The 144179-nt window shown below is 41.2% G+C and overlaps 1 protein-coding gene and 1 pseudogene across 3 annotated transcripts; one reads left to right on the forward strand and one right to left on the reverse strand.

The window, feature by feature from the left end:
• The first annotated feature begins 5870 nt into the window (after positions 1–5870).
• Positions 5871–86987, forward strand: Hectd2 (HECT domain E3 ubiquitin protein ligase 2). Of its 3 annotated transcripts, none has more exons than XM_028882874.2 (21): positions 5871–6364; positions 30356–30491; positions 45941–46079; positions 46946–47048; positions 50803–50892; positions 52720–52784; positions 60673–60718; positions 62538–62647; positions 64211–64359; positions 64922–65045; positions 67379–67475; positions 70237–70344; positions 71168–71300; positions 72433–72521; positions 75545–75703; positions 78105–78179; positions 78714–78801; positions 78887–78993; positions 80956–81071; positions 81528–81671; positions 84596–86626. In XM_028882874.2, exons 1-21 carry the CDS (start codon positions 6251–6253, stop codon positions 84714–84716), a joined length of 2313 nt encoding a protein of 770 aa, XP_028738707.1. In that variant the 5' UTR covers positions 5871–6250; the 3' UTR covers positions 84717–86626. The 3 variants fall into 3 exon arrangements, with proteins under 3 accessions (XP_028738707.1, XP_028738706.1, XP_028738705.1); XM_028882873.1 differs by lacking the exon at positions 5871–6364 and adding an exon at positions 6824–7108 and having other exon boundaries at positions 30356–30485; positions 84596–86987; XM_028882872.2 differs by lacking the exon at positions 5871–6364 and adding an exon at positions 6919–7108.
• On the reverse strand, positions 76549–77960 carry LOC114702426 (annotated as a pseudogene).
• Positions 86988–144179: the final 57192 nt, after the last annotated feature.

Consider the following 144179-nt stretch of genomic DNA (forward strand, 5'->3'; position numbering starts at 1 on the left):
TAGTGCGTGTGTGTAGTGTGTGTGTGTAGTGTGTGTGTGTGTGTTTATATGTGTGTGCATGTGTTTTGTTTGATGATGGTCAGAGGTGCCGCAGTATAGAGCAGTTACAGTTTTAGCTCACCAAGATGCTAAGCCTTCATTTTCTGAAGGAGCAGAGGGGTTCCACCTTCTTGGAAAAGACTGACACTCAGCTAACTCACTCCAGTTTCAAACATACACAAGATTAATTGGGGCTGGGTAAGGTTCCAACTACCAAAGTCATCTTGCTCCTGCTGCCATGAGAGCAGACAGTCCACAGAAATCTCAGTCCCTTTTGATTATGACTACCATAATCAAAACTAAGAACTCCAGGTCTGCCAGGAGTGTCTTAGGACCAAGGTCAGTGCAGCTGCAAGCTCTCACATAGCACCAAGTACAGATTCTCCAGAGAGACATTTCTTCAAGGTTCAAACAGTTTAAAGCAATTTCTCAGCCTCTACTGATTAAGCCAAACATAGAAAAAGGCTTTGCTGAAGCATTTCACTCAAAGCCAGACACAAAGGTTTTATTATACATTTCACTTAAAACCAGTCATAAAAGCTTTACTTTACATATCACTACACGTGTGCATATATATGTATTTGTGGAGTGTGTGTTTGTGTGGTGTATCTGTGTTTGTGAAGTGTGTATATGTGTTCATACACATGCATGCACATGATGAAAATAACAGTAATATATTTAATGATGAATGAAGGAGGGGCATTCAACATGGATTTAAACAAGGTAAGGAACTGATTGAATAGCAAAACAAGAAATCCAAATACAAGCAGTCAAAACTGCTACAGCAGTTACAGTTTCAGGAATGTTCCAGATTCCTGCTAAAGAGTGTAGTGCCATATCCAAACACTATATTCTCATTTCAGGCAGAAAACAGTGGCAAATACTTTCCCTAAAATACACTTCATTGAGCCAAATCATATCACATGGTCAGCACTAGCTAAAAGAAAGCCCAGAGAAGAAAACACTTTTAAATGGGTATCTCTAACAAGACAAGAGGATGAATGAATGGCAATGGCTGACATTTTTATTTGTTTTGATATCTTCAGCTACCTTAGAATATTTATTTTTTTAACTCAAAAAAATTGTAAATAAGTATCTCCTGCACAGGTTGCTTCTGCTACATCATTTATTATTTTATTGTTTTTAAACTCTTGCAAGTAAAAAGACAAGTGTAAAATTAGGTTTAAGATTTAGAAGTTATCAATGTATACAGGTAAGACAATTAGAAGAATCACACATGTGGTATTCAAGGAGAACCCTTTACTAGCCATGTACGATATATGTATGTAGGTATACACACATTCTCTTAGAAATGTCTAAAGAAACCATCTAGAATCAACTTGAGAATATGCACAGCCATCTCGACACTTTTTTGCTGTTAATGTTTTCAGTTTAGATCATTTCTCCATAGCCTTGGGCAAATATAAGAGGCAGTCAAATGTAATTTGTGTTACCCATAAATTCAAACTCCTGTGAAAACTCTATACTTCTTTATTATGAAGAAAGTTTTTATTCATTTTACATACCAATCACAGATCTCCCTCTTCCCTCCTCCCACCCCTTCAACCTCCCCCCTCCCAAACCAATCCCCCATTCCCTCCTACAAAAAGGAAAAAGCCTCCCATGGGGAGTCAGGAGAGCCTGGTAATTTGGTAGAGGCAGGTCCAAACCCCTCCCCTTGCCTCAAGGCTGTGCAAGGTGTCCCCATAGGTAGTGGGTTCCAAAAAGCCAGCTCATGCACCAGGGATGGATCCTAATCCTATTGCCAACGAGCCCCTTAAGCAGATCAAGCTACACAACTGTCTCGCTTATGCAGAGGGCCTAGTCCAGTCCAACTGTATGCTTTGTAAAAGACATCCCTAAAGAGGGGGAGTAATTTAGCTTCTTAGGCTTGCTTTCTGAGCCTTTAGATATGTATTCATTGCTTTGATGAAAGATGACTTGCATACACTCTGAAAAATAAGATTTAGAGAGGAGGTCATTTAGACAGGGCCCACCAGTTTGAAGAGGCTCTATTGTAGTTGAGATAACATCCTAGAGCTATCCTGCCGGTGGCCACCAGTCACACATGACTATTCAGATATGAAACCAAATTAGTGGCTGTTCCATGGGACAGTACAGATATGAACCATTTCTAGCATCCGGAAAGTTCTTTTGGTGGCCTTGTTCTTAAAATTGAGGTGTTTAAGAAGTAATACCAGGGTGGCATATACTTGTTACCCCAGGGTTTGGGAGGCAGAGACAGGGAAATCAACAAAAAATTGAGAACCGGTTGGTTTCCATAGAGAGTTCTGGACCAGCTTGGGCTGTACAGCAAGACCTTATTTCTAAAATGAATAAATAAACTTTAAAATTAAAAAGCAACGATAATAGGACCAAATCCTCTATGTAAGTGTAACCTATCATGCAGAGTACTTTTCTAATTCCTCCTTGGGAACAGTATCAGAGTCCCCTCATAGTAAAGAAACATCTTGCTTTATTAATCTGAGCTTATTAAGCTACCTCAGCAGCACACTCCAGAGAGTATGCTCCCTGCAGGTGGGGGGCTCAAGGAGCAATTAGACACAGTGCTTTCCCTCATCTACATGAATTTATTGTGGAACAAATAACAAAGACTCAGTGTAGTCTGTGAATGCAAAGTCAATATGTACAGTATGTTCTGGAGGCAGAAAGAAAAAAAAAACTACTCTAATTAGAGCATTCTGAAAATCCTTCTTTGCAAAGAATTCAGGTGAATGCCAGAGCAGGGGGTTTGGATTTTTATTGTAAGAGCTTTGAAAGGCTATGGAGGTGTTTTTAAACAAAGGACTGGCAAAGAATTATATATATTTATATTAAGAGGTCATTTTGGTGGCAATTAGAGTAGGAAAGAAACCGAAGGCAAGACCCAAGGCAGGTGAGAGTGAGATGTGCCACGCTGAGGGCACCCATGAGTCAGTGACGGGGCATCTGGTTTGCGCGTGCTAAGTGTATCACCGCTCCACTCCCGAGTCTTGGCTCTACGCAGCATTGTACACATTTGAAAAGATCCATCCTCTCTTTGCTCTGAATTCTTGTACTGTGTTCTTTCTAAACAGTTCCACCCATTTGAAACACAGTCCCATATGATGCAGCTCACCCATCCCGAGTTTCTGTCGCAGGCGAAGAGAGCCATTGCTGGGGTCAGCCCGTCTTCTCCTACAAAAGCAGCTTTACCACTCTTCAGCTTTGTCCTCCCCTTCCCCATCTTCTGACCTCTACCCACAAGTCACCGCTAACCTACTCTCTACTGCTATCAGTGGTGCTTTGTACATTTTTATAACAATTTTTTCATACAAAATATTTTGATCATATTCTTTCCCATCCTCATTCTTTCCCTAGTACCTCCTCATCTCCTTACCCACCCAACTCCATATTCTTTTTCTCTCTCTCATTATTATCCCACCATTTGGAGCTGTCTAAAAAAAATGAGTTACACAGATTTAACGCAGTGTCTGGGTACAGTTTGGGCTTTTTGTTTCCCTAAAGTCAAGTAAGAAGCATTGTATCTTTGTATGTGAAAGTAGAAATAGTTATGAGAGATATTCTAAAGACCCTGACCAGGGTCTCAGTGAATATCTACAGTTGAACAGGACCTTTACTGCTTATTTGCTTCATTTTGATAACCAGTATGTTCTATTTTTTTCTGTAATGAAATAGATTGTTGGTGTTTTTTTTTTTTTTTCCTCCAAAAAGCCACAATCATTATAGCTAAGGAAGTATGTCAGCACCGTTGAAAGAAGTATATTTACCAACCTCACTATTTCAGGACAATACTCAACTGGAATCTGAAAAAGATGCTGTCCTTAAGAATACATTGCAAGGCTGACAGGATCACTCACCGGATTAAGGCACTTGCTGCCCAGCCTGACAACCTGAGCTCAAGCCTCAGGGACCCACACAATAGAACGAGAGAACTGACTTACTCAAATTAGCTGATCTCCACTTATGCAGTGTGGCACTCACAATAAATTAATGTGAGAAAACTTAAAAATGAGACTGAAGAAAAAATTAAAATAGACCACATGATTTCATTATGAGCATTCTTTTTTTTTTTTTTTTTTTTTTTTTTTTTTTTTTTTTTTTTATGTACCACTTTGATTTTCATTATGAGCATTCTTAAATGTTCTTCCAGAACCAATTTTGCTATTGTTTAGTACATTATTATTACTGTGTGTAATTAAAATAGAAGGTTTTTGGTCAGTTAGACTTTCCATTACCTTCTAACTCCATCTTTACATTTTTTCTTTGGAAATAATATTTTTACATTCCATTTCATCACTCCTGCAACCCCATTCCCTTTTAGGTATTTCACCTTCCTAAATTCAGATGGAAAACCTGACTAATGAAGTTCAGTTACATCTGAACTTAGGAAGGTCCCCACTTCTGAGGCTAATGAGTTTGTACTCGACCATCACACTTGGTGTGGCTGAAAGCATCTTCTGTATACATTTATACAGAACAGAACTCTGTATGACTCCAACCCCACGCCCCAACCCTGCACTGGACACACACAGAAAGTCTTTAATGGCAGGTGCCTTTCAAGCCTCTAAGTGTCCCCCTCCCCCCGAGTTATCACTCTAGCTTACCAAGAGCACCCATATCTACTTCCCAGGGCTTGTATGAAAGAGTAGGTAAACTGAGAGGCATCTATTTAGTAGGAAGTGGAAACAAATTCAACACATCGCTTATTTTTTCTATATAATGGGTGAATAAACCCATGGACTTCTTTCAGTTGGCCTGTCTCCTCTGATGCAGTAGAAGTGAACATTTCTGACTTGCCAGGTTTGGCCAGTATCTAAACATTTTTGTTCTATTGAGTGTGACTAGATGTACAGACACACTTTTATTTCGTCTCACACATGAAAAGTGGAAGCATAAGGCGTGTAATCCAACTCGTTTCTCAGCCAAGTACTTTAATAGTAAACTACTAAATTTAGTTCAAGACAATAGGAAAGACAACCCACCACCATTTCCGTACTTAGTCTATCAGTCTAGACACAGTAGCACCTAGTAGCACTGTGCATCTTGAGTTGTACTTAAAATCAAGGGTCAGTTTTGCGTATTTGTTGTTTGTCAGTTTTCAGCATGCAGACCTGCTAAAAGGAAATAATGTTTCTCTCCATGAGTTTTTTTCTGAGATTTAAGAGGAGAGGTCTGAAAAAAAAGTTCAAGAAAAAAGGAAGTGGAAAAGGATGCTACAAAGTAACGTCTACGTCATCATTTGCCTCTAACGAGAATTAGTACTAAAATACTTTTTGTTGATTACTTTATGATACTTATTCCACACCTTTTGTTAATAGGAAAATGTTTGGTGACATCATAACACTACAAAGCCTTCCCATGAATGAAAGGAAAATTTATCTTTTCAAAAGCAATACAGTAGACACTATCCTAGTCACGTTACTGCTTGCTGCAAATTCTGGGCTTCAAAAACAGCCTCATGCCATGTAGAACTGTAACTAGTATTTAGTTCTGTCGACACTGAATTATGTAAAATGACATCCTCCAAATCCCCTTTTAGTTTGTTTCGGAGATGTTCCTGCTTCTTGTATTTGGATCTGAGCATTCTTGGCTTAGAAAATTCACTTCACCATGAATAAAATAACGAAGTCTCAACTAAAAATCCAAAGACCTCAATGTCGAGAAATTCTCTATTTTTAGTAAGTGGTACAGTGACTACTTCCTCCCTCCCTTCCCCTCCATCAGCAGGTGTCTGTGCCATTCCAGCAGACTGATAAAAAAGGAGGGGGCGAGGAGAAAGGAAATTGTCTACGTCTTTCAGTGGTGGAGGTGGGGATATTTTAACAGCATGGTTTAAAGCAATTCATGCCTTAAATTCAATTTTAACGTTCTTGCCCATAATTTATTACGAAGGTTTATTAAAGGATTACTCGGCAGTTTGGGTATGTCCATCTGTAACATATAAACGGAAGGGGACTGGGGATAAGAGAGAGGCAACAACCAAGGATGGAGCAGAGAGCGAAATGTAGGCGCGTGGGCCCGGGAAGGGAGAGGCGGATTTGGCAGTCATGAGGGACCGCGGCTCAGAAATGGAAAGTGTGGCCCGGCCGTCCTGCCCCGTCGGGTGTGTGGGAGGGGAGCACGGTGTCGCATTGTCCTCTCCCGACCCTGGAGGATGAGGCCACAGCAGGACGCCCAGGGACAGGGTGAGCCCTGAGGGTGCTCAGCCATGCAGCCTCCCGGGACTGGAGGACCCGCCGAGAAGGCAAGGTCAAGAGGCAGCGGTGACCCCGGGCCGGCTTCGTGCGCGACGACGACGGGGACTTTAAAGGCCAAAGGCCAGGTCAGAGGTCCCCGGCTCGCCCGCCGCTCTAGGTGGAAGGAAAGCCGGGGTCGAAGTCCGTGCCCGGTCCTCCGCAGGGTCCAGACCCTCCCACGGAAGCCCCACCGCGCGGTCCCCAGCTCCTCGACTCGGGCGACGGCTCGCTCGCCAACAACATGGCGGCCCGGCGGCCCGCTCCCCCTTTCCCACCTCCACCCTGACATCCCCCAACCGGCGTCGCCTCCTCCGCAGGTCCCCTCGCTGGTGACGCGAGGCCGCGGCCCGGAGCCCCAGGCGACCCGCGCGGGAGAGGCGCGCGGCGAGCGTGCGAGCCGGGCGCGCGCACGGGCGGCGGAGCTCAGCGGCCGGCCTGGGGCGCGCGCGTGCGCGCGGGAGGGAGAGGGGGCGTGGAGAGGGGGGGGGCGCGCGCGACGCGGCGCGGGCGCGCGCGCCGACATCCGGGCTCGCGGGGCCGCGCGCCGGCCGGGGGCGGAGCGGCGGCGGCGGCGGTGGTGGGAAGCTGCGGCCCAGAGCCCTCTCGCGGCCGCGGCAGCAGCAGCAGCAGCGCCCGCCACGGCTGCAGTCCGGCCGCCGCCGCCGCCGCCGCCTCGCGCCCCAGCCGCCCGGCCCGACATGAGTGAGGCGGCTCGGGATCCGTCGCCCGGAGCGCCGCCGGCCGTAGCCGCGGCCGCCTCGGAGGAGAGAAAGGGGAAAGAGCCCGAGCGGGAGAAGCTGCCGCCCATCGTGGCGGCCGGCGCAGCCGCGGTAGGTGCGGCGGGGGTCGGGGGTCGGGGGTCGGGGGGGCGGCGGGCGAGGACGGCCTGGCGCGGGGACCCCGGGGAAGTCGCGCCTCGAGGGCGAGCGCGGCGGACACTTGGGAGCCCCCTCTGTCCACACTCGGGGAGTGTGGTCCGCTGCCCGACGCTGGGCGTTTGCTTGTCTTCGGGGGGTCGGTCTGGCTCCCTACTTTCTCCGAAGGGTCGGCATCATCTGTTGGATGAGCAGAGATGTCAGGAGGGCGGCCGTGCGTTCCCACCGGGATGGAAAACCTGCCCGGAGGGCGCCGAGGCAGCGCTTCTCTCTTCTTCGCTTTTTCTGCCCTTTCTTCCTTCAGATTGAACAGACTCCGAGGCGAGTTTCCACCTAATTCTGACCTTTCCGTTGCTATCTGGGGAGTGGGAGGTAGATGCATCCCTCCTGCTTTAATTTTTTTCATGTGGTACAGACATGTGACTTAAAGGAGAGGGGCTTTATCTTCTTTTAAAACTCAGTTATCTAAGCTTAACAGGGGTAATTTGCCAGCTGGATTTCCAAGGGTTATTTGGAAGGCGCTCTCAGCCTTCAAACTACATACTGCCAAATGATGTCATGGGACATCATCCCTTCTTCCCTTCCCCCTGTTTGCACTTGTGGTTGTGAGCCTGGTTGCTTGTAATTAACCTCTGATTCTGACATTCTTCTTTGACATACTATTTAAATACTTTGGATAAGTTGGCTTTCATGTATTTAGAGATTATGACTTGTCACGCATCTGTACGTGACAAAATAGTAAAAGTTTAGGAATATTATACATTTTAAATTTTCTACTTCCAATTAGTTTCTTGAAGCCGCCCTCTGAAATGACTAAGAACTTACTAAAATAGCTCACTGCTCTTTATAAAATATTAGTATTGAAATAATGTTATGATTTGGTGGGTTTCTCAGAAATGTCTAAAGCCTGTAATAACTGACAACTCTTTTATCCTAAGTCAGTGCAGCAAATCGTGGACAGCAATGACACATTTAAGAGTAGCTACAGCTGATTGGTAAATTGCAGCTGTGGTTAGGGATTTCCTTGGGAAATGCTTTGAAGCAATTTGTCATTAAATTGAAGTCCTGGTTCCTGCTGGGGATGCCCTGGGTTTTCAGAGCTTATTATATAGGATTTCTTAACCCCAATGTGTTTGTTTTGTTTGTTTGTTTTCAAATCTGTGTGTGTGTGTGTGTGTGTGTGTGTGTGTGTGTGTGTGTGTGTCTTAGTGTGAGTGTACACGCGTGGAGGTCGGGAAACCTCTGGTGTCAGTCCTCATCTTTGAACTTACTTGAGACAAGGTCTCTTGTTTCTGAGTCTTCATAAACCAGCTTTCCAGGATTCTCTTTATCTCTGTCTCTTATCGATCTATAGGAGCGTTGGGATTACGGACGCACACTACTGAACCCATCTTTACGTGGGTTCTGAGGATGTGAACTCAGATCCCCACACCTAGAGGCAAATGATTTTACCTGCTGAGCCATCTCCCCAGCCTCCCAGCAGTTTTTTCCTGAGGTAGTTATTAAGGGGGGGAAATGTATCTGTTTTTAGAAGCAATTATATGAATGATTTAGTTTCTAAAGTCAAGTACCTTTCCCCAAATCTATATTTATGTCAGTGTAACTGAAAGAAAGGTTTGTAATAAAAAAAAAATTACGGAAGTTGATACAGTATGGATGTAAGTCTAATGTGTAATATTTGAAGCCCATAGGTCTTTGTAATTTCAAGTTTTTCAGATTTTGAGAAGGTAACTAAGCACATATACTACATGTAATATCTACAGTGAAGTCCCAGCCAATTTCTCAGAATCAATTATATTTAAAACTGTAGAAAATATATTGTCTGATTATGCTAAATAGAATAAGGTTAAAAACTTACTTACCTCATGTCATTTCAAGACAGATTCATGTTTTTGCCACCAAATGAATTGCAAAGACATTTATTTCAGAATTGTGGACTGGTCAAAAAGACTATAGTTTAAGAATATTTTAAATCTTGTAAGTAAGCATTGGGGGCGAAAACAGTTTGGAATAGAAAACTTGGGACTCTGAAGGGAGTTTCTGGTGGTGCCTTGAAGGGTCTTTCAACAGGTACTGCTGTTGGAATTTTAAATGGCACTTTAAGGGAACAGTCTGTGTATTGTGTATTTGTCAAGGGCATTTTCAGAGCTGAAGTTTTTGAGGTATCACAATAAAAGGTCTAAGAAAAAATATGCTGACCTGAAAGTCAGAAAAGCCAGCAACTGGAATGACTGACTTCTCCAGTGGATTGGGGAGGGCTCAATGGAATATGGTGGACAGGGAAGGACAGTTTGCTGCCTCTTGGGTTGTTTTTGAACTCCTTATTAGTTAAGCAGACTCAAGGTTTGTTTAGCAACCTAATTGGCATCTGTAACTTTGGGGGGCATTTTAGTGATTCTTCCTTTTTGCCCAAATTAGTAGCTCTGTCTTTCCAAGTTGAGCTTATGTTATATTTCAATCCAAGTGGCCCTGTAGCCATGGCTTTTTCAGAGAATTGGTGTGCCATGGTTGTGACAGTGTGGACACAGGCAAGAGTGACAGCTCGAAAGCAGAGGCCAGATCATGTTGATCCTAAACAAGGCTAAACAGTTTGAACTGTATTCTGAAGGTTTAAAGAGGGGATGAGATTCTCCCTCTAGGATGGGAGAGAGAATGCTAGAAACTGATAGATCCTGACATTCCCTCAATGCCAAGTGCAGTTCTATTCAGAAGATGCCTGACACAGGACTCAAACTAGATGAACCATAGAGTTACTTTGGTAGCAGGTTGAGGTCCTGACTCACAATCCCACCCTAGTTTTCAGCCTTTGATGAAACCACAGTAAAATCACCTGGGAAACAAGCTCTTTCAGTCAGAATTTCAGAGAAGGAAGTGGAGACATTATATTTTTCTTTTAACTCCTTGGTGTAGCTGAGAGTGAAAACTGATGCTGTATATAATGAATTAGGAGATCCATGAGCATGGCCCAAGAGAAAGATAAAGAATTTGAAGTAGTGTGTGCATGTGGGTGTGCATGTGAAGGGCCACTGATGGAAGTACTGAATTCACTCAGGTTGACAGACAGAAGTGGAGATGAATATCATCAATTAATTACTGGTTTAATACAAATGTTAGAAAAACATGGTAAAAAAAGGAGAGGCAGAATTAACTGAGTCAAGTGAGGATAAGTTTGATTGCTTTAATATTTAATATTTAATGAGCTGAACAGGAAAGAGAGATTCTCCATGGAATGGGATATACCAAGGAATAAAATGGATTCAAGAAATCTAAATTTTATATAAACTGGGGAACTGGGGAGGTGAAGAGAAATCAGTTTAAACTCTGTCTGTCAGCCTCCCCCCTCCCGCCGCCCCCCCCCCCCCCGTGTGTGTGTGTGTGTGTGTGTGTGTGTGTGTGTGTGTGTGTGTGTTTTGCAGAGGATCAAGCACTCAGGGCTTTGCGCACATACATTCTACCACTGAGTTAGATCTCCATCCCTAGTTTAGAATTTCAAAGGGAACTTTGCCCACAAATAGAAGACTCGGAACTGTGTCAAATAGGTAGGAGAAGAGTTTGAGAGAAAACACAAGATGCATAATAGAGGGCAAGAGTGAAAAGTCTGTGTTGTGTATAAATGGGTTGCTGGAAGCCCTGGACCAAGATGGAACTACCAGTCACTGAACATGTGTTATGCCTAGCCTAGCTGTGCACTAAATGCTGCAGAAACCACAGACCAAGTGTATCTACAGGTCCTGCCTCAGGTGATTCGGGGCTGATGATTAAGAGCACATCAGTATGTTAACATCACAATAAGCTACAGAAACAGTTTGCAGTATAGGAGATCGCTGTGCTCAGAACTGTGCTGAAATTCTTGAAGCAAAGGCAGTTATTTAAGCTGCCTGGCCATTCAAGGAATGGTAGGATCTGGATGAGCAAAAGAAAATACGCAAGGTAAACAGTGGGGAAAATAACATGAGCAAGCCTTCACGGGGAAAGTTGGGAGCAATAAAACAAGCCCAGTGGCAGCATGCTGGGAACTTGGGGGAGGGAAGTAAGAGTGCGTGGGGGCTGGAGAAGTTTGGACGTTTCCCCTGTGGCTAATGGGAAGGAAGCCTTTGGAATTCTCTGAATAGAAGAACAACATAATGAAGTTCCTGGTAGTGTGTAGTTAGACTGGAGGAGGTGGGAAGAAAGTGAGGAAGGAGGGTTGTTGTGGCCCATGCTTGAGATGACTAGCACGTCCATTGGAGTGGTGACCACAGACCACAGTGGAGTCCACAAAGTGGTCAGGGTGGAAGAGAAAAAAGATTAATATCGGGGAAACAAACAGTTTTCCAATGAAAATTTCTCAGAAGGAAAAAAAAGGCATATTAAAAAAAAGCAGTCCATGCAGTAACATTCGAAAAATATGTGTGTGTGTGTGTGTGTGTGTGTGTGTGTGTGTGTGTGGTTGTATGTAAGTGTAAACTTACCTAAATGCTGCCCAGCTTATCATTTGGAACATCTTATATATGGAAACTCTTGTGCCTTTTGTCTGATGTATTCTAAATGATGCTGAATGTATCCTACATAATTTAATAAACTACAGATTTTAAAAAATATATGTGACCTGATGTGGTGGTACGTGCTTTATCTTGAGTTCCAGGAGAGTTGGGACTACATAGTAAGTCTCCCCCACCCTTTCAAAAGTGTATATAATAAATAATAACTGTTGAGTACATACTCTGCGCTATCCATTTTTTCATGTGTTGTGTGTCATTTAGTCAGTTAATGCAACCAGCAACAATCACACAACAACCCAGTGTATAAGTTATTATCCCATTTTTTCAGGACAGAAATTTAAATCAGATTTCTTACATCTTGCTAAAGGGTAAAATGATACTCAGGTACAATAGTTGTTTCAAAAATATGCTTTTCCCTATTCTAAACTCTCTGTGTCCCTCTCTGGTGGCAACATGTGGCACAAAGAGCCTCCACCTAAAGCAGTAATTCCAATTTGGAGAAGAGGATGCCGTCCAGCAACATATTTGTTTAAACTTGTTTCCAAAGATGGGAATATTATGGGAAAGAAAATATATTCTAGAATATCTGATCATTTGATTTTAATGTTATGGTATGAATATGTAATTAAATTCTATATAAAACAAAGCAATCTGATAAAGTAAAAATAACCTCTCAGAGAGATTAAAATAGTTCTTAAAGAGTTTTCAGTTAAGAAAAGAGGAATGGTAGCTATATAAATACATATCCTGGGTATCTAATTTTGAGTGGATTGTAAAGTCTCTCAACTTTTTTTTTTTTTTTTGGCTGCAAAACCAGAATGCACATCTGCTTATCCTCCCATTCTTGCTTAACCCAGGATTTGGAACAAAAATAATTTGACTATATTTAACAACTGGAAAAAAATGTGTTTATAAATTGTGAACCAGAAAATGCCCCCAAAATGTCAAGTGTAAGACCACTTTGCTATTTGTAATTCTTTGTCTATGAAGTGAGGAAAATAAAATAGCACCTGTATCACATAATAGATATGAAATCTAAAATAATACACAAAAAATGTACATCTGTACTGAGAAATTGTAAGTCAGTCAGCCCTTGCTATTCCTCTTATTTTGGTACTTTTCTTCTCAGCCCTCTGTATCAAGTGTAAGCTCTGCACCAATCCATCCCTTTTCCAGGCCTCACAGAATTAAGAGATGCCCTATACTCTGAACTCTTCAAGACTGGTATATGGGAGAATTCATATAAATTTCTTTTTGAAGAAGAAAAAATAGCTGCAAAGGGGGTATTAGCTTAGTGTTACAAGAATTAGCAAGTGCTTTTGGCATTGCTTTAAAATTAGCTTCCTTGGTTTTAGAGTTGAGGAAAAAAAGATCCACTGTGGCTAAATGAGGAAGTGGGTGGAGCTGAGAAGGCTCTGAGAAGCTTGGATATCTGATTTTTCACCTACTTTTTCTAGCATTACAGTTAAATGTATGGGTAAAATGTTTTATGTTGATCCTTATACAAATAACTAGTTGTTCTTAAGTTGATATTCCTACCTTAAGAGGGATCTGTGTGGCATTTTAGATAAGAGTTAAACTGTTGTTAAGAATGAATATAGTTGGACTGGAGTGTAGCCCAGTGGTAGAGCACTTTCCCATCATGCACAAAGTTATGTTCCATCCCCAGGCCCAGAGGTGGGGATCAAAGACTGGAATGACTATAGTTGAATGCATGGTTTAAATGTAAAATTTATTGAAATTTTACTAATTAGGTTGAATTGAGAAGTTATTCTGGCTGGGCGGTGGTGGCGCACGCCTTTAATCCCAGCACTTGGGAGGCAGAGGCAGGCGGATCTCTGTGAGTTCGAGGCCAGCCTGGTCTCCAAAACGAGTTCCAGGAAAGGCGCAGAGCTACACAGAGAAACCCTGTCTCGAAAAACCCAAAAAAAGAAAAAAGAAAAAAGAAAAAGAAAAGTTATACTGAAGTTTAATTATCAAAGGTACAATAAAATTAACTTGGTGTTAATTCAGATGTTTTTATTAAAGAACAGCAAGATTCTTATTAATTAGTGGTAGGATTATGACCTTATTCTAAAATAGTATTTAGGTCTGGAGAGATGGCTCAGTGGTTAAGAGCACTTATTGCCCTTCCAGAGGACTGAAATTCAGTTCCCAGCACCCGTGTTGGATGGTCCATAACCACCTCTGACTCCAGCTCCATGGGCTCTGATAACCTCTTCTTGCCTCTGTACACCTGCACACTTGTGCACACACCTACACAGACACAGCCAGGCACACACAGAGATAAAAATAAAGCCTAAAATTTTTTTGCTGTGTAAGGGCTTCTCTCTCTCTTTCTCTCTCTCTCTCTCTCTCTCTCTCTCTCTCTCTCTCTCTCTCTCTCTCTCTCTCTCTCTCTCTCTGTTTTGAAGCAGATGAATACATCTCAGAGGCCACCTTGCCTCCTGATGGTAAGTGAACACTGAAGGTCAGTGCTGAAGTGCTGATGCCTGTGACAGTTGTCAGCTGTCGTTAAGATTAATTGCATTGCGACTTCTTTTTTTTTTTTTTGGATTAAAGTGTATTGGTTTATTTTAGTCTGTTATGGGTAGGATTATCAAACTGCTGTGCATGTATAATGGTACTCAGAGGGTCTGTTTAAGCCATTAATATAAAACAGCTCTTCTGGGGGATCTATGGTTCTGCCGTATGTCTCAGAAAGAGCAGAACCTCTGTGGCCAGGAAATGACTACATTTCCCAGTCATCTCCCCCACATGTATTTTTTTATTAAGAAATTTTTTACTCATTTTACATACCAATCACAGATCCTCCTCTGCATTGTGACTTCTATAATGGAAAATAATGTTAGTTTGAGCTTAGAGTCTCGTAAAAAAAAAAAAAAAGTAAACTGTATTTTAGGTGAGCCTTGTGTCAATTAAGTAATAATAAAATTATTTCAAAATCTTTATCTTTATTAATATCCTATAAAGGATACAGTTCATATAAAAATTCTACTTGGGGACTGGTACTATGTAGTTTAGAAAAAAAGTTCACAACTTAAGAGTACCTGAAAATTCACACTTTAAGAATATAAAGTTAGAGCCGGGCGGTGGTGGCGCACGCCTTTAATCCCAGCACTCGGGAGGCAGAGGCAGGCGGATCTCTGTGAGTTCGAGGTCAGCCTGGGCTACCAAGTGAGTTCCAGGAAAGGCGCAAAGCTACACAGAGAAACCCTGTCTCGAAAAACCAAAAAAAAAAAAAAAAAGAATATAAAGTTAGTATCTGGGATTTTGTAATCCAACATCTTAACTGTAGGGAAAGAATATAAAAGAGAACATATCTTACCTGGTATCAAGACCTGAAATAGTTCTTTTATGGATTCTAAATACACTTGAGGCCTTATATCTGATATGCTCCTGATTGGTAGCTAGGAGAGTTTGTTTTAGAAACTGACAAAGCAAGAGATCTTAAGTATTGCTTATTTTAACTTAAAACACACAGATGTATTTGCGTGTTACTCATTTGACATAATGACCTTTACTGAGTACTTCAGGAAACCATTTACTCTTTTGTAAAAAGTAGTTTTTATATCCATCATAGCTAGTCCACCCTGCATCCCTTGAGACTGAAGGATGGGTTTTGTAGATGTAGAAATTCAATTTAGTGTATTTCAGAGACTGTAAGATAGGGGGAGAGATTACTATTTTATAGCATTGTGTGATGGAACAGAGGCAATTATACCTTTATCAAGCATTGTGTTGGAATGTAAACAAAAATGTTTATCTTCTAAGGCAGTTTTTGGAGGATGATCAAAATAGATTGTACTAAAATCATATTCACAACAGAAATTGGTACTTAAAAGTGATCAATGAAAACTGGATACCTCCCCTTTGGGCATCTAATAGAAAATATGATTTAAGAAATTAGATATTTGACTCAGATATTGTTCCTCAATAGATTTTGAAAGTAGGATTCAAATATTCAAAGAAAATAAGGTTGAAATACATCATTATGTGTTAATATGAGCAGAGCAGGTATTCTAAGTATTTGTGTATTTAATTTTTTAATATTATTTAATATTGTAATATAACATATAACCTGAATGTTTATATAGTCAGAAAACTGTGGAGGCCCATGTTAGGTACTAGCAAAATAAAAATTATTATAATTAGACTTTTCTGCTGCTTCAAATATGAACTTATTTAATAAATTCATGGACCATCTCTGCTCAAAGAATGAATTCTATTACTTATTACTAGGTTGAAGTATTTTGAGTATATTTTTCTCTCAATGAATTTTTAAAGTTCAACTCCCTGCCCCCTCCCACCCTCGGCTCTTTGTGTTTCAATCTGTAACAGCTGGTTGAGTATCCTCCTCCTGTCTATTCTTCAACACATACAGCCCACTGTTTGCAGGCTGGCCATATTCCAAGACTTCATCTCTAGTATTCTTCTGCAGAACTCCAGACAAGACTGAAAACCCTGAAAGTCAGTTATAGTGTGTGTGGCAGGTCGAAGCTTAAGAAGGGGTGCAGTGTTCGTCAGCATTTCAGTCCCTACAACTTCATCAGAGTTTTCTCGTCAGTCTTTGTCATTGCCTTCATTCTCTAGCTTCCCATTCATGGTCCGTTCATTCACATGATTTCTGCCATTCCATCCTACTGAATCTGTTTGTCTGTGTTGTCTCTTAAGATTTTGTAGTTATTCATTGGGATAGATGCACCCTAATAATAGTATTATAATAACCCAATAATACTAATAGTTATTATTATTATATTTGGTTGATATTATTATTGTTGTTATTGTTATTATCAGTTTTTCAAGACAGGGTTTCTCTGTGTAACAGCCCCGGCTGTCCTGAAACTTACTTCGTAGACAAGGTTGACCTCAAACTCACAGAGATCCGCCTGCTGCTGTCTCCCAAGTGCTGGAATTAAAGGCGTATGCCACCACCGCCCAGCTTTCTTTTAAATTATTTTATGTATATGTGTTTTTATGCCTGCACGGTATCTGTGCACACCATGTGTTTGCCTGGTGCCCTTAGTGGTCAGAAGAGGGCGTTGGATTCCCTGGAGGTACAGATGGTTTTAAGCTGCCATGTGTTTGCTGGGAATCAAATACTGGTTCTTTGGAAGAACAGTCAGTGCTCTTAACCACTGAACCATCTCTCCAACCCCCTTGGTTTTTTTTTTTAAACACATCCCTTTCTTCTGGATTTCTTCTCTTTCATCACTTACTCTTTACTTCCTATACTATCTCACATCAAACAGTTTTACCCCTATATTGTTTGTTCCTGTATACAAAGCCCTATTAGAAAATGTCAGTTAATTTATCATGTGAAACCATGTTTGCTACTGAGCCTTGGCTTCTTGTCTAGTTACTCACAAACTGTATGTATGCCTACATCACCCTAAGATGTTCTTCCAATTAGCCCTCTTCATTGCAATGAGATGCCAAAATATGTTTTCTCTTGAAATTTCAAGCATTGTATGTTGTTCATTTCTCATATAACTTATTCAACAGTTTCTCATCCTCACTGCTTCAAACTTAGACTATAAATAGTTCTTGCCATTTCATTCTTGGTTGGCCAGGCTGCCATCTTTTAGTCACTCTTTCAACTATATCAGTTCAGGTTCCATTTCTTGAAATTGGATTGATTTATCTCCCAATACTATGTATTTCTTTTCAGTTTTCTCTCTTACCTTTGGGACTCAACATTACAAATATAAGAGAGATTAGTACTATAGTGGTTATATAGTTGCTAACTAAATTAATTATTTTATTAGTATTTCAAAATCTCACAAGTGAACTAAGCAGTGTTCCTGGAGGCTTCATCTTTATTAAGACAAGGTGAAGGAAGGGAGAGGGAAAAACTGCAAGCTTTTCTTAAATCATTAGGGCATTAGAGGTCTCCCTAAAGTATACTTAATTTTGTATGTATATTAATTTCCTCTGGTTAGTTGAGTTGCTCCTAAAGTGATTAAATATCATTCAACATCAATAAAGTGTAAGCACAAAGAGTAGTTAGGAACTTGCCAGTATATTTAACACTTTTATTTCCACATGTCAAGCCCCTGCTAGCGATGGCTACTGTAGCTAATGTGGGAGTCCATCTGAGTCCAGCTCTGACTTGGTGAAGGGTTCTTGCAGGGAGGAGAGAGGAATGGAGAAATGATAAATAGAAAGAGATGATAAGAAAGACAAACACAGGATAGCTTCAGGAGGATCCTGGGTCCTTACCCAGTTGCCTCGAGTACAATGCCAAAGGGCGAGGCAAAAGACCTTCCCCTTTTAAGATCAAAGCATAATGTACAGCCAAGTGTAGACCCTTCAATACACCTGGTACCCACGCCCAAGGCCAAATCATCCCATTATGCAGCCCTGCTGAGTAAAGCAAGCTCAGACCTCTGACTTTGAGTAAGGTCTTACTAGGGAGCCCTTGTGGGCCCCCACAAGCTAGAGGTTCTGTGATGTGGTGATTTAAAAGTGTATACTTGATAGTCAGTAGACTGGAGTTTGAACTCTGGTTCCCATGGTGTAGATGTAACCAACTGTCTTATTAAATAAGAAACACAGAACCAATGCAAAGAAGAAAGCCAAGAGGTCAGAGCTAAGAGCTAAAACCTTACCCTTCCTCCTGCGGTGGTCCTACCTCTCCGAACCAGAGCTACTTCCTGTGTTAAAGTCTTTATATAGAGTTTCTGTTCTGCCTTCTCATTGGTTGTAAACCCAACCACATGACTGCCTCGTCACGGCCTGTCTGTATAGACCTCCAGGTTTTCTATGGTTGGTATTGAGATTAAAGGCATGTGTATCCAATACTGGCTGTATCCCTGAACACACAGAGACTTACCTAGCTCTGCCTACCAAATGCTGGGATTACAAGCATACACCACCACTGCCCTGCTTTCTTATGGCTTGCTAATAGCGCTGACCCCTGGGCAACTTTATTTATTAACATACAAATGACATTTTAATACAAATAAAATATCACCATACCATGGTCTGTGAACTTGAGCATGGATGACATTTCAAGTTCCTCATCTGTACAATGAAGTGTGAGTACTTTTCTAGTCTGCTTTTCTATCACTGTGATAAATGCCACACCAAAAACAAGTTGGGGGAGGAAAGGGTTTGTTTTGTCTTATACTATACTGTCCATCATCAAGGGAGACCAAAGTAGGAACTCGAGGCAGGGACCTGGAGCAGAAACTATTGAGGAACATGGCTTACTGGCTTGTTCCCAGGCTTCTGTTCACCTCAGGTCCACCTGCCTAGGGATGGTACTCCCCACAGTAGACTGAGCCCTCCTGCATCAATTAGCAGTCAAGAAAATGCCTCACAGACATGCTCATAGGCCAATCTGATGGAGGCAATTCTTCAGTTGAGGTCCTCTCTTTCTATGTGTGTCAAGTTGACAACCAAGATTAGCCACACAAGTATCTGTATCATAAGAATGTTTTAATGGGTTAAAGCATCAAATATAGTAGTAAGGGTATAGTAAACATCCAATGAATGATTTGTTCCAGTGTGGTGTTATAGCAGTAATAATCATTTCTTGAGTATTCATTATATTGTAGTTGTAATAAGACCTTTGACATATATGTCTATGATTCTGAGACTTGTGATTCCTTTACCATATCTATTAAAAGACTATATTTTCAGTTACATAATATGTTCAACTTTTCTATATATGTGTGGATGTTCATGTGTGTGCACATGAGTGTGGAAGTCAGGGCTGGGCACCTTCTTCAGTTATTCTCCACATGATTTTTAAGACAAGGTCTGCCCTCACCACTTAGCTACCCTGGCCAATTATTGGGTGTTTGGATCCAAACTCAGGTCCTCATGCTTGTGGAGCAAGCACTTTACCAACTGAGGCATCTTCCCAGCCCAGGTACGTTGAACTTTTATAGATAGTGTTGTGTCCTCTAACTCTAACAAAGAAATATTAACTTGGGATTCACTGAGCTGCATAAGCAAATAGCAATAGCAAAGTCTGTGAGCAGCCAAAGAGGTCACACATTAAAAAAATGCATCTAGCTGGGCATTGATGGTTCACGCCTTTAATCCCAGCACTCGGGAGGCAGAACCAGGTGGATCTCTGTGAGTTCGAGGCCATCCTGGTCTACAGAACGAGATCCAGGACAGGCACCAAAACTACACAGAGAAACCTGGTCTCGAAAAATTTTTTAAAAAAATGCATCTATGTTCTTATGGAAATACATCCTTCAGATTCTTAATGTCTTCTTACATTTTGGGTGGAGCATATGTATATGTGTGCATATTTTTATGTGTTCAGTTACACATGTGTGTGCAAGTTCAAGTGTATACAAGTGTGTATACATACATGTGCAGTGGAAATCAGCAGACAACCTTGAGCCTTCAAGAGGCACTCCCACCTTTGTGTTTTAAGGCAAGGTCTTTCTCAACTAACCTGGAGTCCGGCCCGCACACTCCAAGGATCTGCCTGTGTCCACCTCCTCAGTGCTAGGATTACAAGCATGTACCACCATGCCTGTTTTATTTTTATTTTTCTCTCATCCATTATATCCTGACTGTAGTTTCCTGTTATGAGAAATCCACATGAGTCTGTTTAAGGGAGTGACAAGGATTTATAAAAGTAATAAAGGGGAAGATACACTCACAAATACAGAACCAAGTGAATAGCCACCGTCTAATCTTCCAGTTCCTTCCCCCAACTCCCTTCTCTCACATATCCACCCCTCCTGTGTTTACCTTCCAAAAAAAAAAAGAACAGGCTTCCCAGAGATACCCACCAAACATGCCCTAACAAGATACAATAAGACTGGCACAAACCCTCATTTCAAGGCTGCATGAGGTAACCCAGTAAGAGGAAAGGGGGTCCCAAAAGAGTCAGAGACACCCGCCTTCACTGTTGTGAGTCACACAAGAACACCAAGCTACACAATCATAAAGTACATACAAAGGACCTAGCTCAGACCTGTAGGGGTCCACGTTTGTCACTTCAGTCTCTGGGAGCCCCATGAGCCCTGCTTAGTTGATTCTGTGGGCCATGTTCTTGTGGTGTCCTTGATGCCTCTGGCTCCTACAATCCTTCCTCCCCTATATTCAGTTGTTTTTACTCTTACTCTTTTGGCTCTTTAGTCTTTGGGGGACCCGCCACCCAGCTCCCAAATAAATCACACAGAGGCATAGTCTTACTTAAGAATGCCCAGCCTTAGCTTGGCTTCTTTCTAGCTAGCTTTTCTTAACTTAAATTATCCCCTCTACCTTTTGTCTCTGGGCTTTTATCTTTCTCTATTCTCTATGCCCTTCATCCCCACCCACAAAATCTATTCTATTTCCCCTTCCTACAAAGATCTATGTGTCCCCCTTTAATCTCTCATTGTTACTTAGCCTTACTGGGTCTGTGGATTGTAGCCATAAAAGTAATGGTTATCCTTTACTTAACAGCTAATGTCCACTTAAAAGTGAGTACACACCATGTTTGTCTTTCTGGGTCTGGGTTATCTCACTCAGGATGATCTTTTCTAGTTCCATTCATTTACCTGCAAATTTCATGATATTGTTCTTAACAGCTGAGCAATAAATTTTCTTTATCCATTCTTCAGATAAGGGACATCTAGGTTGTTTCCAGTTTCTGGCTATTATAAATAAAGTGATCATAGTTGAGCAAGCATCCTTGTGGTAGGATGGAGTGTTCTTTGGGCATATGCCCAAGAGTGGTATAGCTGGATCTTGAGGTAAATCAATTCCCAATTTTCTGAGGAACTGCTATATTGATTTCCAAAGTGACTGTACAAGTTTGCACTCCCACGAGCAATGTAGGAGTGTTTGTGTTTTTGATCTTAGCCATTCTGACAGGTGTGAGAAGAAATCTTGAAAGTAATTCTGATTTGTATTTCCCTGATGGCTAAGGATGTTGAACATTTCTTTAAGTATTTCTTAGTCATTTGAGATTCTTCTGTTGAGAATTCTGTTTAGATCTGTACCCCATTTTTTAGTTGAATTATTTGGTTTGTTGATGTCTAGTTTCTTGAGTTCTTTATATATTTTGGATATTAGCCCTCTGTCAGTTGTGGAGTTGGTAAAAAAATTTTCCCATTCTCTAGGCTGTCATTTTTTTCCTGTTGACAGTGGGCTTTGCCTTACAGAAGCTTTTCAGTTTCATGAGGTCTCATTTATTGATTGTTGCCTGAAGCATGATCCTAATTAGTCTTATTAATAAAAACCAGGAGTCAGATATCAGGGTAAAAGCTGAAAGATCAGAGAAGCAGAGCAGCAGCCACTAGAGACTTCTTACCTCTATGAATCGTCATCAGACTGAATGAAGGAACCAAGATCCTGTCTCCACCACCTTATATTCCTATCTCCACCTCCCAATCATGCTGGGATTAAAGGTGTGAGCCTTCCAAGTACTGGGATTAAAAGTGTGAGCCACCACCACCTGACCTCTGTGGTTAACTAGTGGCTAGCTCTGCCCTCTGATCTCCAGGCGAGCTTTGTCAGAACACAAACAAAACATCACACAGCAGTTGTTCTTAGTACTTGTGCTATCGGTGTTCTGTTCAGGAAGTTGTCTCCTGTGCCAATGTGTTTAAGGCTATTCCCCATTTTCTTTTCTATTAGGTTCAGTATATCTGGTTTTATTCTGAGATCTTTGATCCACTTGGATTTGAGTTTTTTGCAGGGTGATGAGTATGGATCTATCTATTCTTCTACATGCTGACATCCAGTTAGACCAGCACCATTTGTTGACAATGCTTTCTTTTTTCCCCCGTTGTATATTTCTGGCTTCTTTACCAAAATTCATGTGTCCATATGTGTTTGGATTTATGTCTGTCTTCAATTTGATTTCATTGATACACCTGTCTATTTATATGCCAGTACCATGCAGTTTTTGTTACTATAACTCAGTAATACAGTTTGAAATCAGGGATGGTGATACCTCTGGCAGTTCTTTTATTGTACAGGATTGTGTTAGCTATCCTAGATTTCTTTTTGTTTTTCTATGTAAAGTTAAGTATTGTCCTTTCAAGGTCTGAAAAGAATTGTATTGGAATTTGATGGGGATTGCATTGAATCCATAGATTGCTTTTGGTAGAATGGCCATTTTTATTATGTTAATCCTACTGATCCATGAGCATGGGATGTCTTTTCATCTTCTCCAATTTCTTTCTTCAAAAACCTGAAGTTCTTGTCCTTTTCACTTACTTGGTTAGAGTTTACCCCAAGATGTTTTATTTGTGGCTATTATGAAGGGTGTTATTTCCCTGATTTCTTTCTCAGCCTGTTTGTCATTTGTGTTTAGGAGGGCTACTGATTTTTTTGAGTTAATCTTGTATTTAGCCAAGTCACTAAAGGTGTTTATCAGCTGTAGGAGTTCTCTGGTAGAATTTTTTGGGTTGCTTATGTATACTATCATATCATCTGCAAATAATGATACTTTGACTTTTTCCTTTTCAATTTATGTCCCCCTGATCTCCTTCAGTTGTCTTATGCTCCAGCTAGAACTTCAAGTACTATATTGAATAGATATGGAGAGAATGGACCACCTTGTCTTGTTCCTGAGTTTTTGTGGGATTGATTTGAGATTCTTTCCATTTGATTTGATATTCTTTCAGACTTGCTGTAAATTGCCCTTATTAATTCAGATGTGCTCCATTCCAGGACTTTTGTCATGAAGGGGTGTTGAGTTTTGTCAGAGGCTTTTTCAGCATCTAATGAGATGATCATGTGGTTTTTGTTTTTCAGTTTGTTTATATGGTAGATTACATTGGCAGATTTTCATATGTTGAACCTTTCCTACATCTCTAGGATGAAGCCTACTTGATCATAGTGATGATCTTCTTGATGTGTACTTGGATTTGGTTTGCGAGTATTTTATTGAGTATTTTTGCATCAATGTTCATGGGGAAAATTGGTCTGTAATTCTCTTTCTTGGTTGAATCTTTGTGTGGTTTAGGTATTGGAGTGACTGTGGCCTCATAAAATGAATTCAGAAATGTTTCTTCTATTTCTATTTTGTGTAATAATTTGAGGAGTATTAGCATTAGCTCTTCTTTGAAAGTCTGGTAGAATTCTGTGCTAAAACCATCTGGCCCTGGGCTTTTAATGACTGCTTCTATTTCCTTAGGGGTTATGGGTCTATTTAAATTGTTTATCTGATCTTGATTTAACTTTGGTAAGTAGTATATGTTGAGAAAATTATCCATTTCTTTTAGATTTTTCCAATTTTATGGAGTAGAGTATGACCTAATGATTCTTTGGATTTCCTTGGTGTTTGTTGTTATATCCCCCATTTCATTTCTGATTTTGTTAATTTAGATATTCTTTTTCTTTCTTTTAGTTGTTTGGATAAGAGTTTACCAACTCTTTGTTTCATTGATTCTATGTATTGTTCTCTGTTTCTATTTTATTGATTTCAGGCTCAGTTTGATTATTTCCTACCACCTGCTCCTCTTGGGTGAGCTTGCTTACTTTTGTTCTAGAGCTTTCAGTGAAGTCATTAGTATGAGATCGCTCCAATTTTTTTCTGTAGGTACTTAGTGCTATGATCTTACCTCTTAGTAGCACTTTCATTGTGTCCCATAAATTTGGGTATGTTGTACATTCATTTTCATTGAATTATAGGAAGTCTTTTAATTTCTTTCTTTATTTCTTTCTTGACCTAGCAGTCATTCAGCAGTTGTTCAGTTTCAATGAGTTTGTAGTTTTTCTGTTGTTTCTGTTGTTGTTGAAATTCAGTTTTAATCTGTGGTGGTCTGATAGGATACAGGGGGTTATTTCAATTTTTTTTGTATCTATTGAGACTTGCTTTGTGACTGAGTATGTGGTCAGTTTTTGGTAAAGGTTCTATGAGGTGCTAAGAAGAAGGTGTATTCTTTTGTGTTTGGGCTAAATGTTCTGTAGATATCTGTTAGGTCCATTTGGTTCATAATGTCTGTTAGCTCCAGTATTTTCTCAGCTTAGTTTTGTCTGGATGACATGTCCATTGGTGAGAGTCTTCCACTATCGATGTATGAGGGTCAATGTATGATTTAAATTTTAGTAGTGTTTCCTTTACAAACATGGATGCCTTTGTGTTTGGGGCATAGATGTTAATTGAAATATCATCTTGGTGGATCTTTCCTCCGAGGAATATAAAGTGTCCTTTCCTGTCTCTTTTGATTAATTTTGGTCTGAAGTCTATTTTGTTAGATATTAGAATGGCTACACCAGTTTGTTTCTTACATCCATTTGCTTGAGAAGTCTTTTTCTAACCCTTTATTCTGAGGTAATGTCTATCTTTGATGTTGAGATGTGTTTCTTGAATGCAGCAGAAAGATGGATCCTGTTTTTTCATCCACTCTGTTAGGCTCTGTCTTTTTACTGGGGAATTGAGTCCATTGATATTTATAGCAGAAGTTTTTCTGTGTCCTGCCCGGCCCCACAGTACCACAGCTGTTTATAAAACAATTACACAGAGGCTTATATTAATTATGAACTGTATGGCCATTAGCTCAGGCTTATTACTGACTAGCTCTTAATTCAAATTAACCCATAATTCTTATCTATGTTTAGTCATGTGGCTTGGTACTTTTTCTCAGCACTGCCTTGTCATCTTGATTCCTCTGTGTCTGGCTGATGACCCCTGACTCAACCTTCCTCTTCCCAGCATTCTCCTTGTCTGCTTATCCTGCCTATACTTCCTGCCTGGCTACTGGCCAATAAGCATTTTATTTATCAACCAATCAGAACAACATTCACAGCATACAGAACAACATTCCACAACACCTCCTCTTTTCTGTCTAATCAAAAGGAAGGTTTTAACTTTAATATAGTAAAATTACATATAATGGAACAATTATCAAGCAAGAACTACAGTTACAATATCTAGTCTATTTGTATTTGGCAAAGTTAAAGAAAATATTCTATCATCTATCCTATATTTGTGAGTTTAAAGTTTTATATCTAATTTATCTTTTATTATAACCAAGGAAAATTATAACTATCTAATCTTCAACTACATCAGAGACCTCAGAAGGATATAATATTATCTAAGTAAACAGGAAGTGCATTGTAAGCAATTTTCAAAAATCTAGAATGACAGAAACAGCTGGCTACCTGGACAGTCACCCAAAGTTCTTCTGCAATGTTAGGGCATCTATTCTTTAGCCTACAGGCCTAGAGTCTCTCAGTCGCTTTTCTCTGTGTTCTGTAGAATGCCTGGCAGTTTCTTCTTTGAAACAGGAATCTGAAGGACCATTTTGCCTTGCAAAGTTCAGTGGTCAGCTTCCTATGGGTCCTGCATGTCCAGTTTATACAACATGCTGTCAGTCAGTCAACACAAGGGCACTTATTTGCCCAGTGGCTAACTTTTTCCACAAAGAAAGCAAACTCTATAATGAGTTTCTTCAATGCCCATTATCTTCTCTGAAGTAGATTGGGGCTGTCAGGAGCAGATGTGTCTCAATGTCCAGAAAGTCAAAGTTCTTAAAACATTTTAAATGCCATATTCTGTAGGTCTTTGAAGTGTTTGAAGATTACCTACTTAATTGAAATATATCTATGTATACCTAGAAAACTTAACTAACATGCCATAAGTTTGATTATCATAGATGACTAATTATTAATCTGTATCTCTTAATTATACATTACAATTTTAAATGAATTGTATAAACAATACCGTAAACAAGAGTAAAAATATACATACAGTATAACAAAATTAACTTTAAATTTGTATCAATAAACTAAAATCCATAGCAATGTAAAATATTTTAAGCAAGTTGTTGCTCTTTAAAAGTAGATTCAATAATCTACCCTTTTGTCCCATCATGTCTATATACTGTGTTTCTATATCAGGTATTGAGAGATATCAATGATCAATGATTGCTAATTCCTCTTATTTTGTTGTTATTGTTATTGTTGTTGGTGTTGGTGTTGTTGTTGTTGGTGGTGTGTATTTTTCCCTTCTTTTGGTTTTGCTGGTGGGGTTATTTAATCCTCTTCTTCATGGTTGTAGTTAACCTCCTTAGGTTGGAGTTTTCCTTCTAGCACCCTCTATAGAACTGGATCTGTAGATAAATGTTGCTTGAATTTGACTTTATCATGGAATATCTTATTTTCTCCATCTATGGGAGTTTTATTACTGGGTATAATAGTCTGGGCTGGCATCTGTGGTCTCTTAGAGTTTGCGGCACATCTGTCCAGGCCCTTCTGGCTTTTAGAGTCTCCATTGAGAAGTTGGGTATAATTCTGATAGGTCTGCCTTTATATGTTACTTGGTCTTTTCCCTTGTAGTTTTTAATATTCTTTCTTTGTTCTGTATGTTTAATGTTTTGATTAATATGTGGTAAGGGAACTTTCTTTTTTGGTCCAGTCTATTTGGTGTTCTTTAAGATTCTTGTACCTTTATAGGCTTCCTTTCTTTAGGTAGGAAATTTTTCTTCTATGATTTTGTTAAAAAATATTTTCTAAATCTTTGTGCTGGGATTCTTCTCCTTCTTCTATTCCTATTATTCTTATGTTTGGTCTTTTCATAGTATCTCAGATTTCCTGGCTGTTTTGTGTCAGGAATTTTTTAGATCTAAATTTTCTTTGGCCGATGTATATATTTCTTCTATTGTGTCTTCAACACCTGAGATTCTTTGTTCTATCGCTTGTATTTTGTTGGTAATGCTTGCGTCTGTGGTTCCCTTTCCTAGATTTTCCGCCTCCAGGATTCCTTCAGTTTGTGTTCTCTTATTGCCTCTATTTCCAATTTCAGGTCTTGAACAGTTTTGTCATTTTCTTCAACTGTTTTTTTCTTTTTGGGGCTTACTTTAAGGGATTTATTTATTTCCTCCAATTTTTTGTTTGTCTTTCCCTCAATTTAAGGGATGTATTCATTTCCTCTTTGAAGACCTCTATCATCTTCATAAAGTTAGTTTTGAGGTCATTTTCTTATGCTGAAGCTGTGTTTGAACACTCAGGACTTGCTATGGTAGGTTAGCTGGACTCTGGTGGTGACATGTTGCCCTGGCTATTGTTGACTGTGTTCTTACACTGGCATCTAGACATCTGGGTTTGGGTTAATTATAGGTCTAGGTGCCAATTTCTGAGTTTGTCTTTGTTGGATGGGTGTTTCTGTTTCCTCTCTGGTCTTCTGGCTTGAGTGGCCTGTGGTTGGGTAGAGGGTCTCTATCTGAGTTGGGGGCTGGGGTTCTATTGGCCAGCATGGCCTCTGGTCCAGTCTGGGGTCCACAGGAGCTGGGTGCCAGGATATGATGATGGGGAGGAGTGGGGGGGTTGGAGGTAGGCTGGACAGACACTGATTGAGGACAGTGCTGAGGTTCTAGTGGCTGACCTGTGTGTCCTCTGGTCCAGCAGGGTGCCTCAGCTGGAGTTGGGGGACAGGATATGGTGATGAGAAGGGGAGGGCCGGTTGGGGTGGACTGGGCAAGCACCGAGAAAGTGGAGGCAGTCAGCGGACAACTGGCCTACCCGGGCCTCTGCTGGTGTCTGGTGGCCTTTGGTGGGGCAGGGGGCTTCCACCAGAATTGTAGGCTGGGGCATGGTGACAGGGGAGGAGGGGTGGTTGGGGGGGGTAGGCTGGGCAGGCACTCAGGGAGTGTTGGTGGTCTGTGGGTAGGAGGCTTACCTGGGGTTCTGGGTGCCAGTGTGGCCTCTGGTAAAGCAGGAGGCGTCCACCAGAGTTCTTGTTGCCTGGCTTCTGAGGACCACTTGAGTCTGTTCTGCTGCCTGAGCCATTCCTCAGCCCAGCTGTCACATTTCTGGTGCTTGTTAGCCTCCTGACTTTGGTGACTCCCAGAAGTCTCCAGTGTTCACACCCATGAAATAAGGTTTCCAAAGTCGCTTAAATCCAGAAATTTAAACACTGTGTGTGTAGTACCTGAAATTTATTTTCTCTTAGCTCTTTTAATTCTAATAATCTTTTTAAAAAGAAAAACAGTGGACTTAGAGCCTGTGCCCAAGTTACGTCAAACCCTGTGATCAATAAGGACCCTAGTGCAGCATAGTGGACCAAGAAGGAAACCGTTAATTCTCTGGAGTAATTTAAATACATTGCAAGAATTAACAAGAGGATTGGTTTACAGAAAAGTGAAAACAGAAAGAACTTCACAGACCAGTTCTGAGCTGTTGTTTCAGTTACACAGCTCTAATTTCAGTGTTTTCAACAATAAAAGAAGTTTCATTGTTGCTAGTGGATAGCCTGTGGGTCAGAAGTGACGCTGCTTCATAGAATCCATCACTCAGGACCCAAGCTCCTGAATAATCCAGCACCTCCGCTCTAGCACCCGCCGTTGTCCCAGTGCTGGAAAACAGCAGAGCTGGGTTTCCCCAGCAGTCCCAAATGTGTCAGCACTTCTCTCCAGAACCGATAGATGGTATTTCTGTCCATAGCCTATCAGAGGTAATGACGGCTCTGTAAGGGCGCAGGACATTTCGTGAGAACACATGAAGATTTGGTGAGCATAAACGTTTTTGCTATATTATGTATGAATTGGTTATAAAAGGGAATCAATCTGGTGAGTGAATAAAGAAACTCATTTTGAAAACTCTTCATTTTACTACTATGAAAATAAAACTACCTTTAATTAAAAAGTAGATGTGGGGCTGGCAAGATGGCTCAGTGGGTAAGGTGCTTGCCACTGAGACTGCTGACCTGAGTTCAATCACCAGGATCTACATGGTGGAAGGAGAGAGCAGATACCCTGAGATAGCCCTCTGGCCTCCCCTTGGGCAGCACAGCACACATTTACATGGGCACATGCACATGTACACACAACACACACACACACACACACACACACAAAACCCCCTCGACACACACAAACACACAGGAAATGTGAACAAAGTATGTTAAGAGGTTAACTACTATTCTCAAGATTCTGGGAGCTGGAAAGTGGGGTGTGGAGGTATATATCTGTGATCTCAGCATTGGGGAGGTGGAGACAGGAGTCCAAGGCTAGTCTAAGCTGTATACCAAGTTTCAGGCCAGCAGGGGTACATAGTGAGGCCTTGTCTCAAACAAAACAGAACCTAAGATCTGGAACATGAGTTCATAAAGATCGAAGAACTAAGAAAAGGCCTCAGTCAGCACTGTAGTTCAATTGTGCTCTGCTTATGTTTTATTATTTACAAAGTACAAGCTAATTAAATATTTTAAGAATTTTTGGAGTTGTTGTAGTAGAAAATGTGTTAATGGATAATTTCTTGTTTAGAGAGCTCTGTGGTCTATACCTAAGGATCCCTACATGTTTAGAACATTTTTCTTAATCCTGGTATACCCACAATATAATTATAATGCTTTGGAAAAAAATCAGCACTAAAGGATTTATTATTTTATTTGAATTTTTAAAGTGGATCAAATGATTATTAAAAGATTTATAAATCAACCTGTAATGTAATTCATACATTATTAAAACTTACAAATTTGGAGCTCATAAAAACAGTATTATCCAAATACATAATTAAAATAGTTAACATTATGGAATATATATTGTGTACAAGGAGAAGTGCTAACTACTCTGTGAGTAGAATTTGTTAACTGTCATAACTGTGAAATAGGTACCTTACCAGTTTGTACATAGTTAGATGATTGACGTGGCTCTGTTACGCTAAGAGATTTGGTCAGTTGCATATATGACAATTTCATTGTCTTTCTGTCATAAAAGCAAATACTCTATGATAACACTTTGATTTCTACAATAAAATTGCTTAGCTGCAGTCAGGAGAAATGATGTTAAAACGTTGACTGTTTTGTTTTTAGGGCTTGGACAGAGCACCCAAGGGCCAGACCTCCACTTTCAGCAGCTTTGTCTCCACAGTGACCCAGAAGAAAGAAGCCGCGGAAAACAGAAGCTCCCCTACCCCTCTGGCTCTCCCGAACATCAGGAATGGTAATGGTCTGTGTCCTGGCTGGGAGTTTGCTAGAGGAGCAAACTACTTACAGTGTACTTTTAATTACTTAGCACTTTTTCTATAAGTTTAGTTATTACGAAAAAAGAGAAATAAGCTATGTAAATATTTACAAGAAGATCCAGAATCATTACTTTTAACCTAAAAGTTTTAGGTGTTATCTAGAGTAAGAATAAAATAAAAAGTAGTGAATAGTAAAGTCTGATTAGAGTGAGAGCTATGGCATATGTAGAATATGATGCATATGTAAAATATATAGTATGTATCTTTGTATAATACATTTGCAGTAACCTTTCTACCATTGTAACAAATACCTGAGAGAAACAGCCTCAATGAATAAGGATTTATATTTTGGCTCATGGTCTATGTTTCAGTGCCTGTGGTGGGATAGAACATGCAGTGGGGAGGGCATGTGAGACGATATTTGATTACTTTATGGCAACTGGGAAGCAGAGGGAAAGAGGCAAGGAGAGACCGAGCATAAGATAGCCCTTAAAAGTCATGCCCCCGGTGACCTACTTTCTGCTCTACCTTCTAATAGTCCCTTTAGTATAAACTCATGGGTGGATTTAGTAGATTGATGAAATTTACACATTCACGATCCATTCACATCTCAATATTGCCACTACCTAAGGAGTAAGCCTTCAACACATGGGCCTTTTATGGGGGCACTTCATATTCTGACCTTCATGACAGCATATAAATATGATACAGATATTTAATATAGTGCCAATATTTAAGCAGCAGATTATTAGAAAACATGTTAGAAAATATATGAAATACTAGAAATAAACCCCAAAAGGAAATAGGCAAAAGTTATATAGAGAAAATATGAAACTATCAAAAGACAAAAAGTTTGAATGGAAAAATCATAGAAACATCATCCAATTTATTCTACATATTTAATAATTACAACAGTTCTTTGAGAATACTTGGCAAAATCATTCCATACTTGACTTATAAGGATAAATATCCAAGAGGACATAGGAGGACCCATGCCCTCGGTGTGCCATAAGTGGTATTAAATTACTCAAAAAGCATAATTAGAACAACTGGCGGACCTCTCAAAAATAGTAGTTAGAACAATTTAATTATAAAAGTACTGAAAGACTATGCAGAAGATTTTCAAATATGCAGATAGACTCAGCAACCTAGTAATTCTACCTGTAGGAGTTTAGTCTAAGGAAGCAACATGGTCTGTGTGCAAAGACGGAAGGGAAAGGAAGGGTGTACATTGTCTGTAGTAGGATCTGGAACAGGAGGTTGGGCAACTGCATTATATCAATTTGTATTGTAAATGCTGTGCTTCTATTCAAAAGAATGTTATAGGATATAAAAAATGGGGGAAATGCCTATAGTATATTATAAGATTAAAAGAAGCAATTATAAAATAAAGGTAGGTTTTAACTCCTATTTTTTTGTTTGTTTTTTGTTTTTGTTTTTCGAGACAGGGTTTCTCTGTGTAGTTTTGCGCCTTTCCTGGAACTCACTTTGTAGACCAGGCTGGCCTTGAACTCACAGAGATCCACCTGCCTCTGCCTCCTGAGTGCTGGGATTAAAGGCGTGCTCCACCACCGCCCAGCTTGATGCCAATATTTTTAAGTGGATCAAACCTTTTATCCTTTGAGTACATATTTTGATTCTTCTCTAAGGCTTTTCACAAATCTGTTAATGATTTCCATCAGGAGGATTAGACATATGTTATTAGTGTTTCTTTATATAACTTTTTTTTTTTGAGACAGGATTTGTTTGTGTTAGCCCTGGCTGTCCTGCAACTAGCTCTGTAGACCAGGCTAGCCTCAAACTCATGGAGACCAACCTGCTTCTGCCTCCTGAGTGTTGGGACTAAAGTCATGTGCCACCACCACCCAGCTTTATACAACTTCTTTTGTCATTGAAAATATAAATTATTTACGTTTTCTTCAATGTCCCTTACCCTGTAAAAACACAAGGTACAATCTTAGAAATTAGACTGTACAGTAGGTCTCATGTCAGCATGCACTGCCAAAATGAACATTGTGGTAAGAGTAATTGACCATCTATGTAGTTATTTTGTCTGGCTAGAGCATGGGGGCATCCAAACTTCAAATATTTGTTTTGTGTTTCTTCACCTTTGCCTGATAACATCTTCATTTCTCTGATTTATGTACACCCTCACCCTCACATATATGTTCCATCACACATGGGTCATATCCTAGAGGTATGTGTTTTACACAGTTCCACAACACAGTTAAACAAAGCTATAATTGTGGTAGCATTATAGAAGTAGAGAAATAAAGAAAATTAGATGAATTAGATGAGTTATGGAAGATGATTTCTATTTAGACGTATCAACTGCATAATGTTTATTTTCATAATTTAGAAAGAATTTTTTATTGGACCTTCACAATAGTCAAGTAAAATCTCATCATATTGTTTTCTATTGCTACATAATGAATTGTTGTGATCCGATGGTTTTGAAACAGCACCCAGTTATTAGCTCACAGCTCTGGAGGTCGGAAGTCTGGAAGGATGTCCTAGGTTTTATGCTTAGGATCTGGATAGTCTCCCTATTTTAGGGCCATGTCCACAGGTTTGAGGTTTAGGACTTTAACATATCATTTAAGAGGGTACAGGGATACAATTCGGCACAGCAGGGACCGACCTGTCAACCTCAAGAAAACTGAACTGGGCTATGGAGGATGATAGCAAGTCACACTGTGATCGATAGCAGTGACCTTCGTTTGGACTTTCTGTTTAAATTGCTTAGCCTCTGAGTCTCCATTCTGATTCTACCTAACCCTTTCTCTTTCATTTTATTTATGGGTGTTTATTTTATGCATGGGTGCGTAGCCTGAGTGTGTGTCTGTGTACCGTGTGTCTGTCTGTGTACCATGTGTATGCCAGTCTCTTGCTCTCCTATCTGTACAGATACCTTGATTGTTGTACAAATCCTAAATGGTCTTATAATAAAAACCCAGAGCCAGATATTGGGGTAAATGCTGAAAGATCAGAGAGACAAAGGAATAAGCCACTAGAGAAACTTCTCACCACTACCAAATCCTCAGGCCGAATGGAAGGTGAGATCCTGTCTCCATGAATCCTCTGATTGAATGCCTCTGAGTCCTCAGCCGAAAGGGCTGAGTTCCTGCCTCCTCCCATCTTATATTCCTTTCTCTGCCCAGCCATATCACTTCCTGTGTCAGCCTTTCTAGTGCTGGGATTAAAGGTGTGTGACTCACAAGTACTAGGATTAAAGGTGTGTGCCACCACTGCCTGGCTCTGTTTCTCTCCTAGACTGGATCAATCTTATGTAACCCAGTGTGGCCTTGAACTCACAGAGATCCAGACTGATCTCTGCCTCCCGAATGCTAGGATTAAAGATATGTGCCACCACTGCCTGACCTCTGTGTTTAACTCTGTGGCTGACTCTGTCCTCTGATCTTCAGGCAAGCTTTATTTCTTAAATTACAAATTATCACCACACTTGATTTGTGAACTAGGCTTGTCACTTCATGTGCCTACAGGTTTTTGAGTAGATTCATTGACTAAATATGTTCCACCTAGCCAAACTCCAATTTCTTGCCTGTTTTTCTCTCATAGAAGCCAGTCTTGTGGAATAACTCCCCTTGGAATTTTTGCACATGTCACTCTAGATGGATAGGTCTTTCAGCAGACTTCTTTACCTTACTAGAACTTACTAGAACATCTGGCCATTCTGTCTGAATGTGTCCTTCATCCTGGTGTGTGCACATGTCACAGGTGCTACAGAGAAAGTTCTTCTATTGACTGAAAATTAAACTAGTCGTCTTTGTGGAAGTATTCTTATAATTCCTTGGTTTTGTGAGAAGCCTCTCTCGCTTGTACATGAGGTTATTTCTTCTGAAGTTTGATTCTTAGCAGTTTTATCCTTTGCTTCCTGTCCTGTTGGCAGGACCTATGGCCAGGTATTCTCTTAACAACTTGTCTCCCATCTAATCTCCAAGTGGTGTTATAGAAGCTGAGGAAGCCCAGCGTGGGTTCCCTAACAGCTGAGGGATCCTTTCCTCCCTCCAGATCATGTGACTAGGTAAGCCTGTCAAGTTGGCTGTCCTTTGAAAAAGCTGAGAAGTGTAGGCGTTTTACCTACTACAACAGCTGCTGGAGATGATGCATCTTCCAAAAAAAATGACCCAGAAGATAAGCAAAGTAGGAGTGGAGTTGTGTGGCTAAAAAAAAAAAGTAAAAGTCTTTACTTTTTTGTTTTGTATTTCTCTTTCCCCCCTTTAGACTTATTTAAAACATATTTTTTAAAAAAAGGCATAAAACACCTTTAAAAGAAGTTCTTCCTCAAGCCTTTTGAAAGATGTCTTCTTTTTAGTATTTCAGGAAAGAGTGGATGTGAACTCCGAGTTACCTGGAGGCCGGTGTTTCATTCCCAGTTCGGCTAGTTTATGAGTTTATTCTTGACAGAGCCTGGTGTGACATGAGCTCTTTAATTCTTACTTGAGAAGTGCATCTCCGTCACTCTGAAATAACCAAAGGAAAAGGTGGACCTAGATCTGTGATTAGATCTGCAGGAGGGTCCTGTGATGTATTTGCAGGGTTAGTCCAGAGTTTCCATTTAGGAGCAGTTTGAAGGAGAGACTGAAATAAGCAGTTAGAGGGAACCCAGTGCTGGCCTTTCTGTCTGGTGAGAGCAAAGGATTTGCCACTTGAGGATTTCTACCTTGAGAGTGTCTCCAAGGCCTCAAGTGACCCTGAGATCCAGGTTTCCTTTGAACATGAACTGATCTTGAGCTAAATCTCTACCACCTTCCCCTAAGCCAGGGTGAGTGTCTTAGTTATTTTCTTAACTATTCCTGGAGAAATGCATATCTGAAAAAATATTTTGCTGCATTGGTTTACTTATGTATTTTACTACTCTATGCTCCTCAAGTGTATATTTTGGGGAGAGAAAGGGCTGTTGTTTTGATCAGAATTAACCTTTTGAAATATCACATTAATGTTTTTCGAAAGCAGGCTCACCTTAAGGCACCCTAAAGAGATGGTAGAAAAATCATCCCTCTAATGGATAGTGTACTTCTCCCTTGTATTCCTACCCCCACAGCAGGCAGTCTCCTACAGAGCACAGACATGCAGCTTCAGAAGTCTGCCTGCTTTTCAGAACTACTTGGAAAGCATAGTTTTCTCTTTCCTGTTCTCTTTTCTATCTGCCCTTCCTAACACATTGTCTTCCCAGTGCTGTGGCTTCACTCCTCTAAACCTTCCCTGCCAGCCATGCGGCCGCCTGTCACCATACAGCCGCCTGTCACCATACAGCCGCCCGTCACCATACAGCCGCCTGTCACCATACAGCCGCCCGTCACCATACAGCTGCCTGTCACCATACAGCCTGTCACCATACAGCCGCCTGTCACCATACAGCCTGTCACCATACAGCTGCCTGTCACCATACAGCTGCCTGTCACCATACAGCCACCTGTCACCATACAGCCGCCTGTCAGCATACAGCCGACCTCCCTGCCAGCTGAACTCATATAGCTCAGCTGTTTTCCTTTTCTCCTCTGTCCTCCTCTGGGCAGCTGCTGAGATTTATAGTGTGTCTGCCCTGGAGCTTTTCTTTTAAATCTTAGTAGAATTGTTCAAGAGTTTTTAAAAAGCTATAAAAATAAGTAGCTCCATGTATGTCGCTATCATATTGTTTTGTTCTGTCTCCTGTATTTTATGTAAATATATATATATATATATAGATAGATAGATAGATAGATAGATAGATATTCTTATTTCCCTACCTAAAAGACAACTATGAGTACATTGTCCAGCAGTTTGGGTTGTTATTTTCAGTTGTTTCATTTAAGTTATTTCTTGTTTTTTTACAACTATATTACATTATATTAGATGTACACCTTCATTCAGACCCCATTTAAAAAATGAATTGTATCCACTTTTTTTTCTTAGCAGAAACAGTACCTCAACAAGTGACTTTATACATACATATATGCCATTTTGTTCATCTGCAAAATATTTGTAAGATATTCCTGGAACTGTGACTGTCAGATCTGGGCATGTACGTATTTCTAATATTCTTGAGTTTTTAGTCCAGCTGTCTCTAGGGCCCAGCATCATGACCCATGTAGTCTGTACTTGGTAGATAATTTACTGAATGAAGAAAGAAATGGGAAGCACTTTTTCTAGGCTGGCCTTTTTACCCTCCTGGGGTATCAAAGCCTTCTCTAGTCTTTTCTGTAAGACAATCTGGTATGAAGCATCTATTTCGATAAAGCATCTTCTACAGAAATAACTTGTATTTCTATGTCGAAGTCTTAAAAGTACCTTTCATTCATGGTTGCATTTTACATACTCTTCATTGAACTTGGTAAAAGGTCCATTCCAAAAGCTAGTGAATGCATCGCTTTATTTGGTTCTGATGACTCAAGTTCTGTGACTTATAACAGTTCCCCACACACTTTCTTCCTTTCTCCCATCCTTGGCTCTATTTTTGCTGAATTATTAGAAAAGTACTCTTATAGACAGTGACATAAACACCACCTGTTATGACTAATCTACTCCGGTCTTTCCCTGTTTCTGCTTCGTGCCAAAACTGAAGTAGTCAAAAGGAGCACAAGCACTGAGCTAAGAGAAGGAACTTCCAGATTATTTCTTTATATCCTTCGCCTGGTGCTCACACTGCCAGCTGACTGCCTGCAGCTGTCCGTCCACTCTTATCCGTTTAACGCTCGTAATCCCTTCTACATTTTTAAATTTATTTATTTATTATAAACAATAAAATATTTTCTCTGTAGAAAATAGTAAAAATGGTAACATTTCCCAATAAGTCCTTTTAAGCCAAATGATAGTTGAATTATACATACAAATATTGATTAGATTCTATGACACAGAAGAGACCTATCTTAACCTGTTCAGAGAGCTATGTTTTACTTAAGTTGTGTAAGTGAGATTCCTATTCATCTTCTCCTTCACTGTTTGAATTATGGCAGACATTTTTCCATGGGGTAATCCATAATCTAAAAAGATTTTAGCCTCCCCTCCTGAAAGTATGGCCAGCATTTTCTTTCATCAGCTTGATATAGTACAAATTCTTATCCTAATAGTGAAATGTTTCACTAAACATTGCCCAGTGATTGGGTAAAACCAGAACTTATTATAAGCCACAGTCATCCCAAGGTCCCCCCTGCTAGGGAGCCTCCCTGGAGCTGCAGGAACTTCACCAGCACACTGGCAGGCCAGCCAAGAATAACTGAGTCTGTGCAGGGTTCTCCTGTTCAGTCTCTCAGTTGCAAAAGAACACAAAGGCAGTCAAGATCTTGGTAATGACAAGTGTCAAAAATGTCTGATTCCCAGCATACTCTGTCTACCGTACAGAAGAAAGCCCTCATCTGGGCTACTGTGATTCCTGGCTCTGTTTGTAAGACAGCTATCTCTGAAGTTCTGCCTTTGACAACATAGAACTTACAGAACCATGTCTGTCTCTTAGGGTTTGAAATTGCAGAGTAATGTTTTGAATCCTTTTAAATCTCTTATGATATGTGCTTGGTAAACCCTTTTTATCAGCTCCTGTTTTTAAATTCTAGAAGAAACTTTTAGTTTTTCCTTCCTCTGCTGTTTCTGTCCTTCGTCTCTAGGTCTCCTGTAGTTCAAAAGCCAGAGCTTCTGACCTCCTGTTTTGTCTTTTCTTTTCCCTTCTTTTCTTTTCTCTTCCCTCACCTTTCTCTTTCCTTCCCTGACTCTTGTTGTTCTGTATTTTGGGAGATTCCCATTTTTTCTTTTCCTTCCTCTCCTTGTCTCCCTGTCTCTCCCTCCCACCATTACTGAGGACGGAGTGCAGAGTTTTGAGAATCCTAGGCTAACACTGTGCAGCAGTGGTCTAGACTGACCCACACTTATGATTCTTCGCCTTCAGCCTCCTGCAGAACTGATATTATAGGCATGCTGCTACATGCCTATAATTTCTTTACTTGTATCTTTAGTTATTAAGAATTCTTTGTCATACTCTGAATATTTTTTACAGAATATAAGAATATTTCTTATGTCATGATTTTTTAATTCATCAGAAGAAAAATCCTGAGAGGTTTCTAATATAGGTTTCTACCCTGCCTCCTTTCATGGATTTTGATTAATTCAAATTTTATTTGTCTTTGTTTTTATCTCTTATCTTCCACATTGGAGGCATTAAATCAGAAGCTTTAGTTTTCTGCTTATCATTTCCAGAAAGGAACCAAATAATTGAAATCTGAGGCATGGGTAAGGTTTATTGACCTTTAAGCTTTATCATAAGGTGATATGGGTGGGCTTCTGTTTAGGGAATTAAATCTGGTTAATTAACATTATTATTTCTTTTGAGGCATGTCAGATTCCCCAAGAAATCTGTAATCTCCTGGGGTATGGGGAGAGGGAGGCCATTGTGGAGTGAAGCTCTATTGAATGTGTGATTTGTTGGGAGGACAGGAGTGCAAGTGTTGTGTTGATTGACTGATCATTTTCAGAAGTCAGTAATTAATTATTTACTACCCTTATTCTTGCTGTTCTTACTATCTGTGTGACATTTCCCCAGTCCACAGTGCCGCTGTTGTATTCTCTCTAAAGAAAATAAATCTCCAGACTTCTGTTGGAGCAGGAGTGGAGGAGGGATGTGGTCCAGTGACAGAGACCAACTAGGGACCTGAGTTTGTCTTCGGTTTTCACTTCAGTTCTTCCTATTTTAGCCTCACTATTTCAATGGCCATGTCCAGATACTGTCTCCTTCAGGAATTCAGTAGTGTAAGTAAAGTTCCATTTTATCTTACTTCATTGAGCCTTGGTGTTCGGCTGTCTTGAATCTTCTGAGTCAGTGTTCACACGTTCTTTTTACCTTTGAAGCTATATAGCCTTTTGTGTATTCTTTTTGAATGTGTGGATTTATGTTGTGAAGGTAACAGAAAACCTTTTGTTGTAGTTTTAATGGAATTTTGAGAGGAATTAAAAGACTTCTCAATTGGCCATTTATCTTGAAAAGCCTCCACTTGTCCCTTTAAAAAAAAATTTATTGTGTATTTGTATGTACCCATGTATGTTTATATGTGTATGCATATATGTATATGTACACCATATACATGCAAGTTCCCACAGAGACCAGAAGAGGGCATCAGATCCCCTTGAACCATCTTGGGAAGTTATGATTGCCAGATGTGAGTGTTGGGAACCAAGCCCAGGTCTTCTGCACCCTTTATTTGTTTAAAGATGAGACGTGAAATTCTGAGAGATGACTTGATTCACACAAAGTCATATTTTCCATTATCTATTTGCATTATAACAACCACCTAAAAACTTAGTAATTAAAACAATGGCAATGTTTATTTAATATCATAAATGTGTAATTTGGAAGGGGATCTTTTTTTCTTTGAGCATCATCTGAGTTGGCTTGAAAATGAGGGACCTAAAGCCACCTGATAGCTTGCTGAACATTAATGTGGCTGGATTCTTGGACTGTAGATTGGACTGGAACAAGGCACCTACATGTGGCCTTTGTATGTGGCTTCCTAGCTTCTGTACAGCATAATGACTGAATTACAAAACTGAATATCCCCGAAGAGAAAGCCAAACAAAACTTGCAAGGCCTTTTATAATCAAGTCATGATTTGTACCACAATTTATTAACAGGGATTCTGTAAGATCGGCCCATATTCAAAGAGATGGCAATAAGACTCAGCCTGTTTTACTTTAATTTTTAAATTTTATTTATTTATTTTACATCCCAACCTCTCTCTCCTCTCCTTCAAGTCCTTCCTCCTCCATTTCTATTCAGAAAAAAGGTTAGGCCTCCCAAGGATATCAACAAAACATGGCATATCAAGTTGCAGTAAGACTAAGCATCTTTCCTTGTGTTAAGGCTGAGCAAGACAACACAATATGAGGAGTAGGGTCCCAAAAGCCAACAAAAGAGTCAAATACAGCCCCTGCTCCCACCGTTAGGAGTCCACAAGAGGACCAAGCTACACAATCATAACATATATGCAGAGGGCCTAGGTCAGTCCCATGCAGGCTACCTGGTTGTTAGTTCAGTCTCTGTGAGCTCCTTTGAGCCCAGGTTAGTTGATTCTGTGGGTTTTGTTGTGATTCCCTTGACCTCTCTAGCTCCTACAATCCTTCCTCCCTCTGTTCATCAGGATCTCTGAGCTCTGCCTAAAATTTGGCTCTGATGACAGTTGAGCTAGACACCAATCTATGAGTATAGCAAAATATCATTAGGCATCATTACGTTGACACTTTTTTCCCAGTCATGTTTGGTTTTTCCCAGGTCTCTGGTCTATCCAGCCTCTGGGTCCTGGAGCTCCAGGCAGTGTCAGGTGGGTTCACTCTTCTGGCATGGGTCTGAGGCTAGAACAGTCATTGGTTGGCCACACTCTCTGCACTATCCTTACCCCAGCACATCCCATAGGCCGGAAAGACTGTTAAGTCAAAGGTTATGTGGCTTGCTTGGTGTTCCACTTCCTCCACTGGGTAGACTCCATATTTTGATTGAAGGAACATCAAAGAATCTATGGGCATATTTTAAACTACCATATCTGTGGATATAATATATAGACCCAGGAAAAGAAGATAGGGCTTTTGATTCCTCCAAAACTGTCCTTAAAGCATGCTGTAGAGCAGAACCCTGTCCCTGAAATGAGGTTTTTAGGTGGTGGGTACATTTTACTTTCCTTTGCTACTTCATCTTCTCTATTACAGGTCACGATATTAATCACATTGATAAGAGATTTTTTTAAATATTTGATTGTTTTGTCCATTTTGTTTTTGAATAGTTGTCAGAACACAGTCCAAGAATGGAGTCATGTGAGAATTGTGAGTGCTTGTGAGAAAACTCATAAGAAAACAAGACGTGAGTCTTGTAACCTCAGTTTCTTCAAAACACAGAATTGATCTTGAAATTTGTCTTGTGTAGCACACAGGAGTGAGTTTACTTCAGCTGTTGTTATTTATATGACTCATATGTGATTCACATTCATATTCCATGTTCTATGGAAAAACATGTTTGTACCACATGCAGCTTGTCCTTGTGATTGTAAACTTTACTCAGGTGACTCTTCTTAACCTTCAGAGTATAAATTATCTGATGCTCGGAATAAAGTTGGCTATTGCACGAGACTTTAGTCTGCCTCATTTTTAGGCTCTACTCTCCCAGGTTCATGCCTCCAGCTAGAGCAGTAAACAAATAGTTACAATATAAAGAATCTCGAAGAGCTGATAATCTTAAGCAAAGAAAGGGTGAGCTACTCGCAGTCAGGCAGTCCATTCAGTTACACGCCCAAGTTGGCCTTTCAGGTTTTCTGCAACCTTGGGAATGACTGACCATTTTATGTCAGAGCTGGCTTCCCAAGAGCTTCAGTGACTAAGGTTAACAGAGTAACTCAGGAAGCAACAGATCCAGTCCCTTATTTTCAAGGCTTGTGCTTTTTAGTTACTTTGGAAACTTAGGGTGTAACATTTTGCTGCTGTGTATTAAAAGCAGCAACTCTTTGTATGTCGTTACTTCCTCGTCAGCAGCACACAGACCCAGGTCCCTTCTCTTGAACACACAGTCTACACAGACACTCTTGTTTATCTCTGAGCTACTTTTGTCATATGTGATGGCTACGCAGGAACAGTCTTTATATGGCCAACCAAAATGTCAGTTTTCATTTTGACTGCTGCAGTTGTAGAAAGCTATATATACCATTTTCAACTAGTCAACCAGTAGACATAGTGAGATGGCAAAATGTTGATTATCTCACTCTGCTACATAACTGTATTATAGTCCACACACATCTTAATATACTACCAGCCCTCACCACAGTCACGTTCTCCTTACATTGGCTTCAAGTGTTTTACTTAATGTTTCTAAGCAACCAACTCAAATTGGCAGCAGTTTATTAAAAGGAAGGAAAATGATTACTGCTTATCAATTTAGCACGGAGTGTTCCCGAGTATTGGCTGAATGAAACATAAATGACAGGTTTTCACAAATGTAATTTTGCTTTTTTACTGTATTACAATATCCTCCGATATTGCAGTTGCATATGTCAGGACGAAGATTTTCCTGTTCTATTTATGATATTGATATGAGGTTTAATTAATCACCATAGTTATTGTTTTTTTTCTTTTGAATTAGATTTTAATAAACCATCTGTGAGAAAAGGCAGAAAGCCTATCTCTAGAAACAATGCCTTGATATTTGGGGACATAGGAGCAGCTGTGAGCTGTTATTTTTCTTCCCTTAATAGCTAAATGTCACATCCTGTAATTTGGCTTTCATTCACTGATATGAGCAAAGGATTCAGCTCCTTTCAGACTTAGATTTCATTAACATGTGTGTTAACATTCTGAAGGTTTTTTTTTTCAGTCAGGTTATCTTTAGAACTAAAAATAGAACGCCTGATTGGCCTCCAATTGCCTCACTGGCCTTAGCATTACCAGTTCTCTTATATAAGACCCCCCCCTCCCATTCTCCAACGCTGGCAAAATCAAGTTTTCTTACTAACTTGATTTCACTGCTCTTCTACCTCAGCATGGTATTAATAAAAGTGAGTGGGTATAAAAATGTACATGCATATAGGCTTAGTTTGTGAATAAGTTAATTCACAGTTGAATGAGTCTGTTTGTGTTTAATAGTGGGTGTTGATAGCCAGGTTGGGAAAAGTGTGTGGGAAGGGCTAGGGAAGGGTAAGCCTAGTGAAGAGTGAGAAAAAACTAGAAGCATCCCGAAAAATCATTGTAACAAGACTAGGCTTTATTTCTTTTCTGCTAAAATGCCTTTTCCTGTTAATAAAAATTTCTAAACTTACGTCATTTATGGAAATATTTAATTTTACTTGTTAATAAATCGAGCCTTTATCAAATCTTTTTTACATTACAAATCACTAGACCTTTAATGTTTATATACTTAGTAAGAGATATAAAATAATCATGGAAACCAAGAAATGTAATCATCTATTGTGTGGTCAGCATCACTGTCGTCTCACTCACAGCACTGAGTAGTACATCACAGCGTAACTCCTAGACAGGCAGCATCAGCATCACCTGAGCCTGTTAGGAATCAGTCTTAAGTCTGTCCCACCCTGCTTCATTGCACACTCCCAGGGGGCTCAGCCATCAGTGTTCCAAGCTTGCTTAGTAAAGCTTGAAAGCCACACTCTCTGGAGTATGGAAAACTGAAAACTCTACTATCTTCTAATATGAAAGTTTATTTTAAAATAGACTGTCTTAGTTAGCTTTTTATAACTGGGACCAAATAACCTGAGAAAATCCATTTACAGGGAAGAAAGACTTCTTTGGAGTCACTGTTTCAGTCTGTTGTCACTTAGCCCGTTATGCATGGGACAGAGGTGGAGAAGAGCAGTTGCTCATCTCGAGGCAGCTGGAAAGTGAGAGAGAGAGAAAATGAGTCTGAGGAGAAGATAAAGCTCTTTGAAGGCACACACTTCTAATAAGTAACTGCAGTGCTTTGAGTGAAAATGACCTCCATAAGCTCATAGATTTGAATGCTTGGTCACCAGGGAGTGGCACTATTTAATAGGATTAGGAGGTGTGGCCTTGTTGGAGCAAGTGTGTCAATAGAAGTGCGCTTTGAGGGTTCAAAAGCCCAAAAGCCGGGCCCAGTGACTCTCTTCCTGATGTCTGTAAATCCAAATGTAGAGCTAACTCTTAGCACTTCTCCAGCACCATGTCTACCTGCATGCCACCATGCTCCCTGCCGTTATAATGGACTGAACCTCTGAAGCTGTTTGCAAGCCCTAATTAAATGCTTTCCTTTATAAGAGTTGCCCTGGTCAGGTGTCTCTTAACAACAAAGAACACTGACTAAAAGAGTTATTAACCTTCTTGCTCTAGTTAGGCCCCACCTCCTAACAGTCCATTCAACTCCTATCTCATCAGTAGACTAATTCATTGATGGCATCAGCACCCTGATGGTCATTTACTACTTACTGAACATTGTTCTTAGTGTTAAATATACTTCAAGGAAGAAAAACACATTAGAAGAGATTTAGATTCCAATTTTGTTAATCAAAAAGATATAAAACACTAAAAGGAAAAGTAGATAAAATCAGCTAATGCAGTTATGAGAGAATTTTCTGTTTTCTAAAATAAAATTTAAAAGCCAAATGCCAGATTCTGTGATTATAGCAGCAAAAACAGTACAACTTTTCATTCTCTCTAAATCACTACTTAAAACATGGGTTAACTGTGTATCAGTGTTTAAAATCATGAACATAAGTTACAATAAAATTAATATAAAATGGCCACCTAAACCCCTAAAGATAAGCAGAACATATAACCAAAATAAGTTCTCCCTGGTGTTAGCTGCTGGGCAGAAGGTATCAGGAGAACGAAGCAAAGCTGTCTGGTGGACCTTGGAATAAGAGTTTCAGAATACTAGTTTCAAAACAGTAAGAATCCACTCCTAAGCTCCGGAGGCATGTTCTAGAACAAAGGCTGACACACTGGAAGGGTTTTGACAAGAGCAGGTGAATGTCGGTCTCATGATTAGGTCTGTGGGAAGCAATGAGCTCCCTGAAAATTGTCTGTGATAACTGATGGCCTTCCCAGCCCAGGGAATGCAAACTGAGCTTATAACAGAACTGAGCAGCACAGGGGCCGAAGAAAAAGACTGTGTGAGTGAAAGCAGAAGGGGGATGTGGATAATAGAGATCTCAGAAAGCAGACTTCCATTTGTGTAGATTCTACACGGAAACAGCAGATGACAGAGGTGTACGAGGTTCTGAGAGTTCAAAAATAACATTTTCAAGTAAAACAGCAACAAAAAGGATCATGGTCAAATTTTGTAATTTTCAATTACAAATATTTATTATAACAAGGAACTAAGGAATGGCCTTGAAGACAGTGAAAACACATGAGAAATGCCTGCCCACAATAAGATCTTATGTATATGTAACTGCTTGACGAAAATGATAGAGCACTTGAAAGAACAAATATAGGTCAGCACAAAACTGAGATATAAGGGGACAGGGAAGTAAGCTCTTACTTATTATGTACATTGATAAGAAAATGCTAAGACTTACAAGTGATAGAGGACATGTATAAGTGATTTGCATGTTTCTAAAGCGTTAGTAAGCATTAGTAATATTAAGTTTCACTGAAACGATCCTTGAAAGACACCTTTAAAAAGGAAGGAGAGAGAAAATTATACATTTCATTGATAAAATGGCTTTGGGGAGAAATGGAGGTAGGTAGTAACTCTGTATTTATGTAAGGTATGGCCAGATAGCTGTTAAAGGCTCTGAATTTATGGAAGGCATGGCCTAATAGCTATTAGACGTGAAATGCCGCGGAGTGCCATTCACTGGGATGGGGTTTTTGTTACATGATCCCAAAGTGAATGCCTTATAAAATACTCTGTTTTCTGTTTGAGTTGGGTTACCCTAATATTTGCTAACTTGGACGAGTTTTGATTCATTACATTACAATCTCTTCCGCTTCGCAGTGAGAGACCTCCCACCAATTTGTCTTGATGTTAGACAAAAACAGCGTATGTCTCTGGATGCATTACCATCTGAAGTAAAGGTCCCAGCCCTTCCAGAACCTGCCCTTCCTAGCCAGCCCAGAAGTGTGAAAGACTTTGAGTAAGTTCCAACTCACTCTTTTGTGTAGACTGATAGTGATCTATCTGCATGGCAATGCTTTACATGGCTTAACATCTTTACCTGAAAAATTAGCTGAACTTACAGATTGTTGTAAGGTGTCAGACAAAGGGAAGACACAGAAGACATCTTGACAACTTACCTCAAGTTGAAGTTATAAATAAATGTGTGAATAATGGATAGTGGATATGTTGTAGTAAAAGAAACCAAGCACCAAGAGAATCTTCAGTTAGGATTGGCTTAAAAGGGTGTGTCAATAAAATAGTGAATTCTAACACACACACACACACACACACACACACACACACACACACACACACGAATTCATCTACTATGTAGCATACTATAAAAGCTGTCAGAAAGTCAAAATGCATAATTTGAAACACTAAAGTGGGAATGGCAAAGTAGAGACTCAAGCTGTAAATCACAAAAGCTCCAGGAGCCGGATGGTGAAGGAAAAGGAAGAAATGAGAAAGGAACGTGTCAAAGGTGAGCTGTTTTAGCTGGGCAGGATAGTACATATCAGTGATTCTAGCACTCAGAAGCCTGAGGCAGGAACACCCCAAATCTGAGTCCAACATGGACTACAGAACAACACTCTCTTGGGGAAAAAAAACTTTTGAAAAAATAGGTAAATGAAAAGAGGGTAAAGCTAAATTAATATTTTAATGCAATTAACTACAGACTTATATGCTATTTTTATATCAACTATAACAAATTTGTGTTGTTTGCATTACTTAAAATTATATAATGACATTTTTTAAAAAAGAAATGCTGTTTTTTCTGAATGATGTTTCTCTCCACTTATGGTTAATATATGGTTTTGTTTGTTTTGCTTTGTTTTTTAGGGAAGATTTAGAAAAAGCTGAGTCAACAGGAAATTGGAAAACAGTACATGCATTTTATATAACAGCGTTTGATTCCTTTCCAGAATTAAATGCTGCATTTAAGGTACTAAATAATATATAAAAGATACTTTCCATTCGCTTATAATCTTAAATAAAAAAATCATTTTATAGTTAGTATTGACTTAAACAGTGTGTTTTTTTAATTATATGTATTGTCTTAGTTAGGTTTTTATTGCTGTGAGGAGACTCTTATAAAGAAAACATTTAATTGAGGGGGCTTTGTTGGTTAAATGGCACACTGCTCTTGGTTGGCCGACGCCTGCGGCGGCCATGCCAGCGGAGAAGAGTGCTGGTCAGAAGAATCACAAGCCATAGTTACCTTTTTAGAGCTTTATTGGGAGAGAGCGCGGGGGGGGGGGGGGGGGGGGGGGGGGGGTAAGGAGGGAGAGAGGACAGACGGAAGGAAGGAGCAGAAAGGAAAGAGAGGGCCCACCGGCTTTTTAGGCTGGGACTGGGACGCCGTAGCAGGCTGATGACATAATTAAGGGCCGAATCCTTACATCCCAGACTTTCGCTTATTAAAAAAGCAGGTAGATGGGACTGGGGAATCGTCCCTCTCAAAAACTACTTCCAGCTGACTTTTGGACATTGGTTGGCTCTGGGGGGAATGGAGAAGGGGAGTTTTCCGAGGTAGACAGGCGTTGTGGAATGCTGTGTGTCATCCGTTTGCTCTGGAGACATGTATCCCTCTTGGCTATGGCTGGGAACTTTTTGTTTGACAAGATGCTGGTGACACAGAAAAAAAAAAACTTAGATAAAAGAATCATTATTATTTTATGTTGATATTTATCTGAGGTAGATCTGGCCTGTCCCTATGGATTTTGAAACATGTTAAGCTTTATCAGAGACAGATTATTTTAAAGCACCTGGGTTTTTTTTTTTGTTTTGTTTTGTTTTGTTTTGTTTTGTTTTAACTAGTTTGGCATCCAGGAGCCAGGTGATCAATTGTTGAAAGCATCTCACAGTAATAGATGTTTACATTAAAGTCTTTTTTGTAGCGCCCAGACGCTTTTGGGTCTGGGGGTGTAAATAACTTTAGCTGTTACAGTTTCTTACTTGTTGAACTCTGGACTCCGGTTCTGTGGTGGTCCTGTACCATTAGCTGAACAGTGAGTTAGTACAGGGAACTGGGAAGAGAAAAGCTTGTGGTGCATGAGAATTTATTTTTTTGGAATTAGGGACAAGGCAAAGATCAGGCCCCTGTCTGTATTCATGTGAGAAACACAGGCAGTGGATCTGGAGTGAAGCAATGAGCTCTTATTTTAGGTGGAAATCTTTTTTCATTAAGTAACTCTGAAAGTGCAATTAAATCTGGTGAGGTGAATAAGGCTGTCCTCTGTACCCGACAATAAAGGAGAGGTGGCATCCCAAAACTCCCAGGACTGAGTCAGTGGCTCTGGTGTCCAGAAGGAAAGGAACGGATCACTCCCCTGCTGCATTCTGGGTCCCCTGCCATGTCTGTAGCCAAGCCTAGGTCTGCTGGAGGTCTTAGCTTACCCATGCATCTTGGTGCCTGGGGGCAGTCAGCTGACTCATTGTCTTTCTAGGTGGCACTTTTAACAAGGTTGTTGATGGCCTGGCAGGGCATTTGCTAGCCGGTGGCCTTTTCCGAACTTAAAACAGGGACCCAACAGCTTTTGAGAGTCAGCGAGTGCCAGCACTTGGCAATTTGTTTTCAGGCTTTTATCTCTCCCCTGGCACACCTTACATGTCACAGATGACTCTCTTGCCTGTGGGGTCAGGAGCCTTGCTCTCCAGATGCTTAAATTTTAGTCGGGGAGGTCTGGGGAACAAGAGACGGATTTTACTCCGTGTCCTGAATTTTTTTGATGACTGGTGACTTAAGGACAGCCTTTTGGAAGATCTGCCAGTAGGCAGATTATAAACCGATCCTTTTGGAAGACTTGTCTGAGGCTATAAGTTGATTTTTTGCTTAAGAGCCATCCTGACTACTGTAAACTTATTTGCATGGATCTTAGCCACTTCCAGACCCGTCTGTGCTTCTCAAGGCAGTTTGAGAATGGGTGGGTGGCGTTAAGGTGAGTTAGGCGAGTCGTAGAAGCCACCCAAGCCCGCCCATTTGAGCCCGCCCACTGTCGGCAGAAGTCGGACAGAAAAGGTTGCACATGGCAGACACAGAAGTAGGGAAGGAGAAGGGTTCAGAGCTTTAGCAGAAAGCTTGGAGATAAAGTAACTTCTTATTTGCCTGTTTGCTAGCAGAAGTTCCCGAGACACTGTTATGTGGCCAGATTTCCCCGTGCCTGCCCCTATCCGCCAATGTAGGTGGCAAATGTATCTTCCCCTTTGTCTCATGGCTGTAGCCGAGAGAAAAATAAAAAATTAAAATAACAAACCAGGATCAGACTACAATCTCGGGTGTCCCCGAGAGTGGAGAGAGATCTATGAATCAGCTCAAGTCACGAGTCCTCTTCATCAAGGGATCATGAGGGTTGCGACTGTACTGTAGTTGGTCCACCATTGAACCACAGACACCATTTACCCCCTCTTCAGGAGTGACAATGTGCCTGCCCTTGCCAGTACAGCCCGAGGACAACCCCCAGGGTGTCCGTTGCAAAGAATATAGCTCAGACTACAGCCGCGAGAACGGCGGACTCACTGTGGTGACGGCAGCTGTGTGGGGGTCCAGTGGAGGCAGCGAGGGACTCACGCGCTTGTGCGAGCTCTAGTCTCACTGGATATGGGAGGAGGGGGCAGCGGTCACAGCAGATCCTCAGTGCTCGGTGGTATATCTGAGTTGTGGCACCAATGTTGGTTAAACGTGCACTGCTCATTGCGGGCGGCCATGCCGGCGGAGGAGAGTGCTGGTTGGAAGAATCACAAGCCATAGTTACTTTTTAGAGCTTTATTTGGGGGGAGAAAGAGAGGGGGGGAGAGAGGAAGGGAGAGAGAGGGAGAGAGAGGGAGAAAGGACAGACGGAAGGAAGGAGCAGAAAGGAAAGTGAGGGACACACAGCGGGCCCACCTGCTTTTTAGGCTGGGACGACATCACAGGTTAATGACACAATTAAGGACTGAGTCCTTACAGGCTTGCTTACAGTTCAGAGGTTCAGTTTATCATGGCGGGGAGCGTCGCAGCATGCAGGTGGACATGGTGTTGGAGAAATGGCTGAGTGTCTTACATCTTGCAGGCAACGGAAGTCACTGACTATCACACTGAGTGAAGCTTGAAAAAAAGACCTCAAAGCCCACACCACCATGACACACTTCCAACAGATGTGTGGCCCAGATTAAAGTGTGCCTTCCAGCCTCAAGGTCTGGATAAAAGGCATGTGTCATCCAGCCTCCTCCAACAAGATCACACCTCCTAATAGTGCCACTCCCTATAAGCTTATGGAGGCCAAACACATTCAAACTACTATATGTATCAAAATACTATTTGTGATTTAGTAAATATTGTATTTATTTCACCATTATTAATGTTTGATTTCTTTCTGTTTTAAAAACATTATTAAAATCTTTCTTATGTACTCATTTACTCTTTGGGGGTCATCAGACAATAATATTAGTTGAGATAAAAAAGTATGGTTCAGATGTTATTAAGAATAATACATGGCCGGGCGGTGGTGGCGCACGCCTTTAATCCCAGCACTCGGGAGGCAGAGGCAGGCGGATCTCTGTGAGTTCGAGGCCAGCCTGGTCTCCAAAGCGAGTTCCAGGAAAGGCACAAAGCTACACAGAGAAACCCTGTCTCGAAAAAACCAAAAAAAAAAAAAAAAAAAAAAAAAAAGAATAATACATGATTTGCCAAACATTTAATTCTTTAATTGAATTTGCAGAAAGATGCCACTTCCTCATTTAATACAATTGAGGACTCTGGGGTTAACACTAATTTGGTGAATGCTGTATTCGATGCCTTACTTAACACTGTAAGTATTGTTAATGGACATATTCCTGTAGTATAATTTTATGTTCTTTATTGCACAACTCTTTTTATTTTTTAAAAAAAGATTTATTTTTATTTTTAATTCGTGTGTATGTTTGTGTGAATGTATGCTATGTGTGAAAGGGTACTCACAGAGACCAAAGAGCACATCTAATCCCCTAGAGCTGGAATTAGAGAAGGTTATGAGCTTACTGTGTGGGTGCTGGGAATTGAACTCAGGTCCTTTGGAAAAGGAGCAAGTGTTCTTCACCACTGAGCCATCTCTTCAGCTCCTCTATTTCAAGTGCAGTCACTTTATAACATAAATTCAGTAGAAATTCAGATATAATTTTATGATAAATAGAATTGGAATTTCCAGAAAATTGGATCATTCTTATCCTAATTAATTGAGAAGGAAACAAAATACTTCTGTATCTAGTCTGTATTTAGAAAGACTTTTTAAACTCATGCAAAAGTGACTTGTATGATTCTCAAAGTTTAGTTCTGAATCAGTCACAGGAAGTGCTATTAACACTGTCTCAGAGTCAGTAGGTCTTGAGTATAAATTAAGAATTTTCTTTAGTTTGTTAATGTAACTAATCATATACTTTTATTTTCAAAGGTCAAACCAGCCTTGAAAAGTTGGAATAAATCCTACATGGCCATAATGTGTAATCCTTTTAGTGTTTTTGGCTCAATTTGTAGTATTTTGTTGAGTGTTTAATCTATGCTTAAGAAAGATATTGGTCTATACCAATGGTTCTCAACCTTCCTATTCTGTGACCCTACAGTTCCTCATATTGTGGTGACCCCCAACCATAAAATTATTTTCATCATTACTTCATAACTGTAATTTTGCTACTGTTATGAATCATGTAATATTTTTGGAGATAGAGGTTTGCCAAAGGGATCATGGCCCACAGGTTGATTACAACTGATCTATACTTTTCTTATGATTTTTTTTTTGTTTGGGGCATTAGGTAATTTTTTTTCTTTTATTTGGCTATTCAATTCCAAAGGTCATCCCTGAAAACATATGTACACATAGCATTATACAGACTGAGCAGGTTATACTTGTGTGTGTGTGTGTGTGTGTGTGTGTGTGTGTGTGTGTGTTTCATATACATATACACATGTAACAGCTAGTGAAAAAAGAAACCATGAATTTGAAAGAGTGAAGAGGGCTGTAGAGGAGAATTTGGAGAAAGGAAAGAGAAGGGGGAATAATGTAATTATATTATAATCTCAAAAGAAAATGCAATTTTAATAGAACATAACTTGGTTGCACTTGCTAAATTACCAAGCCTAACTTGTTAGGATTAAATGCATCACAAATAGCCAGGTATAATTGTGCATACTTGTAATCCCAGCACTTAAGAAGCTGAGGCAGATCAAATGTTCAGGGCCAGCCTGGATTACATATTGAAACCTTTGGCACAAAAAAGGTATATTTGATTCTATGTATATATATCCAAAATATATGCCTGCCATTTTAAATTAGTGAACACGATACTGTTCATGATTTTGTCCTCTCAAGGAAAGGAAAATTAAATTGTTTTTCAGTTACATAAAATTATTGCTGGTCATTAAAGGATGACCATAAATATTTCTGAAGATTGTACTCTATGTATCCCAGAGAGCAAACTCATAATAGTCTACATCATTAATGCTCCCTGGAGTTCTCAGGTGTGAAATGGATACTCTTCTTAGTACCATTCTACAGTCATTAAGTCTGCTTGTAATTATCCAGATAGATCTGTAAACAAAATGAATGTAAAATCACAAAATATCTTAGCCATTATTATATCTTATTATTTTCTTTTGCTTCCAGCCTCAAGATATTCAGAAATCAGTATTGAAGGGAATCATTAACAGCCTGTTACGAGAATGGAAAGGGTAATTGTAACTTGTTTTTAATCTGTATAGATGACGTAGATATGTATCTCATCTATCCTTAATATAGGTATGTTTTACACTTAGGAAGTATCTTAGATGGGTTTTAATATTGACATGGATCAGAAAGGATCATAGAATACTTGAAACAAAACTGTTTAGTTTACCAAGATTTGTGATTTCTTGGGATCTGTAAATAAGCATAATAAAATCAATGAATCTTTCAAAACTATGTAAATATTTCTGTGTGCAGGCATATGTGCTATGCAAATATAGGATGAGTACTAATCAGTAACCTTGGGCTTCTGGGTAGCCAGTACAATTTTCTCAGAAAATAAATTACTAGTCTTAAAGAAAACTTGTCTTACTTAGCAGAAAACCCAGGTGAGCATCTCAGGCCAAATGGCCTTGGCTACTTCCTGAGCATACCAACAGAAACATCCTCAAGAACAGAAGACAAGCTCATAGATACTCTGTTTCCTGTGCCTACTAATTCATGTAAACATAAACAACAGTACTAGTTTGATGGAGTCCACTGGGAATGGTAAGGACTTGAGACAAAAGCAATAGATAAAACCCAAGTCCGGAACCTACAGCAGTCGCTTGTCAGAAGCCTTGATAGCTAAGTGCTGCCTTTAACCTGGGATCCAGTTCAGGATCTTGGATTACATAGGATTTCATGTCCAGAAGGCTCCTGCTGTGCATCTGTGACAGTGCACTGTAGACCTAGACCATGTGAGAAACATGGTTAGATTTGAGACTAAAAATCTCTTACAAAACTGATAATGTTAAAATCAAGATTAACACTGAAAAAAAAAATACTATTTTTCAGGATGCCCAAACTAAAATTCTTTTAGTTCGCAGGTAGATGTGAATTGGTTTATAGACATTTATTTTCCCCTTTTTATTAAACAGATTCTTTTCTCATACAATATAATCTGAATACAGTTCCCTCCGCCAAGTCCTCCCAGTTTCTCCCCACCTCCTCTCCCATCCAGATCCACACCCTGTCTCTCATTAGAAAAGAACAGGCTTCTAGGAGATAACAACAAAATATAACAAACTAAAATTATTATATTATTATAGATAATTATAAATAAAACAAAACCTATCATGAGGTTGGACCAGCCAAACCCATAGAAAAACAAAGAGCAAAAAAAGAAGGCACAAGAATCAGAGCCCCACTCCATTACACATCAGGACTCACCATGAGATACTAAACTGAAAGCTATAGTATGTATGCAGAGGACTTGGTGCAGAAACGTGTGGGCCCTGGGATTGCTGCAGTCTGAATTCTTATGACCTTTGCGCAGTTATTTTGGAGGGCCTTGTTCCTCTGGTGTCCTCCATCCCCTCTGTCTCCTCCACTCCTTCTGCCTCCTCTTCCATGGGGTTCCCTGAGCTCTGAGGGGAGGGATTTGATGGAAGCATCTTGTTTAGAACTGTGTTCCAAGGTCTCTCCCGCTGTGTGTAGTGTCTGGCTCTGGGTCTCTGTGTTTGTTCCCATCTGCTGCAGAAGGAAGCTTCTCTGATGGTGGCTGAATAAGGCACCAACCTATGAGTATAGCAGAATATCATTAAGAGTCATTTTATTGTTCTTTTTTTTTTTTTTTTAAGACCAGTAGTATTTGGTTTTACTCTAGGTCTCTGGACTATCTAGTCTCTGGTGTTGGTCGCCCATCCAGTGTCAGGTATGGGTTCCATCTCATGGAGGGGCCTCAAGTCAGATCCGACATCAGGGTCACTCCCACAGGTGTGTGCCGCCATTGCCCTAGCACATTTGGCAGGCAGGGCAGTGCAGATCAAAGGCTTGGTGTTCATGTTTCTCTTGGTGGCCTGCAGAGCACCTTTCCATGTCACAGGCCCTAGAACAGGGGGTGAAGGTTCTGTGTCGGCACCAGCTCTGTCTCAGTGTTCAGTGGGTTGTGTGGGTGTTGTCTTCTTCAGCAGTAGGGCCTTGCTGTCAGTTTGTGGAGAGCAAACCATTGTCCTGGAAACAGTTTGGGTTGTTTGGGGATTCCAATGGAACCCTTTCAGCCGACAGTTAAATTAGATGCATTTCCATCCTGGCACTGGAAGCTTTGTTGAGTGACAGGAAGTGGCCAGTAGCAGTTCCATCTCCCCCGTTATTTAGAGACTTCATTAGGATCACCTTCCTATGACAGGAAGGTCCCACTGCATACTGCCCCCCAAATGCCCTTCAATTCTAGCTGTCTCCCCACTTCTTCCCTCTCTCAACCTTACCACCCCTCCCCCTTCCCAGCTGATCCTCCTATTCTCGTCCCCTCCCCACTCCAGTCCACCTAAATCTATCCTTTTTTCCCCTCCCAGGGAGACTCACTGTCCCCCTGGTCCTTTCCTCTATACCTAACCTCTCTGAGTCTGTGGATTGTAGCTTGGTTATCATTTATTTAATGGATAATATCCAGATACAAGCTAATACAAGCCATACTTATCTTTCTGGGTCTGGGTCACCTCACTCAGGATGATTTTTTTTTCCCAGTTCTATCCATTTACCTGCAAATTTCATGATGTCTTTTTTTAAATAGCTGAGTAATATTCCATTGTGTAACTGTACCACATTTTCTTTATCCATTCTTCTGTTGAGGAGCATCTAAGTTGTTTCCAGTTTCTGGCTATTATCAATATAGCAGCAATGAACATGGTTGAGCAAGTGTCCCTGTGGTAGGATGAAGCATCCTTTGGTTATAAGCCCAAGAGTGGTATAGTTGGGTCTTGAGGTAGATCAATTCCCATCAGTCATACTGACATCCATAGTGGCTGTATACTTTTGCACTCCCACCAGCAGTGGAGGAGTGTTCTCCTTATTCCACATCCTCACCAGCATGAACTCTCACTTGTGTTAGCCATTCTGACAGGTGTAAGATGAAATCTCAAAGGAGTTTTCATTTGCTTTTCCCTGATGACTAAGGATATTGAGCATTTCTTTAAGTATTTCTCAAACACTTGAGTTTCCTCTATCAATAATTCTGTTTAGATCTGTACCCCATTTTTCATTGGATCATTTGTTTTTATATATCAGTTTTCTTTAGTTCTTTATATATTTTGGATATTAGCCCTCTATTGAAAGTGGAGTTAGTAAAAAATTTTTTCCTATTCTGTAGACTACCACTTTATCTCAATGACGATGTCCTTTGCCTTTTCAGTTTCATGAGATCCTATTTATTAGTCATTGATCTTAATGCCTGTGCGATCAGTGTTTTGTTCAGGAAGTCTTCTCTTGTACCAGGGAGTTCAAGGCCATTCCCCACTTTCTATTCTTTTTTTTTTTCTTTTTTTAAAAATATTTATTTTAAAAAGTTTTTTTTTTTTTCATTTTACATACCAATCCCAGTTCCCCCTCCCTCCCCTTCTCCTCCCTCCTCTACCTCTCCTAATCTCACGCCCCCCCATCCACTCCTCAGAAAGGGTAAGACCTCCCTTGGGGAGTCAACAAAGTCTGGCATACTACCCACTTTCTTTTTTTCTTTTCTTTTTTTTTAATTCTGTTAGGTTCAGTGTACCTGATTTTATGTTGAAGTCTTTGATCCATTTGGAGTTGTGTTTTGTGTAGGGCACTAAGTGTGGATCTTTTTCCATTCTTCTACATGCAGCCATAGAGTTTGACCAACACCATTTGGTGAAGATGCTCTTTTTTTCAGTGTGTATTTCTGGCTTCTTTTTTTTTTTTTTTTTTTTTTTTTTTTTTTACAATACTATTCAGTTCTACATAACAGCCACAGATTCCCTTGTTCTCCCCCTTCCTGCCCCCCTCCCCTTCCTTTATCAAATATTAGATGTCTGTAGGTGTATAGGTTTATGTCTAGGTCTACAAATTCGATTCCATTTATTAACATGTCTCTTTTTAATGCCAATTCCATGAGGTTTTTATTACTATAGCTTTGTAGTATAACTTGAGATCAGGAATGGTGAGACCTCCTGCAGTTCTTTTATTGTTTGGGGTTGTTAAAATATCCTTGTTTGTGTGTGTGTGTGTGTGTGTGTGTGTGTGTGTGTGTGTGTGTGTGTGTGTTTCCATATGAAGTAGAGAATTGTCCTTTCATGAAGAATTGTACTGGAATTTTGATGGGGATTGCTTTGAATCTGTATATTGCTTTTGGTAGAATGGCCATTTTTTACTTACCAATCCATGAGCATGAGACATCTTTCCATCTTCTGATATCTTCTTCAAAGACTTGAAGATTTTTATCATACAAGTCTTTCACTTGCTTGGTTAGAATTCCCCCCAAGATATTTTATATTATTTGAGGCTATTGTGAAAAGTGTTGTTTCCCTGATTTCTTTCTCAAACTGTTTGTCATTTGTATGTAGGAAGGCTACTGACTTTTGTGCATTTATTTTGTCTCCACCTACTTTGCTGAAAGTGTTTATTAGCTGTAGGAGTTCCCCAGTGGAACTTTTAGGATCACTTAGGATATCACTTATGATATCACCTGCAAATAAAGATATTTTGAGTTCTTCCTTTCCAGTTTGTATCCCCGTGATCTCCTTCAGTTATCTTACTGCTCTAGTTAAGATATCAAGTACTGTAGGTACAGAGAGAGTGGACAAATTTGTCTTGTTGCTGACTTTAGTGGATTTGAGTTTCTTTTGATTTAAGTCAGTGTTGACTATGGGCTTGATGTAAACTGCCTTTATTGTGTCTAGGTGTGTCCCTTGTATCCCTAATCTCTCTAGAACTTTTATCATGAGAGGTGTATTAGGTTTTGTTAGAGGCTTTCTTAGCATCTAATGAGATGATCACGTGGCTTTTGTCTTTCAGTTTGTTTATGTGGTGGATTACATTGACAGATTTTTCATATGTTGAACCATTCCTGAATCTCTGGGATGAAGCCTACTTGATCATGGTGAATGGTCTTTTTGATGTGTTCCTGGATTTGCTTTGCTAGTATTTTTGCATCTTTGTTCATAAGGGAAATTGGTCTGTAATTTTCTTTCTTGGTTGGGTCTTTGTGTGTTTTGGGTATCAGGGTGACTTTAACCTTATAGAATGAACTGAGAAATGTTCCTTCTGTTTCTGTTTTGTGAAATAATTTGAGGGTATTAGCGTTAACTCTTCTTTTGAATGTATGGTAGAATTCTGCACTAAAAACCATCTGGCCCTGAGCTTTTTTTGGTTGGAAAACTTAATGACTGCTTCTATTTCACTAGGGTTTATAGGTCTGTTTAAATTGCTTATCTGATCTTTATTTAACCTTGGTAAGTGGTTCCTATTGAGAAAATTATCCATTTCTTTTAAATTTTCCAATTTGATGGAGTACAAGTTTTTAAAGTATGTCCTTATGATTCTCTAGATTTCCTTGGTATCTGTTGTTATGTCTCCCTTTTCATTTCTGATCTTGTTAATTTGAATCTTTTCTCTCCACATTTTGGTTAATTTGAATAAGGGCTTGTCAATCTTACTGATTTTCTCAAAGAACCAACTCTTTGTTTCATTGATTCTTTATATTGTTCTCTTTGTTGCTATTTTGTTTATTTCAGCCCTGAGTTTGATTGTTTCTTACCATTTACTCTTTTTGGGTGTGATTTCTTATTTTTAATCTAGAGCTTTCAGATGTGCTGTTAAGTTGCTAGTTTGAGATCTCTCAAGTTTTTGTTTTTTATGTGAACTTGCCTATTAGAACTACTTTCGTTGTTTCCCTTTTGTTTGATATGATATGTATTCATTTTCATTTGATTCTAAAAAGTCTTTCATTTCCTTCTTTATTTCTGTCTTGATCTATTTTTTCATTCAGCAGAGAGTTGTTCAGTTTCCATGAGTTTGTAAGCTTGCTGTTCCTTCTGTTGTTGTTGATATCCAGCTTTAGTCTGTGGTGGTCTGATAGGATGCAAGGGGTTATTTCAATTTTTTTATATTTGTTGAGTATGTGGTCAGTTTTGGGAAAGGTTCTGTGAAGTGCTGAGAAAAAGTTGTATTCTTTTGTGTTTGGGTGAAATGTTCTATAAATAATGTTATGTCCATTTGGTTTATAACATTTGTTGGCTCTAGCATTTTTCTGTTTAGTTTTTGTCTAGATGATCTGTCTATTGGTGAGAGTAGGATATTGAAGTCTCCTACTATCAGTGTGTAAGTCAATATGTGATTTAAGCTATGGTGTTTCTTTTACAGATGTGTGCCCTTGTGTTTGGGGCATAGATGTTAAGAATTAAAATATCTTATTGGCTTTTTCCTTTAATGACTATGTAATGTCTTTCTCTATCTCTTCTAATTATTTTTGGTCTGAAGTCTATTTTGTTAGATATTAGAATGGCTACACCAGCTTGTTTCTTAGACCCATTTGCTTGGAATATCTTTTTTCAACTCTATCAGAAGTAATGTCTACCTTTGATATTGAGGTATGTTTCTCAGATGCAGCAAAAAGATGGGTCCTATTTTTGTATCCATTCTGTTAGTCTGTGTCTTTTTACTGGGATTGTGGACCATTGATATTGACAGATGTCTATGACCAGTGATTGTTGATTTCTGTTATTTTGTTATTATTATTGGTGTGTGTGTGTGTGTGTGTGTGTGTGTGTGTGTGTGTGTGTGTGTGTGTGTGTGTTGGCGAAGCTTGCCTCTGTAGTTCCTGTTTGAATTCCTAAATTTTTTCACTTCCAGAATTCTCTCAGTTTGGGGCATTATTGATTCTATTTCTGTTTTCAGATATTTAAGAATTTTATTCATTTCCTTCCACTGTTTGTGTTTTCATAGATTTCTTTAAATAATTGGTTCATTTCCTTACAGTTTGTTTGTATTTTCCTGGATTTCTTTTATGGATTTATTAATTTCCTCTTTAAATAACCCTATCATCTTCATATAGACAGTTTTGGGATCTTTTTCTTATCCTTCAGCTGTGTTGGCAAATTCAGGGCCTGGTATAGTAGGATAGCTGAGCTCTAATTGAGACATATTGCCCTGGTTATTATTGATGGTGTTTTTATGTTGGCATCTAGGCATCTGGGATTGGAATGATTAAAGATCTAGGTCATTGATTCTCAACCTTCCTAATGCTATGACCCTTTAATACAGTTCCTCACGTTGTGGTGACCCTCAACCATAAAATTATTTTCATTGCTACTTTATAACTGTAATTTTGCTACTGTTATGAATCATAATTAAATATCTGATATAATATATGCAGAGTATCTATTATGCAACCCCTGTAAAAGGGTCATTTGACCCCAAAAGGGGTCACAGCCTGCAGGTAGAGAGTGTGATGACTGTACTGCCTAGTAGGAAAGTTTCTGTGGACCTGTTTCCCTGACCTGCTCAGCTGGTGTGTTCCCAGGGAATGCCTGCTGGTGTTTTGAGGCTGGGATACTGGGATAAGTTGGGGAAAGGGGAGTTGAAGGAGATTGTGATTCACTGGGGGTGGGGTCAGAAGGGACAGAGAGGTTCTCTGCTACAGAGCTCAAAATGAGACTGGGGGGATTGGATCTGGAGGAGCAGGAGAGGTGTGGACCCACCATCAGCCTGCTTCTTGCAGTTTACAGACATCTCTGTCACTTCTGGAGTGGATTATAAGTAGAAGCATGTTTTCTTTCTTTAATGCGTAGATAGATATTAAGTAAAAATAATCCATGTTAAACAAAATACATTTTTAAATTGCTGATTATTTATTAGAATTTTAACCATTTCTGTAGTTAGTCTTTTACCTAAAAATGCTATAGCTTTCCTGAAGAACTTGGGCTTTAAGTGGTACTCAGAACCAGCCAACTGTTTTCCCACTATACTTAGAGACGTGCTACTATCTCAATAAAAATAATGCATGTAAATTAAAGTTCATTTTGGCTTTTCAGTTCTTACAAACACATGTAATGGTCATGTCTTTGTTAGATACTATGAAATTAAACACTTATCTGTAATCAATCATGCATGTTCCTTTTTCAGCCCACGAACAAAAGATGATCTTAGAGCATATTTTATACTGTTACAGGTAAGTGAGAATTATTGAATTAATGTCAGTCTGCATGTGCAAATTAAATGATAGCAGATAACTGTTACTTGGCAATCATATTAATGCTCTTTAGAGTAATAGTTACTTGTAACCCAAAGACTAACATTGTAACAAACACTCAGAAGCTAAATTATGTGAGGGATTAAATTATAAGTGACTTCTTGCCTACCTTCCACAGTGTTTGGGAACGTCCCTCTCCACTCAAATGCTTTCCTTGAACTAACTGGGACAGGCTACAGAATTTTCCCTTTTGCTCAGTTTCTAACTTGTCCATAGTTTTCAGTAATGTTCATTAGAATTCTGATAGAAACATAAAAGTTGTTACTATTTGCTATAGCAAAATGATACTTGCTTCCTCATGAGAAAGATGCAGATTCAAAAATATAAAGAGCAAATTTTCATTTTTAATTATTTTTGAAAAACTATATTATCTTATTTAACACATTTGTATCATTCTTTATAATTTACCAAGTTGTTCATGTATAATAATTCATTTAAATGTAAAAATATTAAGCTATAGCATTTAATTTCAGTATTGTGATATTACCAGTATCATGTTCAATGAAAGAAACATGGGAAACAAAAGAAAAAACAAAAAATATAAAGGGGGAGAATGACCAAGAAAGATAAAGGAAACATGAGAAAAGCATCAAAACTAGAAGAACAGAAACATGCAGAGAGAGAAAGGCTACAAAATGACACCATGAAGCTGGCTATCTTAGAGGACATCGTAGTCAGCTGTGAATTCTGCTCACACATCCCCTTATCTTAGAGGACATCGTAGTCAGCTGTGAGCTCTGCTCACACATCCCCTTTCCCAGAGCTGTGGCTGGAATAAGTGCTCAGTGCCCTGATTTAACTCCTGCTTGTCAGTTAGTTTTGACAAACAGTGTTCTCTTTTTGATCATTATCACAATTGGATTAGTTTTTAGAAATTTACTTTTACTTTTTATGTGTGTGTGTTGTGTATGTGTGTGTGTGTGTGTGTGTGTGTGTGTGTGTGTGTGTGTGTGTGTGTGTGTGCATGCTACATGGGTGGAGTGCCCATGAAGGCTAGTCACATGCCCTGGAACCAGCATTGCACACAGTTCTGGGTTCTAAAACCAAACTCAAGTCCTCTGGAAGGGCAGCAGGCACTCTAAACCACCAGGCCACCGCTCCATCCAGCACCTGATTTTTAATAATAGTGACTTTGAGACATTTCTGAGATGTACATTGTCATAGAGCATCAGCCTTTTGAAAGATAAGTATGGGTTTTGCTTAGTTGTGAGTATTCTTTCTGTCCTTTAACATTAAGACTTATTCTTTGTGACATATACAGCTGATTCGTTTCCAAGTGCAAAGTTTTACAACTAGCATTTACCTGTTTTTCCTTTTTTTTTTCAATCCAGAAAACCCATATTATTTTCTCGTTATTTAATTGGATAATAGTGATTGCCAGTATTCATGAAAGATGAACCTAAGTGCTTTATGTATGTTTTCTTTTTGAAAACTCAGAACAACTCTTAGGTAGATATTATGTCCATCTTACAGCTGAGGGAATTGAGAGTTAAAGTCTCACAACCAGGCCTGATAGCACACAGCTAATGTATGGTAGGATCAACCCTCAGACCCAGAGCTGCCTTACCGCCAAAGGTGTGCATTGAACTGTGGCAGAAGCCTTGCTTAAATAAATAGTAAGACCTACAGGAAGCTACTCAAAAGTAGCTTCCTGAATTTGCCACTTAAAACTCATTAAGCTTTATGATTTTCCTTGTCAACACAATTTTAACACAGTTATCTTTAATATCTTTTTCAGAATCCTCAATTTAATATCACATCTACATACGTCATCTATGCTCATTTGCTACGACAGATAGCTACCTTAGTGGAAGCTGACCATCATTTCCTAGTTCACTGGCTTAAAAAGTAAATCATTCTGCAATACTAAGAAGTTTCATAGTCTCTCAGTTTTAAATGTGATATTATTAATTTTATGATAAACTACTGTAAACCTTTACCATATTTGAATGTTTTAAAGATTTTTAGGAATGATGTTTATACTTTGAAATGCTTCAAAAGCCAGTTATAAAATGTATTCTCTAGTAATACATAAAAGATACACATAAAAATCTATTTTTAATTTAAGTAGCCATGTTTTTGTGAAAATTGTTGAAAATATCTATCACTTACAATTTTTGTATAGCACATTTCTGAGTTTTTTTTATACATTTCAACTGATTTGCTCAGCCATTGTTTTATTGTGTATCTTTTTATTTCCTCTCTGTTTATTCACACATCTTATTATAAATGTGATACTTTCTCTTTGCCTCATTAAAAATACCAGATTGAAAAGCACATAGCTTCTTCCCCCAGAACTAGATTTACAGTTAACAGACTTTTCTCTATGATGGGTAAAAACTAAAAGGGCAAAATATTTCCAAAATAAAATTTAGATGTTGTTGCTACACAGAGAAACCCTGTCTCGGAAAAAAAAAAAAAAATTTAGATGCTGTCAGTTCTCATAATTCACACTAGTTGTGTTTACAAAGTCACCATCAGTGATGAACTAGCTGACATCACTGAGCCTTTGCTCATGGATGGTTTATTAGGAGCCTCTGAGACAGTCCTGTCTGCTCACCAAGCATCCGCTTTGTGAGTGCTAATACTTGACTTCATTCCATGTAAGTTGATTGGTTAAGTTGAGATCATGACAGTTTTACTATAAACCATGCCAGTACAGGTGTAACACACACATTTTCTTTATACAGCACACCACATCCTTCTTGTTCATTGGAACTGGTCAGCACTTAATTATTACATTGTAGGATTTGGAGTTTTGCTTTTGGTTTTCGAGACAGGCTCTTACTCTGTACCTGAGGCTGGCCTAGAGCTTACCATATATCCCAGTGGACCTCTAACTCACAATCCTCCAGTCTCAGCCTCCCAGTCCTAGGGATTACAGGTATATACCGCCATGCCTGCTTGGAGGGCCATTTTTTGAAATAACAGAATCATCAAAAAAAAGCACGAAAATATGGAAAACATGTCATTAGACTGTAAAAGGGACACTTGCTTCTGGTGTGAGAACTGATAGAAGCGTTAAAGCGCTGCCTTGCTGACCCTCATTCGTGCATGCCGAACGACTCAGCGTTCTCGCCGTTGTTTAATGTCCACAAACAGCCGTGAAAGCACAGTGCTGGCCTGTGGGGTAAGGAATACACGTTAGCATACAGGTTAGTCTGCAAGTGCAGGATCTGTGACTAATGAAACTGACTAAACACTGAAAACCTTACAATTATGTTAATGACACTACAATAACTTTGGTGTTTATTTCTTATCTTTTGAAATGTTGTCAACTTAATAAATATAATTTGAGAGAATGAATAGTCTATATTCTGTGTGTATAGGATGTAGTTTGATCTCTAACAAATATTTTGACAAAATAAGAAATGAAAATTTTGATTGGAACTATTTCAAAATCTTTGCCAGATTATCCCAGAAGAAATTCAAGCAACTGGTAGAGAGATTGTTGCAGTTTGTGTCTTTACGTCTGTTTCCGGCAAAGCCTGAAGAGTTTCCACCTCTGACGAAGTGTACCTGGTGGATCCCATCAGCCTCCAAAGTACTGGCTTTACTCAGTAGGTCTCAGGTCTTCTCACACCCTCACTTGTCTCTTGAGAAGTAGCAGAGTCAGACCTTAAAGACCTCTGAGCACTAAAGAGGGAGCTTTAACTTTTAAAGCATTATTTTGAAGAAGAAAATTCATTTTCTGTTTTGTTTATGACCTTTACAGTATAGAATTTTTTAATTTTAAATTAAATTTATGGGAAAAGCATTGTTTCTGCAGTATATTATGGTCTTAAGTACATATGATCCACTAAGTACTAACTCCTGAGAAAACATGAACTCCACTAATTATAGAGGAACCCTACAAGAGAACGCTGGGGAGAAGTGATGAGTGGATGACCATCTGCACTCTTCTCCAAATATTTTTATGATCCTCATCACAAGTTTTTTTTTTTTAAGTAAAAAAATAGCTGCATTTGACCAGTGTTTAAAAATGGCCTTTTTCATTGGAACTGCAATTATTTAAAACAGGAGTTTAGGTTAAAGATAGCCAGTAGATACTAAATAGTGTGTTTATTATTATAATGTATCACATGTTGGAAAAGAGCACTATATGAGAATTTATCTTCACAGATACTGCCAATAATTTGATTCAGCCTCCCCTTATTCCTTACACTGATTTCTATAATTCTACCTTGGATCACATTGATCTCATGGAAGAGTATCATACTTGGCAGAGCTTTGGGAATTCTCACAGGTATGATCAACAGCTCATCTACCTAACAAAATAGTATTTAAAATAATAACTGGATTTTAAGTTTATATTACAAATAATATAATTCCTGTAAATAGAAATATATTATTTAGATACATAGCTTTAAAATATTGTGTCTATCAAAAGGTTTTACTTTTGCTATATTTTGAGTTTATACACATTAATATAGTTTTGTTTTAGTTAATAACGTGTTTTCAAGAACAGCAGGGTTCTTCCCTAGGTACGTGGTTTTTCCGGAGCTTAGTATTTTGTGTGCTGTCTACCACAAGAGCAACTTGCATATTTGTTTCTGTAAAGGACTAGAAAACAAATATTTTCAGTCGACCAACAATACATATTGCTATTTTAGCATGAAAAAGCCCTAAACAATATGTAAATGAATGTCTGTGAATGTTCCAGACTACTTCACAAAGACTGGTGATAAGCCATTTTGTCTTAGAGGCCATAATGTACCAGTGCTTAATCTAATTCATTGTCACACACATATGGCCACCTAATATACGTTCATTCCTTCTCCCTTAATCTGCACCCAAATAGTGGTTGTGAATTATTTATAGAAAGAATAGATATTTCAGAGAAAAGCGCTTCACGGTTTATTTCATGCAACAGATTTTCAAAATGCTTTGCAAAATTCTTGAATACTCTATACTGTTTAATCCACAGTTGGATTAAATTATTGATCCTATCCCAAAAATGTATTCTCCAAACATGAGATATCCAGAAGATTTCTTTTTTCTTAAGGAGTTGAAGAGATGTAACTGTAGATAAAAATAGCCCAGAGAACCCAGATAAACACATGGATTGGTTAAACTTTCCAGGAATTCTACCAGAATTGACCTAAAATTTATAAGGACCCTATGATCAAATCTCAGTGCACACATGAACAATCAAATTGAAAAACAATTTTTCTAAAGACTGTAGTCAGTCTGAGGAATATTTTCTTGGTAGAGTTTCTTTTACAAAGATACTTTCCTTCTATTTTAATATAATTGTGGCCATAAAACAATTAAGAGTTGCACTGTTTCATTGACAGCTTTTAATACAGAGCTTCTTCCAGTGGCAGGGCAGCGTACCAACAGTGTACTCCACAGGTGATCCAGTTGATCCCATCTGCCACTGGCAGTCAGCTGGAATCCAGAATGGGATCTGGACCTCAGGGCAAGTCACTACTGACTATGGGGTGTTTATCTGGGTACTCCATGCACATGGTATGTTTTTATGTACCAAAATGACAAAGGCTGAGAAGCACTGTTTTAAAGTATATAATGAAACCAACATATATCCTTTTTAAGTTCATCGCATTTTCTTTTATTTCCAAACTTTGACTTAGCTTAGTCATTCACTTACTACTATTATTGCTGTTATTATTACTAGTACTGAGCAAGTTGTGTTCATTATCAGTTTTGAATCAGAGTAGAAGCTGTCTAGTGTTCAGCACAGCCAGCTGTCTCTTCTTTCTCGTGTCTTCTTTGCAACCAGTGGCCACAAACGTACCACCTCCTCTGTCCAGATGGAGTACAGCTAAAATTGATGGATTCCCTGCAGTTGCTTCCACCGCTGAGCTCTACCCCATCCCACACTGCAGCCCCTTCTGATGGGAGTCTGACCTTGCCCAAAGTGTCACTGCTGCTGTGTTCATTCTTTCCACATCATTCTGTCTGTGTACTTTGTGGCTTTCATACACAGTGTAAGACTTAGCTCTGATCTGGGAGCCAAGTTATTTCCATACACTTTGATAACAGTGTTATATCTTTATAAGTACATGTATTTCATATTTTTATACCATTAAATATAGCACTACTGACATTTTTCTAACTTCTTATTATGTTGCTCTTAAATTTATGGCTGCTTTTTGTATGGTATACTTATTGCTATATTTCCTCATTTCTGATGTCTGCACATCAGAAATAGTCCTTGAATATTTGATATTCATTTGAACATGTAAATATTCTGTCCTGCTTCTCTGCCATCAACACTCTTGCCTCCTGATCCTGCTGTTGGCCATGTTTTTCACAGATGATAATGTAGGTGACTATGAAAATGGAAATGATTTGTGTGAATAATGTAAATGACGAGCACATATTTTGAAAGTTAGCTGTGGCTTCCTATGGAGAATTAAGGTGCTGCACTTCCAGGAATGATACATTTTTCATAGATTTGTGGATATAAAGTCATGCGCATAAAATCTTTTGTAAATGGTAAAACACCATACAAAAGTAATGTTTTATATTACAAGAAGGGTACCTTAGATTCCCTTAGTGTAATTTTGCTAAAAATGCACCATTTTGCTTTTTCTGTTTTCACTTGTTGAGCAGGTTTTCCTTCTGTCAGTACCCATTCGTTATTTCTATAGCTGCAAAAAAAATCATTATTCAGAGAGACTCAGAACAACAGATGATAAGCATCGCAAGGGTAAGCCAGCTATGAAACCTATTTATGCCGACTGTAATCAATATAGTAAATAATAAATAAGTTAAATGTCTTATGATTGTTTTAGTGTAATCAGGAATTGTTAAAAATATAATTTGTTATTACCCCTACAAGGTAATCCTGTTCACAGTATGAGAGATACCCCTACAAGGTAATCCTGTTCACAGTATGAGAGATAGAACACTCATCTAGTCAGCTTCCTACTATATTATAAATACAGCAGGAATGTTTCTAATAGACTCAAATTTGAGGAGCTTATTGGAATCCATTTTCTATAGAGCTCCTGTTGCACGTAACCAGAGAAATATCACTGAAAACCATGGTGAGGCCAGGGAGCCTTAAATCACTCACACTATAGCATTCTCTGGACTTCATGAAAACAGAAACAACCAAGACATTAGATGACACAACACTGAGTATATGTCTTGGAGGAAATTGCTTCTCAGTACATGAGAAACCCACAAAAAGTAGGACAGACTTTCGAAAAATTGTAGAGCCTGCCACTGTGTTCAGTATGGCCTAGGAAGAACCCAGACTACTCACCTACACACTTGTACATCTCAAGCTCCTAGTGTGTAACAAGATTATATACACTTTTAAAATGAGAGAAAGGCTTAGCTGTGGTCTTCTTAAAATAGAAAGAAAAACAGAGTGGATAGAAATTATTTCCATGTCTTGCTCCAGAGTTTAAAAACAAAGTATAAATTATGATATTTCAAAATATAAAAATAAGAATAGTTTATTCAGCAATTTAGTTCCCAGATATTTTTTTTTCTATCACAGACAGGGACAAAGGTTTTGGTGCTTGATAAACTCCAAAAATAGCTTGCATTGAGTATGAGAATATTAGAAGGAATTGTATTGCCTATGGCTTCAAGAGAATCCCAAAGCCACGCTGCCCCTGGAGAATGAGTTTAACTGGGTGTGTTCAGCACAGATCCTGGCTCAGGGTTAATCTGTACAGCTAGTCATCTGGCATTTTGGCTCAGTTGCATTCCTGTGTCATGTGTCTTTTTTTAAGTTTTTTTTTTTTCACTTTGGCTCTGTGGTTTGTTATAGTTTTAAGTAAAACAGAGAGGGCTAGTTTATCCAGATTTCTCTAGTAATCCCCGCCACTCATGCTTGAGGAGTCAGGTGTCTGCTGGGCTGCATTTCTTGTACTGGAAAGGAGAGCAGCAGAACACGGGAGGGAAGAAGTAGAGACTGAGACTCCAGAGGCATTGTTAGTTCTCACAGGTTCTTCCTAACTGTCATGCCACTCAAATTAATGACTGGTGACTCTTTTGACACAGCTTATGCTGTAGTCTGAAATTGTAAAAATAAATGTTCTCTAAGACTGTCAGATTCTACCTTCCTTGACCTCTTTCATTTGAAGTGCTTTAATGGCAAATACACATTTCCAGTGGAAAGAACCAGTAAACTTGTCTACATTAGCATCAGGGTAAATGCAGTTAGTGTCGACATGTGACAGCTTCTTAGGGGCAAGAACAGGAAGAGAAGGGTAAAACAAAAGACCCATTACATAGACACTGTCCAGAAACACAAACTTCTTGGTAAGACAGGGCCCAGAAAAGCAAAAAGCTACTAAGTCTTAACATTGGAGATTGGAGGCCTGGAGGATACAAATTACTACACTTCAGCTGTCTGAAATATTCATCCTTATCTGCACAGAATTCATCTTCATTGTCACCAAAGACAATGAAATAGTCCAGTAATCGTTATCTAGATAAGTAAATATACACACATGTTGATTTTGTATAGTAAATGACATTTATATATTTCTTATACATTTTAATATGTTGGTTTTTATATACTCAGTGCTTATATTTTGAAGAACATGAAAATGCGTTTTTCAAATCTTTCATATCTGTATCATTCAATATATCTGTTGTTAACAATTTGGTAAATTTTCTTTTGGTAGTCTTTAAAATCAGCAGAGGTAAAGCAGTGTTATATACGTAATTTTGATCCCTGTTTGAACACAGTTTTCCTACTCAGTTTTAGTAGCTGCATTATATTCCATTAACTAGATCTACTTAGGATAGTTCTAAAGCTTTGCTTTTATGAATAATATTTTTATGAATATCTTGTGGAATAATTTTTTTCTAATCTTTAAAATTTCCAAAAGCAGAAGTATTAGAGTGAAAGGTCTGAACATTGCTAAAGACTCTGACACTGTAGATACATTAATTTACTTTCTAGAAGTTGACTATTCTTTTAGAATAAATTCACTATCTAAAATAGATTAAGCCAGAGTTTATTATTAGAAATAACTAAATTGGTTTAAATGTTCCCCTCCCCCCTTTTTTTTTCCTGTTTTTTTCAAGACAGGGTTTCTTTGCGAAGCTTTGGCTGTCCTGGAACTCACTTTGTAAACCAGGCTGGCCTCGAACTCACAGAGATCCGCCTGCCTCTGCCTCCCAGAGTGCTGGGATTAAAGGCATGTGCCATGTGGCCTGGCTAAATGTGCCCCTTTTGTTACACAGAAAACTTTGCTTTTGAAGGACTGAGCCTAGGGAAATTACAGTGCAGCCTTCTCACTATAAAAGTTGAACGAGAGTTTAGTACCATTGTTCCAAAATAAAACAATAATGTTTCATAAGCTAAAATGTATGTAATTGCTTTATGAAATTATTTACATGAGAGATAGCATAAACAAGAATTAAGCTATTTTGACTAAAGTGTTTTAAATGAAATTATAGTTTAAGTAAAAGTGAAAATGTTTGCTTTCTTATTTAATTAGCAAAGTCTGGTGGATAAAGTATCTCGAAGACAAAGACCTGACATGAATATGTTATTCCTAAATATGAAAGTAAGGCGGACACATCTGGTTAGCGACTCACTTGATGAGGTATAATTTATTCCAAAATGTCAATGATTAAAATAAATTCAACTATGTGACTTACTACTAAAATTTTATTAAGTTATTATTTTTATGTGCCAATATAATATATGCTTCCAAAAATTCTGATGCAGTTAAGATAAATTTTGTATCAATAAGCTTTATTTCATTTTAATGTTTATTAATAGTTGATTAATTCCTTAGAGGAGTTGATGTAGAATACTTAAATGCATAATTCATGTTTCTTAGTATGCCATCAGGATTCTAGACCCACCCATCTCTCTTTCTGATTAGGTGTGTAACGAGTCATTTTAAAATCTCCAGACCTCAGATTGCTCATCTGTAACTTACAGGTCTGACCTTTAGGGGTATATTGGGCCTATTTAGAGTCACACAAACATTGATCCATGTATGTATATAGCAGAGTTTCTTACATGTACATACTGCAGTCAGACCGTCATGGAGTTAAGACAAGATAATGACTATCATATCCATATCTTTTTTTTTTAATTTAGTGTTAAAAGAGAAAAAGGGCATAAGAAGTTATTTTATATTATTGTCTACGAAATTAAAATTTTGGATGCACTATGATTTTTAGGGATTGTAACATTTGTTAAGCATCTGACCTCTAATTCTTTTTTCTAATCTATAAAACAAATATAATAATACCTAGCTTATCATGTCTGGCAACATGAGTGATGGATGGATGGATGGAAGGATGGAAGGAAGTAAAAATAAGCTAAAGTCTGCCTAATATTGTTCCCAAAATTAAAAAATAAATGAATTCCCTTTTCATTGCCCTTGTTCTCACTTACTAAACTTCTTCAAATAGTTAACCCGGAAAAGAGCAGACTTGAAGAAGAAGTTGAAGGTTACATTTGTAGGTGAAGCTGGTTTGGATATGGGTGGCTTGACTAAAGAATGGTTCCTTCTGCTAATTCGCCAGATTTTCCATCCAGATTATGGTGAGTATGTAATGTTTGTGACCAGTGTCTCCCAGGCTTGTTACAGTTCAGTAGCAGCTCTGACATTCTCATCAGCTATAAATGAAGAATTTGTACAGAGATAACCTTGTATCTCTTAAATAAACCAAATGCATGAAAATGTACTGTTGAATATTCAAAATTCAAAAGCAAGCCCATAGGTTTTTTTTTTTCTATACTTATTTGTGAAACTTCTTTCATTAAATAGTGGGTCATTTTAAGAAATAGACATCTGTGTTCTTGGGAGATAGTTTAGTCAGTAAAACACTGGCTGGGTGAGCCTGAGGGTCTCAACGTAGATCCCCAGCATCCATGTGAAAAGCAAGGTACTGGGATCACTCCTCTGTAATCCCAGCACTGGGGAGACAGATGGGTAGGTCCCTAGAGCTTGCTAGATAACTAGTCTTAGCTTAATTGGTGAACTCCAAATTCAGTGGGAGACTCTGTTTCAAAAATAAGGTGGCATGTGACTTAGGAAGATGCCTGACATTAACCTGTAACATGCACACACATATGACCATGTGAACACACAGTACACACATACACACATGTATACACACATGTATATAGCACAGAAAGACACAAAGAAATAGTAATTCACAAGTTAATTTTTTTTTTAAGGACAGAAGTCTTCAAATTTTATTTTATTTATTTAGAGGAACTGCCTACAAAATTATTAGTGTCTATTGAATGTTTTCCTTCAAAGGAGAATGTCTATATTCTATACGGTACACATATCATACATATTATAGATAACATAGGTGTATGTGTAAAAATCTTTCTGGTGATATGACATAGGGATGCCAAAGATAGATTGAAGTGTGCAGATGATGACCAAAATTTAGTGTGTTCATAAGCTATAACACTATAGTTTTTATGAAGTTATCTGATTAATTTATAACTTTTATCCTCAACTCAAGATATCAAAGAAAAATAAAATGCCTTCTAATATATTTTACTAAGATGTACAGATGTTTTCTGTGAAATTTTTAACATGAAAGATGATTTGTAACACAACTGTTGTTAGAGTGGTTAGCTTTCAGTAGATATCATATGTATATGTATTTTAACAGTGCTTTTTGTAGTGTGGACAAACTGTGTTTCCTCCTTGCAGGCATGTTTACATACCACAAGGATTCGAACTGCCATTGGTTTAGCAGCTTCAAGTGTGATAACTATTCTGAATTCCGATTGGTTGGAATTGTATCCTTTAAACTTTCCACTAGGAGGTGCTACTAGACTAGGGAGTTTTTTTTAAGTTTGTTTTTTTTTTTTAACCTGTATTTTAGAAAAATGTTGGTTTAGAAAATTAAACATTATCAAATTTAGTAATTAGATTTTCTCTAATCTGTGTAATATGTAATATCACACCTTCATAGCCATAGTCTCAATATGTTAAAGAAAATGGCTGAGTTTTAAATTTTTCCCTTTTACCTCAAAATGATTATTTAAATATCAAAATTATTAAACATTTAAAACATTTTTAAAATCTAGAGTATTTTCCATTTTTAATAAAATATTTTCTGTTCTTTTTTTTGTGATCAGTTACTCAGTTTACTAAATTGAAATTATAAGAATTAAACCTAGGTTGGTTTTTTTTATGTACCCTGAAATCCTGAGACATGAAGAAGATAACCCTAAAATATTTACAAGTAAATACAATGGGGAATATTTAAAACATACCTAATTAGTTTACAACTTTTTAATTTTATGAATCCATTTACCATCCTCTCACCTCTGTCTCAGTGTGTTGTGTAATTTTTTTTTTTTTTTTTTTTTTTTTTTTTGAGACAGGTTTCTCTGTGTAGCTTTGCGCTTTCTGGAACTCACTTGTAGCCAGCTGCCTCGAACTCACAGAGATCGCCTGCTCTGCTCCGAGTGCTGGATTAAGGCGTGCGCACCAGCGGCTGTGTTGTGTAATTTATTCCTACGTTAGTAGAGTTAAAGAGATGTTAGATAGCAGACAAGATGCCTTGTACATTAGCTTTTTAAATTCCAAGAAATACAATTGTCTGGAAAATGCAGGAAGAGGAAATAGATGAGCAAGTGCTGAAGATGTGTGGGTTAAAGGAGAAAAAATTTCAACTTTGAGAAGTGTAGCATGTAAACAAAAAGATGACCTTCAGTGCAGGGTCCTTTATTCTCAGCCAGAGGACCATGCAGCATGGCATTAATAAGTACTAAGGGCTTTGTGACGTCATTAAAACCAAGATTAGCATGAAATAAGTGTGGTGGGGTCCTAAGGTGGGAAAGATGTGCTGTTATATTCTTCTCAGAAAAGGTAGGGATTTAAACTGAGAGGATAAGGAGGGAAATAAAAGTCTGAGTAGTTATGGACTTGCTATACAGCAGCATCACACTGGCCGCACAGGAAATCCTGAGCATCCACCCATATAAATCCTGTGCTGTGTTTATTGTGACTAAATCCTGAGGATGTATTTGAAGTTAAAAGAGTAAGTGAAACAAAAAGTAACAGGAAACAAAACTGCGCATTGAATAGGAAGTTAATTTGAGATGTTTTATAGATTGTCATATCTAAGGTCCAGAGCACCAGTTCCACAGTATCCAAGAATGCTGAACATGCATGGATCTTACGGTTCTCACGGGAGAGGGTCCCACTTCTCTGGCACTTTTGACTAACTTGACCTATTTGAACTTCTTGGTGCATGTGGTTATCATGCTTTGCAGTTCTTAGGTCACAGCTCAGAGTTGTATTTTAACTTCCTAATCTTTTTAATAAAGACAGCTGTTACACTTTTGAAATGACACTATTCATACAGTTGTGAATTGCAGTCATCTTGCTTCACAATATTGGTGGTTTTACTCAGTCACTACCCAAAAGACCATAGTAAGCATGTCCTTATGTATATATTTCATGTTGAACAAATGTATCTAAAGTTATACTCACACAATTATTTAGTATTTGGTTACAGTTATTTTTAAATCTGGTAAGGTCTTGGTGTTTACAAGAAATAAAGCAATAAAGCACAAAATAATGGTAAAATATTGTAAAGATTACATCAAGAGCATTAATACAGTGACATTTTAAAAGTGGAATTGCCTATACCAAGAAGGACATTGAAACAGTGTAGCAACCTATAGCACAGTGCAGGTTTTCAGTGTTCACAGCACAGACTTCAGGGACGCCAACAGAAAATGACCCCATCCCTGTCTCAACCAGAATAGGTTGAGTTAGTGTAAAGTATTTTAGTATGCGAGAGGGCTCTGTAGCAAAGCCTCTTAGCCTATTTCCTTGCTGTGGACTAGGTTTTAGGAATTTACATTTTTTAAATGAAAAGTGTTTAGAAGTTATCACCATAGTAGAGAATTATAAATTATAGTTATAATGCTGTAGTATTATGGTTATCATCATTATTACTACTATCCCGATTATGGAAGTGTATTTGAACATATTTTCAGGAGTCTCCTTCCACACACTAGTCAGCCTACATGGTTCCTTAGAAAACAGTGCAGCTATTCTTACGTCGCCAGGCCTTACTTGGCCCTTGCAGATTGAACTGACAGTATTCCAGATTGTTTACAGCAATTTGGTAGGCCCATGTGTTTAGGTTTCCTTTTGAATCTATAAAATGAATTACTTTTTAAGTAACTTTAATATGATAACTGACCATTTAAATACTAAGAAATTTGATTTAGACCCCCTCTTTCAGCAATTGATGTTGCCTTCTGCTATATAAGTAGACAAATTTTACAATAAATAAGATATCTGAACTAGAGCCCTTCAAGTTTTAGATGAGTCTACTTACACTACTATCTCATTAACAGCATTGTATATCCATATGCTTTTTCATTCCAGCTCCTTTAACACAGTCTTATTTAAGCTTTAAATAGCTGAATATGGCAATTCCTAAAATCAGTGTTGTATTCTGCAGTGAATAAAACACTTGGTGCTACTTATAAAACCACCAACATGCTTGCTTAAATTTAGCAATTTTTATATATTAAATAATATAGGAATGCCTATAAAGTGAGATTTAAAAATCATTAAATCCTATTAAAACAACACATTTTCCCATGACTTTTGTTAGTCAAGAATTATAGTATGTAAATAAAGGGAAATTAAAGAAAGAAGAGCGGTGTGTTGAACTAATTAGAAAGTCAGCGTTAGATCTGAAGGAAGTATGTAAGAAGTAGACTGATGCATAATTCAGACCTCAGTTGTTGTCATGGATTTTATGTTAATACTTAACATTTAGTATGCATAGCTCATGGGACTAGCTGTTTATAACAGCATCACCTTGGATATTCGTTTTCCCCCCTGCTGTTACAGGAAGTTACTGAGCCCTCCCATCGTCCCCAGTGATCAGAATACACCAGTAGGCATCTGCAGTGTTACCATTGATGACTTGTGTCAGATTATGCCTGTAAGTATGTTCTTACCATCTCCTAGTCATGTCATGATAAAGGCCTCTCTTTGTACAGTCTTCTAACGCTGTTCTCACTTTCAAAGAGGACCTCCCTTGTAGACCGCTTCTCCGTCTTGCTTTCAGCCCCCACCACATCTGTGTGGAGATAGTCACCTGTTTTGCAGTGTACTTAAGCTCTTACAGAACACAACAGATTTATAGGTCTGATGGGCATTGATTTGAATCCAGACCATGCCACCTCTTGGCTTTGTGAACTTGGGTGAGTTATTTAACCTCTGAACACTAATGTCCTTATGGGAATAATAGGATTTTTTAATTAATAATTAAAAACAGACGATGGGCTGGAAAGGTGGCGTACCAGTTAAGAGCACTTACTGCTCTTGCAGAGTAACTAGGGTCATTCCTGGTGCCCATATCAGGATGCTGACAATACCTGTAATGCCAGCTCCAGGGGATCCGACACCTCTGGCCTCTGGAGACACCAGCACATATGTGCATATACTCATAAACAGACTTGCACAAATACACATAATTTAAGATAAATCTTTCTTAATGGTGATAGGCATATCAAGTCTCTACCAGGCTAGATTTGTATAAAAATACATGCTTTCATTTAAAAAAAAAAAAAAAAAAAACTGACAATTTTATTTTCACATTTCACAATGCAAGTAAAAAGTATACTTTTTTTAACCCCACTTCTCCCATCCAAGGCTATTTATTCTCTTTGATAGGAGTGGGGAAACGTCTCCTTTGTCTTGCCACTAGAAAACGCTCAGATGCAGCACCATGATCTTCTGGCAAAACAGAACAAGTACCACAAAACTGATAAAGCCCCTCTGCTGTTATCTGTCCGGTCAAGTCATGCCAGGATGAGTGGGCACCATCATGGGGCAAGCAGGCAGTCTCATCCCTGGAGACTTGGCCATCATGGGCCTGTGCCTCCCATGGGTAGCCTCATTCCAAGAGCAGGTCCCATAGACATCATCCCAGGAGAAGGGCCTATCGTTGGCGTCACAGGAGGACCTCGTGGGGTGCGGGCATCATACAGATGAGGAGGACACAGGAGACGGGGGAGAATTAGGATTATTTCCCTGCAGGGGGAGGAGCAGAGAGTGGAGCTGGAGGTATCATTCCTTGTTGAAATGCAGCCATTGTTTTGTCAGGTTCTGGGTCTGCTCTTCTGAGGACGAAGAATAAATGGCTGTCCTAAAATGTGTGGTGTGTGTGTGTTCTAACAAATAAAGCTTTCCTGGAGATTAAGTGTGGAGCTAGCCACTAGTTAACCACAGAAGCCAGGCAGCGGTGGCTCAAACCTTTAATCCCAACACTTGGGATCTCATGCCTTTGATCCCAGTACTTGGGGGGCACACACGCCTTTAATTCCAGCACTAGGAATTCCTGGAGACAGGAAGTGATGTGGCTGGGCAGAGAAAAGAATATAAGGCAGGAGGAGGCAGGAACTCACCCCCCTTTCAGGCTATGGCTTGCTCCTTTGTCTCTCCAACCCTTCAGCATTTACCCCAATATCTGGCTCCGGGTTTTTATTATTAAGACCAATTAGAATTCGCACTATAATCTTCCATCCATTTCTGGTGGTAGACTTCCCATTCTCTGTGTATCCGGCCACTGCAGTGTGTCTTCTTACAGTTGGTGGTCATGGGTAATATACATATTGCAGTAGTCATGATAAAATCCCCGCCACTCTGCCAAATCTCAGGCCCTCACTCCTATGCTTTTAATGGAATAGAAATTTATTATGTAAAGTATATAAGATTATTGCAACCCATGACATTACTTATCTTTTCAAATAATTTAATATAAATTAAAAGTAATTTTTCATGAGGTTTGAAAAAAATGAAGCATTGAGCCAGTTCTGCTGTTAAGTTCTTGTTCATAAATAACTGAAGTTGTAAGAAAATATTTCTAACAGCATTCTCAGGCTTTTCTTGGGAGAGGAGTATACGATACCCAAAATGTGTAAGCCCTTAACATATGTGAACTGTATGTCTAATGTTTAAACAATGCATCCTAAAATAGTAGCACATTTTTAAGACTATATATATAAGTTGAAAGTGAGAAGCACTACAGACCCACAAGCAGTGATGTGGCAGAGAGCCAGGAATTACACTGGAAACCATAGAGCTCAGCACCTGCTTGCTAAAGAGTGGGCCGTAGGGTTAGAGCTCCAGGATGAACTAGATGCTCCCTCCTGGTTGACTTCATTTTTTTCCAAGCTGTGGATGGTAGAAATCATTAACAAGTATCATATCTTAACTATTTGTCTTAAATATGAGTTTGCTCTGCAGTCTCACGGATAAGGAACTCACAACCTGTCTCCCTACACTCTGAAGGAATGCTAGTTGACTGTAAAAGACAGGTGACAGATTTATTTTCACAGGAATTGGCCCATGGATTAAAGGAACTCTTATCATATGAAGGCAACGTTGAAGAAGATTTCTACTCAACATTCCAGGTACTGATGAGAGCATGCGCTGTCTGTCAGCTGTACATCTTAATATGAAAATGCTGTTTGTTACTAAACGCTTAATGTTGGGTGAACAAGGACTAACGAACACAGAATCTCAAGACAAGGATCTTACGTCTCATGTAGCAGTGCAGCAGGGTCCTGGCACTCAGGGACTCCAGGCAGAACTGGGATTTTGAGGTCAGCCTGGGCTACACAGAGAGACCCTATCTCAGTTCATTTTAAAAGGATCAAAGCTATAATGTCACAGAGAAAGTGCAGCAGACACATGCAGGTAAGCATGTGGAAATGAGTTCATCGCAGCATGGCACTCCACTGGGCAGGTGCATATTCCTGTGACTAATTGGCTTTTTTACCAAAGTTAGCCTACTACATCACCCCAATACATGAAATATACAAAAAAGTTGAGGCTTTCAGCAGTTGTGTGTTAAAGGGAGGGACAGAACTGTTGTACAGATCTGCTCACTGAAACCCAGTGTTCATCAACAGTACCAATAAACATGTCGTGGTATCGCCCATCAGGTTTTTCAAGAAGAATTTGGAATAATTAAGTCCTATAACTTAAAACCAGGGGGTGATAAGATTCCAGTTACCAATCAGAATAGAAAAGGTAAGTTAGATGCCATTTTTTATTGCAGTGAATTAGTACTTTTCATTTACTATGACTATGTAACAGATGTGAAATTGCTTTCCAGAATACGTACAGCTTTATACAGACTTCCTTTTGAACAAATCTATCTATAAGCAATTTGCTGCATTTTATTGTGGATTTCATAGTGTGTGTGCTTCAAATGCCCTGATGGTGAGTTTACATTTTTAAGCTTTCAATTAGGTTTTGTGGTGGTATAACAGATAATTCCTTAGTATCTTGGTAGATGAGCTTTTAAAATTAGAAAACATTTTCTACTTTTAAAAAATAGATATAACAGTAGTGCTCCTGTTTCAGCCTTTCTCAGAGAGAGAGGGAGAGGGAGAGGGAGAGGGAGAGGGAGAGAGAGAGAGAGAGAGAGAGAGAGAGAGAGAGAGAGAGAGAGAGAGAGAGAGAGAGAGACGTGACTTCAGATCTTTCTTCCTTCTGCTGTGCCTTAAATTAGGACTTTAAAAGCTGTAAGTCGATGTTAAAATTCAGGAGCCAAGCACAGAGGAGAGTAAATGCCTCGCTCCAGGGGAAAAGCCACTTCTCACTCAGTAAGGAGCGTGTTCCCTGCCTACTCAAGGGTCTGTCAGCGACCTTGGGTCTTTAGTTCATCTCCAGAAGCATGGTGGACTCACGTGGTAACTGGAGTTAGAATGCCATATTGTAAATATCGTATGATTCCTTCCCCTCATATGCCCAGGCACATGCCATCATGCCTCCCACATGTCCCCTTTGTTCTATCATGAGAAGTTGGAGTGGCCTTTCATTTGAGTTGTTTTTAAAGAAGAAAGAAAGGGACTATCTAGGTGATTTGGGGGGCAGTAGCCTAGTTCTTTTTTTTTTTTTTTTTTTTTTTTTGGTTTTTCGAGACAGGGTTTCTCTGTGTAGCTTTGCACCCTCCCTGGAACTCACTTGGTAGCCCAGGCTGGCCTTGAACTCACAGAGATCCGCCTGGCTTAGCCTAGTTCTTTTCAGCTTGTTTTAGAGCAGTAATTCTCAACCTGAGCATTGCAAGCCCTTTAGGGATATCAGGATATCAGATATCCTGCATACCAGATATTTACATTGCAATTCATAACAGTAGCAAAATTACAGTTAGAAAGCAACAAATAATTTTATGGTTGGGTGTCACTACAACATGAAGAACTATATTAAAGGGTCACAGCACTAGGAAGGTTGAGAACCACTGCTTTAACATGTTGGCTCAAAGTGCCTTTGAAAAAGAAGTACTATTGAGCGGTAACTAAGTTACCTTACTAAGTTAACTAAGTACTGTTGAGCGGTAAATAAGTTACCTAACTAAGTTAACTAAGCGGTAACTCTGATAATGGGAGGATAGAGAAGGGGAAAATACAAATTAAATGGCATAGCACTGTCTGTTTCTCAGATCTAATCTCTAAGTGAGGACAAACTCTCCTAAAAGGTGGACAGCTGGTAGGCGACACAGAGCAGACTCAGTGCGCGCTCTGCAGGGCACAGGTGCTGCCGAGCTGCAGGGCACGGGTGCTGCTGGCAGGGCGGGCAGAGCAGTGCACGCTGGTGCTCCCTGCCGAGCTGCAGGGCGGGCAGAGCAGTGCACGCTGGTGCTCCCTGCCGAGCTGCAGGGCGGACAGAGCAGTGCACGCTGGTGCTCCCTGCCGAGCTGCAGGGCGGGCAGAGCAGTGCACGCTGGTGCTCCCTGCCGAGCTGCAGGGCGGACAGAGCAGTGCACGCTGGTGCTCCCTGCTGAGCTGCAGGGCGGGCAGAGCAGTGCACGCTGGTGCTCCCTGCTGAGCTGCAGGGCGGGCAGAGCAGTGCACGCTGGTGCTCCCTGCCGAGCTGCAGGGCGGACAGAGCAGTGCATGCTGGTGCTCCCTGCTGAGGGCCAGAAGAGTGAGTTTGCTTCCTGCCGAGCTGTTCCCTTGGTTTCCTAGCAGACTACTAATTACTGTTTTATAAGATAGAAACTTTTGAAACAAAATACCTTGCTATAGTAGGAAAATATGAATGAAAAGCATTTTCTTCAACAAAAATTATTTGATTTACTAAAAAATGTCATGATTTCTATGATTTGATTATACAATTAAAACCGTTCAAATTTCATTTAAGAGCATCATTTTTAATTATGACTTTTATGACTATTGACAGCTGCTTCGTCCAGAAGAAGTTGAAATTCTGGTTTGTGGCAGTCCTGAACTGGATATGCATGCTCTGCAGAGGAGTACTCAGTACGATGGCTATGCGAAAACGGACCCGACTATCCGGTGAGCTCCTTCATCTTCGGATGCTGCGGTCATAGGAGATTGGTTGTTTGTATAACTTAGAATTCTCCAGTCACTTAAGTTAAATGTTCTGCAGTCCACCCTGTCTGATGAGTTCATTTCTAAAATTAAGAGAATACTAAAATATGAATGCATTTAGCAATTCCCTTGGGAGAAAATTATATAACTTTCTATCAAAGTATAGAGGTTTTTTTTCAAATATGCTAAATTTATAAATAGAATTTTACTGGCACTGTGTTGAAAAATAAGACTTTTAGATTATATAGAGAACAAAAAACAAGCTCTATGCTACCGATTGTTACACTAGTTAAATAATGTTATAAAATGTTGTTTTATACTATTATCAAACACGTGTGTTAGAAAAACTTTCTCGGAATTTACTTTATTAGAGTATCAAGTTAATTAGGATTGCGTCATTGTGTCAATCTCCTTCTGTAGATACTTCTGGGATGTTGTGCTTGGATTTCCTCTTGATCTTCAGAAGAAGTTGTTACATTTTACTACAGGAAGTGACAGAGTGCCTGTGGGAGGGATGGCTGATTTGAACTTTAAAATTTCAAAGAATGAAACTTCTACCAACTGGTAAACTCTGCATTATAACTTTATTTTTAATATATAACTTATTACTAATTTTGGAATCAAAAGCGTCTGTTAGTCTGAAGTCATTGTCATGTAAAATTCTTCAGGGTCAATGTGACCTTGAAATGGAAGAGACTGTGGCTGAAAGTTCTCGGGCAGTGTTGACACATTCCAGTTCTGTTGGTGATTCCCTTCCATCTGCTTCTCACATGGCTGGGTCAAGGATTGCTCTGTGGTCTCTTTCAGTAGTAGCATGTTATCTAGCGCTCATTTTTGTATAAATGATTTCTGTAATTAGGAACTATATGAATCTGAGGCTCTTGGAAGGGGCAGAGGTAACTGTGTGTTAGTACTTGAAGTTCTGGTACTTGCATCTTCTAAAGCTCATGCTCCTCACATGTGAAGTGATTAAGACCATGACTTTATCAGCTTTCTAATAGTGTAATGGGCAATTAACGTTAGTCTTCTTTACTCCTCATCCAGTATTCTGTGGCTTCAAAAAGTCCTTCAAAAGACAGCTTTCGTCATAATCACCCTTGCCCTGTGGTGGTTGAACGTTTCTCAAATCCTCTCTCAGTGCTTTCATTTTAGAACTTGAGTTGGCCCTGTGCTTTCCAGGTGCCACCACTCTGGTGCTATTACTTGTCACCTCATTCCTAGCTGAGTTAAGGCCTCCTTCCTGCCCAGGTTCCGATACAACTCCTTTTCCGTGACACTGCTCTGGCCCTGACACACTGGGCATTAGTTGTTTTATTGTAGCTTTACCCCATCAGTTCCATTCCTAGGGTCCATCATTTCTGCTCACGCCCACACACTGTTTTGTGTCATCCCTAAAACACACTGCCTGCCTTCCTCCATCCTCTGATTTGTTCCCTTTGCATGTGATATGTGCTTGCTACCTCTCATGAAGGTCCTTTTAATGTTGTCTTCTCCTGTAACACCAAAAAGTCATCATTCCCTTATTAAATTCCTTTTTCACGTGTGACCTTAGATTGAAGTCATTTAGCTCTTACAGCAGAGAGGGTGGGCCTATGTATCTTATTCTCCGCATAGGCACACAGGTAGTAAGTGGTTATTGAATGAATTTTTAAAACCTGTGTCAGTTATACCCGACGGCTCAGAATGTTGTTCTGCAGTTAAGCACAAACATCTGAGTTAGATTCCTAGCACCCAAGTGAAAAACCAGTTATGGCACGTCATCTTAAAACCATGAGCTGGAGGAAGACTAGGGACTCATGAAGATCACTGGGGCTTGTGTAACAGCCAGCCTAACCAAAGAAAAGACGAGTTTTAAGGTCAAAGAGCCTGTTTTAGTGAAATGAAGGCAAAGAGTGGTAGAAGAGGCAGCCAGTATCCTCCTCTGGCCTCCGTGTGTGCATATGAGTGTGTGTACTGCCACACATGCACATGAGCTTACCCCACAACAAAATTAACACAAAGAATAAAAGATTAGATTTAAAAACGTAAGTGAATATTTATATTCAATTAAATTTCTGTATGAGTCATAATTAAAGATCTACAATGAGAAAACTTCAAGAGAAGGTTTTGCATTTGAAGACTTATTTGTTCAACAGAAATTTTTTGGAATATTTGTAGCAACAAAAATATGATCAATTTAAAAGGTAATGTGAATAGCATATTTTAATACACAGGCAACATATAAATGTCTCCAATTATTTTTTACTTCAGAGACTACTTTAGGAGCTGGCATGGCTTAGTTCTGACTCTGGAATGACTCTAGATTCCCAGCAGGAACCTCCCACTGATGAAATGTATCTGACTGTCAAAAATGCTTGACGTTTTTTTCCAGTCTAGTGGCAGTACTCGTCAAAGGCAAGGACAGTGTTCCATCTGAAGGAAGACTTTCCGTCCCTTCTGTAAGGCACACTGTTGGAGATTGATGGGTCGGTGTTGAATGGGAATGGCGAAGCTTTCCATCTTAGCAAACAGCTCTGGTTTTGGAGTCACACTAGACTGGGTTTGAAACTCAAGCTTACACCTTTCCAGCTCTGTAGCTTTGAATATTTGATCTGTATATTCCCATGTCTAAGTTTCCTCCTCCCTACACTGGGGATAGAAACCATTTTTAGGTTGCTTTGGGGCTTAAATGAAGCAGTGCCTAGCAGACATATGCTCCGTGCTTAGCGTAAGCCAGAGGCTCCATAAACCATAACTGACCTAGGATTGTCTTTTTGTATGGTCTTGCAGTGTAAACTCTGATCATACAAAATTCTTTTCAAGTGTTCTCTGGTTTATTCTCCATTTTACACACTGACTTTGCTAAAAGTTATTGTGATGCTGTGGAATCATAAAAACCAAAGAGAAGGATCTGAGATACCTCTAGAAGCTCAAATGAAGATAACAGTGTCAGCCAGGTGAAATGTTGCAGGAGCTGATCAAGAGATTTCAAAGACTGAATGCTTCATGTGCAGAGGACAACAGCTTTGCAAGAAGGCCCCAAATGGCGTTTCCTAACTTTCTGAGAATCAAGACTGAACTATAACAATATAGTGTCTGCTACTTCGCTAGGTGTTTGCATAGATCACAGTCTTGTTCTTGTAATGTAAGTGCATAGTTTACCATGTTGATGAGGAAACAGATGGGAGACATATTAAGCACTTCCAACAAAGTCCCACAGCTGGTAAGTGAGGGAAACAGTATTTAAATTCGGATCTGTCTGACTCCAAACAAAATGCTTTTCAAATTAGAGTTTAATGAAGGCCGGCATACTGATCATCTTGTCACATGTTCCTGCTATCTAGAATGGCACTTGACACTTAAGTACTCAGTGTTTGTCCAATAAAGAAGAGATGAGTCATCACATAACAGTAAAAAAGATGTGAATATATGCAGTGTTTTTTAAACTTTTCTTAGTCACTTTCTATGTGTTTTACAACAGTATTCCTTAAAAACTTCTTTTTCCCTAGGTTACCTGTGGCACACACCTGCTTCAATCAACTCTGCCTTCCCCCATACAAGAGCAAAAAAGATCTAAAACAGAAACTGATCATTGGAATCTCAAATTCAGAAGGTTTTGGACTTGAGTAACCTAGAAGACTTGAAATACAATATTTTATATGTAGCATTCACTTCCCTCTTATTGTGCCTTTAACATTTTCATGTTTCTGTTTCAAAACACTTTCACAAAGCTCACCACTTTTAAAATAATGAGGGTTTTTTTTTTTACTCAAATGCAAAATATGTGTAGTGAAGGCATGATTTAAAAAAAAACAGAAATTTATTAATAGAGTAAGGAAAAGAGCATATGGCAGAAACAAGCCTGGGTCCAGTGCTCTTTTTTTTATAGCATTTTGTTGTTTTCCACATGTAGTTAGTCACAGGTGTCCACTGGGAAAGCCACGTGCAGTAAAGAGTGCGTTAGGACGTGATGGAACCCAGTGGCAGACGTGTGCTGGCAGCACACTGGAGCAGAGCAGATAGCTACATTATCTTTACCATAAAGCATGTAGCCATATTTTCATACAACGGTAAACAACGGTATAATCGCAAATGCAGTTTACAGGGTCTTTTGATATATTGGTTTGGGGTCCTATAAGATCTTTTCAACTGTTGCTGAAAAGCATGTAAATAACTACATAACAGCCTAAGAATCATGGGATTTTGATAGTGCCATTTATTGCTAAAGATTTATTTTTACAAAGTAAATTTAGGGTTTTAGATGTGTATACAGCTTTTACAAATCAATAAAGATGATTGTACAAGAGTATTTTCAGACCAATTGGATTCAAGGTTATATTCTTTTAAGTATTGTTAGTCCGCATGCTCACTGGCGGTAAATCGGTTACTTGAGTATTCTGTAATGTTTGTATAATGGTCATTTCTTCTTAAAAATCAAGATAGAGCAAATTAGACTGAACTAGTCATTGACTACTTAAGTTAATTACAAGCACAAAAAAACTGCCACTTTATATATTTTGATGTACAACTTATCTACATTTTTGATCACCAGTTACATGGAAACAATTTTTGGAAAATGTAGGATAAGGTATTTGACAAAAGTGAAATACAACAAAAACATTTGTGTCAAAATGATCTAGCTTGGTATAAAAGAGAAGTTTGACATTTTGGCTAAAATGTTTGTTTTTCACTGGATTCTAAATATAGTAAATTCAAAAGTACCCTTGTTTTCTATTTCTAATAAAGTAGCATGTAAAAACTGCATTTTTAAGTCCCAGGTTTTTTTTTTCAATTGATAGCGAATGAAGCAGTTTTATTAACACATTACAACATGTCCATCTCAAGACTTCTCTCATTCTCTGATAGCTTTTCTTCAGAAAACTCTGAAGTTGGCATTTGCAATAAGAATGAAACCAGCATTTAGTACCAGCAGATGATCCACAGGCAACTACTGCCTGGCCCAGGTCTTCTCTGAGCGAGGCATTTCCTTGTGGTCCCGCTTCCTGCACCCAACCAGCAGAATTCAAGGGGACAGGAACTCATCAACTTGCCCACAGTTCTGAAGCCCGCCCACACCTGCTAGGACCGAACTTCCCTCCCTGTACTGCTTGAGACTGCAGATGACTGCTTTTCCATTTGAGTATACCAAACAGATTGTTCTTACAAGTCTCAGAAAGCCTAAGACAGCTAAAGGCACATTTGGTTTGGTTCATACATTGTTTTTCATTCATATGCAAATAAAACTGCTTCTCTCTTGTACTGCTTAAACTAGAAAGTACGATGTTTAATGTAGGTTACTTCTAACAAGCACAAAGACTCGTATATACGAAACCAGATTTAAGTGTTTTAAGTAAAATGTAAACCAAGTTCTTATTTGTTAGAGATGACTCATGGAAACAGTGTTGGCTTGGTGTGCATGTCTAATGATGTGTGTGTAATGATAGTTTTGTCACTTTAGTGAGTACACAAGCAAGCCAAATTCAATTGGCAAAGTCCATAAATACTGGGGAGTTTTGTTGTCTTTCATTAAGTTGAAATTTATAACCATGAATTACTTAGTCACATATTTATGTTCTGTTTTTGTTTACAATGTAATAATACCTCATTTTAAAAGTAAAAACCACTACTGTTACATTTTAATTTAATCAGCTAGAAAATTAATGTAGCTTTTTAAATATACAATCTGTTAATGATTTCTTGAGTTTTGTATCCGCCATAGTAAATTAAAGCATTGAAAAGTATTTATTAGTATTTATAAACTGTCTTGTCCTTTTTTTAAAAACCTATTTATTTTTTTTCTGTATGATAAGTTTTTAGCAGTCCTTTTGTACAAATCTGTATTGTATTGAGTTAATTTGTGTACAAACATTTTCAAATATTAAAATTATACAGTCAGTCAGGCTTCAGTTTATTTTTTAAACACTGGATGATTAATTAAAAGAATAGATGTAAACTATAAATCATACTGCTCTTTACAAGATGTTATGATTAGGAAAATTGCTAAAACATACAGCTTCAAAAGCTCTGTAGTTAACCCCAGTATAGTCAGCTTCCTTAGCATATTCTTAGTGTGAAACTATGTATCTGAATGGTCACATGGATAAGATGTCTTACCAAGTGAATACATAGTAGCAATGAAGTGCACCCAGAGCGGACACCCTAGCACATTTTATTGACTGCACATAGGCAACTTCTTATCTTCAGCGTTCTTCCTTAAAACCGTTCCTTTGGCCTTTCTCTCCTGCCCATGTTACCTAAGCTTAAGAAAGAGAAGAGAGTGAAAATGAGGAGCGAATGCTGTGGATAGTCAATATATACAAAAATCTACTTCTAACATTTAGGGGTTTGATTCCTTATGAATAACCTTTAGGAGTTATTTATTGGGGTCGGGGAGAGAGTGAGACAGCGAGACAGAAGGAGCACATATGTTGAGGCAGATATCCGTGCCTGGTGTCCTTATCACGATCCACTTCAGAGACAAGAGTCCTTCACTGAACCTGGAACTCACCACTTCCAGTAGACTGGCTGGCTGGCATGAGTCTCTAGGACGCCCCTTGTCTCCCAGTCCTGGTTACAGATGCACCGCCCCTCGGATGTGTTTGCTGGGACTCAAACTCCAGTCTTGGTATCTGCTCCCCATTTGAGCCTTCTCCCCATCCTGTTGTGGATTCTGTCAAGTTACTGTGTTGCTACAGTTTGAACCTAGCTCTGACAGTGACCGGATGACCTTTGAAGAAAGACAAAGGTGGGTTTTCTTAGGAGAACATGGGTCAGTCAACCCAGCTAGCCATTCATCCTCAAAACTGCAGTACTTGGCTTTGAAGGGAGACAGCTTAACCTCGTGTTTAACTGCAATGTCTCAATTGCAAAATAGAAATAATTTGTAAGATGGAGATATCCAGTCTACTTGCAGTTTTTAGAGAAGATCAAGTGGGATAATGTGTGAACACAGTGACCGGCATATGGTAATGACTGGCAAGGGTGTGACATGATGCTAAGGTGATCAAACCTTTGCCCACAGCCCCTCAGCCGTCTTGCTCTCGTACTAGGAGTTTTGTCTCATACATTAATTTCAACCAGAGTTTAAAGAACACAGGAGCTCTTGAAGCATAAAAATGTATAAGGAGAATCTCATTCTACACACTTGTATAATTTATACTGATGTTGTACTACACAAGGGTTTTAATGCTGCTTTGTACAAGTATAACAAGGTTTTTTTTTTAATTGAAAACTAGGCACTTCAATGAATAATTTAAAATATAGAAAAAACATCTGCAAAGATTGAGCAGTTTTACTAAAGACATATCTCTGTGCTCCTGTGTGGCTGGTTGTCTTTACTCTTTACTCATTGGGAGCCACCACCCAGCCCCCAAATAAACACATGGAGACTTACTCTTTCTTATGAATGCCTAACTTTAGCTTGGCTTGTTTCTAGCCAGCTTTTCTTAAATTATCCCATCTACCTTTTGCCTTTGGGCTTTTATCTTTCTCTATTCTCTATACCTTTCTTTACTCCATGGCTTGCTGTGTAGCTGGGTGGCTGGCCCCTGGTGTCCTCTCTCCTCCTTCTCCTTTCCTTGCCTTCCTCTTTGCTTTTTCTCCTTCTGTTTATTCTGTCTGCCCGCCAGCTCTGCCTGTTTCTCTCTCCTCTCTGGCTATTGGCTGTTCCACTCTTCATTAAACCAATCAGGTGTTTTAGACAGGCAAAGTAACACAGCTTCACAGAGTTAAACAAATGCAACATAAAAGAATGCAACACATCTTTGCATCATTAAACAAATGTTCCACAGCGTAAACAAATGTAACACATCTTCAACTAACATTCCACAACATTCCTGTCAAGATGCTCTTATATTTCACCAAGCACTTTTAAAATAAAAAAATTACAGGTGAAATTGAAGCTCCCTTTTATGCTTGTTTATTATTATTATTGTAGGTGTGTGTGTGTGTGTGTGTGTGTGTGTGTGTGTGTGTGTGTGTGTGGTACATGTGTGGTTAAACATGCCCACAGAACACATGTGGAGGTCGGACAACAACTTTATAAGTAAATTCTCTTCTTCCACCTTTATATGGGCTCCAGGCATCAAACTCAGGTTACCATTTTGCCAGCCCCTGAATGCCCTAGTCTGTTCCCAGTATTCTTAATCTTTGTTCCTCCTTAACCTCTAGTTTGTGTGAATCCTTCCTATGTCATCTTTACGGTTGTAATGTATGTGTCCATACAGTATACAGTAGTCATAGTTACCTGATACTCTGTGTCTCTCACAACTTTTTTTATTCAATTCTATCTTTTCTAGACTTTTCCCTAATGATTCACTTAAATATAATCCATCCACCTTAATGCATAGAATAGTCTTATTAAATGGCCACACCTCAGTTTATTGATCTTCCTGCATGGTAATGGCAGATGTGTGACCCAGGCTCTGAGGTGTGCGACTGAACAGCCTGAGTCTCCCCAGAGTGTATTCCAGAGGTGGAGCTGCTCAAGTGAAAAAGCCTGTCTTCAGCCTCAGCAGATTCTTGCTGCTTCCAGACTTGTGGCTGCAGCATCCCTTTCTGCCAGCATTGTAGGAGACTTGTCTTTTCTCCACATTCCCAGCACTTGGTGTCAGTGGGGGTGGGGTGGGGTTTTGGGGGAGGGTTGTTTTGTGTTTTTTTGTTTGTTTTAGCTTATGTGACTACTGTGTTTAAATTTGCATTTTCACAGTTAACAATTCTGAACACCATTTGCACTCAGATTCTTTGCCAATTTTTATTCATTGGTTTTTAGGAGTTACTTCTTTATTCTAGATATTATTAACCCTTTGTTAACAGGAGTTACAGCTTCAGTTTACTCATCTATAAATTAAAATACTCAGCCCATATAATTGTTAAATAGTTTATGAATAAATATGTATGTGTGTTCATGCATTTAGTATAATATCAATATGTAAAGTATACATAATACAAGAATATCCTTATGACTGATAGTATAAATATATACTACAAAGGGGGTTCATCAGATTGACTTTCCCAATGCAGGCTGGGTAGTCCAGCAATGACTGTACTCTGGAGAGACTGATAACCCATCCACAAGGCCAGATGACTCAACAGTCCCATTCTGGTGCTGAAGACCTGGAGGATTCCTGAAGAGCTGTTGGTCTTTGGTCCACATTGGGAGGCCCAGGAGACGGTAAGGAAGGCAGCAGTGACAGCAGCAGGGTGGATGCACTCAGCAAGGAGCAAGGTGGACAGGCAGCCACTGCTTTCCCCCTGGAGCTCCTTCATACCCGGGCTGCCACTGGAAGCTGCGGCCCACTCCTGAAGGAGGGTCTTCCCTCTTCCGTTAATCACCCCAGTCAGCACCCTCACAGGCCCACCCAGAGGCTTGTTTTTGAGTTGATTTCAGCCAAGATTAGTCATCACAAATGGCTCACCTTTATTTCTGACTGGTAAGTGTTCCCTAGTATCGCTAATATTGGCATTGCTGTTGATGCTCCTGTATGAAAGACAATCTTATGCCGTGTTTCCCATTGAATATAGGGAACTCAAAAGATTGTCCGTGTGCTTTCTTGACTTGATTATTTCTCTCTCCTGCAATCTTGTCCAGGTTCTGGTGGCTTATAAACATTGGTCTTATTGTGTCTTTTCCTTTTCTTTGACCTTCGTGTCAACCAGCTCCATCTTTGTGTTGTCTCTCAGCCTTGACTTTCATAGAACAGCCTCTTCCTAGGTTTAGATGGACATTCAACCATTCATAGACTTCCCTACAGGCTTCCTCTTCTCTTTATCCCGAGGCTCTACAGTTAACCATGGTAAAATTCTGTTGTCATTGTTCACCTCCCTGTGAAGAATCTGAGGTATCTCGTGCTTGCTCGACTCTCCAGCCGCCTGCTCAGCCTACTGCCTTCTCAAGTGTCTTTGTTCCTTTCTCACCAGTCAGTTTCTGTCCACTCCAACCCACTCCAGTCTCTTCTGTAATCTCCCCAAACCAGAGTTCTCTGCCCACTGCTAAGCCTGACTCACCACCACCCCACGAACAAAGCACCTAGCCGGAAGGCAAATGCTGTCTTCCCGCCCTGTGTCAGTCCTCATTTCTCAGGCTGTATTAGTGTTTTCAGATGGATGTGGTTAGGTTAGGTATGTGCACATCAAGCTCAAGAGCAGGTATTTCCTGTGTCCCCACTGAACACCTTACACAGTGTGGGATCAGGAAAGTCACATCAACTCTGATCCAACTTCTTGCCTTACTCCACACGTGCAACTTGGTAAATCAGTGGCCTTAACTAGAGACCCACGTGGCTAAGAAGCTTCTCTCAAAATATTAGCCTGCCGCACTGACTCACAAATGTGCGCCTATCCTGACCTCGGGACTTCAGTGTAGAGCTTCAAGAAAATACCTTCTGGGGACTGGAGAGATGGCTCAGTAGCTAAGAACACTTAGCTTTTGAAAGGACCCAAGTTCATTTCTCCGAACCCACATTCAACAGCTCACAACCTCCTGTAACTCTAGCTCCAAGGGATATGCCACCCTCTTCTGGCCTCCACAGGCACTGTACTCATACACAAACCCACTCAAATACAGGCATGGATACATAATTGAAAAAGAAATACCTTCTGAAGCCCCGTCCCAAATGCCATCAGCATAGGTCTGCCTCCCCACTCCAGACTACGCAGAGCCTTAGCCTGCCTGCCTTCAATTACCTTGTAGCTCATTCTGCAAACCAAACAATGAGTGGAGGTGGCTGTTCCACACTTCAAAAAGAAAGTAAAACTAACTAAGTGGTGTGACCCAAATTTTGAGTGTTCATATGTGGATGAGTGTGTATAAGTATGTGTGTGGATGTATATCTGCAAGTTCCAAAAGACTATGTCACACTTCATTAATAGTAACCACTGGGGTTATGCATCCTTTCTCTTTTTTAAATTTTTATTCAACAAATGTCAACTGTAAATTTCCACTGCTTTCTAGGTGTCTGTCATATTTAACCTTAGATTTCAGTGGAGTGAGACAATAAAAAGCATAGTTGGGAAATTACATGGCATATTCTTAATGGATAAGTACCATAGCAACATATATGCATAGTATATTTATATCCACTATGTGGAGGCAGTAGCTGTAGAAGCTTCTGGTGTGGAAGGCTTTTTCATCAGATTTTTCTATTGAGCCCTCAGGTGTGACGGTACATGCATGATTGGAAGCTTTGGTGACAGGGGGGGGGGGTATGGCGCCACTCCCCCATGTGAATCATCCTGCCAGTGGGTTGGTTTTGTGGCTAAAGAATTATGCTTGCTGGGCTGTGGTGGTGCATGCCTTTAACTCTAGCATTTGGGAGGCAGAGGCACACAGATCTCTGTGAGTTCAAGCCCAGCCTGGTCTACAGAGCAAGTTCCAGGACATCCAGGACTACATAGAGGTTCTAGGGGTAGGGTTAGTGAAGAAACCAACAAAAAGAAAGAACTCTCATTTTTTAAATTTGGGCACCTGTTGGACTGTTAATGACCATTATTTCTACTCCTGTTGTGATCACTTAAAATTACATTTGTTTATTTATTTTGTGTGTATGTATATGGATGCATGTGTGTCATGGGGTGTGCGTGTGTGGAAATCAGAGGACAATTTATCAGAGTCTGTGGATTCTGAGTGTCGAACTCAGGTGGTCAGGTTTGGTGGCACATCTCTCTCCTTGTTGAACCAGCTTTTCGTCCCCCTGCTGTGATTGTTAATGAACTGGAACTTATTGGGCCTTGACACCTTCATCTATGTCCTTTATCATAATGTCCAGTCTGTAAATGGTACCTGACAGATGACCATTACTATTAGCATTATTAAGCTATTCCAACCTCATCTTGTTCTCTCATTCTTCCCTAGAGCTCTACCATGAATGGAACACTACAGTTTATATCAGAGTGTTCTTTCCCACCCTGCTTACTTCAGGGACCACACTGAGTGGGAGCAAGAAGCCCAGCCCCTCACTTCCCTGTACCTGCACTAAGGGAAGGGCAACGGAATGCTACTCCTTGAGAAAATCACTTGCTTTGGGGATTCTCAAGTAGTTGGATCTGTTTTTACAAAGACAGGCACCTTGATGAAAGGAAAGTGGAGCAGAAAGCTGTAAATTCTCTCTGCTCACCCTCTCCTCTCCAGCCCTGGGTCTCTCAGGAGCTGCAGAGGGCACTGTATTATATCAACTCATCCCCTCAGCATTCACAAACCAATATGCATGTCCTTATGTCAACCACATAGGCTTAAGACTTATGCAGAAGATTGTCACAGAATCCAGTGGGATGGGAGAATGTCAGTCAGGCCACAAGTAAAGCTGAGCTTGAGGCTCAGGCTGGGACACAAGCTCTATCTTTAGGCAGGAACGGAGCTGGAGAGAGCATAAAAATCTGGCCTCAAAGAACCAAGGTACCTATCCAGCTTTGCCCCACCAGGTTGCAAGGCCTGAGCAAGTCACTTGCCTCAAAGCCTTGGTTTTCTTCACCTAAAATAGAGCTGAGATAGAACTCTAAATGCAGATGAGCTAATAGAAATTAGCTCCTAATTGTCAAAATCTGCATACTTTATGACTGACAAGGACACAGACAAGTTCATAGATTGTTATTTGTTGTAATAGCCCAGCCTGGGAATTACTTGAACGTCTACTCACAGTCAAATGAATGAACATATTATCTGAGATTCCCAGTGAAATCAATGAGGAAGACAAGAGATATAGTACATGCAAAGACACGGTTTAATCTGCCAGACACAAGAATATGAAAGACCAGTGGCTGTCCCTAGTGTCTACGGTCTACAAAGAACACAGGGCTACCCTAGGGTCATGTTCTGCTTCTAGATCTGAATGTTGGTGTCTTAAACCTTATGAAAAATGTTCTAAACAAGGGGACTAGAGAGATAGCTCAGCAGTTAATAGTATAGCTGCTTTTCCAAAGGACTTGGATTCAACTTCTCGCACCCACAACCATATGTAACTCTAGTTCTAGGGGCCTCTTCTGGCCTCTATGGGCACCCGGTACACATAGACATACATACAAGGAAAACACCAAATTTTTATGTTTGTAGATGAAATTGTAAGCCAGCCCCAATGAAATGTTTTCCTTTATAAGAGTTGCCTTGGTCATGGTGTCTCTTCACACCATCCCATGCCCTTGAGCAAGTCAGTTCCCTTTTGTGGTTCACATCTTCTAATACTCATAAGGCGAGTCCTTGAATAAAGTTGAGAGGAAGCATGGCCATCTCTGGCACAGCTATTACCCCCCCCCCAGCCTCTGTAGAGCCTTGCCATGCCCAGCACACAGCAAGATAGCCCCCTTCTTCATCACCGACCCTAAGCAACACCAGGTCAGAAGACCCCAGGCGGACACCACAAGTCTGTCTTTGTTTACCATGCTGGGACAGTCTCTGAATTCAGCCTCGCAGGGCAGCTGTGGGGATCAAGACACTGTGCAAATCCGATAGAGATTACTCACACTGTTATAACAACACTCGAAGGCAAGTCTGCAGTCCAGCTGGCAGAGGCACCGAATTGAAGTGTGGACTGTTGACGGCAGCACCGATTGCTCGGAGCTGAGCCTGTGAACCGTCCATCGCAGGCAAGCTGCAGACAAACAGGTTGCAATTCCTGGGGCCAAGAGGCTGAGTGTTGAAATTGGTTACGCAAGTGAATAGCCACAGAGTTTTGGCAAAATTGGGCAGAGGAGCCTCATGAGGAAAGACCTCCCAGGAGCTTCTGGTGCTGTTCTGTCTGCAGTTCCTATGAGAGCCTTACCCTGGGCCCCAACATAGACCATCTAGGTTGGGACCAGAGAAGCCCAGGCTACATGAGCTCCTGAGCTGGGACAGGTCCTGAAGCTCCCTCCATGAGTGTCCTGTTAATCACGCTATAAGCTTGTTCTGTTCAGTTCTCCCAATGACCTTGTCTGTTGAGTCTAGTTAACACTCTGATGTTAAGTGAGGAGAGGTGACAGTGTTTGACCAGATGTGACAATGTCTGTGCTCTTCCTGTAGTTATTGGCCTCAGAGTTCTCACTGGTGCTTTTCCCGTGGGAATGAAAATAGTGTTTACTGGGCAGCCACAAGAAGGCGATCACCAAACTCACAATCCTCAGGTGTCCCGCTGCCCTGAGCTGGGTGCCATTCTCCTTACTTTATAGGTGAGTTGATGTCTGTAGGGTTAACCTGAATCTGCCATCCAGCAGGAAGCAGAAGTTTTAAACTTGGTTGAACCAAGTTGAGCCAATCCAAGAGCCTTTATTCTGCTCCTCTGCCCTCTGATCCCCTTGAACCTCTGCTCACAGAAATGACTGCTCTCAATTCTCTACATGGGCCAAGCACATGGCCTTGAACTTTAGTTCAAGTAGTAGTACATACAAATCCTGGTTCTCTATCCAGTGGAAAGCTCTGAATGGCCAGGACTCTGGTCATATCTCATCTCTGTTTTCTGTGTCACCGAGCCAAGGGACCGGAGAAGGCAGGAAGAGCTGTAAGGGACTCAGAGCTAAACTAGGGGAGTTGAGTTTACCAGGGAAAGATCCCAGGAGCTTGTTGGCTGAGGGTGTGAACTGGAGCAAATATCTTAGTTGGAGAAGGGTGGTGGACATTCTAATGCTTTGTACATTAACTGCGTAGACAAGGACTCAGGAAGGAATACGGGAAGTCGGTGAGGAAGGAGGAAATGTAAGAGGCTCTGACCGCTTGCTGCAAGCCAGCGGGCATGGTTTCAGATGCTTTGTAGACAATCTTAAACACACACACACACACACACACACACACACTTTGCCCATTGCATTGCTCTTTCATAGATGTCATGAAGATCATGGCCTCATGCCACTCCCACCCTTCTGTCCCTATGGAGGCTTGGACAGAGGCATCAAGCCAGTGAGCAGAAGCAGAAAGAGAACCATGGGGAAGGGAAGGGCAACTTCCATCCTGGTCACCCGAGGCAGTGCCAGGCCACCCTACTGGAGTGCCAGGATGCCCAACCCTCTCACAAACTGTCTGAGACCCATAATGTCGCAACTGCATGCCTTGCTGGGAGTTGACATGGCTCCAGGAAATCTTGACAAGAGGAAGGAAGAGCAGTCTGGTAAAGGCCAACCTACCTGGGGAACCAGCGTGGCGTCATTATCAGCCTAGTCAGCAGTGTAATGGGCAGGCCAATCCCCTCCCCCTCCCGTACCAGGACTCCTGGAAAGCTGCAGGCTGACCAGACCGATTTGATCAGTGATTTTTTTTTAAAAAAAGTGATTTCATAGAGATTTGGAAGCTCCATGGGTCTGTAAAGAGACCAGAAGTGGAACTACAAGCCAGAGGCAGGTGACTCTGAGCCCCTCACCACTATTTCAAAGGAAGCATTATGGTAGTATTTTATTTGTATTGAAATGTGATTTTAATTGTATGTTAATAAATAAAGTTGCCGGGGGTCAGAGCTATTAGAGCCATAGCAAGAGCATGACGGTGGCGCACGCCTTTAATCCCAGCACTTGGTAGGCAGAGCTAGGTAGATCTCTGTGTGTTCAAGGATACAGCCAGCATTGGAGACACACGCCTTTAATCTCAATACCATGGAAGACCTAGAAGTCTCTACAGACAGGCAGTGATGAGGCAGTCATGTGTTTGTGTTTACAACCAATGAGAAGGCAGAACAGAAAGACTATATAAAGACAAACACACAGGAAGTAGCTCTTTTTTTGGAGAGGTCTCTTGGCTTAAGAGGCTAGCTACAGCAGGCAGGTAAGGCTCTTAGCTCTGACCTCTTGGCTTTCTTCTTTGCATTGGTTCTGTGTTTCTTATTTAATAAGACGGTTGGTTACATCTACAAAGCATTCTGTGCCTGTTGAGTTATTTGTGCTGTGTGTACCCCTGAAGGATGGGATGAGTGCTCTCTCTGCCTTTCTCTTCTGTCCTCCTCAGGATGGGAACCCTCCCCTTTTCCAGCGTATCCACCCTGTATACACCGTCTCCTCGTACGTATCACACAGTGGCCCCTTTGCTCACACCCATTGCTGCAGCACGAGGTGCTAGCGTTCACGTAAGCATGAGCCTGAGCTGCACACACCGTGATGCTGAGAACTTGCTTCTGCCGAAGAGAAGAGAGAGGCTCTACTGTGTTTTCTCTGAGCAAAAGGGGGAAGGTTCTTGACTTAATAAGGAAAAGGCACCGTCTAAAGTGGGGCCCTTCATCTGAAGCTTCAGATATCCACCAGAACAGGGCTTCTTAATGTTTCCACTCATAACCCTTGTTGCCTAAGAAAGTTTTATATACTCCCAAGCATCTGAGTACATAGAATAGGTACACAGATTAAACATTTACCGACAACAAATCATGTGCATTTGTGGGATTATTTATTTTTTATATAAAAATTAAGCCCTGACTGAGTATTTGGTATTGTGGGATATAGAACATCTTCAGTAGTTTTCAGTCAGTATTTTTTTTATTTGTAATAGTCAATGCTGAGAATTCTACTTTATATAATGTAGTAATAAAACAGTGGGAGAAGTATGTTTAGGGCCATTTCAGAAAGTGTAGAAAATGTTATCCTAATCCTAAGATAAAATTCACTTAATAACTTTTAAATGAAAATTAAGTCAGCAAACTCAAACAGCAAATAAAAAATCAGACATCATCTATCCATTGTGTGTAAGCAGAAAGAGGGCTGCAGAGGGAGCAGGGGAGCAGCAAGAAAAGCAGGGCTGGGGAGGAGGGCGGGCACGAACCAAGTATGTGTGAAAATGCCCGATAGAGTCCAGTACTTTGTAAGCTAAGTTAAAAAAAAAAAACAAAACAAAACAAAAAAACCAAGAAAAAATATTACAGGGTGCTATCCGAGAAAAAGAGAAAACACTGCTAAAAGTGTATGTGTGTATATATGTATATGTGTGTGTGTGTATACACACACATATTAACATTTAGTGTGTGTCTGTGTGAATGTGTGTGTCTGTGTGTGTCTGTATATATGGGTCCACACACAACAGGTGTGGAAATCAGTTCTCTCCTTCTACCAGATGGGTTCTGGGAGTCGAAGGAAGGTCCCCAGGCTTGGTGGCAAGCACCTTCACCCCGTGAGCCGGTCCATTAAAAAGCTGTAGCACAAGGCAATCCCAAGAGATGCTAACTTGACACCTGTCTGGGAATGGTGGTGGAAAATATTAAAAGCCTTTGTTTTCTGTAATTAAACCGCCATGTTTCTGTAAGAGCAGAAAACTTGCCACGTGCAGTGAAAACACTGCCGTTGGTGACGTGCAGTACCCTCACATCCGAGCCCAGGAGTCACTCCCTCTGTGGCGTGACGGCATGTGGCACTCTGTTTGCTCAGAAGCCAGCCTGCAGGGAAGTCACGGGATGCAACTCGAACGAGGGCTTCCAGAAACACCTAAGACTCGGCACACATTGGATTTTGAATTTTGGGCCACTGTGTTCCAGAAAGCTTTTGATAATGCGTCTTTTCACCCTGCCTCCGCCCAGTCAGTAACATGGCCCCATAGGGGATGGTGACCCACAGTTTAAGAAGCTGGGCACTCGATACCTTGCATATTTCCCACAGATAAATTCAGACGTGCAGACATTAAAAACCCGGACTTCAAAAAGGAACCTTCCTAGAGTGTCGGCCTCCAGCCCTCCGTCCAGACGCCCCTTTTGAGAGCAGCTCTATTGAGGGACTCTGCCCAGCACACTGGGGTGCCCCCGTGAACTAACCACCCAGGCTTCTCTGGCTCCTTCTTCCCCCCTCCCCTCTTCAGATACCTAGAGTCTGGGTCTAGTTTAGCTCCTCCCATGTTCCACTCCCTCTGCGGGCGGTCCTAAAGCAGGTAAGAGGAGGACCGCACAGGCAGGCATGTAGTGTGATGATTGGAGTTTGAATGCCTGACCCCCAGCTCGTGTGTTGGAGGCTTTGATGCCCAATACAATGTTTCAAAATCGGGATTCAAGGGAAGTGAATCTTGAGGGCTCAGACTTCATCGTGGATTTGTTTGTTGATGGAGTCATAACTTGATTGTACAATGGAGAGATGGTACGAACTTGGAGGTGTACCCTGACATACTTTGTTTCTGGTGCCTCCCCGTCTCTCCGCTTCCTGGATGCCATGAGAGCAGCTTTCTTCTCCCACACTCTTCTGTCAAGATGTTTCTGCCTCGACCCAGGCTTAAAAGCAATGTAGCCAGCTGGCCATGGTCTGAAACTCCAAAACCTTGAGCCCAAATCAACCCTTTCTCCCTGTAGTTGGTTTGTTCAGGTAGTTTGAAACAGCAGTGAGAAGTGACTGACCTAGGACATGGCCTGACACCCTGTGGCGTGGGCAATCTGAAAATCTAGTGCTGTAAATTCAGTCATTCTCCCAAAAGCCAAGCAGAGAGTTTTGGACCTTAGTGGCCATGAGATCACCTTTCTCCTTTGTGATCTTCCAGGAAGTCCTTGATGCCCATAGGAACAGACTAGTGACAAGACTCAATGACTTCTAGGCTCAGGCTTTGCTTATAAGTCTGTGCTTGTCAAACGGGCCCGGGGTGCATCCCAGCAGCACCTCGAATCGCTCACCAGCGCTATGCTCCTCATCCTCCTCAGCTGGATGCCCTGCCCTGGCTGGGTGAGAGTATGATGATAGCCACAGCAACTCCAGTGGGGTCCAGGTAGAATAGGCCAGTTCGTGCCTACAGTCTCAGGCCGGGCTGAGCTGCCTTTCTGGTCTCCGGTAAGCACTGGGGCAAATGTCTGAATCTTCCTGTCCTGAGCTGTGTGGACCTCAGGCTTTTCTGCATGGCGGGTGAGGGGACCACTCCTGGTGATTTTCGGAGATGCTCACACTGGCCTGCGCTGATGTTCTCTCTGGGGTTCACAAGTCACATCACCTTGTGTTGAAAGAGTAGTTTGGTTGTATAAGGCTGCACTGAAGGCTATCTGACAAATTTCCCAGGAGACTGGTAACACAGACAGTATGGCTTCGTAGCAGTCACCAATGTCCAATTGGTCACCAATGTCCCAGGCCAAAACGAAGTGAGGCATGGGTGTGGCTGTTACTGTTTATCTGGGTCCTGGTGCTCTCTCAGGAGCCCAAGTCAGGATCTCAGGGATAACAACCATATTCTGTCCTTGGCCATGGGCAGCTGAGTAGAAAGAAGGTACAGCTTTGGGAGTCCCACCCTGGTTCCAAGGGCAACCCTGTTCAGTTTGGTGACCCAGTTCTGAGCCTGAGGAAGTGAGAGCGGGGAGGGGCTTATTTGCTTTTCTCTTTTGAAAAGTCTAGATTCAGCCTTGAGAAATGGGAACTGTCCTATTTTTTTTTTTTTTTTTTTAATGTACCGAGGCTTTCCCAAAGTAAACAAAAGCTGGTTACTGATTACCTGACCTACATTTCTCATGATTGCAGGGGCGGGCGGCAGCTCTGCAGAGGAGGTGCTGGGAAGCAGTGGAGGGGAGAATCCTGACCCCTCGGCGAAAGCCAGAGTCCAGGTATCCCCACCCCATCCCGTCTTTAACACAAATAACGGCCAGGCTAAGTATGTAGAGATTGTCTTCTCTTCTCAGCATTATTTCTGCTCTACCTGGGAATAGCAAAGCATCTGGAATTCATTTTCAAGTACTTCGGATACATTTAATCAAAATGCTAACCACAGGAATAATAGCTGGACTACTGTAGGAAAGCTGTGGATGAACTGAAAAGATCCAGTATGGCACTAAGAGCATCCTTATTACCACGCCCGCCGTAACTTCAGTGGGACTGTGTGGAATAAAAATACTTCCAGAGGAGGGCACAACAGTGACTCCCAAATATGTCCAAAGGCCTGTGGGTTCTGTGACTGTTACATGGCCACAGAGACTTTCTGCATGTAATTGAATTCAGGGTTTTGATTGAGAAACTCTCTTGGATCATCCAGGTGCTACCTCCCAGTGTTAGCCTCTCTTATAAACAAGACAGGAAGTAGAAGAGTCCATGCTACACTGTGGGTTTGAAGGTGAAGGAAGAGGCCATGAGCCAAGGAATGAGGGAAACTTTTAAGACTTAAAAAAGGAAAGGAGGCTGGGCGGTGGTGGCGCACACCTTTAATCCCAGCACTCGGGAGGCAGAGCCAGGCGGATCTCTGTGAGTTCGAGGTCAGCCTGGGCTACCAAGTGAGTTCCAGGTAAAGGCCCAAAGCTACACAGAGAAACCCTGTCTCGAAAAACCAAAAAAAAAAAAAAAAGGAAAGGAATCAGATTCCCTGTGGACCTTCCAAAAGGAAGGCAGCCCTTTCAAGACCTTGATTTTGCTCCATAAAACAAATTTTGCCTAGCTCTCTATAGCTCTAGGCCAAGAAATGGGTTTTGTTTGAAGCTCCCGTGGTGATTTGTTAGAGTGGCAGTAGGAAAATGATACACCTTCATTTATTGATCTTGCATGTGGAGATATTCTTTGATTTGCCCTTCCCCGAGCCCAGATCTGAATTCAAACATTCTGCTTAGAGCCAGGACACGTTGTGGTCCTTGACGACCAGGAACTAGTCCGGCACTCTTGGTACTGCCTTCTCCATGAACCGGTCACCCTATGGAAACCTTGGTAGGTTCTCAGAATCAGGAAGAAAAGTGACAGGCACACCCTCTTGACCTCCGGAGTGTGCGCAAGGACCAGGGGCACATAGACTCCAGGCTTTTCCAAGACGCCAGGGAGGTAGGTGGAGGTGATGTTCTTGTCTCCGTGGTTGACTCTTGAAGGCTCTGGAAGTTGCTTGCCTGAGCCCATGGAGAAGGCTAGGACCTGAGCAAGGATGAGATGTCCTTTCTTCCTTGTTGCAGCTTAGCAGCTGCACCTGACTCTACCTTCCTCTGGTTAGTCTGTGAGACACAGCCGTTTTGGCCCATCAGAGGACACGTCTGAAAGGTGACATTTGCTTTGTCAGGACTATGCCACTTGGACTGCTGCCTCATTCTCTTGTCACCTTCTTTTCACTGGCCTTGATTCCTAATAACCTGGTGTCTTCCTAGACCAATGGCAGCTTCTTTGCCTGAGCATTCAGCCTGTGATCCTGAGGGACGGTTGGCTCCAGTCAGTGTAAATGGAAGTGGTACACACTATTGTGGGGTTGGCCTCTGAAATCTTCTGGGCAGGTGCGTTATCTCTCCTCCTCTAGCTCCCTAGATACGGTCTTCAGTGATATCCTATAGCAGTGGTTCACAACCTTCCTAATGCTGAGACTCTTCACTACAGTTCCTGATGTTGTGGTGACCCCCAACCATAAAATTATTTCATTGCTACTTCATAACCCTAATTTTGCTACTGCTATGAATTGTAATGTAAATATCCAATATGTAGAATGGTCTTAGGCTACCCCTGTGAAAGGGTTGTTTGACCCCAAAACGGTCACAACCCACAGGTTGAGAAACACTGCCCTACAGCATGGTAGGCCCACAGGACAGACGTCACTAGGGATCAGGAAGAAGAGATGCCTTGCTAACCTGAGCATCCTTGCAGAACTCTTATATGAGTTACAAATGAGCTGATATTGTACACAGCTGTGTGTTTGGTAGGTCAGTTGATCTATCTGATTTATCCTCTCATCTCATCTACCTCTTTAGATACAAGTGGAGGAATTAGAGAAAGATGTGTCCCTAAATATGAACGGTCATTGCCAGGAATGAGTGGACACTTGAGTGCTTACTATGGCTAGACTTAGGCTTAAGTCAGAGATCCTCAGACCAGATGATTACACAGAAGGACAAGCCTAGGGCAGCTTATTGTATCGAGAGCTAAACTCAGTTAAAATGTAGTCCAATGCTACTAAGTTGTTATCAATTTAAAAAAGCAGCAGCCCCCTCTGGGGGTGGGCAACAATCATAGAACAGGGTAAGAAAGTTCTCATTCTAACAAAGAGGAGAATAAAAACATCCCTCCCCTTCTTAGTAGGTCAAGTTTGGGATGGAACATAGTTAATTCTCTTGACTATGGAATCATCCCTTCCTTTCAATAATTCACAATGATAGATGGAAGACATATGGTATATAGTTGTATACATTGTAGGTAGCTAAAAGGTAGGTGGAGACCAAAGATAGGTGAGGGATGGTAGATGTGTAGATAGAGAGTACATTGCTGTCTAGATAGATGTCCAGTGGGTAAACACAGAAAACATGGAAGCTAGAGACATTGGGGTGTGTTCTCATGGTTATGTAACTAGTACCTGGGGGTGGGGGTGGGTATTCAGCCGTAGTTAGATATGGGACTCAAAACCCACCTCCACATTCTAGCTCAATAGAGGACAGCTATCAGGCAAAGGACATTCTATTTGTCCCAGAAAGTTCCCTTTGTCTTACCACTGTTTTGTTTTTTAACTTTCTTATTTTTAGAATTTATTTGCTCAAAATTCGTCATCTAGTGGGGTAGAGGGAGGGGACACATGTAACAGCCTCGTTCCCTAAGTTCTAGCATGCTCAGACATGGTTCTTCTGCCCTTTCGTTGTAACACAAGTTGGATTAGGGCATAGTTGTAAATAAATCTTCCTTTTGGAATTCTTCACATTTTTTTATTTGTGTTTATTCCACATATTGGGTGTCCAAGGAGACCAGAAGGCATCTGATCCCTTGGAGCTGGAGTTTACAGGAGGTTGTGAGCTGCCTGATGTGCATGCTGGATTACTGGCAACATAGAAACATTGGAGGGTTCTGAGCAATGCAGTGAGTGGTTCCATGAACAGACAGGATGGCTGTCACAGAGATCAGCCAAATGTGTCAGCCAGTGATTGAAGGCATCCCACTGTTCAGTCCAACTTGCCCAACCTTGGCTCCTATGAACCTCCTTAAGATAGATAGGCCACAATCTTCCTATATAGCACCAAAACTTATCATAAAGCCACACTAAGAGCGTCAAGATGAGCTGGAGAGATGACTCAGTGGTTAAGAAAGTCTGCTGTCCCTACAGAGGACCCAAGCTCCATTCCCAGCACCCACACCAGCCAGGGGTTAAGTGGTCAAGGCCTGGACTGGGGCAGTGGCGGTGTAAACAGATATATGGTGGATGTAGAATTGCTGGGCTCTGATGAGGTTACCAATGGGACAGGCCAATGGAGAAGGAACTATTAAGTAGAATGCTTCGGATTAAGGTAAGCTATTGGGGAGACTTCCATTTATATAGCCAAATGGGAAGGAAGTAGGGGGAAGAGAGGAGGAGGTGGGGGAGGAAAGGAAGGTGGTGATAGCCGGAGTGGTAGAGTTGGTAGGAAATTCAGTGACGCTGCCCAGTGGCTGTTGAGCCTGGGAGTGGAGGTCAGATAAGTAGCTTGTAGGGCAGAGTGGAAGTAGAGTCCCTAAGAGTGAGCAAGATGCCCACCATGAGCTTCTTTCCAAGGGTAGATCCTTACTCATTTCCTGCAAGACAGGAAATCAGCCCTTCAAACTCCCTTTTCTTCTAGTTAGTGACAGAAATTTCAGCTTCTGCAGAGTGGGGGATCCCCGGGTGTCAGCAGTTCTCCTGTTATTTGCAAACATATTTCATTGCTGCCCTGGAGTATCTTTCTTGTTTTCTTAATATTTGCTAGTTTAACGATTTCTCAGCCTTACCAGGCAGAGTGTTCACGGTGTTTCTTATTCATTGATGATTTTATTTTTCTCTGTTGCCTGCCTACACACCTCTCCTCACACTTTTACTTGCTGGTTTAATTCTTTAATTTTAAATCATGGTAATGCAGAGTTCCTATGTTTCCTGGGATACCTCAGGTGACGGACACATAGCATTTTTACTGAAATGGCTTTCTAAGTAGTTATTGTTACAGGCATAATTTCTCTCCTAGTCTAGATGAATTTGTTATTCTGTATTTCTTTATTTTGAGGATATTCATCATCACTTTTCTCTGAAGAGACACAATGAGAAACAAGGAGAAGTAAACACAGAATTGTCTAAGTTGGACAGCCAGTGTCAAATGAATGGCCAGAACTCAGGTTGACTGATTCCTGGTTTTACCTGTGAAGTTATGCTGTGGCTACATCTAATGGAATCATTCAAAGTTGCATGGTGTTGAAAAAGCCTATGAAGTGGACATTTTGGAGTTAGACGGACATTAATTCAGGTTCTTTCTGGGCTCCTTGATAGCTGTGTGATATGGAGCAAATTTCTAGGCCATTCTGAGTTTTAGAAAGTAACATCAATGTTGTGGTAATTTTAAAAAGATGTACTGAAACGTGAAGTTGCATATATAAAATGCCTCATATACTATAAGTGCATATAGAGATTTTTATTGAAAATAAATATTTTTCATACACTATATTATGATCATGGTTTCCCCTCCCCTAGTGATTTATAAAAAATTATCTCTGTTCCTTTTTGTTAGTGTCTTGTAAACTCAAGGTACTGGATTTTGTGTGCGTTTGTGCGTGCATGTGCATGTGCATAAGACATCAAGTGTCCTGCTTTATTCTTGTCTGTCATCTTCCCTTGAGACAGGGTCTCTCACTGAACCTGGAGTTCACCATTTTGGCTAAACCAGCCAGCTGGCAATCCTCCTGTCGCTGCCCGTCTATGGAGGGCAGAGGGCATGAGTGGGTGATCTGGCTTTTTGTGACATGGTGCTCATGTCCTTGAGCTTGCACAGCAAGCTCTCTTCCTCTGCCATCTGGCCAGCCCCAGGATAAGTGACTTAAACAATTAAAAGATTAAGCCAGAGTCAAAGCTAATCACACCTTTGGCTTAGTGTGTTTCCTAGATCATCCCATTTGGAATTCAATTGAGAAGGAGCTTACGGCTTCTAAGCATCCATGAGTTGAAACAGATCCCTAGAGACACAAGATGGCAGAGATGGAATTGCCAAAGTTGAATCTTCCTGAGAGCTTTTGCTTGAGAGTGATTTTAGCCCGCAGATGCTCCTTTCATTGTGAACCGCCACCAGATGTTATTGAACTAGAAAGTCTGGAGTTTCTCCAGCCCAGGCAGGCAGGGACTTCTGAGTTCCCCAGCACTCAGCTGGACTTCCCTGTAAGGCAGGAGCTGCAGAGACTCTGAAATGTTCCCCTCCTGGTGGCTGCTGGGAAGTCAGAGCCAAGATGACACGGTTTCTCAATTGGTCCTGGGGAAGTTAATTGGTGGACACAGCAGGGATGAGTCCACTTTGAAAGAGAAGTGGGAATCAGGTGCAGAAACTTAGGAAATGAATGAACGATCTGATCAACAGTTGCATGAAGCCTGTGCTGGCTAATTTCATCAACTTGACACAAGCCAGTCATTTGGCAAGAGGGACCCTCAACTGAGAAAGTTCCCCTACCAGATTGACCTATAGGCAAGTCTGTAGGGCATTTTCTTCTTGATGATTGATATGGGAGGGTCCAGCTCACATGCCTGGGCAGGTGGCCCTGGATAGTATAAGAATGCAGGCTTATCAAGCCATGGAGGAAAAGCCAGTAAGCAGTACTCCTTCACGGCTCTTCCCCCAGGCTCCTGCCCTGACTTCCCTGGATGATGGACTGTGTGATATGGAAGTGTAAATGAAATAAACCCTTTCCTCTTCAGGTTGCTTTTGGTCATGGTGTTTCACCTCAGCAACAGAAACTCTAGCTAAAATAGAAACAGGTACCAGGCTGTGGGATATTGCTGTGACAGACCTGACCAGGTGTGTTGGGGAGGATTGTGGAAGGACTTTGGAACTTTGGGTTAGAAAAGCCATTGAGTGCTTAGAGTCTAATGAACTATTGTGGGAATGCATGCCAAGAGCAGTGCAGACAATGGCAGCCTGGCTTGTCAAGGTTCAGAAAGAAGTTCTGATAGTTTCTTAGAGACTCTATCAGGGCTGTTGACATTTTGGATTAAGAACCACTAAGTGAAAACTTGGCTTTACTGGGACAATTGGACTGGTTGGACTGAGCTGAGAAATTAGTGGTGGCTAAGAAATGACCAGCCTCATTGAGGTGAAATCTTCTGAGAAGTGTTTCCTGAGAGCACCCAGAAGCTGTGTTCCAGAGGTGGCCAAGGTTGTTCCTATGCTGGCATCTGAACTTGGTCATGTAAGAGTCACCAAGGTGGTACTGGTTTTAAAGGCATGAAGGGGTCATGGAGAGCAGCTGAGGCTTGGCACTGTGTGAAAGGGTTGGAGTCTCTAAAGAGAGGCCAGGAGAGGCTACTGGTGAAGGTGCAGCCTCAGTTGTAGCAGAAGGCCCAGCATTGAAGGGGTTATGGAGAAAATTGAGGTTTGCAGCATGTTACAGAGTAAGAGTCCTTGAACAGAGCCCAGAAAAGGCTATTGGTAAAAGTGCAGCACAGTTTCAGAAAGAGACACCAGCATTTGGGAGATGCCAGAGCCGTGGGACAACTACCAAGGCCAACAGCAGCCATGGAGTGGAGCTGGCTTGAGCCTGAGACAGCTGTGTGTGCTGCAGATGGGAGGCCCAAGAGGGGAGCAAGCTGCTCAGGACCTTCAGAGCCTGGAGGATCCTAAGTGGGTCTCAGATATCAACACTGGACCCTTGACACTGATGAAGTTTGGTTTTGCTTGATTTTATTGTGACTGTGTCCTGATTCTTCCTTCTAAGAGTAAGAAAATATTTATCATCTGATTTTACAGGACCCCATAGTTAAGACTTTGAATGTTTTTTTAAAAGAGATTTTGAAGTTTTACAGAGACTTTAAAGTTTTAAAGTGACTGAATTTTTAATAACTGTGAGACTTTTAAAAGTCAGAATGTTTTATATTGTGATATTAACATATTATCTTGGGGACAAATGAAGAAGAAAAGGTTATGGTTTATCAGTAATGTGTTTGTTTGTCAAGTTGACAAAAAAGTTAGTTGTGCTGGCTAGTTTTATGTTATTTTGACACAAGCTTGAGCCATTTGGGAAGAGAGTTCCTCAATTAAGAAAATGCTTCCATCAGACTGGCCTACAGGCAAATCTGTAGGGCATTTTCTTCAGTGATGATGTAGGAATCCCTAGCTTACTATGGGTGGTGCTACCCTTAAGCAGGTGATCCTGGGTGATATAAGAAAGCAGGCTGAACAAGGGATGGGGAGCAAGCCAGTAAGCAGCACTCCTTCATGGTCTCTGCTTCAGTTCCTGCCTTGAGTTCTTGCCATGACTTTCCTGGATGATGATCTGTCCTATAGAAACGTAAGGAAAATGAAGTCTTTGCACCCTAAGTTGCTTTTGGCCATGGTGTTTTATCACAGCAACAGAAACCCTAAGACAAAGCCTTATGCTGTAGTCCATACCTATGTGTAGGGACAAGAAGACCTCTTTTCTGTGAACATGTCCTTAAGAGAATTTATTATTTCATCTTACAGTTGTTAGCAGAAACCCTGTTGTTTAAATCTTACATGATCTTTTAATAAAAACCCAGAGCCAGATATTGGGGTAAAAGCTGAAAGATCAGAGAAGCAGAGCAAGCCACAGACAACTTCACAAATCCTCTGACTAAAATCCTGAGTCTTCACCCAAAGAAGTCTCAGCTGAACTGCCTTAGTTCCTGTTTCCTCATGCCTTATATACCTTTCTCTGCCCAGACATCATTTCCTGGGATTAAAGGCATGTGTGATTCCCACTACTGGGATTAAAGGTGTGTGCCACCACTGCCTGGCTCTGTTTCCAGTGTGGCCTTGAACTCACAGAGATCCAGACAGATCTCTGCCTCCCAAGTGATGGATTAAGGGTGTGCGCCACCATTGCCTGACCTCTATGGTCTAATCTAGTGGCTGGCTCTGTCCTCTGATCCTCAGGCAAGTTTATTAGGGTACACAATATATCACCACAAAACCCCAACAGAGGAGTATAACACCCTTCTGGATACCCCTAAATACTCTCTTGGGAATGGATGAAGGCACAGAGGCGGCTACAGCAACTGCTGGAGTACTGCTGAAGAAATGGCAGTGTGGTAGTCATGGAAATCAGACAGCTGCTCTATTCATCAAACAGGAAGAGGACCAATATAGGCCCAGAGATGGGGGCATCCTATGAAGACCCACACAACTCCAGAAGAGCAAGGCTAAGCATCCCCAGATCTCTCTATATATCCTTGGTCCTCCAAAACCTCTATGGCTAATTTTGGTCAGCTAGTAGATAGTTCTGCCCTCTGATTCAATGCGAACTTTCCTGGCCATCTCAGAAGTGTCAGAGTGCGATCAAATATCCCGCAGCAGGAGAGGGTGACATGAGCAGGGGTGAGCGCAGTCAAGCTGAGCGTTCGAGGTGCTGTCAATGTTCTCCTTTATATTGATTGATGGTTGATAGGTGACTCATTTATTCAACACTATGTAGAAAAAAATTGAAGGACAAGTGTACCACCCACCTCCATGGACCCTATATCATGTAAGCTAAGCTGTCTTTGAACTCTGTTTGGGTAGAGAAAATGACATTGAGCCCTTTATATCACTGACTGGGTGATGAGCGTGCGTTACCACACCTGGAGACCAAACCTAGAGACTTCATGCATGCTAGGTGAGCGTTCTGCCGACTGAGCTACATCCCTCAACCCACGGAGCCTATGTCCTACATGGACACTTAGTGTCACGCTAGATTCACACACTAGAATACTGTTTCGACCAGGAAGGAGCAGATGGGGAGGGGAAATCCCTGACAACTAAGAGTTAACATGTGGGGTGCTTGAAGCCAGGAAGACAGTAACTCCAATGGGTTGAAGCCAGAAATGGTTTTCCAACCAGCTGTGAATTTGAAAAGCCCATATGTGGTACAACATTAAGCTGCTATTTCGGATATTCTTTCATCTCTTTGGGAAGCATCTCAGGGGGCCTTCCTTCCTCTCGGAAGGCAGCCAGTTTTCCGAAGAAATCACTTCATCAGCAGGAGCTGAGGGATTTCATATGCAACCGAATAATTCTGGAAACAAAGCTGGGTACCTCTGAATATAACACCCCTCCCCTGCTTTTAGAGTCCTAACAGCTGCATATAAATTCGATACAGCATGATGAGTTCCTCAAAAGAGTCAGTATCCCATTTTTTAGTTGCTGAGGTCTATAATTAGCACCCATCCCCATGCCCCCAGCAAGCAGTCATAGTATTCTCATGGCTGTTGAGTTCAACTTCTAATTATTTCTTGAGGATTTATGCCAGACACTGCTGGAGAGAACAGTGAAGAACACAATGATGTTCCTCCTCCACTTAGCACACACTCCAGCTAGGAGTCACACAGAAGTGGACATCTGACAGGAGCTGTTTTAGAGTGGTAGGCACGACACGGGGGCAGGAGAGAGGCCCTGAGCTTCTCCCTAAGCAGGCATGGCAGGAAATGATGGGGAAGGAAGTGGCCACATCCGGTCACCAGGGAGAACCGGGTTTCTGAGGAACTAGAGGGAAACCAGAGGGACTACCAAGAGGGAGAGAGGGGACAGCATGAGATGAGGAGCAGCAGCCAGGCTGGACCTGTGCAGTCATCAAAACATAGGAGAATCTAAACAGACAGAGATTTGTCCTGACTGTGGACAAGGCAGGAAAACTCTAGCTACAAATAAGTCACTTGACTTATACAAAAAAAAAAAAAAAAAAAAAAAAAAAAAAAAAAAAAGAAAAAAATACTAAACTAGACCCAAACAAGGTAATTTAAATGTCAGGTGACAATACAGTACACACACTTAAAACCAAGATTAAAAAGCAGGGCAAATCCAGGCCCACGCTGCTGCTGAGGGCCATGTCTGGGTCCACGGTCCTGCTGCAGCTGAGGCCTGTGTTGACAGCTGAGGTCTGTGTTGCCTCAGGGGGCCAAGGGAACCATGTGTGATAGAATCAGAAGGCCATGCAGGGCTGGCCCTGTCCTTCACTGGGATAGCTGGTCCTGACCCTCATGAGATGGTTGCTCCCCCACTCAGGAGAGATGGTTCCGCCCCTTACCATGGGTGAGGGAGAGCTGACTCTGACGGCAAGGGCAGAGAGGAGCTGTCTCAGTCCCCTCACCTGAGTGGGGCAGCCCTGGCGGCCTAGACTGACCATCTCAACTCCCACCCTAACATCTACCCCCATCTAGGACCTTCTAGAGCTTGTGAAGGGACTGGATCTCCATGACTAGGGGAGGCCATGGGATGTCTGAGAGGAGTTTTGGTGAGGATCCAGTGATGATGGTGCACCAGAAACCAGAGGCCTTGACCCGGACCAGTGACTCATTGCAATGAACATTTGCTAGTAAAGCTGATTGGACAGAAGGATCTACCATGTGAATACCATGGCTCCCGATGCCACCCGGACAAATGAAGAGACGCTGGAGAGGCAGGAAAGACCAGGAGCAAAGAGGTTTTCTTGTTGTTTGTTTGTTTTTGCTGTTTTGTTTTGGTTTTGTTGTTGTTGTTCTTTAGATTTTTTTTTTATTTTCTTTTTCTTTTTGTTCGTTGGCTTAGTTTGGTTTGGTTTGGTTTTATTTTTCTTTAATTTTCATTGGTGGGCACTGCAGGGGGAGGGAAGGATATGGAGAGACTGGGAGGTGAGCAGAATTGGGGTGCAAGATGTGAAATTCCCAAAGATTCAATAAAGAAACTGTACTAATAAAAAAAAAAAAAAGTCGGGCGAATAATATTGGCTAAGATTATCCAAGGGAAGAAAGCAAGCAGCTTATGAAAGGGAAAGAAGACATTGGTTTCACCATCACCCATGTAAGGAAATTAAAAGATACTCTATAAACACATGCAGGCCTGTTACAGGTCTCTTCCCAAAGAATTTAGTCAAGCGGCAAGAACAGTTTAAACAGAAGTTTATTAAACCAAGCTAAGCTAAGCAAACACTCCAAAAAGAAATCAGAGTGTGCTGCCCCCAGAGAGGTGCCCTACTAGATTCTGCATTGTGGATTTTGAAGTTTTTATGAGTATTTGTGACGCGGTGACATATTATGGGATAAGATGATATTTTTTTCCTCTCTCAAATTCCCAAATCATGGTGGGTTAGATCTCCCTTTAAAAATACTTCTTCCCATGATCCCCACACAAAGGGGAGGTGATGTCAAACCAAAATACAAGTGCTATTATAATAATGTCAGATTGTCCATGAGATGTAGACCCTTCCTTAGCACACACATGTGGGAGAATGTCCTGGTGTTAATTTCTGACATAGCAGGAACAACCCAACAGCACTCCAAGGATGCTTAGCCTCAAAAGGGCAGCCCGACAAACTGAAGATAAAACTGCAGTTTTCTTCAGTTACCTCATGTCTTACCCACTCCGCATCAGATTAAGCACACTAAACTAAGTTACAGTAATAAAAGTAAGTAGTATGTAAAATATAAACAATTATAAATGTAGGGGAACACATACAATTCCCATCTAACTAGTAGTGATTGATCTAGGAATGATCTTCGGTGGTTGAATGTTTCTGAGAAACTTGAGAAATGGTGTGATCAAGTTGGCCATGTCTGAACCCACTGATTCATCACCAAAACCAAAACAAGCAGACGCTATGTGCCTCCTGACATAACTCAGCACTACTTTGAAATATTTTAAAAAGTATCCAGATTCTGGATCTAGTGAACCATTTTCCAGGAAATGTAGAGGATAGAGGAAAAGTCAACCCTATGGAAAGCAATCATGACAACCGAGGGGGCAGGAAAATATCTAGGATAAATGATTCGTGGAACAGATCAGAGATTAAGGGAGCAAACATAGATTAGAAGCCAAGTACGTAAAACATAAAAATAAACACTTTGTGAACTTTGGATTCTGATTTGAAAACCAGCTGGAAAGAGCGATCGAGTTTCCGGGTGGTGATGGTTGCCTAGCAAGAGTATGTGTGCCAAAGGATCCTTCCGTTCTCTGCAGAAGATGGGGTCACAGCAGCAGTGCGGTGGAGCCCCAGTTCCCACCTTGCTGGTGGGAATGTCAGGAGGCTGTGGAATCACTAAGCCCTTCCAGTCACTCGCAAATCACGCTCTGTGGTGGTACCACCCTCCTCTGTCAGCCTGCAGGAGGAAAGCAAGGCTTCCAGAAGGATGCTCAGTACCAAAGCATCCAGAATCACAAACAAAATAATCAAAAAAGGGAAATTTGAATGTGAATAGGATATAGTGACATTTAGGAATTATTAATTATGTACATGTAATAATAGCACTGCCTAGAGGTGGGTTTTTAAATTCTCATTTTAATGTTTAAGTTTCTGCTACAGGTATGAGCTGAAGCATTTATGGGTGCAAAAACATGCTGTCTGGAATATGACTTTAAAATGCTCAAGAAAACACACACAAACACACACAAGTACACACACACACAAATATGAACACCGACAGCACACACCTTAGACCCAATAGCTTCCCAGGAGTGTTCCACCAATCCTTTTATTTAATAGAACAAATATTACAATTATTAAGTGCTCCAGAGTGCTCACAGCAAACTTCCAAGGTGAGCACTTTGCATTTGATTCCTGAGTCACAGAGACATGCAGATTCATTGCCAAGGTCACACAATTGGAAGTACTAGGGACCAAGTGGAATCTAACAGATGCCATTCCTATGGGCAGGCACCATATACGGTCCTTTCAGTTAGCATCTTGGGTGCTGTACACACAGAGCAGCCTCAAGAATGTTCACAGAAGGCCTACCTAAAGCATTATTCAAGCCTTCCATAAATAATCTGTGATCGATGAATAGTGAACTCTTCCTAGTTTTACCCTCAGCAGGCGGGCTTCTTAAATCCCACCTTGTTTCCAGCAGGCTGGACGCAGAACTGTGCTTGCCAAGACCTCACTGACTACATTCCAGCAATGGCCACTGACCCTGCTTTACTGCTTGGGAACAGTTCAGTTATCAAATCTGCCTGAGAAGGAATGAAGTGACATTGACTTGGTTCCTTCTGACAACTCTGGATCAGTGGAAACCCCAGTCAGAGATCAAGGGGACAAGCCACCCACAATGCAGGATGTGTAAGTCAGAGGATTGCCTACCCAGAATCACATGGAGAATCGGATGGAGAAGAGGATTAGAAAGGCTGTGGGTCAAGATAACAGCCGCTGCCAGACACCTACATTCACCAGAAGAACAAGACGCCAGTAGGGCGTTGGTTTCTTGCAACCATAGACTTCTGACTCATTCCAAGGATAATACATTTTTATCACAATTAAAACAGAAATCTAAGTCATACGGGACCTCACTGAGAATGTTATCCAAATCCCTCCCCTAACACTATGAAGAGAAAGACTACAATAGAAAGGAGTCTGGGAAAATTAATACCAGTGACAGGATGAGCATTATGTAGCTAAAGATGATGCTGAAGTCCTGATCCTCCTGCTCCTGCCTCCCAATACTTGAGATTATGCACCACCACATCTGACTATGATACAGAATTTAGAAAATATGCCAGGTGTGGTGGCACACACCTTTAATCCCAGCACTTGGAAGGCAGAGGCTGGTGGATCTCTGAGTTCAAGGCCGTCTGGTCTACATTGTGAGTTCCAGGACAGCCAGGGCTACACACAGAGACCCTGTTTCAGAGAGAGAGAGAGAGAGAGAGAGAGAGAGAGAGAGAGAGAGAGAGAGAGAGAGAGAGAGAGGAGTAAAGAAAATAAATGCATTAAAATGTATTAATAAAAGTTCTAGAAAGTAGATCTAAGTTAGCGGGAAATACTGGATAGGAAACTAATTTTCAAAATGTTAGCAGTTATGTATGAACTAAAAATACAGTCTGAGAAGTCTAAGTGTTCTCAACCTCTCTACTCTCATCCACTCTTTCCCCATCCTGCCTCTTCCTTTAGGCAGAACAACAGAAAAGCCTGCCATGGGCTGCTTCAGGATAAAACCCAGAGGGAAGAGAGACCCAGAACTATATAAAAATTCCTGTTGTACCTTGAGTCTCTGCTGGATAAGTCTTCAGCAGGAACAATGGAGCAGCAAGCTTAACCTTCGATACTTCCAGGGAGCCTTTCTGGCCTTAGAAATATAAGCATATAAGGTTTCTGTTTTGTTTTACTAAGAACACTTTGTGTTTCTACTTTGCATGTTCATGATCACTACAATTGTTTTCATGGGCAAAACTCAATCTGCCCCTAAAATTCCTAAAAACAACTAAGTATATTTTTTTTAAACAGCCTTAGTGAACATTATCCTTGGCATATCCTTAACTTTAAGTCATGGTTACATGCGTGTGTGTGTGTGTGTGTGTGTGTGTGTGTGTGTGTGTGTGTGTGAATATAAACATTTTAGGAGTATTTTTATTGCTATTTCCTTTTGAAAAATAGGTTTTTCTGAGGTTATTATCATAGCCATGTCCAAGATATAATTCTAAAAATTTTAAATTAATACAAATGGTCATTTTAAAACCTTTTAACCAACTTAAAAGTAGACAAAGTCATTTCAGATTATCCTAATGTGCTACACTATATTACACTTATAAGTTCTATTTTACAGTCTATTGGAGACTGAAGCATTTATCTAAATTGTTCTATTATCAATAAGATCTTGAGAGTTATATATTGAGTTAGAAACCTGATAGATCAAGAAAGCAATGGAGAAACTACCAGTTGACCCTCTCCCCACACTCTCCAGCTTGAAAAATCCCCCTGAATCTTTCTAAGCCCCTCACTACGCCTTCCTGTGCCTCTCTATCATATCTTGGGTCCTCCAAAATCTCTATGGCTAAATTGAGGCAGCTAATCACTGATTCTGCCCCCTGATTCAAAGTTAACTTTGTTAGCAATCTTGGAGTGTCGCAATTCGATCAAATATCCCACAACAGAAGACAGCAACTTATCTCTGAGTCCTCTGGTCTAAAGAAGGTTAAGATAATTTTGGTAAAATACTTGTCCAATGATTGAGGTCCTTACTGCAAAGGTAAATGGGCGACTCCAAAGCAAAGAAAATGAAAATGGTACACCTTAATCCTGCTTTTAGTACCCTTGAGAACCCAAATGAAAATGTCTTTTTTGTCTGGGCAGTGGTGACACATTCCTTTAATCCCAGAGCTCAGGAGGCAGAGGCAGGTGGATCTCTGAGTTCGCGGCCGGCCTGGTATACAGATTCCAGAACAGCCAGGGCTGCACAGAGAAACCCTGTCTCCAAAATAAAGAAATTTTTAGAAGAAAGAAAAGGAAATACCCTTTTTATCATGAGCAATGTCTCAGTGCCTGCTACAAATGAGACTTGCATAGTTTATAATCATTAAAATCATATAGTCATTTGAATTACTAACATAAGAAGAGAAACAAATGTTTTCAGAAACAATATTAATGTTTTGCTTGTATCTGTGTTAGATATTTAAGATGCAATGTACATATTTTTGGTGTTTCAGATATGGTTTTCTGGGTTCTCATTTGAAGACAGTTATTTTAAGAAAAAAACAGTTTAAAAACTTTATAAAGAAACTTAAAACAGAAAAAAATCAGGTAAGAAAAGAAGATACAAAGGTTATAGGCACAAAATGTATTTCTGATAAAGAAGACTACAGAAAAAAAGGAAACAGTTTTTGATGAGAAAGTGTTTTGTACAAAGATTTTGTCCTAAAGTAAAGATTTATTCCAAAAATGGAAATAGACCAATAAGGTCAAAACTTGAAGGTTAAGTATGTTGTAAAAAGGTTGTGAAACATTAAAAGATAACACGGGTATACCTAAACTGGCTGAAATTGAAGGTTGTTAAAATTCCTAAGGCCAAAATCCAATGCCCTTGGATACAACACATGCTTGATGCTTAGCTTAAAACAAATAAGGTTTCTTAAATATTGACCTGTTCTTGGTAATGTTTACAAAAGACTGGCTTAGAAAACAAGGATTTTGTTTTATTCTTTTACTAAATGAGCTGTTTAAAACCTGTGATTAGATTGTATCCAAATTCTGCATCTGTGGTTTTTTTTTTTTTTTTTTTTCCCCATTGGATGAAGCCTTTGATAGCTGGATAACCACACCTCAGCAGCAGGAAAAAACAAAAACAAACAAACAACAAAAAAAAAACCCTAAAAATCTATTGCAAGGAATTATTCCTACTTGTCACATTCCTGCTAATTTACAAAACAATTGTACAACATCAATGGACAAATATTTAAATCTGTAAAGTTTGGCTTATGATACAAATCTTTAGTCATGTCTGTGATCTTCAACCTCTGGATTGATGGTTAAACAAGTGACACTAATTCTTCTCAAAACTGACTAAAGCTTTTGGCTTCCTTAGCCTGAGGTGCACCCTAAGGTTCCTCTGGGTCTTTACTAGAAAAACATCTATTATCTCCTAATAAAAGAAGTAGCAAGGAGGGTGGTGGTGGCTCACGCCTTTAATCCCAGCACTTGGGAGGCAGAGCCAGGCGGATCTCTGTGAGTTCGAGGCCAGTCTGGGCTACAGAGCGAGATCCAGAACAGGCACCAAAACTACAAGGAGAAACCCTGTCTTGAAAAAAAAAAAAAATAGAAATAGCGAGCAACCTATAAAAATTATGTAAAAACCTAAATGAGCCACCTCTATTAAGAGGAGTTGTATACTATTATAAAAGACTTAATTTTAATTACAACAAAAATTCAGAATTCTTTGCAGTTTTTCCATAGCAAGATCCTGGAAAGAAACCAAAAGAATGTTCCTTGGGTAAACTCTCCTTATTAAAATTATACAAAAGATGTCACTCTCCGGTTAAAACAACATGTGTGGTGTTTTATAACTGAAGATCTCATGTTTCCTGATCAAATAAGTTTTTTAGGTATCCTACAGTGAGGTTAGCTGGGATTCAAATTTTTTAAATATTCATATTTTGCCAATCAAAAGTAAATTGACAATATTGCGAAATGAGTTCTCTTCCTGATTACAAAAAAAAAAAAAAAGATAAGATTTGGTTATGGCTGGCAGTGGTGGTGCACACCTTTAGTCCCAGCACTTGGGAGGCAGAGGCTTGCAGATCTCTGTGAGTTCAAGGCCAGCCTGGTCTACATAGGGAGTTCTAGGAAAACCAGGGCTATGTATCAAGATCTTATCTCAAAAAAATCAAAATATTTGGTTATGGCCACAAAACCTGTAACTCTTAATTTTTATCAGGCCTGACCTTTGTTTCTACCTGTTATTAGAAATACTGGAATGTTATTTGATTTTATTCTTTTTTTTTTTTTTTTTTTTTTTTTGGTTTTTCCAGACAGACTTTCTCTGTGTAACAGCCCTGGCTGTTCTGGAACTTGCTTTGTAAACTAGGCTAGCCTCAAACTCAGAGATCCACCTGCCTCTGCCTCCCCAGTGCTGGGATGGATGGTGTGTTCCTCTACTGCTCAGCCTTTTAAATACTCTTAATATCATAACACATTTCATAGAATACAAATACCTATAGATACAGGGAGGAATTTTTTAAAACAAAAAGTTGAATTTTAACATAATATATTTATTTTAAACTAAGGAATTTTTAATTATGTATGTTACTATATAGTGTGTGCATGTATATGTGTGACTGTGTGTGCACAAACGTGTGTGTGTGTGTGTGTGTGTGTGTGTGTGTGTGTGTGTAAGCATGCATAGGTGTGCCTTTATGTATGTATGTGTGTTATCTTCAAGTTATCCCTTATAAACCTTTTCATAACACACTTAAGCCTTTTAGTTTTGTTCTCATCTTTTTTTACCATAAAAAATCCTTCTTTAATATCACAAAACAAAATAATAAAATAAACAAACTTACCAATTTATTGAAAGAGAATGGAATCTAAATTATATGTATGATATAACAAGCAAATAATCTGCCCACATCTTGCTAATCTGTAAAGTTTTCACCTTTTGTAGGTCCCAGACTTCATTATTACTTGGATTTAAACTAGTGGTTCATAAAACAAAACCAAGAATCATGAACCTGGGAAAGGAACTGAGAGATGAGGTGAGGTTGATGGGGGTGAGAGGAAAGGGGGGGAGGTGAAGGGGGAGGGGGGAGGTGAAGGGGGGAGGGAGGGTAAGAGAAGGCGGGTGGGAAAATGTAATCAGAACACATTATACACATGTATTTTTAAATTGTTAAACAAAATTAATCAGTTAAAGGGGATTGCTGTGGGGTGTCATTCTGTACGTTGTGAATGTGTGCTGCTATGATTGGTTAATAAAGAAGCTGCTCTGGCCTGTGGCAAGCCAGGTTAGAGCCAGGCAGGAAACCCAAAAGAGAGAGACAGGAAGAAGAAAGGCAGAGGTAGAGGAAACACCAGCCGCCACCAAAGGAGCAGCAAGATGCCAGCAGACCAGTAATGCCACAGCCACGTGGCAACTTAAAGATTAATAGAAAGTAGTTACGTTATAAGAGCTAGTAAGAAGCCTGAGCCATAGGCCATATAATTTACAATTAATATTAAGCCTCTGAGTGATTATTTTATAAGTGGCTGCTGGACCATGGGGCCAGGTGGGACCAGAGAAACTTACGGCGACAGGGGATCTTTTACATATTTTTTGGTCTTGATCTAGCAAGAGTCTGAGAACATGACATGACATCCAGGAAGGCCTTCCAGTGACTGTGGGCAGCACAATGTTTTGTTTGCAAGAAGGCAGAAGAAGCCAGAGAAACACACAGGGAACCAAAACTCTTTCTGTAATTTAGTGTTGAGTATTAAATATACTGCTCCTCTGAAGAATGGGAGGAGCTGGCAGCTCCTTTCTGGTGAACCCAAGGAAGAGAGAGAAGAGCTGGAGAGCCAGCTCAGCTGGGGAAGACTCTCATTGTCAAGCCTGGCCACCTGAGCAGGACTCACACGATGGAAGGAGAGCACAGACTTCTCCATGCTGTCTTCTGACCTCCACATGTGTGCTGCCACACACACACATACACATATGCACACATATAAATAAATAAGTAAATTTATTGTACACAAATAAATAAATTAATAAAAATGAAGAAATAGAATGAGAATCCAGTGTTTCTGGTTGGATAGAATCAATGACAACAGGCTTGACCCACAGCATTCAGATACTCATTATTAATAAAAATATAGCCTGTCTGAAAAGGACAACAAAATTTTGAATGACATTTTACCACGTTGTGTCTGCCAGAGACTTGTTTATACAGCTAATAATATTCATGTATGTAGCATGAATCTTAAAAGTTCTTATTAATAAAATCAAACCTGAGCCAGGTATTGGGGTGAATTGGAAGATCAGAGAAACAGAATGAGCCACAGCTAACCTCACCTGGCCAACTTCTCAGCTGGTCCTATTTTCTCAGACTGGAAGCTTCTGTGTCCTCATCCCAATGGCTCTCAGCTGAACTGCTACTCCAAAGCCTGAAAGCTTAACCAGGCCAAATGCTGCTAGTTTCTGGTCCTCATGCCTTATATACCTTTCTGCTTTCTACCACCACTCCCTGGGTTTAAAGGCTTGCTTTCTGGGATTAAAGGTGTGATGAGTCACCATGCCTGGCTGTATCCTTAAACACATGGATTTCTGCCACTGGAATGCTAGGATTAAAGATGTGTGCTACCACTGCCTATCCTTTATGTTTAATATTGTGGCTGTTCTGTCTCTGACCCCAGATAAGTTTATTAGCATGCACAATATTTGGGGGAATACAATACCACACATGTATCTTAAAATCACCTTCTGTTATGAGCATAAATATTGAACACAAAGACCCTACATCCAATCTTGTCTTTTGTGAACAAGTCTGGGTTTGTCTTAATAGCTTCGGGATGTGCCTCTGTGCTAAATTAGATCTTGAAATTTCTGATCTCATAGCGTTATTTATAACAATGTATTATCTGTTAACAATGAACTAATGCTGAAATCTTGCAACTTTATTTTGCCATAGCATAAATAGAGACCTTAACATTGACAAAAATACATGTATATTTTGTAAGGCAAAGCCCAGAAACCATGTAGAATTGTCTCTGCATGTAGGCCAGTCCTTCATGTTTTTCAAATTAAAACTTAAAAACGTGTGTGTGTGTGTGTGTGTGTGTGTGTGTGTGTGTGTGTGTGTGTGTACATGTGCCATGGCACACATATTGAGGTCATAGGGCAACTTGTGGGAGTTGGTCCTCCCTTCTACAATGTGGGCTCTTCAGATCCGGCTCAGGTCATCAGGCTTGGTGACAATACCTTTATCTCATCAGTCTTTCCTTTAATTTTTTTAATCTTCTAAAATTATATTTTAATTCTTCCCAGCAAAAATCAGTCTAGACATTTGATGAGAATTTAATAAAATCATATCTTAACAACTTAATCACCTTTTAGATGTTAAAAACTTAGCTATATGTCTTATAAACCTGGAGTGGGGAATTTGATAGGGTTTTGCTTTTTTGCCTTAGTTTTCAGAATTAACATTAGAAAATGCAAAATATCAACCATTGTTAAATATGAAAAATGATCCACAACAGGCATGCTCACTCACTTGAGTGAGATTATTAGATATAAGCGAGAAGAAGTAGAAGAACACAAACAGCTGATGGAAGGGGCCCACAGGCAGCAAGTGTAGCAGATCAAGCCCTTACAACATCCAGCAAAACACCTGGAGGAACCCAACTGGGCCAGGAGGAAGAGTGACATCATCACAACCCCCAGTTGGGGAAGTCCTGAAAGCAGTCCTGCTGGGGCTCCCCGCTGAAGGTGACCAGGCAAAGCAGAGCATCCTCATGGGCGAGCTTCGGCCCTCCCAATGGCCTGCTAGGGCGTGTACTCCCTGGGACACTCAGCAGCCTCCACCAGAAAGGGCTAAGGTCTAGCCTCGCTCAGGGATGCAACGTGTATACAACCCTCCGCTCTGCTGTTCTCCTTCCTGCCTGACACAGAGGCAGGGGGGCAAGCCTGCCTCAGGAAGCACAAGATGCTGAGACAAGTGTGCTTGAGTCTGAGACAGGAAAGCTCATCTGTTCTCCAAAGAGTCAGCTCACAATAAACACAAACAGCACAGGACAATTTGCCAATACGACTCACATTACACTAGAATGCTCAAAATTAACATTTTAGGGCTGAAAACACAACTCAGTAGTAAAAAGGGATTTTTCCCTCATTTTTAATTACTGTTATCTTATGTGTAAAGCTGTTTGGTGCATGTATATACGTGTACTGTATGTATACCTGGTACCCATGGAGATCAGAGGGCATCAGATTCCCTGGAACTGGAATTACAGATGGTTGTGAGCCACCATGTGGGTGCTGGGAAGCGAACCAGGTCCTATGTGAGAGTATCAAGCACCCTGACTGAATCTTCCCTTCTCACTGTTCTTCCAGAGAACCCAAGTGAGGTTCCCAGGACACACATCAAGCTGTTCACAACTGCCTGTAACTCCAGCTCCAGGATATTGAATGCCCTCTCCTGGTCTCCTCTGGGACCCACACAAATGTGGAAGTAATCACACACACACACACACACACACACACACACACACACACACACACAAAATCAAATTTTTACAAAATAAACAAACTAATATTTTAATTTGAATATTTGCATTTTTGACAGGCCTGAGATCAATTCCTTACATAGTGAGTTTTTCTGAAGCCTCAAATTTTACAAGTCTTCAATGCATTTACTTTAGCTAGGCTTGGCTAAGGGTGTAGAATGCCTGGCTTTTAAAGAGAGGCAGTGGTAGGGAAGGGGAAGAGAGAGGGGAAGGTACAGGCAAACAGACAGTAGGCCTGCGATGATCCGTCTTCATTGTCAATTTGACACAGAAACATATAGCTTGGTATGTCTTTGAGAAATGTTTAACTGAGGAGAGACTGCTGTGGGATAATGCTCGTGTACGCTGTAAAGATTTGTCACTCCTATTGGTTTAATAAAGCACTGATTGGCCAGTAGCCAGGCAGGAAGTATAGGCATGGCAACCGGACTAGGAGAATTCTGGAAAGAGGAAAGGAGAGATGGGGTCACCAGCCAGATGCAGAGGAAATGAGATGAGAATCCTGGACTGAGAAAAGGTACCAAGCCACGTGGCTAAACATAGACAAGAATTATGGGTTAATTTAAGCATAAGAACTAGTTGGTTATAAGCCTGAGCGATAGACCAGAGTTTTATAATTAATATAAGCCTCTGTGTGTTTGTTTGGGACTGAACAGCTGCAGGACTGGGTGGGACAGAAACTTCCATCTACAAGAGACAACGCACCCTGGATATGAGCGGCACCATCCCGGGGCTGGGGTGTGAGCTGAGCACCGGCGTTCATCCCAAAAGAATCCCTTCATCCCAGGAATAAGGTGTGTTTTCTGGGACTTTCTCATGATGTTGTGTGTGGCATTCTCCCTGACGTCTCCACCCTGCAGGGAGGAGCAGTAAGTCTTCAATAAACAAAGAGCAAATTTGCAACCATCAGGAGAGGTCACAGAAAAACACAGAATTACATCATTGAAGAAGCGACAGGAGAAGAGGACTGGGAGCAGACACGCGAACACTCTGAAATGAGCAAAAGTAACCACCATCTGAAAACAAAACAGGCTACCACGCAGCCTGTCAACGGACCACCTGCCAAGCCAAGGGTGACCTGAGCTCCACAGAGAAGAACTCTCCATCATCCACTCAAGGTGGAAAGAGACAGCCGGGCACAAAAGGCCCATGAGTACATCTTACGCTGACCCTAGTGACTGCTCCAAGTGGATCCTTGGGCCCCACCCACATTTAGGTGCCAAAACTGTCAACACAAAAATACAGCTCTTATCTCAAGGGAATAAGAAAACAGGGTCAAATATGAGTGACCGTGGTCTGGGGACACAGGTTCAGGTTGCTCTGAGAGACATGTTCTTCTGCAGAAGTGGATACATGAGATTCTATCAATTGTAGAACGAAGAGGGTCATAAATCAAGACATTAGTGGGGACCACAAATAGGTAAATTACAGCAGACAGAGGAGGAGCCCTACCATGGGCTTCAGGTGCCTTTTGATAGCATTCCGGCTTTGGGATCATTGCAGATTAGCGGTCTGCTCAGAATACACTTTTTTTTTTGTTTTTTGTTTTTTTGAGACAGGGTTTCTCTTTGTAACTTTGGAGCCTGTTCTGGAACTCACTCTGTAGCCCAGGCTGGCCTCGAACTCACAACGATCTGCCTGCCTCCGAGTGCTAGGATTAAAGGCGTGCGCCACTACTGCCAGGCTTCAGAATACACTTTAGAGGTTTTGACAGTCATAAGGATATTACATCAGACATGAAGGTGGACGATGGGTAGCTTTCAAAGGTACTAAAATTGAGATAATTTGCTGGGTCGGCAACATTCTAACGTTTCACAACCACAAGGTCCTACTCAGTCATTCAGTGTTGTAGATTCTCCAAGAGAGGTGAAGTTTACTTCTGAGAACTTCCATTCACACGGGTCACCAATACTCTCTATTAGTAGCTCCTTATCTGAGCCCCTATAAATAAACCCAATAAGCTCATTGGTCCACCAAGCTGGATTTGAATGGAATCATTCCTTTGGTCTGTAGGTGCCCTATCAGAAGTGAAGAGATGACTCTCCACATCTCCCTAGGAAAAGTCACACACACAAACACGCAACCTTTTGTTTGTTCACTAATACAGACATACGTATATACACACATGCATACTTCACACCATCCCACACATCATTTTATTCCCAAGGCTATCCATTCTGGCACTGTGCCCATCCATGGACCCAGTCTGCCAAACATGAGTTTACGTCTGTGTGGTTTCCCCTCACAACCAGCTTCCAGACCTCCCTGGCTTGCTCCGCACAGTGGCCGAATGTGTTCTGCTTGGCCCAGGCTGGGCTGCTGTGTGGGCTGCTGCTGCTGCTGGAACCTCCTCAGGCCCCATTTGGATTTCCAGGGGTGTAAACTATAGTCTGGGAATGTGGACCAAGTCCAGGGCCTGCCTGGCAAATGATCGGATAGCTGCTCTGGTGGCAAAGGAAAAACAATGGGTGTCTTGGAGCAACAGCACACCCCAGAACCTCGGGGCAGAAACCTGGGCTTCAACTCTGCTCTGACATGAGCTGTTTGGATAGTCTCAGGCAAATTCAACCTTCCTGGGCCTCATTTTCTCTTCCGTAAAGTGAAGGTGCAAACATGGATGTTTCTAGAACAATTTCAGCACAAGCACAGGGTTCCATCAGTATCTTCTTCCTTGTGCCACATTCTCCTCTGAGACTCTGCTCCCTGAGGGCAGAGCTGGGCCAAAATACATGAGGTAGAAGGGGAGGCTGCCCTCAAGGCCTGACACAGACTGGAGTTTCTTCTGTCTAGAGCTGGCTTCCTCCTTTTAAGACAAGGTGCTGTCAACTGTGCTTTGGAACCAACACACACAGTAATTACATTACCCCAAGTGCTTTTTCTTTTTAATTGAAAAAGAGAAGCAGTATTTCAGCAAACACTGAGGGCTTCCAGCCCTGCTGAATGAGAGCTTGTCTGCTCAACTCTGTTGCTGTGAGCAGCACCCACTGTGTCTTCCTTACTCTATGCTAGGATCCTAATGATGCCTGTTAACTAAGTATCCAGCTTCAGCGTTTTGATATCTTTCTAATTCACTGGTGGGTTTTATTGTTTGTTTATTTTTAACTCTAAATCTGGGGGCTAGAGAGATGGCACAGTGTTTAGAAACCCCAGCTGTTCTTCCGAAGGCCCCACATTGTGGCTTATAACCCTCTGTAACTGCAGTTCCACGGGACCTGACACCCTCTGCTGGCCTCCACAGACACTGCATACTTGTGGTGCAGATGCATACATGCAGGCAAACACTCATACAGTGCTTTAGTCCCTGTTCTATTGCTGTGAAGAGACACCGTGACCAAGGCAGTTCTTATAAAAGAAAGCACTTAATTGGTGGCTTGCTTACTGTTTCAGAGGCTTCGTCCGCTATCATCAAGGCGGGGTGCAGGCTGGGCAGCACTCAGGCAGGCTGGAACACTGGCTGAGAGCGACATCCTGATCTGTAAGCAGCAGACAGAGACTAAGCCTGACACAGGGTTCTGAAACCTCAAAGCCCCCCCGCCCCCCAGTGACACACTTCCTCCAATAAGGCCACACCTTCAGATCCTTCTAACCCTATCAAAGAACTCCAGTCCCTGGTGACTAAACATTCAAATATGGGGGCCATTCCTATCTAAACCACCACATGCACATAAAATAAAAATTAATAAATTCCAGAAGCTGGGCATGATGATTCATTCCTGTAATTCCAACCCCCTAGAAACTGAAGCAGGCAGATCTTAAGTTCCAGGCCACATACAGACTCTGTCCAAAAAAGAATTCTAACAATAAATAAATGATTAAATTCAGTAAGTAAATCATTTTCCAAAACTCTATTCCACCTCCTCGGCATAAGCTGTCACTGTGAACAACTTGGCAGCATTTATACAAATGTTTCTTAGTCTTTCACTATGGACATTTTGATCAAGGTATTTCAATGTTGTAGGATGACTAGCTACATATCTGGTCTCTATTCACTAAATGCACTCCCCAAGACATGACAGCCAATATGTCTTGAAATATTGCTAAGTATCTCCAGGAGACAAATCTCTCTCTCTCTCTCTCTCTCTCTCTCTCTCTCTCTCTCTCTCTCTCTCTCTCTCTCTCTCTCTCACACACACACACACACACACACACACACACACACACACATACACACACACACACACTCACACACTCACACACACACACTCCTTAATACCCACATCACCCACTCTTGTTTAGAACTGCTGTAACACACACACACACACATACACACACACACACACACACACACACAGAAAATAAATAAAAACGAGAGGAGAAAGTGGTAGAGATAGGCATCAACAACTACATGCAATTGATTGACTATAAATTAAAATTACATTCTTTTGTTCCTAGTCTTACATGAGCTTTGTCCATTCACTCATTTTTTTGAATTTCAGTCACCAGGTGTTTATGGAGTAGCTATAGACTAGTAGCTGTGCCATCAATGAGAAAATAAACAAACAAAACTCCCCAACTTTCACCTCAAAGGGAATAAGAATTGATGCTAGAGTCAAATGTGGGTGACCAGGGTCCTGGAACACAGGTTCAGGTTGCCGCGAAAAACTCATTCACCTGGGCTGGAGAGATGGCTCAGAGGTTAAGAGCACTGCTTGCTCTTCCAGAGGTCCTGAGTTCAATTCCCAGCAACCACATGGTGGCTCACAACCATCTGTAATGAGATCTGGTGCCTTCTTCTGGCCTGCAGAGATACATGCAGACAGAACACTGCATACATAATAATAATAAATAAATAAATCTTTAAAAAAAAAAACTCATTCACCTGTGGAAGTGCTTACACGAGAGTCTTTCAGTTACCTAACAAAGAAAGCCACAGATCAAGTCATTCACTAAACACGTTGGTGGAGACACAGGTTGATGGGAAACAGAAAAGGGGAGAAAAAGCTGCTACAGGTCTCAGGTATTCTCTGAAGTCTTCTCAGCTTTTCAATTGGTGGAAGCTAGTGGTGGGTCGGCTAAATATACACGTAAACCTTGATAGTTACAAGAGTGTTGGGTCAGACCTGGGCTAAGTGATAAACTGCTTCCAAGGGGACTAAAAACAGCCCAAGATAAATTGGCTCTGGTCTACAACGTTTGACTCTCCACAATCATGAAGTTCAGTCACTTGGCCTTGCAGAATTCTTAACACAGGAGTAACTTTTCTGGGAACTTCAGTTTACAGCTCTACTGGTGAGTTTTATGCCAGCTTGACTCCATCTAGAGTCATCGGGAAGAGGGAACCTCAACTGAGAAAATAGTCCCCACCAGACGGGCCTGTGGTCAAGCCTATGGGGCATTTTCTTGGTTGATGATTGATGTGGGAAGGCCCAGATCACTGTGGGCGGTGCCACCTCTGGTCCTGGGTGATATAAGAAAACAGACTGAGCAAGCCGGTAAGCAGCATTCTTCCGCAGCTTCTGATTTAGTTCCTGCCTCCAGGTTTGCACTGGTACTTCCTGGATGATAAACGGCTGCTATAGGCTGAAATAAACCCTTCCCTCACCAAGTTGAGGTCTTTTCATGGTGTTTCATCACAGCAAATAGAAACCCTAACTACGACAACGTTCATAGACACATCTTAAGTCTACTTCCCAGGTACATTCACACACACACACACACACAAATGAAAGGGTAAGTGGGAACAAGTCACTCTTAGATTTTGTCTAGTTACACGTGTCTCCTATAAACACATCGCTCTCATCTCTAGCCAGCTCCTTATACTTCTACCTGCCATATTGTCCTGGGGAGAGGAAAAGGCACAGAAAAGAAAGGTGCCCTAGGTCTTCTTGGAGTGAACCACTGGAGTACACATGTCTCCAGGCCCCGGGTCCTCTCACACCCTCTGGCCAGCAGCACAAATGCCAGCCCCAGAAAGGAACATGTAAGCACTTTGTGAGTGTCCATATCCTAGATGTATTTAGCCCCAGGCCTGCCCAGCTGCCCTCAGCCCTGTTTACCCAGGCTGGTCTTCAAGCAGACTCTGTGGCCAACCTCAAACCAGATTACTGGCACAGCCCCTGGGTATTGACCTACTCAAAGACTATAACCCAGCAAACAAAAGCACGTTAATTTTTAATTTCACTAGGATTGATCAGGCTTCCCCTCTGTCCTTTAACAAGACACACGCACAGTCCTTGCCCTACATTGAAAGTCCACTGATCGGCCGGCCACCCTGGTCCTGGAGGGGCTTTTCAACAAAGCACCCATTTTGGTTCAGCTGCAACCATCTTAGAGAATTAGGGAGTTTCTGAGTTGAGCAAGTACACTGAGCAGCAATGATACTCTTGAGAAAAATAAAAGAGGACTACCCAGTGCAGAGAGACCCGAGACTTGGCTGTGGAGCAGACATGGGGGTCGGGTGCCTTCTGACAAAGAGCAAGCATTTCCTCCCACCATGTCCAGTTTAGAATACGCCACTGCTAACCACAGACACCCTCACACCGTGGATCCAAGGCTCTCTTTGGGGGTGGTTTTACCACCCTGAAACATGAGGGCAAAAACCTGCTGAGGTGTGTCCATTTCCTCAATAAGAACGCCACTGTCTGCTGAGTCTTTAGACTCAGGGAACTGTCACACCATCCTGGGAGGTGATTATCAGCTTCCTCACTTACTGGAGATCTGCCACTTTTTCTTTTCTTTTTTGAGGCTGAGGTGGCTTTGGTGTGAAAACCATGATAAATTTAGCATAAGTCAAGACAATCAACAGCAGCTTTTTTCCTCCCCAGTCGGGAGCGGGTATATACTTCTGTTTTGTGCCATTTGTCTGCCCTGTTACTTACTGCAGAGGAAGAAAAAAGTTTTAAAACTGCCCTTTGCCACCTCAAGCCATTTCTCTGTTGGAAATGTTTGCTTTTAACTGAAATAAAAAGTACAGTCAGAGCCCAAGTGAGACTGACATGCTGGAGATCCAGTGAGCAGAGATTCAGTCAGTCAGTTATTTTAAATAATTCACTCCAGAAAAGACTAGAGGGGAGTGTGTGTGTGTGTGTGTGTGTGTGTGTGTTGTGTGTGTGTGTGTGTGTTATGTGCACGTACTTTATTCACAGATGTCAGCAAGTGCCTGAAGAAGAGAAAAAAGAAGAGGGGAGGGGAATTGTGTTCAATGCCTAGAGGTGAATTTACCAAATTATGCAAGTATCATAGAACTTGAAGATTGAAAGGAAATTAAGAAATTGGTAAATTATAGCTTGCAACCTTTTTCAGGGGCCCTTTTTCTGAATCCCCTTAAGTTTTATGATCGTGAAGACATAACTCATTCTCAGTGTGGTAGGAGAGGAAGAGTAGGGTTTCCTGAGCACGTGATGCTATCATCTATTGGTTCTAAGGTCTCCTGGTCTGCCATTGCTGTGGCGACATTTCTGTGGAAAAGCAACCCCACGGTGTCTCCTTCCCAGTGGCTCCATGGTCATACATGTCAGGGAGGTGTTATAAGGTTCATCCTTCTCTTGGATAACTGCAAGATGCGTCTGTACAGTAAATTCCGAATGACTAACCTGGCATTTAAAAAATGCTGCTCGTTAACTTTGTATCATATGGGATACAAGGTCAACCCTGACCCAGTAAGGACCGTGATGCTTCAAGGTGCTGTACATCAAGGGAGAAGCAGCGGCTACTAAGCTGTGAAATAAAAGAAGTCTCCATTATTGTTCTCTCCCAGACTTACCTTTGCTTATGATGCCCCAAGATGACCAGCTGAGCCCAACTTCTCAGAAGCATGATGAAGGATAACTCCTCAAGCTGTAATGTTTTTAGATTTTCAAAACATACTATGTAGCTGTTTTGTGTCCATCCTTCACAGTGAAAAAAATAATAATGTTTCTCTCTGAAATCCATATGATATATTTCTATATATATTCCTAATTTTTATTCTGTTAGATCCGAAGTTAACCCTAAGCCCTACTTGCCCAAAGACCAGGTAACTTCCTGGAATTCTGGGAATTGTAGTTCTTGAAAGATAACACCTGTCCAAGGACCAGACAACTTCCTGGGATTCTAGGAGTTGCAGTTCTTGGAAAATAACAACGAAGCCTCATGGGAAAGTACAATGTCTCCAGGCCACTTACTTGAGAAGTTTCCAGGTGATGGTCCTGACCAAATTCCGTCTTGGTCATTATTTAAAATTGTAATAAAAGCTTGCTTAAATTATGCCAAAATGGTGGAACTGGTTTTTCTGGTGAATTTCAGGATTAACAGATTCATTAATTGAGCAAATATTTACTGAACATCCCCTATCCATCAGGACCAGTTTCAGGGATGCAAAGTTAAGTGAGTCATAGCCTCTGCCCCTAGCAGCCTCCAAACAGAGCATGCTATATTGGTCTGTTTGGGTAAAAGGAACAATTGTCAGTATCCTGGGCCACAATTATAATGCTAGAAGTTGGTAGCAGACACTGTCAGACCCCATCCATCCCTTCCAGTTAATCTGGCAGGTGATAGATCTGGTTGAGCTTTGGTCAAATCAGAGTCCAGCCTTTACCTCCACTTGGAAGGATGTTGAAAATAGCCTCCTACCTTTCCACAGAAGTATTTGCAAGTCTGAATGTGTCTTCTGTGAGATATACCTAAGACAGACCGGGCTGCATCTCTGAGAAATAAATAGCCCAACAAGTTCAACAAAATATTTGGTCCCACAGACATTTACAGGGCAACTGCTCTGTAGTCAGATAAGTACTCAGGACCAATTAATACTGTAGATTTTTCCTGTTGTTATAAAGACTGAATCATGATTTTTTTTTGAGCATGATTGTTTTTACACATAAATTTATTTTGAGTGAAAGAGAAGTCAAAGAACGCTGCAAGGGAAAGGACGCCAGTGAAATTTGTCCCTGCTCTTGGCCCAAAGAGTCTAGCTGGAGGAAAGATTACAGGTTTCCAAGTGTGGACCCAGGAGAAGGAACCAGTATAACTTAGTGGCAGCAGAGGCGTTGCCTCAGTTTCTCCCCAGTGCTGGTACAAGGCGAACTTACTGGGCAGGCTGGGAAATGAATGGAATGCATATAGCCTGGCCAACCTGGGTTCTAAGATCTGGAGTACGTCTGCAAATTGCCCTTCTGCATATCACACGCACCCTGAAATTCCTCACAGTGCAGCAAAGTCTAGCTGAGGCATGGAGGAGTAGGGGTGTCATATGCTCCAAGTGACTCATCACCAAGGTTAAGAAAGAAAGAACAAGGGACGTGTTTTAGGATTTAGGTCACTGGCTCCAAGTTCCTTTGGAGGTTGGAAGTAGGACTGTTGGTCAATTTAGCACCACCATAACAAACACCAGAGACAACCAGATGATGGAGAGAAAAGACTTATCTGAACTCAAGATTTTGGAGTTTTCAACCCATGACCATTTGCTTTGGGGTATGTGACAAAGTAGTCCATCATGGCAAGAGCACATCATGGAGCAAGACCACTCTCCTTGTGACTAGGGAAGAGAGGACCAAAGTCCTGTTCTCCCTTTCAAGGACACACCCCAATGACCGAAAGACCTTCCACGTAGCCCCATGTCATAAGCATTTCTCTAGGTCCCAATAACGTCACCATACAGACCAAACCTTTAACATGTGGGGTGTTAGAGAACACTGATGATCCAAACAATACCACCGACCAATGGGAAAGAACTGGGGAGCCTCCCATTAGAGAGGCTTCTGGGTAATGCTACATTGAAGAACTAACCAAGAATTAAAATAATCATTCATCTAATCATTTTGGGGAATCCCAAAATCTTAGGGGGATCCCAAAATCTCTCAGAAGGGGCATGCCAAATCACGCTGTATGTTTCCATGGGCTCCATCAGAGCATAGGAAAAACCATAGCCTAGCTCTTCTTTGATTGATGGGTTCTACCGATTTCCCTGTGATCCCAAGTTGGCTGGTGTTCTAGTTTGGTTTCAGCTGCTGTGATAGAACAGTCTGACCAGATTGTCCCAGAGACTCCCCCAAACATCACAAGCTATTGCTATTGCCCCTGGGTGCCCCCAGAGGAGGAAGGTGAGTACTTACTGCTGAAGACACCATGCATTTCAGACACATGGTTTAGAGACCCCTGAGCTGGAACTGACCTGAAAGCCTCATCTCTGAGAACTAGCTTTGATGGTATCAAAAGGCACCAAGTAAGCTGCCAAAAAGTGAAGAAACCAACAGTCCCACCTAGCTATGATGTCTATGAACCACAATAACCAACATGGCATGATGAATGGTGCACATACCTTGCCAGTAACCAACATCTCTCTAATTGGACTTAAGACCTGCTCAACAAGAGGGCAACCACACCTGGTATGGGAAACCTAGCCAACTAGCCAGGGCTACTGAAGTTATTAACCCTGGAGGGGAACCTACAACCAGTACAACCCCTAACTACATTGTAAATATTTGCCTTACAACCACAGATAAATGTAGTCCTCCCCAGTCATCAAGGAAACTTCTCTTTGCAATGAACGGAGGTCATTACAGAAAACCACAACCCATCAAAATGCAGAGTTGTGGAGCCCGATCCCCACGGGTAGAACTATAATACAACTCCTGCTCCTAACGCTCAGGGATCTCTTGGGAAGAGGGGGCAAAAAGAGTCTAAGAAGCAGAGGGACACAGAGTTTGCTGTGAGTGATATCTCCTGGGAAAGTGAGAAGCTACACACATAAGGTCTCACCAACATGGCTGCCTAAACACGAGTTGAACAGAGACAACAGACATGCCAAAGGGCATGGGGGAGCCCAGGAGGCCTCAGCCCCCACAAAGAGCGACAGGCGACTACGGAATGCTGAGAGTGGGAGAAACAATCTCCCCAGGGAGAACATAGCTGCAGGCAGCATTATACAGGCTGAGCAGGTTGTACTTGTGTATTTAGGAGTGTGTGTGTGTGTGTGTGTGTGTGTGTGTGTGTGTGTGTGTGTGTAACAACAATTAATGGGGGACAAAAGAGGCCATGAATTTGAAAGAGAGCAAGGAAATGTATATGGAAGAGTTTTAAGGGAGGAAAGGGAAGGGGTGAAATAATGTCATTATAATCTCAAAAAATAAAAGAAATATTTTTTTAAAAAATTGGAAAGAGAGAAGAAAGAAAGGAAGGAAGGAAGGAAGGAAGGAAGGAAGGAAGGAAGGAAGGAAGGAAGGAAGGAAGGAAGAAAACATTCTAACCAAAAGCAACTTGAGGAGAAAGGGGTTTAGGGTTTATCTGTCTTACCTTCCAGGTCACATTCCATCACTAAGGGAAGTCAGGGCAGGAACTAAATTTGAGCCGAAACCATGAAGTACTGCTGCTTGTTGCCTTGCTCTTGGCTTTCTTACACCGCCCAGGACTACCTGCCTAGGGACGGTGCCTCCCACAGTAGACTAGGCCCTTCCGTATCAATGATCAGTCAAAGCAGTCTCTCATAGATACGCCCATAGGCTAAGCTGAGGGAGGCAATTCTTCAAATGAGGTTCTTTCTTCCCATGGGACTCTAGGTGGTGTCAAGTTGAGGGTAAAACTAAGGGGAGGGGGCAGCGGGGGATGGGGGGAGGGGCAGCAGGAGGGGGAAGGTGGAGGGGCACAGGGGGAGGGGCACTGGGGGCAGACACAAAAAAAATCTAAAAGGATAGCTCATAACCTGTGGGCTGAGGTAAGGCCTTGCCTGAGAGGCACCATGTACAGCTCTGAAATCGTGGCTCATTGACAAGGTTATCCCCTGTAAAGGACACTTAAAATGGCTACAGGTCAAGGGCATGTTATTGTAAGCTTCCATGGGATCCGGGCATAGTTGGAGGACATTTTGTCTGTGGATATCATCTAAGGATTTTGAGAAATGGAAATAAAGTTTTCTGGGGAGTTATTGCTGGATAGGTCTATGTCAGGTCCAAAGAAAACTCCATTTCCACAAACTCCAAAAGGCAGAAGGGACAAATGGCTATCTGTGCCTATAGCATAACAAAGCTCATGCTGGCCTCCAGGCTCCCTCAGTATCACAAGTACCTGTTACACATTTCAAAGCCTATGTTAGTATCCTAGCCCTTCTCACCTCCTCCCCACCCTAAACTCCCTCCAGCTCATGGACTTCCCTCCCCACTAGCTACTCATTCTCCTTATAACCCTGCTATTTTCTTTTCTTTCTTTTTTTTTTTTTTGTTTTTGTTTTTGTTTTTTCAAGAGAGGCTTTCTCTGTGTAGTTTTACGCCTTTCCTAGAACTCTCTTTGGAGACCAGGCTGGCCTCGAACTCACAAAGATCCGCCTGGCTCTGCCTCCCGAGTGCTGGAATTAAAGGTGTGCACCACCACTGCCCAGCAACCCTGCTGATTTCAACAGGATTTCTCTGTCTTCTTCACACTCTTCCTCTCTCTATGTCCACCCCTCAAACCCACCCCCTCTCTGTGCTCCTGCTTCTGTCATGGCCAGGTCCAGTCTGCTGGCCATGTTCAGTCTCCTACTTTCTTTCTCTGAACTCTTCCAGATGCCTCTGGCTGTTCTTTCTCTCGTATCTACAATAAAAAAAAAAAACCTTTGCTTTAGTCATACTATGGAGCAGTCTTGTCAGTTTATACAGTCTAGGGGCAAGAAGTCAGAGTACTAGTGTAGCTGGAAGTTTCTTCAGTCCCACCTGGCCCCACGGTCCTACAACCACTTATAAAATAATAATTCAGAGGCTTAATATTAATTACAAACTGTATGGCCTATGGCTTCTTGCTAACTAGCTTGTATAACTTAACTCAACCCATTATTATTAATCTATGTATTGCCACGTGTTCCATGGCTTTATCTGTGTCCCATTACATGCTGTTTCTTAGACAGCAGGTTGGCATCTCCCCAACTCTGCCCTTCTTCTCTCTGTATCTCTGCTTGGATTTCCTGCCTGCATCTAAGCTACCTTGCCATAGGCCAAAGCAGCATTATTTATTATCCAATGGGAGCCACACATATTCACAGCATACAGAAAGACATCCCACAGCATATTAGAAATATTATATATATACAACTAATTTATATATAACATATACATATGTCTGCTATATATGATATATGTCTGCTGTGTGCTTTATATGCATCACTCCCATAACCCTGACAACATTCTTTGAAGGGAATGTTCCTCTCTGCAGTTGACAAATGTTGGAACAGATTCAAAAACAAAAGCATGCTCCCCACAGGTGCTATTAAGTGGCAGAGTTGGCTGAAAAGCTGGTTCTCCACAGCCTAAGGGTTGCCCAATTAAACTGAAATTCTAACTCCAAAGCAACAAAAAGATTAAATTTCTACTAACAAAGCCACGGAACAGAGTGATACTAAATGTAATAACATTAGAAAAGAGCAGCAGTGGTTGGCCCAAGGGAGAAAAGGCTGCTACACAATGTCCCTTCAGGAAGGGGCGGTGACTAGAAGACGGGGCCTCCAGGCCATGACCAGGCCAGGTAGGAGGGAGAGCCCCAGACAGAGAGCTACAGAACATACATGAGAGGCAAACATGAGGAGGGCTTTCAAAGGAAGGAGTGGTGTCCTTTCAAAACCTGGAGAAGAACTTCATTACCGAGCTTTTAATTCTAAGACTCCCAAGTCGATCTCTGTGAGTTCAAGGCCCACCTGGTCTACAGAGTTGTCAAAGAGAGAGGACACAGGCAGAGGAGACTGTAGAGAAAATCCCAGGGAGCAAGGCCCTGAGTAATCCCAAGAACAAAGGAACTATCCTATCAGATCTTTAGAAGTTGGGGGCTGCACTAGCAGGAAGTTTCCCATCACCAGATTTTTTTTTATAACATAGCATGCATGTCAAAGAGCTTGGAAGAAGTAGGCATCATAAGTTATGAGCTGCTAAGTCATAGTAAAAGCGTGTGTTAACTCTGTCCCAGAAAGAATTGCATGGGGGCATAGCTTGATCTCTTCAGGCTGCAAGATCTAGTCTCTTGAGAATGACCAGTTTCTTAAAGAGGCAGGCCTGTGTTCTACCAGGTCCTGTGGGCACACACAAGACTGAACAAGGTACACAATCCTGGCCTCACCGGCTAACGGGAAGAGCAAGACCTGTGTTTATAATGGCCAGAACAAACAGCGTTTGTAATAGTCAACCTTCACAGCTCTTCAGATTCATCTTGCAGCCTCTAATGGTCACTGGTCCTGGTTGGACTGTTGTTCACACTGCTTTGTATCATCTATTTCATTCCCGCTTCAGAGTCTACATTTGCTCCTCCTTCTGCCTCCCATGACCTCCCTCAACAGCAGGTGACCTCAAAGCCCTTCATCCCCCTTTGGCCCTGTGCTAAGAGCCCTGGCTTCCTTTCCTCCCTCCAGGCTATGTGCCCTCCCTCCCCCCCCCACACACACACAGTGTCAGTGCGGTCCTTGCTGCACCACTTCCTAGCTTTTTGATTTGGTGTAAAATACTGATTGTTTCATTTCATATCTGTAAGCAGATAATGACTATGTATAACTCAGAGGAGTTTTGTGAAGGAAAGCTCTAGCAGCCCATTAAAATGCTTAGATCAGTGATTGGCAGACACTGTTAGTGCATGTTAGGATTTACTTGTTGTTTATTGTGTTTCTTCATCATTAAAATAGAAAAGCAATGACTTGGATGTTTAGCATAAGATCTTCAGGGTCTGACACACAATAAATATTTATAGAATGAATAGCTGACCTTTTATATCCCCAGAAGAGTTAGCCCGTGTAAACATCACAATAAACAGAAGATAAAGACATCACATCATTCTCGTTCTACTGAGGAGCATCAGAGAGGTTAAGGTTAAGTCCCACAAAGCCCAAAACTGATGAGCCAGGGGGCAGAAGCAGTCCAAAGACGGTGCCGTCAGCCACTGTGCCCCTCTAGGCAGCGGACAAGCCAGGACAGCTAGTGGAGTGGGGTGCACCCAGCAGAGCAAAGAACAGTGCTGGACCGTGAGGAAGAACACGTCGCTTCGTGACCTTCAGGCTAACAATGTGGGAAGGGCAGCGTGGAAGAGAGGCTTTCTGAGCCACCTCTGAGGGTTCGGAGAACTTAGGACGGGAGATCCAGGAGAAAGCATTCTGGAAGAGAAAGGTTGAAAGAAATGGAGACCCAGTCTGAAAACATGGAAGTTCTGAGCAGAGTGAATGACAGAAATACATGAGTGCCCCATGAGTCACTGCTGGCTGGTAAGGCCTGTTTGAATCTGTTTTGTGAAAGAGTGGATAATGAAGCGGAGTTGTATCACGCCAGCCTCCATCATGCCTAGAAGTTTTGGAGATAGCAAGTGCTGTGACTTCCGATCTGAAATGATCCCAGTGTTGGTATATTGAAAGCTTGGACCCTAGAGCAATCACATTCAGAGGGGGATCTTTGGAAAGTAATTTGATGGTGAGGGCTCTAATCTCATTAATGGATTAATCTCACTGAAGGGTCCAGAGATTTATAAGCCATTGAGAGGTCCGCGAAACTGCAGGAGGTGAGGTCAGTTGGAGGGAGTTGTTACTGGCACATGTCCTTGAAGGCTACACTTGGTCCCTAACCGCTCTCCTCTCCTGGTCGCTATTGGTGAAATTATTAAGGCCACTCCATGTAGTTAAAAGGGAGGTTTATTTTATGGGGTAACTTACAAGTGAAGGGATAGTTTACAGAGTCTGGGAAAGGTGTGGCGTAGTCTGGCGGTGTTTTCTGGAGAACTCTGCTCGGTCTACCTCCAGCATCCAGGGTCCAGGAACTAAGACAGCCTGCCCATCTGGAACCCGGGTCTTCAGCGTCCTCTCTCAGTCCCGCCTTGTAGGCATGACCATTACCGAAGCCTCAATGGGGGTTGGAGCTTCCAGGTCAAAGCTGGAATGGCTACCCACTACAGGCCACCATGAAGAGGTGAAGAGCTTTGCTCTACCACACTCTCCCCACCATGATGCTCTTTCTCAGAACAATGGAGCCACGTGGCCATGGACTGAAACCTCTGAAATAGGAACCAAAACAAGTCTTCCTTCCTGTAAGCTGATCTCCTCAAGTATTTCATCATAGTGATAAGTTAATGCAGCAAATCACCTTGGGGTAGACTTCTGCAGTTAAAAAAAAAAAAAAATCAGCTGAGAGAGGCCCCTCCAGGAAATTGGAAGGACTAGGAGTTTCTCTCTAGGTCTTGCCAAAGCTGCCTTCATCCCTACCCCCTTTCTACAAGGAGTCCTAAGAAAAGGCAGCCCAAAGAGGAAAAGAAGCAACTAGCAAAAGCATCCTTCTTGGACAGAAGGGACCACAAACCCAGCCCTCTTCCCAGAGTGAAGAGAAGAAGTGAATAGTCCCAGCAATGGTCCAGCCAGTAGGAAAACACTTCAATGGTCCCAGCAACGGACATGGGGAAGGGAGGTGTGGGGCGGTAGCCTGAGTAATATAATGAATTTACAGCTGATCAGAAATGAGGAATGTCGTCGCCCAACATTGTACGGCAGTAGCAATAGGGGCCTTGGCCTCATAATGCGCGTCCAGGCAGGGCTCAGGAAGAGGAGCAGTGGCTAGAGCGCAGGAGTTGATGGTAGGGGAGTTGATGACATAGAGGACACAGTCTTCCCTCGGGGCTGGCCTTAGCAGCGGCTACTCCCTTGTTCTACTTAAGATTTTGGAGATTTCCAGCATATACTGCAATCGCCTCCCCCCCCCCTGCCCCCAGGAATTCCAGTATTACATAAGGCATATTCTCTAACCACAGATTCCTTAGGAAGGCTGTGCGATCACATTTAACGAAGTTAAAAATAATGACACTGATTGACATTAGTCATCAGGGACATTGTTGTGGTTTGAATGTGAAATGTCCCCCACAGGTTCACACATTTCAGCACTGGGTCCCCAGTTGTTAGCACTTGTTTGAAAGGCTGTGGACCCTTCAGTAAGTGGAATCTTGCTGGAGGAAGTGAGTCACTGGGAGCAGGCTTTAAGAGTTTACAGCCCTTCTCTACTTCCCATTTACCCTCTGCCTCCCAACTGAGGACACAGGGGACCAATTAGACTCTGGTTTCTCCCGCCCCACCTCCCTGCAATGAATCTTCTTGAACTGTCAGCTGTAATAAATCATTTCTTCCTTTAATTCCTTATCAGGCGTTTTGTCCTGGCAACAAGAAAAGTAACTACTACAGACGTTTAGGGGAGGTCAGGAGACATCAAACATTTCCAGTCATAGAAATCACTGTTAAAATACCCTTCCAGGGCAGCCACGAGAGCACAGCAGATAGAGACTCTTGCCAACAATCCAGATGACCTGAGTTCAAACCCTGGGACCCACATAGTGGAAGAAGAGACCAGATTCCCCCCAAGTCATCCTTTAGCCTCCACATATGTACCATGCATGTGTGAATATGTTCATATACACACATCTTACACACACACACACACACACACACACACACACACACACACATAATTAAAAAGTTTAGAATATCTGTCTCCAGAATATCAATATGTAAATATTGGAGTACATTGGCAACTGTATTGTGCTATAAATGTTCCAACTTTCCTTGTGTTCTCACCTACCCAGAGACATCCTTAGGTTCTGTAACATAGTTTAGAGGAGATGTGCTCAGACATGAGTGATCGAAGGCCCTCCTCTCTCATACTTGTTTCTAACACAGGTATCTGAGCCATAAAAGGGAGACTCCTATCCTTGGTCAAATCACTGCTCCAACTAGAGTAGCAGGTCACAAGTCTCTCAATGTGCTCAGGCCACACTCCCATGCCCTTATGAGCATGCCTATGAGGGCAAACTGATGGTCCACAGCTCAGCCACTTCTCAGAACTGGTGCCACGCCCACATGGCACTCTTCAGCGATGGGCACACTAGAAAGGCTCCATTCCCACACCTCCTGCAGCCAAGCTTGTCTTGCACTACCTACAAACCATCTTCATATTGGAACCCTCTGCACAGCCCACGGAGTCAAGTGCCACAGACGGCACCTCAAGGCAGCTAAAGAGAGCCAGACTCCGTTTGTGGACTCCTCAGAGATGGAAGAGGCAGACACCAGGGAAGAGCAAGGGACCAGAGTCTCAGCTTTGTCCTCACCCTCTTTGGGTCATGGGGCTTATGAAGACGATGCTTCTGCTTTTGTCCTTAAACTCAACATTGCATGTACACATCATGCTGACCCAAACACGAGAGAGAGAGAGAGAGAGAGAGAGAGAGAGAGAGAGAGAGAGAGAGAGAGAGAGAGTTCCTAATCCGTGCCTTCCAATGCAGCGGATAAAATTTTACTTAATTTTAAGTTATTCAGTAAAGTTTTCTATTTGGACATCTACTATTCATTTCTACTCATGAGTACTAGCAGCCAACAAAATAAACAAATAAGAAATGAGACAAAATCCTCCCCCAAATACCTCATGGAACTCCAGAATATGTAATTTGCTTCTATAAGGTTGCCAGCCCCGCCCACCAGCCACAAGCATCTCCAGCTAAGGATAGCACAGGGTCCTCTTAGCTGAAAAAAAAAATCAGGCTCTGGATCATGTGATCTTTACCTAACTACAGTGGATTCTGTGAAAAACAAAGACTTAGAGCCTGGCCAGCAGATGGCTTAGAGGGTAAGTGTACTCAACACAAAGCCTGCCGACCTGAGTTCGATCCCTGGGACCCACATGATGGAAGGAGAAAGCCAATGCCTACAAGTTGTCCTCTGACCTCCAGAGAGGCGGGGCAATAAAAAAAGATTCCGAAGACTCATTTTATGCTCACAAAACAGCCTGAAAAGAACACTAAATACTATTCTTACAAAATTATTTCCATTTCAGAACTCCTAATTATTTTAATTTTCTGGTACCAGGGGAAAAAAATCTAAGTCAGAAAGGCACAGTCTAGAAATACAGGACTGGACACAGGTTACAAAAGAAGCCCTTTAGCCTGCTAACGAAATAATGCTGACCAGGCGCTTCTGATTCAGTGATGATGATTCGGAATGTTCCAGACCTCACTGATTACAAATGTAGCATTCACCAAATACCATTTATTTTAGCCATCGTTTATTACACTATCTTTGTGATTTAATTTAATGAATAAATCATTCATTAATGAATAAACGATCCACAAAGTTTTAGCAATTCATCTATAATCAATCTTAAAGCTTTCCGATATGAATCCTTTAATCACATGGTTATTTGGTAGTAGACCATCAAGTTGGAGATGAACCATGAAGGAAACAGAAAAGTTATAGTAAAATCAGTAATGTCCAATATAACTTATTTTTTTTATATAAGTACCTATCAGTTAAGATAGGCCATGTACCTGATACAATAATAAAATGCTAGACTATGACTGTCTTAATCAGTACAGCCTTGATGTGGGTTAGCAGAAGGTTAGTGCCTTCAAAAAAAAAAGAAAGAAAGAAATCATTTTTCCCCGTAGTAAAATTGTGAGAGGTAGATAGTCTTTGATGTTGCAACAGCTCAGACCCAGGACAGGGCAAACGTAAGCCCCACCTTGATGGAGACCACCACAAATACGAGAACAAGGTAGAAATGGGGAGACTTCTAAACTGATTCTGAAAGCATTCCCCACAGTCCTTTGTACCTGATCTTATCAGAGAAAACAACCAGAAACTGTGACTGGTCCTATTAACCAATGTGTGATCTATATTATACCACACGCTTACAACACAGCCAGGGTTTGTGCTGCTGGAGTTGTTCCTCGTTTGGGTAACAGGCAGTCATCAACCAGTACTCCATTTCTCAGGTGCACTGACTCAGGTCGTCTGAAAACCTGGCCCACCCAGAGCAGGAATTCCAGTTAGATGAGCCACAGTGGGGGTTGACTGAGGGCCGCACATACCACAGCACACAGGTAACCTTGTCTGACATGGTATAGGCTGGTCCTCCACCCAGATCAAGATATAAACGGTATTGATTTGGGTTTGGGTGAGATTTGAACTGGGGAAATGGAACAAAATAAATAGGTTGCCCTAAAGGAAAAGATGCCAGTGTTGAGGGCATTTAAAGTCCTTTGTAGTTCAACCTATAATACTGTGGTCCAGCCATACCCTCAGAGCAAATACCTCCCTGATATGTCATAAGCTGGCTATAAATCTCTAAGAAGTGATATTCCTCCTCTGAGCTGTCAAATATAAAGAGACTTTTAAGTTTAAGACTCATTGTAAAAATACATCATATTCAGACTCCAAACACATAAAGCAGATACCAAGTTACACTAAACTTGGATGAAGGACCACATCCCTTTACACCTGACACTAGCAGCAGACCCTGAAATACCTTCCCATAGACTCTTTGGAGCTCCATGGAGCATAGGTTCAAAAGATCAGTTTTCTCTGTCTCTACATCCTTTCCGAGGACTCCTGCTCCAGCTTTAATGCTGGCATTTCCTGGTTCTAAATTTGAAGAAATAATAAGCAGGCTCAACCCTGCAATCCTGGCCACAGGGTTGGCTCTGCATGGCCTGCTGTGTTCACCCCTCCATGGCGCCAAGCAACCTACTCCCCCTGCCTTGAAAACTGTTAATAGTAACTACTATTAGCGCCATGCCCAGTCCCTGAATAATGCTGACGTCTTTTGCCTGTACTTGGGAGTGGACAAGCCATGCCTGCAATCAGAAACTTCACAGGCCAAGGCCTTCTGCTCCTGTGCCCAGGCTCCGGTTCACTCCTTTCTCAGTAAGTGCTACTTTTTGTCATCTGAGTGTCAAAGGGGCTGACGTTGCAGTGGTGTGAGACTCTCGTCCCTTCCCAGACTCCTTGGTCTACCTCCAGGTGATTAATTAGGATCCTGGGGGACACTGGGAGTGCCTTTGGAATATTAAAGCTTCTATCCTGGCTGCCATGCTGCAGCTTCTTGCATACAATAAAGGGGGCGATTGTACTGTTAAGGGGTGTGTCTGAAAGCCTTCGTCTGGCCAGTTGAGTGATCCCATGCCCGGGTGTTTCCAGCAGAAGCAGGATATGACCTTTAAGACTCATAACTATTGGGAACACCCTTCTCAGTCATCAGCATTTCAAATCTTGGTCTATTGGCCAGTGAGCCCTGCCTTTATCTAGGTCATTTGCTTTGCTGTTTACTGAGCCATGCTCTGGCTGCTCGCTGATCCAAGAGTAGCCCCAGCCAAAGAAATCATCTGGGGACTTGTAAAAAAATGCAGGAAATTTAGGACGCAACCCCAGACTGTCAGACGGGGACCTGCATTTTAACCAGATTCCCAGCCCACTACTCTTATGGAGACAACTCTAGAAGCTTAAGGGACTTGGCCAATGGCAAGAACCCAGCTGTCTTGGAAAAGCACATCCTTTGACACAGGAAGCGCTGACTTCTATTTCTGACTTGGCCGCTGACACTCCGCGTGGCCTTGCCTAAGTCACTTAACTGCTTGAGAATTTTGGACAAGCTGGGCTCCTCAATGAGTCCTTGGGGGCTCGCTCTCAGGACAGGAAGCAGAAAGGGTAGTGCTCTCCAGGACACTGAGACCAAGTTTTCATGGCCGAATACGTAACAGACCATTGTCCGCAGTAGCTAATTACTCTCAAATGAATATGCAATCACCGCATATCAGTCAAATCCAGCTAGGAAAAAGAGGAAGAGCCTCAAAGCAGCTCCCACGGTCATTTTGTTTTGTTAGCCGTTGCCTCTCAACAATTACTCCCTTTATCACGCGAGCTCTCTCTATGGGAGCTCACGTCATCTGGCTACCTGAGGGTATCTCTGTAGGCTCTTGGCAATGGAGCCTTTTAGCTTCCAAAAAATGAATAATCACGGCTACCTACCCATCATGCAGAGCTGTGCCCAGAGGCACAGCTTCTTGCAAGTCACGTGGGATTCCACACCTTTCACATGAAGAGCCTCTCTGTGAAGGCCAGCTAGCGACATGAATCCTTTCAGTCTTTCCAATGAGTACAGCCTTCTAGTAAAACCTTTGTCAAGCATGGGACCTGGGCAGGAGCAACCAAGAAAACACGCGGGCCTGGTGTGAGTCACAACACAGTTAGTAACCGTGGAAGAAAACGGTGAA

This window comes from Peromyscus leucopus, chromosome 1 (assembly GCF_004664715.2).
Source record: "Peromyscus leucopus breed LL Stock chromosome 1, UCI_PerLeu_2.1, whole genome shotgun sequence".
NCBI lineage: Eukaryota > Metazoa > Chordata > Mammalia > Rodentia > Cricetidae > Peromyscus > Peromyscus leucopus.

Excerpts from the sequence above, each read along its gene's own strand:
- Hectd2 (XM_028882872.2), top strand. The coding sequence starts at position 6,977 with ATGAGTGAGGCGGCTCGGGATCCGTCGCCCGGAGCGCCGCCGGCCGTA. Across the intron at positions 47,049-50,802 it reads AATTAAATGCTGCATTTAAG|AAAGATGCCACTTCCTCATT; the intron begins GTACTAAATAAT and ends TTGAATTTGCAG. Across the intron at positions 65,046-67,378 it reads AGCTTTGGGAATTCTCACAG|GTTTTCCTTCTGTCAGTACC; the intron begins GTATGATCAACA and ends CTTGTTGAGCAG.